The sequence below is a fragment of the Acanthopagrus latus genome, chromosome 19 (genome assembly GCF_904848185.1).
Source record: "Acanthopagrus latus isolate v.2019 chromosome 19, fAcaLat1.1, whole genome shotgun sequence".
Classification (NCBI taxonomy): Eukaryota; Metazoa; Chordata; class Actinopteri; order Spariformes; family Sparidae; genus Acanthopagrus; species Acanthopagrus latus.
Window position 1 is genome coordinate 9,281,587 of NC_051057.1, and position 139,985 is coordinate 9,421,571.

At 41.4% G+C, this 139,985-nt stretch overlaps 12 protein-coding genes and 1 long non-coding RNA gene across 34 annotated transcripts in view; 7 read left to right on the forward strand and 6 right to left on the reverse strand.

Moving 5' to 3' along the window:
* LOC119008998 (sialoadhesin-like) overlaps window positions 1-1,864 on the forward strand; it is a 4,411-nt gene extending 2,547 nt beyond the window's left edge. For both annotated transcript variants that reach the window (XM_037079833.1, XM_037079834.1), the window contains exons 8-9: window positions 232-271; window positions 630-1,864. In XM_037079833.1, coding sequence (XP_036935728.1) covers window positions 232-271; window positions 630-869 — 280 coding nt within the window. In that variant the 3' untranslated portion in view covers window positions 870-1,864. The remainder of the gene's footprint in view (window positions 1-231; window positions 272-629) is intronic.
* A 1,492-nt stretch (window positions 1,865-3,356) lies between these two features.
* LOC119008581 lies at window positions 3,357-10,146 on the forward strand. 2 transcript variants are annotated; one of them, XR_005071463.1, is made up of 2 exons: window positions 3,357-7,703; window positions 9,103-10,146. It is a non-coding gene; the product is annotated as an uncharacterized LOC119008581 (long non-coding RNA). The 2 variants fall into 2 exon arrangements; XR_005071462.1 differs by having other exon boundaries at window positions 3,357-7,696.
* Window positions 10,147-15,996: 5,850 nt separating this feature from the next.
* LOC119008578 (myosin-7-like) lies at window positions 15,997-26,340 on the reverse strand. Of its 2 annotated transcripts, XM_037079040.1 has the most exons (39): window positions 26,335-26,340; window positions 26,169-26,206; window positions 25,818-26,026; window positions 25,549-25,692; window positions 25,304-25,460; window positions 25,189-25,216; window positions 24,983-25,088; window positions 24,792-24,884; window positions 24,422-24,485; window positions 24,237-24,335; window positions 24,065-24,168; window positions 23,819-23,957; window positions 23,607-23,725; window positions 23,333-23,482; window positions 23,084-23,254; window positions 22,686-22,995; window positions 22,502-22,581; window positions 22,190-22,395; window positions 21,967-22,090; window positions 21,757-21,893; window positions 21,240-21,495; window positions 20,918-21,160; window positions 20,662-20,838; window positions 20,429-20,574; window positions 19,865-19,955; window positions 19,381-19,770; window positions 19,125-19,251; window positions 18,928-19,046; window positions 18,645-18,841; window positions 18,379-18,562; window positions 18,114-18,279; window positions 17,867-17,991; window positions 17,478-17,786; window positions 17,178-17,381; window positions 16,782-17,078; window positions 16,604-16,708; window positions 16,424-16,519; window positions 16,205-16,339; window positions 15,997-16,089 (listed from the first exon to the last, which is right to left on the reverse strand). In XM_037079040.1, exons 3-39 carry the CDS (start codon window positions 26,016-26,018, stop codon window positions 16,069-16,071), a joined length of 5,820 nt encoding a protein of 1,939 aa, XP_036934935.1. In that variant the 5' UTR covers window positions 26,019-26,026; window positions 26,169-26,206; window positions 26,335-26,340; the 3' UTR covers window positions 15,997-16,068. The 2 variants fall into 2 exon arrangements, with proteins under 2 accessions (XP_036934935.1, XP_036934934.1); XM_037079039.1 differs by having other exon boundaries at window positions 16,424-16,708.
* A 4,217-nt stretch (window positions 26,341-30,557) lies between these two features.
* On the reverse strand, window positions 30,558-49,423 carry slc22a17 (solute carrier family 22 member 17). The gene is made up of 10 exons (XM_037079041.1): window positions 48,498-49,423; window positions 46,194-46,751; window positions 40,230-40,333; window positions 38,189-38,343; window positions 37,178-37,343; window positions 36,465-36,589; window positions 35,052-35,157; window positions 34,658-34,881; window positions 33,812-33,923; window positions 30,558-33,066 (listed from the first exon to the last, which is right to left on the reverse strand). The coding sequence occupies exons 2-10, from the start codon at window positions 46,665-46,667 to the stop codon at window positions 32,790-32,792; spliced, it is 1,743 nt and encodes a 580-aa protein (XP_036934936.1). The 5' UTR covers window positions 46,668-46,751; window positions 48,498-49,423; the 3' UTR covers window positions 30,558-32,789.
* A 4,986-nt stretch (window positions 49,424-54,409) lies between these two features.
* Window positions 54,410-58,492, reverse strand: cebp1 (CCAAT/enhancer binding protein (C/EBP) 1). 2 transcript variants are annotated; one of them, XM_037079108.1, is made up of 3 exons: window positions 58,333-58,492; window positions 56,798-57,097; window positions 54,410-56,680 (listed from the first exon to the last, which is right to left on the reverse strand). In XM_037079108.1, the coding sequence occupies exons 1-3, from the start codon at window positions 58,333-58,335 to the stop codon at window positions 56,375-56,377; spliced, it is 609 nt and encodes a 202-aa protein (XP_036935003.1). In that variant the 5' UTR covers window positions 58,336-58,492; the 3' UTR covers window positions 54,410-56,374. The 2 variants fall into 2 exon arrangements, with proteins under 2 accessions (XP_036935003.1, XP_036935004.1); XM_037079109.1 differs by lacking the exon at window positions 58,333-58,492 and adding an exon at window positions 58,091-58,273.
* A 140-nt stretch (window positions 58,493-58,632) lies between these two features.
* ngdn (neuroguidin, EIF4E binding protein) lies at window positions 58,633-63,346 on the forward strand. Its single transcript, XM_037079088.1, has 11 exons — window positions 58,633-58,727; window positions 58,999-59,058; window positions 59,191-59,262; window positions 60,505-60,642; window positions 60,739-60,823; window positions 60,970-61,022; window positions 61,225-61,336; window positions 61,584-61,758; window positions 62,013-62,166; window positions 62,758-62,818; window positions 63,149-63,346. The coding sequence occupies exons 1-11, from the start codon at window positions 58,707-58,709 to the stop codon at window positions 63,166-63,168; spliced, it is 951 nt and encodes a 316-aa protein (XP_036934983.1). The 5' UTR covers window positions 58,633-58,706; the 3' UTR covers window positions 63,169-63,346.
* Window positions 63,347-64,215: 869 nt separating this feature from the next.
* On the reverse strand, window positions 64,216-77,319 carry pabpn1 (poly(A) binding protein, nuclear 1). Of its 3 annotated transcripts, none has more exons than XM_037079089.1 (7): window positions 76,832-77,319; window positions 74,124-74,232; window positions 73,404-73,471; window positions 72,275-72,381; window positions 71,531-71,618; window positions 70,516-70,667; window positions 64,216-64,940 (listed from the first exon to the last, which is right to left on the reverse strand). In XM_037079089.1, exons 1-7 carry the CDS (start codon window positions 76,964-76,966, stop codon window positions 64,745-64,747), a joined length of 855 nt encoding a protein of 284 aa, XP_036934984.1. In that variant the 5' UTR covers window positions 76,967-77,319; the 3' UTR covers window positions 64,216-64,744. The 3 variants fall into 3 exon arrangements, with proteins under 3 accessions (XP_036934984.1, XP_036934986.1, XP_036934985.1); XM_037079091.1 differs by lacking the exon at window positions 76,832-77,319 and adding an exon at window positions 76,410-76,564; XM_037079090.1 differs by lacking the exon at window positions 64,216-64,940 and adding an exon at window positions 65,413-66,137 and having other exon boundaries at window positions 76,832-77,318.
* A 399-nt stretch (window positions 77,320-77,718) lies between these two features.
* zfhx2 (zinc finger homeobox 2) lies at window positions 77,719-91,271 on the reverse strand. Of its 2 annotated transcripts, none has more exons than XM_037079087.1 (5): window positions 91,114-91,271; window positions 88,830-88,988; window positions 86,547-86,607; window positions 81,934-86,159; window positions 77,719-80,851 (listed from the first exon to the last, which is right to left on the reverse strand). In XM_037079087.1, the coding sequence occupies exons 1-5, from the start codon at window positions 91,117-91,119 to the stop codon at window positions 80,426-80,428; spliced, it is 4,878 nt and encodes a 1,625-aa protein (XP_036934982.1). In that variant the 5' UTR covers window positions 91,120-91,271; the 3' UTR covers window positions 77,719-80,425. The 2 variants fall into 2 exon arrangements, with proteins under 2 accessions (XP_036934982.1, XP_036934981.1); XM_037079086.1 differs by lacking the exon at window positions 91,114-91,271 and adding an exon at window positions 90,543-90,707.
* Window positions 89,023-94,726, forward strand: thtpa (thiamine triphosphatase). Of its 15 annotated transcripts, none has more exons than XM_037079105.1 (4): window positions 89,023-89,903; window positions 93,318-93,387; window positions 93,700-94,191; window positions 94,314-94,726. In XM_037079105.1, the coding sequence occupies exons 2-4, from the start codon at window positions 93,318-93,320 to the stop codon at window positions 94,412-94,414; spliced, it is 663 nt and encodes a 220-aa protein (XP_036935000.1). In that variant the 5' UTR covers window positions 89,023-89,903; the 3' UTR covers window positions 94,415-94,726. The 15 variants fall into 15 exon arrangements, with proteins under 15 accessions (XP_036935000.1, XP_036934993.1, XP_036934995.1 ...); XM_037079098.1 differs by having other exon boundaries at window positions 89,601-89,903; window positions 93,697-94,191; XM_037079100.1 differs by lacking the exon at window positions 89,023-89,903 and adding an exon at window positions 90,201-90,440 and having other exon boundaries at window positions 93,697-94,191.
* Window positions 94,727-98,424: 3,698 nt separating this feature from the next.
* Window positions 98,425-111,492, forward strand: dcaf11 (ddb1 and cul4 associated factor 11). Its single transcript, XM_037080187.1, has 15 exons — window positions 98,425-98,667; window positions 99,052-99,301; window positions 101,040-101,167; window positions 102,368-102,486; window positions 102,738-102,802; window positions 103,022-103,122; window positions 103,300-103,446; window positions 105,257-105,311; window positions 105,787-105,855; window positions 106,092-106,149; window positions 108,057-108,242; window positions 108,466-108,619; window positions 109,060-109,212; window positions 110,018-110,124; window positions 110,332-111,492. The coding sequence occupies exons 2-15, from the start codon at window positions 99,066-99,068 to the stop codon at window positions 110,422-110,424; spliced, it is 1,671 nt and encodes a 556-aa protein (XP_036936082.1). The 5' UTR covers window positions 98,425-98,667; window positions 99,052-99,065; the 3' UTR covers window positions 110,425-111,492.
* A 123-nt stretch (window positions 111,493-111,615) lies between these two features.
* Window positions 111,616-115,644, forward strand: LOC119009154 (fat storage-inducing transmembrane protein 1). The gene is made up of 2 exons (XM_037080188.1): window positions 111,616-113,340; window positions 114,951-115,644. The coding sequence occupies exons 1-2, from the start codon at window positions 113,054-113,056 to the stop codon at window positions 115,621-115,623; spliced, it is 960 nt and encodes a 319-aa protein (XP_036936083.1). The 5' UTR covers window positions 111,616-113,053; the 3' UTR covers window positions 115,624-115,644.
* Window positions 115,645-115,760: 116 nt separating this feature from the next.
* psme1 (proteasome activator subunit 1) lies at window positions 115,761-121,455 on the reverse strand. Its single transcript, XM_037080189.1, has 12 exons — window positions 121,353-121,455; window positions 121,179-121,224; window positions 120,864-120,896; window positions 120,693-120,755; window positions 120,393-120,494; window positions 118,910-118,967; window positions 118,309-118,406; window positions 117,998-118,066; window positions 117,804-117,871; window positions 116,798-116,852; window positions 116,562-116,648; window positions 115,761-116,005 (listed from the first exon to the last, which is right to left on the reverse strand). The coding sequence occupies exons 2-12, from the start codon at window positions 121,215-121,217 to the stop codon at window positions 115,925-115,927; spliced, it is 753 nt and encodes a 250-aa protein (XP_036936084.1). The 5' UTR covers window positions 121,218-121,224; window positions 121,353-121,455; the 3' UTR covers window positions 115,761-115,924.
* Window positions 121,456-127,025: 5,570 nt separating this feature from the next.
* On the forward strand, window positions 127,026-138,173 carry pck2 (phosphoenolpyruvate carboxykinase 2 (mitochondrial)). The gene is made up of 11 exons (XM_037080185.1): window positions 127,026-127,457; window positions 132,664-132,876; window positions 132,980-133,164; window positions 133,837-133,907; window positions 134,129-134,264; window positions 134,394-134,581; window positions 135,405-135,567; window positions 135,665-135,880; window positions 136,133-136,270; window positions 136,418-136,513; window positions 136,732-138,173. The coding sequence occupies exons 1-11, from the start codon at window positions 127,426-127,428 to the stop codon at window positions 137,199-137,201; spliced, it is 1,908 nt and encodes a 635-aa protein (XP_036936080.1). The 5' UTR covers window positions 127,026-127,425; the 3' UTR covers window positions 137,202-138,173.
* Window positions 138,174-139,985: the final 1,812 nt, after the last annotated feature.

Below are 139,985 nucleotides of genomic sequence, written 5' to 3' on the forward strand. Positions count from 1 at the left end.
CTCATTCTCAAACTCTATAAAAGAAACAAGGGGAACAAAAGTATTTTACAAGCTTTTCTGTGACCTAGCTTCAACAAATTCCATTAACTTCACCACTAATCTGTGCCGAGTGGAATTTAATCTGGATTCTTTTTTTTTTTCCACTGATGCACCTCAAATAAACCATCAGTTCATGTACTCCTATTGTCCCTTTAACCTAAAACCTGTAGAATTGTTCATTATGTCTTCCAGGTGGTTTAAGACTAAATATCAAACTACTCAACAAACTGAGGTGAGTGAAGAAACTTTATTGCACAGTACTGAAATGTTTGTCTCACATCTGTTCACAGTGATTGTGTCCTCTATTTCATGTGAAAACATTCCTTTAACAGTACGTAGAATCTGCAGATGTAACTGCTCACTGAGTGAAGCTACTGACAAAGCTAACATTAGCTTCCTAGTATATGACATATTTAAAGTGAAGAGCAGCAGCTGAGAGGGACAGACACAGTCTCCAAGTCAAATATTCACTACTGACTGGTCACCAGCAAGACCAGCACATGTTGTCTTTGAGTCCAATTTATCCAAAGAACCATTTAGTAAACTTTAGTATCCAGCTCACAACATTTCTTGTTTGATTCATTTTTCAGAGTCAAAGAGACGACGAGCTGGCTCCTCAGCTACCACCCAGCATAGCAGAGGAAAACATCCACTATGGAGAGATCGACTTCTCCAAGCGCAGACCTGAACCGTCCTCTGACTCAGTGCAGGACAGTGGACAGCAGCAGGACACAGTGTATGCACAGGTCAATGTGTCCAAGCCAGCAAACACCTCCAGACACACTGCTGACGGGCCAGAGGATCTCTACGCTCACGTGAAGAAAAAATGAGTATTGTCTTGAGATCATATTTGTCTTGGATTCATAATATAGATTCATTTGTTACGTATGCAAGATGTTTTATGTCACTTAATGCAGAAAAGACACTGGAGCCTAGATAAGAACATGTCATCTTCACTGCCTACAGTTAAATAAAGGGAAGCTCTAAACCTCCACACCCTGCAGCTCAGGTGGTTTTGTGGGTTATCTCATCATCATGATTTGTATCCATGTGCTGACCTCATGCAGCTGTTACCAGGTGATTAGTGATCTGTAGGTCAGATATGTACAAGAAAAAGTCCCAAAGCTCTAAATAGACACAAACACATGTAGTGTAGTACAAGATTACAGTCTATTTCATTTCTAATCTTTGTGTGATTTAATGTTTATGTTATATTAGGGTCTGGGGGAAAAATTGACTCTGATTGGCTGCTGGGTATCAATTAAATCCTGATGTAAACTGTATGTTCACCATTCTAAGTTAATACGCTATAGCCTGTATATAAAATGAGCTTTGGCATCAGCTGGCTGCAGACGCCTCAATGTTAGAAATGAATTCATTTCATTAAATGAATAAATGTGACTGTATTATTTACAACACAGTGTTATCCTTCAGTGCATCATCCTCTGAGCGCCACAGGATGGCGCCTGTAACACCAGCTGACTAAACTGTTCAGTGTCCAGTAATGAGACAGGTGGGTAATCTGAGTATGTGCCAGCAAACACATGGACTATCATCTGTTAGTGGAAATCTTCATGTTGATCTCTCACAGTCGTTCAGTGTGTTTCATAAAGCTTTGTGTCTTGGTGTCAGCAGTGAGGACTCTGTAGATATTCCTACAAACACAATATGTAAAATATTTAACCTTCAATCATTTCACTGTATTTGTCATGTAGATGCATGTGTGTGTGTGTGTGCAGGATGGTTGTAATGGTGTAACTATTACAGTGGCTGCATACACTTGTTGATGGTTTGTTATAACTCATTGTTTTAAGTCTTAGTGAGAATAAATCTTGACAAGATTTGTTTTGTCTTTTTATGACTTGAATTATTTCATACAGGTTTTATTCTGAAAGCAGAGAAATTTAACTTGTAACTCAGAAACTCATTAATTCAGCATATTTTTAATGATCAGCTTCATTCAGACAGATACAGTGAGTAAACAACACCTTCTGTGTATCTCCTGTCTCCTGAAAGTTGTAGCAGAAGTCAGATTACAAGTCACATCCATATTTATTTTATGACTGTTGATACAGTGCAACAAAATCAATATGTGTGTCTATGAGTTTAGTCATGAAATATTATGAATGCATTATAATTCACTATGAATGCCCCCCAGACTCAGGAAGTAACAGGATTACATAATTCTTATACACAGAAAAGGTAACTGTATTCCAGTAAAGCTACAGAAACAAAGGTGTAGTTAGATTACAGATACATTCAGTAAACAGTTGAAGTTAAACCAAATACATTCTAACAGAATACACACCTGTTATTAAGATTAACATCTTATTCTTATTTCTTGATATCTTCCTCTTAATATTTCTCCTAATTGAACTGAGATCAGTTTATTTACTTGCTCTACACACTGAAACATTTAATCGATCCGCTCAGGTTGAATAGTAGAGTGTCCCAAGAGTCAGGCGCTGGTCTTGTAGTGGCAGATACAAACAGGGTCATGATCATGCATATAAATTGATTTGAGAATACAACTTGCAGTTCTGTATTAATAGGGAATTTGAGCCTGATGAAAGACCAAGGTTTGATGCTTCCGGTATAATAAAGGCTGGACTGGGGGAGCAGCAGGTGCAGCTACAGCTCACTCAAGGCCACAGATAGGGGCCTGGGTGAGACACTTTGTAGGCCTTAAGGAAGTCAGACAAAAATGAGAATAGTAAGATGACAGTCTCGCGTGATCATGACAAGGGGGGTGGTCCAGGAGGGCACTGGTGACCTGGACCTCGGGTATAAAAGAGGGTGATCGGGGCAGATTTCTCAGTTGCCCCGGGGTACCTCATGGATTTATAACTCTTCTCTTGGAATAAACACCTTTTTGGACTGAAGACTTGCTGCCTCGCCTCTGTTTTGGACTTAGTCTCTGAGCGGTCTTGTCTGTTTTGGACTTAGTCTCTGAGCGGTCTTGTCTCAAATTTGGACTTAGTCTCTGAGCTGTTTTGCCTCTGGTTTTGGACTTAGTCTCAGAGCCGTTTCTCCTCAGATTTGGACTTTAACTTTTGAGCGGAGTCACAGAGTCAGATAGTGGAATAATTGGACGGATAAGGAAGGTAGTCTCCCACTACATTTTGGCGAGCCTAGCCGCGGAGGAGCGGCCCGGTACACAGCCTGCGGCGGCGGACCGGGAGGGACGGGACGGCGGATCTCAGGCGCGCCCCACATACACCATTAAGGGATATATTTATATCTTTTCTTCATTTACGAGTGATACCGTCTACTCCTTCCCAGCCCCAAGTCTCAGGTATTGTTCTAAAAACCTCTCCAAAAGAACCTAAGACTGAGAATTATGAAAAATAAAAATTAAATTAAGATAAATTTAATTAAATTATTATTGTAAATTTTCCTTTATAAAAATTAATAAGTAATTTTAAGTATTGTTATTATTATTAGTTTTGGTTGTATAAAAAATAAAAAAGTAATAACCTGAATTGAAGTATTTAAGAGGCATGGCAGCGGCCTTCAGGCCAAAATTGTGAGTATGTGTGATTGATAATTATATATGTATGTTTCATGTATGTTTATGTAAAAGTATGATTTAGTCAAGTCAGTTCATGTGCGCAGCGAATTATGTCTGATAAATAATGTTCATGCATAGCTTGCCCTAACCACCTTTTAATGATAAAACAAAGTATGTATGAAGAGGGATGGATAAATGTGAGAGAATGCTTTTTAACATGTTAATTTGCATGTGGATCTGTATGTGTCTGAGTCTTGGAAGTGGAATGGTGTGGTATGTTGTAAAATATGTGGCAGTACTGAGAATAATGGCACAAGGAAACTGCACTAAGCAGTTATCTGTTAAAACAAATAGCTCGAGCTGTGGAGTGTAAGGAGACGGGACAGATAAGTTGAAGATAAAATGCGCGTTGATGTCGGAACAAGTTGTTATTGTTGTCTGAGTGTCTTATCGGTTGTTATCGTTGTTGTTATCCGAGGAAGTCGGTGATAAAGTGGTATTGTGGAAATCTGCAGAAGTCGCTAATAAATTGTTATTGTGGTTTGAGACTATAGTAAGAGGTTGTAGCGGCCCGTGAAGAGGGCCGAAAGAACTACAAGTCTAATCTGTAGTTGTTGTTGTTGTTGTTGTTGTTGTAAGTCGTTAAATAAGGTGTTGTTGTGTTGTGAGATTTGAACAAAGAGCTCATTCGACCCGGGGGAAGGGTCAAGAGAACTGGCGGTCTTACGAATAATCATTGTGCCCTCTCAGGAATGATTTAGACGCGCATGAAGTTCTGTTTGGCGGGGAAGCCAAAATCGCTGTGCCCTCTCTGGAGCGATAAAAAGATAATGCGGATCCAAGAACAGCGCCTATGAAAGAGGGCTGTTATAGTGAAATAGCTGTAGAGTAGAAGAGAAGAAAATAATATAAGGCCTTTGTAAAAATATGTACATAAAGTGTGAAAACTGAAAAAAAAATGCATGAATGTAAAATAGAGGAGTAAGGTACCGTGTAAATAATAAAATAGAACAAGTGAGGCAGGACAAATTAAAAGAAATAGATAATTGTAGTAGAAGAAATTGTTTTTTGTTCTTTGACAAAAATACGTAAGTAAACAGTTAAATTGTTTAAATAAAAAAAGAGAATAATAATCGGAAGGCCAGAGCAGGAGCAATCTAATCCAAAAAAGATAACGGCAGCAAGGAAGAAAGAATAGAAGATAAAAGTAACGCAGCGCCAGCTGTGCCAGTCAGCGTCCGACAGGATGGGCATAACACACAGTAAGCGGCCGACGGGACTGACACCCGCAGAATTAGTAATGTTAAAACACCCAACGCAAAAGAGAAAAATTCAGGAGTGCATGAAAAGATGGCACGGGGTATCCTCTGGAGCCACAAAGTGGCCGTTAGCAGGGACCTTTGACCTAAATTATTGTGACTGAATAGAGGCTGAATTACAGAGAAAAGACCTAAAGAATGATGATAATAAATGATAATGATAAGTAGAAGGAAACATGACAATTTCCACTGTGAGAAGTAGACGGGAGAATAGTGGGAAAAATTACAGTAGAGGTGAGAGAGAGAGGGCCAGAAGCAGAACACACACATACAATCAAAAATAGATCAGGGGAGACCTTGAAAACCAGCCAGCGCCCAGCACAGAAAACAATGAGACACTGTCAGGGCAGCTGCAATTTAGACTTCAGCCAAACCTTCTGCATTTAGCAGAGAACTTAGACTTGGAGTAGAGAGCAAGCATTAAAATCGATGCTGTGACAAATAAGTAATAAATAATAATAATAATATAGGCGGCAGGTAGAGCAGGTAGGCTCGTCATCGGAACAAGATACTGAACCCCAAATTGCTCCTGATGTGCAGTTGGCACCTTGCAGTGCCACTGCCATCAGTGAGGGCCCTGCGATGAGCTGATGACTCGTCCAGGGAGTGCCCTGCCTTCACCCAGACAGATAACTGCGACTGGCTCCAGTAACAAACCCTGCGACCCCATAAAAGGGATGAAGTGGTGACGGACAACAATAATGATGCTAATAATAATAGTAATAATAATATTTAATAAACAATAAGAAAATAGTAAATAATAACAGAATAGTAAATAATAGAAGAATAGTAAGTAATAAGAGAAGTGTAATTAAAATAACTGATAATTATAGGCAAATTAAAGTAATATGATATGATAATAAATTGAATGATGAGGATAAAGTGGTGGGTGATAACACAGATACAAGCATAAAAATGAAAATAAAATAATTACTGATGACTATTGCGCCACTAAACGGGACATGGAAAATCAAGGTGTCGGAACGCATTTTTGGCTTGAACAAACATATTTTGATGATGAGGAAATTGGACATTGGAAACTGAGCAAGAAATCAGTCAAACATTATGGCATTTGACGAAAGTTGGTAATACAGACTCTTCCGGTTTGTAATCAATGTGCTGTAAAGAATATGATCAGGATGTGAGAGGAGGAGGAGAGACTCCCATTTGGAGTGTCAGAAAGTCATATAAGAGGCAATTATCTCTACATGAGGGGTTATCGTTTTGAGAGGGAGTAAGATATGAAGTGCCGTGAAAGTATGTGACCTCCACTCTGTTGTATTTAAGTCAGTAACATTTGGAAGACTGGAGAGAACAGTCTGGACCTTCCCTACATGCAGCATGCATTAAAGAGATCTGATTCATCACACTGAGTCTAACATTCTTAAGATATAAGATAATCCTTATAGGTGAGTAAGAAATTGAAAGGAAGTGACTTATGCAAACCTGATAAAGGGTAATACAATGAAAATAATAGCATATAATAGGAAGAAAATATAATATGATACAATATGAGATACTGTAATAATGATATGATACAGTACAGTATTACATGAGGCCCCACTACAATAAAATGGGTGTATGAGTGAAAATAAATATATGAAATAAGTATAAAGAATAAACTTCGTGGTGACATTCAGTGACTAGTATACAGCCTGTATACTACAGGGGTGCGTTGCTCGGAACGAATGTGTCATACAAACCAAAAAGTTACCCAAAGTTAGTGTGTGGTTGATGAGATCCATCCATACACTGTATGGGAAGAGCAGAATGATTGTGAAATTTGTTTGAATGATAAGTCCATTGAAAGTTTAAGCACATCTGTCCCAGTGAGTCAGCTGAAAACATAAGGAACAAAACCGGAAATTTATAAGCTCTATCTGACCCTCTTACAGGCTCTGCTGAAATAATGGCAGACAAATGGGGAAATAATGTGGTTAAAAATGTTCAACTTTGGCACTGTGTCACCCATGGGGTGCTTCCAGTAAAAGGCACATTAAGCACAGAATGTTTAAGATAGTGTAAAATATGTTAAAAGAAAAGGTAACAGGAAAGCAGGAAAGAAAAAAAGGTAGACTGACAAGTTTTTAAAATCAGTAGTGGGACTGAAACGGTAATGGGAAAATAGAGTTTGAGTAACATAAAGAAGAAACAATGTAGGGCCAGAATTAGGAATTGACCTCCTCCATGCTGTCTCCACACCTACAACCCTCCTTTAAACAATACCTTCTCCACACAAGGTCAGGCATCCCAGGATGACTCTGTGAAGGAGGGAGGAGGATAACCAGTACACCCTGTCTTTTCAGCCCTCTTTCTCTCTTCTAAAATGAGTCACAAATTAACCTTGCTTCTCCAAAAAAGCCTTTTTCTCCACCAGCCAGCTTCTACTGACTACTGACTGCGGAGTCGAGATCACTGAGGGGATGATGTTCCCCGACCCCGTGCTGAGGCAAACAAGGAAGCAGACTGTCATTGAGATCCAGAAGTGTTTTATACACAGGCCATGTCAGCCAAACAAATTGAAGGAGGCTACAGAGGTATCACCTGACACAAAGACTGGAGTCGGGTGGGCCACAGAGTCCTGGACAAAGATGGCAGGCACTGCACAACAGCCAGAGGAAAAGGAGACTGGGCCCGTATCAAATTATCAAGGAAAGTGCAACAGCACTGACCAGATAAGCTATGCTGCAGAAGTAAGGTTATGGGAACCCCGAGCTTAATCATCAAGAAGGGAGAGATCCAGAGGAATCCTGACCACATGCACCAGCTAAAGGTGTCTGTTCATTTCCCAGGATTCACCTTGACACAGCCAAAGGAGACAGCAGAGGTCAGAGGTCTGAACTTTGAGCAGCACATACACAAGACACACACACACACACACACACACACACACACACACACACACACACACACACACACACACACACACACACACACACACAGAGGGAAACACTGATTGAATGTTAAAGTCTAAGCTTTGCTTTCTGGCAGTATTTGATAGCTTTAGGGCTCTAAGCAAGTTTGATTTTTAGAAATATAAAAGATGCACATTCTGTTGTTATCCTGTTGTTGACTGTTAGACTAGGTTAAAGAAAATATCCACTCAGCCCTAGGGCTGTCAAGGTCATTGCTCATTCATCAGGGTGCCATTGTTGACTCTCTCATTTCACCATGTACCTCCCCCATCTTGCCCGAAAAAGAAACCAAAAAAAAAAAAAAAAGGGGGGGGGAGAGATTTTTAAAATACTTTAGGGTCATAAATTAAGATGCTGTAATGACTGTGGGTTTTCAGTTACTGATTTAACAAATGCATATTCTAGCATTCCTGTTTATCCTGACTCACAGTTCAAGGTTGCTTTCACTATCAATGGTAAACTTTGTTCATGGATTTGGATGCCATAGTTTTCTTCTCCAGTCCAACTTTGTTCCAAAACCGCAAATGAAAACAAATGATTGCCTTATTGGATTTAGCAGGCTATTGTTGTCCATAGATTGAGCTTTTTCTCATTCATTTTTTTTTATTCTTTTAGGCCTCCCAGACCATAGACGTCCCTTAAAGAAAAAAAAATCATGAAAATAAGACATTTCTGAAATGGTGTTTATTTAAAAAAAAAAAAAAAAAGAGTAGTCCCACGGTGACGAAAAGTGATTAATAGATCATTATTTTTAACTTTACGTAACTTTAACGTTATGACCATATCTGATATAATTATGTGTCCTCTAACTGTTTGTGTTCTGCATGCTGTTTCATTTAACCTCAGAAAACCAAAAAGAACAGATAATTAAATATGTTGCAGATAGGGCGCAGTTTGCCTGTCGAATTTTGATGCAAGACGCTCCAACTGGTAAGCAACCTTTAGCATACTATAGCACCAAGTTAGATAACTCTGAGGCTGGTCTGCATCCCAGTTGTCAGGGACTTGCAGCAGCAGCTTTTGCTTTGAGAGAGCCTCAACAGGAACCATAGGACACCCAACAATACTGTATACATCTCACCAGATACATGCCCACCTCACCAGTCCAAGGTTTGTGCTTACACAAGCTAGGTTATGAAGTTGTGCTCTCAGCAACAACTGAACATCCAACGCTGCAATACAGTTAATCCTGCAACATGGATGATGATACCCATAGATAGAATGCAACATGACTGCCTTCAAGCCACAAATGTGTTTCTGAGACCACGTGAAGATATGCATAATCAGCCAATAACAACATATCTCTCTCTCTTTGTAGATGGATCCTGCTTCAGAGACGTGACAAGCAACAACACAGGTTAAGAAATTGTACAGTTGCTGCCAGATGATATATTTACCACAGTCCAAACAATCTATCTTGCCCAACCATGCTCAGCACAGCTTGCAGAAATTAAAGCTTTTAACTGCCGCAAAGCAAATTATCAGAAGGCAAGCGGTTAAATGTATACTCACAGTGGGCTATGCATACGCAGTGTGTCATATATATGGAAATATCTGGAAACAGAGAGGTTTTCTCAGAGCGGAATGGCACACCAGTAATGCATGGAGCAGCCATCTTAACACTAATTCAAGCATTCATCTATCAAGTGTATCAGCTATTATCAAGTGTGCTGCTCACCAAAAAAGCAGTTCCCTAATAGCCAAACGCAATAGCCTGGCTGACGAGGCCACTAAACAAGCTGAAACCGGTACATGTGTTGGACGGTTGAAGGCAGCCGAAAACTGTGAACCACTCACCACTTTACCATCCTTAATAGCAGCCCAGAAGGAGGCTGACATACGTACAGTTAGTGTGGTTAAAACGTGGTGATATTAAAACCACTCAAGAAGACCACCAGAAAGGTTTATGGTGTAAGCACAGTAGATAAAACTTTAGCAGAATGTTTGTGCAAACAATACTCTGAGGAAAGCCTTTCCTGCTGCAAAATTATACAAATTATACAAATGTGTTTGCCAGAGTGCATGAATTCTGATAACGAGTCATCTTTTGATAGAGATAAAGATTAAACTAGGAGTTTGAGACCATGGACTTCTGAAAATAAAGACAGTTCAGGCTAAAAAGGGCAGAGACTATCCAGGGTGGGAAAAAAAAAAAAAGAGCACTCTTCAATTTGGGCTAAGAGAAAAGAAAAGGGTATTTGTAGGACAGAGAAATGCAGGTTAAAATACAGCCTTAAGTCCATGGACGGCAAACATCGGATAAATAATCAAAAAGCAAGGTAAATTAAAGTCTAAATTAAAGGAAATGTGAGAATAATGCATGCGAGAACCAAAACTGAAAAAAACACACACAAAAAAAAAACAATCTGAACTGAAAATAAACAACGATAATAGTTGTTAACAAAAATCGAAGACCAACAAAAAAGTTTCAGTTAAACCAACAATAAATGTTCGAACATTCTTATGGGGGTTTAATAAAGTAAAAAAGTAGTGTATGAGGTTGTTGACTGTGTGTTGTCAACTACCTGTGTCTTGAGTGTGTGTTGAAGAATCTACTGGAAAAATTAGTGTTTCCTAAAATAAATTGTGCTATTTTGCAGTGTTGTGTGATTTGGTGCTGATGTAACTGTCAGACATTGGAGACATTTTTGCTGTTCTAAAGAGCTTTGTATTACTGTTAATAAGTGGTTAAGTGTGTTGCAGTACTCAAACGATGTGAAGGTTATTAGACAAACTTGATAGTTCTGGTCTAAAATGTGTGTGCTAATAGATATATTAGTATTGAATGTGATTTATGAGATGGTTGTTCTTGTGTGTTGTTTTTGACTTATGAATACTATTCGTGCAGGCTAAGAGTTTATAAATGCATGTGTAAAGTGTCGTTGAGATAAGGAATCCAAGTGACGGTCGGTTGAGGTTACAGCCGAGGAGACACATCCCCGGGCAGGTTTTATATTGTTTTAAGAGCGGGTTCCTATCTCGCTGATGGCTGAGGGAGTTGTGTGCTGAAAAGTTGTGTTTCAAACTGCAGCTCCATTGCTCCTCCCCTGGTGTGTGTGAGAGGGGGGATGCTAGCGCCCCCCGCTCTACTGCACGTCCGGTGTGACGTAATCACCCTCCCTTTCTCTCCTCGCTGTCGACTGGGTCCAAGCTCAGTGAACTTTTCCTTTTTTAGTACATCAAGGTTTTGTTGTGTATTTTTTTGTTGTTGTTGTTTTTCAAGCTCCTTTCAGCATGCTGTCTCATTAGTGGTTGTTGTCTGAAGTGAATACCTATATGCAAGTGATATATACAATTTACGACGATTACATATAAGCTGCTATTTCAAATATTATAACCAATTGTGTTGCAAATACAGTTTAAGCCAGTTTATATTCAAGTAAACGCTATGATCTGTTCTTTGGAGTTACAGGGTGTGAGCTGAAGAAGGCTGTTGTTAATCAAGTAGCATTTGACCAACCTACTCTATTGCCCAAATGGTGTGTTCATAACAAAGAAATTCAAAGCTAATATTAGAACTGAAATATTAGAAATGATATATAATGATGTTGAAAATACTGAGATCCTTTACAAAAAAGCATATATATAAAGTGTCTGTGTTGATTGCATCATGATTTTCACATCAAAGTTCACATACCTGTTACAGAAGAAGTAAAATCATCATTTTAACTACAGAAACATCAAGCATCTAATAAAAACATACATATAACATGTCCACAGTCACAAGGTTCAGTAGAACATGCCAGTGGTATATCAAAAACTAAAATAGCCAAAATCATGGCTGATGGTAATGGTAAACTCACCTGAGAAGATGCTTTGCCATTAGCACTAATGTCTATGCACTCACAAACTAACAGACTAACCCATCTAACCCTGCATGAAATGCTCACTGGATGCCCAATGCCACTGCCACAGTGCAGGGGCCCTATAGAGGGACCGCTTCAGCAGCACTATTTATGGGGTTTAACTCAAATCTACAGATGTGTCCTCCAACAGGTGAAAGACTGATAGTAGTGTCGGAGAGGCTGCCGAGGATGATGCCACCAGCACAACCACGGGCAGTGACACCCTGGAAAGCGCACGTGCAGGACCGTCCGGCCTGCAAGATATACACCACCCGTCCACGCCTGAATTCTGGCCAGAGTCAGAGCGTTCTCTGACTCAGATTAATTTGTTTGTTTTCTTTCTTTTTGTGCTAACCCTTTCAGGTTTCGCAAGGGGGGAGGTAGAAAGAGAAGTCCTAATGACATGTGCCACTATTAACACACCACATGTTAACTGTGCACTTACCATGGTCACCTTAGCCACAATTACAAGGGCATAGTGAAAATGGGAGAACTACTACATCTTCTGTATGTAAAAGCTGACACATATGGTTGTTCACTAACCACCGATGGCACAATAGCTAACGCTCCAGGTTAACATTGGGTGGGACTACCCCGCACCACTGACTGTCAAGAGAATGGATGGTGACATTACAGGTAATACGCACAAACACGTCATGTTAGGACACAGAAACAATCAGAAAATGAAACTTTTAGAAGCCAGTAGATGGATTCGGCTAAAGAGTAACTGAGAAAAAAGAGATTTGGCCAAACTAAGAAGCACAGAAAAAGACCAATAAGAGTGTATTGTACGTTACAAACGTCAAAAGAATACCACTGCCAGGAAGTCACAGAGGTGACTGTTCGGATATAACTGAATGTCTTGCTTGTTGTGCAGTGCACATGGCAGTGAAATTGGATAGATGGAGTTCCAACTCTCAAATATGCCAATGAAAAATTAAAAACAATGACAGCTATGTAAACTTGATAAACTAATCTTCCTTTTCTGTGTAGCACGAGGACGAGTTGGTGTATGTAACCTGGAGAAACACAACCAACCTGACGTGGTGAGACTAATGAAGTGCAGCAATGAGACCTGGTATCCGGCCACCAATGGGGGCAATGCTACCACCATAAAAATGTGTGAATCCAGCCCTTCAACAATTAGCCCAACCACAACTACAGGATGAGCTCTCCGTGGATAATCAGCTAGGAAGACAACATCATGGATAGAGGTCAAAATGTAATTTAGATAAATGTGCCAGCAAGGCTGTGAGCCTGGCTAAGGTTGCTGTCCACTCCTGCAGAGGAACAATCCAAATGGATACAACAGAGCAGAGGTATCTGTCAGTGCCTGCACCCTCCAGGAAGAAGGGTGAGCTATCAACACAGAGACTACTGTACAAGGAGAGAGACAGGCTGACAGGTTTATAAATTATGTTCCGACAATTGTACGACGATCCCTTGTATTCAACATAGTTATGTAGAGTCAAATGTTGTAAATGTGTTGATGAAGAAAAGCGGGCACTCATTTGTGAAGGTCACGTCAGAAAGCTGAGTGCCATAAAAAGCACAAGAAATGTATTAAACCAGTGTGGTTTACAGGAAACCAGTAAGTTCATAGGGACTCTGGTGGAATGGGGGCCTCAGAGCCGCCACACTAATCAAGGGAACACCACGAGTGATATATCACCAGCAAGATCACCCAAGTGTGTCGTGTAAGTCCAGCTGCTAAAGATTGGATAGAGCACTTACCTGTCTTTACCTAATTGGATCAACAAAAATATACATATATAATAGAAAAATAACTCTTCACAAACGCAAATGGTGGTATGAGTGTTTTATGTCAATGATCTAATAATTACTGATCTAATGTTCGTTGAACTGACCAAAAAGGGATTGTCATTACAAAGTGTGTCTAGATAATATTCTAATTCTAAAGGGTTTAAGAATTTGTCTATGTAATCTTGTGCTTTTCTGAAAAAAAAAAAAAAAAAAAAAAATCTTAAACCTATGATATATTCACATGAGCACGAGTTACCTAGTTATGCATGCTTAAAAACAAACCTTGAGGTGTTGAATGGTGTAATTCATCAAGAGTTTGATTCACGTGTGTCACAGTCACGAGTGCCTTCAAAGAGTTAACCACAATGTGTGATTTAATGCTGTATGTACACATATTATGTTTGCACCAACAGAACAGGTCAGTTGGTGGGCCACATGGTGGGGCATTTTACCTCTCATAAACAGCTAATTGGAGAGGATGTTTCCCCTGTCATGTTGCCAGGTCAGAATAGAAACCTGTCAATGAATATCACTGGGTCATCTGTTTGAGGGCTGGTCCAGAAGATGGCTCAGGGAGAGCTCTCAACTATCGTCTTGATAGTTGAAGCACTTCCCTGTGGGTTGATACTCATTATCAGTCTCGTAGGATGGGGTTGCATTTACGCTGTTTGAAACTGTATATTGTGTTTTATTTACAGTATACTCATGCTGTTGTTTCTGTTTTGATGATAAGACAACTGTACTCCCTGATGTTCAAGTTTGAAGTGTTGGTCCTTTTTAGAAGGACCAAAGGGGGGACTGTAGTGGCAGATACAAACAGGGTCATGATCATGCATATAAATTGATTTGAGAATACAACTTGCAGTTCTGTATTAATAGGGAATTTGAGCCTGATGAAAGACCAAGGTTTGATGCTTCCGGTATAATAAAGGCTGGACTGGGGGAGCAGCAGGTGCAGCTACAGCTCACTCAAGGCCACAGATAGGGGCCTGGGTGAGACACTTTGTAGGCCTTAAGGAAGTCAGACAAAAATGAGAATAGTAAGATGACAGTCTCGCGTGATCATGACAAGGGGGGTGGTCCAGGAGGGCACTGGTGACCTGGACCTCGGGTATAAAAGAGGGTGATCGGGGCAGATTTCTCAGTTGCCCCGGGGTACCTCATGGATTTATAACTCTTCTCTTGGAATAAACACCTTTTTGGACTGAAGACTTGCTGCCTCGCCTCTGTTTTGGACTTAGTCTCTGAGCGGTCTTGTCTGTTTTGGACTTAGTCTCTGAGCGGTCTTGTCTCAAATTTGGACTTAGTCTCTGAGCTGTTTTGCCTCTGGTTTTGGACTTAGTCTCAGAGCCGTTTCTCCTCAGATTTGGACTTTAACTTTTGAGCGGAGTCACAGAGTCAGATAGTGGAATAATTGGACGGATAAGGAAGGTAGTCTCCCACTACAGTCTCATCTGCATTCTGATGAGCTGAAGACTTCTTCCTCACTCACAGTGTGTGAACAGGAAGGATGAAGACTTCTCTTGTTTCTGCAGTATTTTTGTCATGTATAGTCCAACTGGTTCAAATGTTATTGTAATGTTATGTAATTTTAAGTGGAGAACCAATAATTCTTAGTTTTATTCTAGCAGTATTCCAGACCATCAACAAAATGCAACAACATATATACAACTGTTTTGTCCTTGTTAGATCCTTATGTCGGCCCATTTTGCTGGCCATTATTCATATGTGTGTGTATATAGCTTCAGGCCATGATAAAAACAGCTGTTTTTTCAAATTATGTCAGTGTGCTCCTGAGACACCAGGAGAATAAGCTCATAGTGATCACTACAAGCTGAGCTGCACGGCTCCCAAGTCCTCTCAGCACAGTACGCAGTACAGTTGTATGTATATTGTGCTACATTGTTACTTTACTTCCAGGAATAAGAAAAAAAAAGTTAGATACACCGAATATTATTTGATCTTTTCCACCATTACCTGCATTCCCGATATTGTGGAGGTGTGTGGTTTAGGTGCGATAAACACACCTATATTTTCTAGTGAGACATTGCCACCCCAAAATGATCACGTAACCAACCAGGCCACCCCACAGAAAATGTCCTGACTGCGCTACTGGGTGAAAACTGTCCAACGCATCGCTGGTTCTTCACTTCCTGTATATACTGCATCCCCTTTTAGTACTGGAAGTAATATTTATATGCTGTACTTACTGTACCTAGACCTACTACACTCTATTTATAAACTGTACATACTATAATATCTGTTTTGCTGCACTATTCACACTCAGTACTCTAGACACTAGCTGCATTTTGTTGTCTCTCTACTTGTACTGTGCACCATGACATGATATATGAATTTAATATTTGTTAAACATGTCACTATTTTTGTTAACATGTACTACAATAAGATACATAAACGCTCCAGTGAGGCCTGTGATCATGTTATATTTCAGGATAATTAGTGTGTGTTGTAATGAGATAATGGCTTCCTCACTCAGGAGGTGTGAACAGGAAGATGAAGACTTCTCTAATTTCTGTACTGTCTTTGTCGCCCGTTTGCTTTTACATGACAAAGTCTGACAAAGTAGATTTTTGATATGCTTCATTCTTTATTATGGTTAGTTATAGTTTTAAGGCACTTTAATACAGAGTCCTCAAAGGTTCCAGCGGAGAGCTTCACTCTGCGTCATTTCCCTTCTGCGTGAGAGAGAATGAATACAAACACTTGGGTGGAAATCAGTTTAGTTACAATATTCGGTGTGCAGAAAAGCAACAGATATACTTTGATCATCAGCACGGTTGCGTCACTGACCTTGGATCCAGCATCACGGCCCTTGGCTCTCATCTTGTTGACCTGCGACTCAGCAATGTCAGCCCTCTCCTCTGCCTCATCCAGTTCATGTTGCAGTTTACGGAGCTTGGTCAGATGGCTGTTAGCTTGTTCCTCCTGTCATAAATAGTTTTGGTTAAGTATTTGAATAGTATGGGAGCAGCATATCCATCTGTAATATCAGAATACACCTGTACTTACAGCCTCCTCTGCAGTCCTCTTGTAAGATTTGACCTTCATCTGCAGTTTGTCTACCAGGTCCTGCAGACGGGCCAGATTCTTCCGGTCCTCTTCAGTCTGCATAGAGTTGAATAAGTCATGGATTTTACAAATGACGCAGGGAATCAACGTGAATGGATACAGAAAATAATTAGGATATACCTGATAGGTAAGCTCCTTGACTCTTCTCTCATATTTACGGACTCCTTTAATAGAGTCACTGCCCTTCCTTTGTTCAGCCTCCACCTCAGCTTCCAGTTCCCTCACCTATGAACACATAAACAACGTGTCACAGAAGCCAAGCATCATGTCCACATCCGAACAGGTAAGTGTCTCTCACCCTGGCCTCCAGCTTCTGGATCTGCTTCTTGCCACCTTTCATGGCTATTTGTTCAGCTTCATCCAGACGGTGCTGCAGGTCTTTGATGGTTTGTTCCATGTTTTTCTTCATGCGCTCCAGGTGAGCGCTGGTGTCCTGCTCCTTCTTCAGCTCCTCTGCCATCATGGCAGCATCAGTAATGGCCTTCTTCGCTTTCTCCTCAGCGTTTCTGCACTCCTGCACCGCCTCCTCCACCTCATTCTGAAGCTGAGCTGTGTCGCTTTCAAGCTTCTTCTTCTGGTTCAGCAGGCTGGTGTTCTGCACCAAAATGGTTCACAGCGAACACATAAATAACTTGGACATATTTGCATATTGTCATACTGTACTAATATACAGTGTTTACAGATTTAGACGTACCTGAGAGTGAAGCAGCTGAACTCTCTCACTGACATCCAGCAGTTCCTGCTCCGCCAGTTTACGTCCTCTCTCGGTCTGCTCCACCACAGACCTCAGCTCATCAAGTTCAGCCTGCAGCAGGTTGTTGCGCCTCTCCACAATGGCAATGTTCTCCTTCAGATCATCATTGGCACGGAGAGTATCATCCAGCTGCAGCTGAGCGTCCTGTCGAGGAAGATAATATGGTTCTGTCCGTGAGAAAATAGACAAAGAAAATAACCCACAAACATATTCCCATCATTGGTAGACTTAAAAACTCACCTTCAGATGAGCATGGACTCCCTTGAGCTGCTTCTGAGCCTCTGCTGCCTGCCTGTTGGCCTGGCTCAGTTGGATCTCCATCTCATTGAGATCTCCCTCCATCTTCTTCTTCACTCTGAGAGCCTCATTTCTGCTGCGAGTCTCAGCCTCCAGGGAGCTCTGCAGAGTGTCTGTCACTCTCTGATGATTACGCTTGGCCTGCTCCATCTCCTCGTCCTTCTCAGCCAGCTTCCTCTCGATCTCAGCCTTCACCTGGTTGAACTCGAGCTGAACTCGAAGGATCTTACCCTCCTCGTGCTCCAGAGAGCCCTGTACGAACAGACTCTGCCATCAGTTTGTGTATCCTTTGAGGATAGTACAAAAGCTTTAACAACGCACTGTACTCTCACCTCAGCTTCCTCCAGAGCAGATTGTATCTCAGCCTTCTCCTGCTCCAGCTGTTTGCGCATCTTCTCCAGCTCATGGATGCTCTTTCCTCCCTCACCAAGTTGCTCAGTCAGGTCAGAAATTTCCCCTGTCATCAAAAGAACATTATATTCATTATACTGTATGAATAGTATTGCTTAGTGCCATAACAGACATATCAAGATCACAAATCAACAGGATCCACAGGAAGGGTGATTTTTTTCCTCAAACCTTGGATATTCTTATTTTCTCGTTTCATGGTCTCCAGATGATCCAGAGATTCTTCAAAGGAGTTCTTCAGCTTGAAGAGCTCAGTGCTGAGGGAACGAGCCTCTTTCTGGGAACCTTCCAGCTCAGTCTGGGACTCCTCATACTTCTGCTTCCACTCAGCAAGGATCTGGTTTGATAACATATTCAGCAGTATATCATTAGAGTAGATTAGATCGGGTTATTAATTCATCCCTTCCCTCAAGTGCTGTTTTCTCTCTCCCATTACCTTGTCAAAGTTTCTTTGTTTCTTGTCCAGAGCTGCAGCAGCAGCATTCGATCTCTCCACATCCACCATGAGATCTTCAATCTCCCCCTGAAGCCTGTGTTTGGTTTTCTCCAGGGAGGAACATTTAGCATTCGTCGCTTCAACAGCTTCTTCTGCATCTTGCAGGCGCTGGGCCAATTTCTTCCTATTTGACAAGATAATTACAATTGTTATCAGTCCTTCTCAGAAACATCTCTGTGCTGTGCAGAGGAGGCAACTGGTCTTACTTTGCTTCCTCCAGCTCCTCTGTCCTTTGGATGGCGTCAGTTTCATACTTGGTTCTCCACTGAGCCACCTCAGAGTTGGCCTTGGACATGCTGCGTTGGAGCTCAGCTTTGGCCTCTTGTTCCTCCTCAAACTGCTCCCTCAACAAATCACAGTCATGGCGAGCAGACTGCACTGCATGGGCAAGTGCGTTCTTGGCCTGGAAGGAGATAGTGTCAGCTTTGATAAAGTAATATTTCAACTAAGTATTCATCATGAAACTTCATTCATTGTAATTTGAGATACCTTGACTTCCTCCTCTAGTTGTCTCTTGAGGTCTTCAATCTGCTGAATGTAGGACTGCTTCCCTCTGGTCAGCTGAGAGACCAAGGAGTCCTTCTCCTCCAGCTGCCTGGAAAACTCACCTTTTGATAAGGAAGAAAATTATCCTCATGTCTTAAATGTCATGCACTCAATTTAAAAGATTTTATCAGTGTTCTTACCATTCTCAGTTTGAAGCTTTGCTTTCTGCATGGTGAAATCGTTGATGATGCGCTGACTTTCATCAGTTTTAGACCTCAGTTCACTTACTTGATCTTCAAAAGTGCGGCACATTTTTTCTGAGTTTGACTGAAAATGAAACAAAAGTTGCTTTCATGTGTAGAAAGTCCTTCATTCAGACGTCTTTAAGTATGGGATGAAACTGGCACCAGGGTAGCATTATCTAGTCTCCTGGGGTAATTTGTTAGGTGTACTCACTTTGGATTTGACAATCTGCTCCATGTTGGAGACCACATCATCCAGCTCCAGTCTGAGCTCACTCTTCTCTTTCTCCAGCTTCTGTTTGACTCTCTGTAGGTTGTCAATCTGCTCTCCCAAGTCAGCCACGCTGTCTGCGTTCTTCTTTCTCAGGGTAGCAGTGGTGGCCTCATGCTGCAGAGTGGCCTCTTCAAGGTCTCTACGCATCTTCTGAAACTCAGCCTCCCTCTTCTTGTTCATCTCGATCTGGGCAGCAGTGGCTCCTCCGGCCTCCTCCAGCCTCTCGCTGATCTCCTCCAGCTCTCTGGCCAAGTCGGCCCTCTGCTTCTCCACCTTGGCTCGGGCAGCTCGCTCTGCTTCCAGTTCTTCCTCCAGCTCTTCAATACGGGCCTGAGATGTACAGTTTCCATTAAGAATGCCAAGTAGAACAGTGTATTTGATCAACTGAATTTGCAAAATGGAGGCTGTGTTAATTTGAGCTGACCTGTAACTCCTTAAGTTTCTTCTGAAGTTGGGCCGCTAATGCTTGTTCATCCTCAATTTTGCTGAGAAGTTGGCTGATCTCAAAGTCCTTTCTGTTGAGACAAAATATATCTTAAGCAATCTGTACCTAAGTAAGTTTTCCTTATCTTTGATTTGGCAACTACGACACAAGAGCTTACATTTAGCAACTTTTGCTTTATACTGTGTCTGCACATGGCAACTATTGGATCATGGTTAAAATGAATGAAATATTGTGGTTGTGGCAAATAAACTTTAAACTTTTAATCTTTAAGGTTAGACAGATATCCAAAAAAGGTACCAGGAAGGGAAAGTGTGTTGTTAGGCTTGATACAAAGATGAATATTAACGAGCTGGACCGACTGTTACATGAGAGTCAGATGTGCTACACATCCCTCCACCAACGCAACCTCACAATCTGCTTTGGAACATAAATGGCACACTACCTCCTGTGCATGTTAAAATTAGATGTAAATTGGAGATGGGGACTCATCCAATATTGCAGTAATTGCTGAAATGCTGAATTGAATTGGGAGAGCAGACTAACTTCTTTAGCTTCTCTTCAAGTTGCTGCTTGTCATTCTCCAGGTCCATTAGGCTTTCCTGGCTCAACTTCAGATCTCCTTCCAACTTTCTCTTTGCTCGCTCAAGATCCATCCTGACCTTCTTCTCTTGTTCAAGAGAACCTTCAAGCTATTTGAAAGCATAGAGGAACATGTTTATTATATATTATCCGATCAGGATTTTAAGTTTATATCCTAATGATTGTATGTAACTCACATCATCAACTTGCTGTTCCAGCTTGACTTTGGCCTTGGTTAGAGTGTTGACTTTGTCCTCCTCACTCTGCAGGTCGTCCAGTGTTTGCTGATGAGCCTCCTGAAGAGCTTTCTTCTCTTTGGTCAGCTTAGCAATGATTTCATCCAAAGCTGCCATCTCTTCAGTCAGGTTTTTAACCTAAATAATTTGTTCTAGAAGTTAGAACACCTCATGTGGTGGAAAATGTGTTCCATCAACTCTAGTCAAAATACTTTACCTTGTTTTCTGTTGCATGCTTTTCCTTTTCCACTTTAGCCAGCGTCAGCTCCAGATCATCAATGTCCTTCTTGAGTTCTGAACATTCATCCTCCAGCTTCCTCTTCTTGGCAGTCAGCTCTGCATTCATCTCCTCTTCATCTTCCAACCTCTCTGTCAGCTCTTTGGTTTTGGCCTCAAGCTGGATCTTACTCTTGATCAGACCCTCACAGCGCTCCTCAGCATCTGTGAGACTGTCTTGTTCCTGCACAAACCAATATCGTAATCAGTGACACCTGTGAGCATAAATTGACGATGCTGTGACGATGAATTACTGATCTTACCGATTGGACTTGAAGCTGCAGGTCATTCTTCTCTTGGAGAAGGCTGACCATCTTTTCCTCCAGCTCTTTCCTGCGTGCCTCAGATTTAGCGTAAGTCTCTTTGAGCTTTGTGAACTCCTCCTTCATGTTAGCCATCTCCTTCTCAGTCTCAGCTGATTTCAGCAGAGGTTTGATTTTGAAGTACATCTTCATCCAGGGCCAATTCTTGACACCCATGAAGGCACGGATGTTCCACTGGATCACCAGTAAGGAGTCCCTGAAGATAACGTAAATCCACTTGAATCAATTTTAGAAGCACAGCTTGAGGGGATTATAATGTCAGTCGATCAAGAAAATTAACTTAGTATCGTAAAATTGGCACAGATTCATGATCACCAGAAGACAGATTTAGTGACAGTGTAAACCTAACTTTTCATCTACCACTATCTATGGGTCAGATTTCAGTTTGACAAATGCGTGAGTTTATTGTATAAGCAAATGCCTGAAATACACTAAATGTTAAAAGTAATGCTCCAACCTGCGCTCAACAATTTTTTGGAACTCTATCCTGGCCAGTAGTCCTCTGGATCTTGCTTGAATCCCAGTGATGATGAGAGCGAGACGATCGTCTCTCATCTCCTCTAGAACACCCAGTAGACCGGCTTTGAAGAACACCTGTAAAGATACAGGAAATATTAATGTGATTGCTTTTAAATAAGTATTGTCTTTACTTAAATCAACGCTTCACCTTTGTGTGTCCCAGTTTATACTGCTCATGGTCAATGTCCAGAGAGCCCAGCAGTTTTTCGGCTCCTTTCTTGTTGTCAATGAACTGTCCCTCAGGGATAGCATTAGGGTTCAGGATGCGGTATCTGAAATGTGGAGAAAAATACAAAAACCATGAGAACATTTTGACCATGAATGTACCGTGGGTGTAGAACAATTGTTGTATTAATTTGTACTTGCAGTACCTTTGTTTGAAGTCTCCATACTGGATCCTGTTAGGGAATCCCTTCCTGCAGATCCTGATGCCCTCCAGCACACCGTTACAGCGTAGCTGGTGCATGACCAGAGGATTCTCCATCGCCCCAGGAGTCTTGGTCTCATTGGGGATGAGGCAGCGTACAAAGTGAGGGTGAGTTGACCTGAGGTTGGTCATCAGCTTGTTCAAGTTCTCCTGTAATAGTCCAAAACATGCATGAATTGCAACTGTGTAGTGACAGTAGAAGTCATTTTTGAATTCAAAAGCAATAACAGATTTGAAATGTTTTAAGTTAATTCACCCTGTGCAGTGCAGACACAGTCTGGAAGGAAGAACCTTTCTTCTTTCCACCTTTTCCTCCCTTGCCACCTGAATCCTGGGCTGTAGAAAAAGTTTAAAATTTGTCTTCAATATTTCCATATTCAGATGTTTCAAGTGATTTTAGGGTATTTTAAATTTTACAAATTGTCACAGAAAAAATGTACCTGAATCTGCACCAGCATATCCAATGAAAAGATTTGCCAACACTTTGAGGGTAGACTTCTGAAAGAGTCCCACCACAGTTTCATTCAGTGGGTCCTTGTTCTTCACAAGCCAGTTACCAATGTTGTAGTCAACAGTACCAGCATAGTGAACTAGGGAGAAATGAGCCTCTGGTCTCCCCTTAATAACCCTGGGCTTTTGGAAGTTGGGGCTTTTACCCAGGTGGTTGTCATACAGTTTGGCTTTAAATGTTGCATCGCTGGCTTTTGGGAACATGCACTCCTCTTCAAGGATGGACATGATGCCCATGGGCTGAAGGAAGGAATTGACTAGAATTAATTACTGGTAAACATGCCAGTTTGTCACACTAATTCTGAAATCTGATTAACTCAGTACTAACCTTCTCAATGAGTTCAATGCAGGCTGCCAAGTCCATGCCAAAGTCAATGAACTCCCACACAATGCCCTCCTTCTTGTACTCTTCTTGTTCCAGCACAAACATGTGGTGGTTGAAGAACTGCTGCAGCTTCTCATTAGTGTAGTTGATGCACAGTTGCTCAAAGGTGTTGAACTAGAAAGGTCATTCAGTGAGAGAAGTTAGGCAAAGTAAATTTCATAGTCACCTGTCCATAAAATCTTACATACTCACATCGAAGATCTCAAATCCAGCAATATCCAGCACCCCGATGAAGTACTGGCGTGGTTGCTTGGTATCCAGAGATTGGTTGATTCTCACCACCATCCACAAGAACATCTTCTCATACACTGACTTAGACAGTGCACCGATAGAGTAGTAGACCTGTTTTGATTTATAAAAACAAAGAATGGATAATGTTGAAACTATATGTATTTACTATATGCAATATTTTAGCATTAGACTTTACGACATTACCAATGCTCCAGCACTTTGTGTGGAGACTCACCTGCTGCACACTCTGACCTTTGGTGACCCACTCATTCCCAACCTTGACCCTTGGGTGGCACAGGCCCTTCAGCAAGTCAGCAGAGTTTAAGCCCATCAGATACGCAACCTTGTCTAAATCTGCAACAGTGATAGTGGATCATTTATGTATGATAACGATTTCATATATTATACAGTCTTTCCATCAGTCTGCATTTTGGAAGCGGTACTTACCTTCAGTGCCGTCAGCTTCTGCTTGCTCCTCTCTCTGCTTCTGCTTGAACTTCATGTTACCAAAGTGCATGATGGATCCCGTCAGCTTATAGATGCTGTTCTTCTCCTCTTGGGTGAAGCCCAGGACATCGAAAGCTTCCTTTAACAAAATAAAATTGTACATCACTTTGATAAATTGAAATGAAAGCAATGTGGTAGGTCACCTCAGTGTTTGATGAATACAGCATTGTTCTATATATTGCTTACATCTGTTGCCATTAGCTCATCAGCATCATTAATTGATGTGACAGTGATCTCTCCTTGGGAGATGAATGAATAATCGTAGGGGTTGCTTGTAATAAGCAGCATCTCTGAAAAAGAAAACAAATTTAGTCACAATGTATGACTCATGCATCATTTGCATTGAACTGAATCTCACCCAGCAGCTCTGGTTTCTGTTGGGACAGAATCTGGTAGAAGATGTGGTAGTCTCTCTCAGCCTTGAGCTGATAGGTGACTCGGGATTTCTCCAGCAGATCTGACAACATGTAACATTTTTGTTTTAAGATTTGTTCCTGAGAGCTATATTCTTGCCTTAAAATGATAAATGCTTGCTGAACTTACAAGTTTCAATATCAGCTGAAGACAGTTTCCCACTGACTCCGAAATGGATTCGAATGAATTTACCCTGTGATGAGAAAATGTTTTTTAGATGTTCTTCATGTAACATAGTCACATCTTACCATGTACTGTTTAAAGGTCCAGTGTGGGATTTAGGGGCATCTATCGGCAGAAATGTAAATTTAAACATAATTGGTGATTATGTTTTTGTTACTGTATAATCTCCTGAAACTGAGAATTGTTCTGTTTTAATTAGAATTAGCTTTTGATATCTGCAGAGGGAGCAGGTCCTCCACTGTAAGTGGTATTGAGTTGGATGCATCTGGAGCCTCATTGCCAGGTGCCACACTGAAACTTTTAATGTCAAACTTACAAATCTGGATGAGTTGTCATTTCTAATGGTCTTGGCGTTTCCAAAGGCCTCCAGGGCAGGATTGGCCTGGATGATTTGATCCTCCAGGGTGCCCTGTACAGTTTAACAGGTGCCAAAATTTAGGTCACCGAAGTACATTTATTATTTTGTATTATATTCATGTAAAGAAAGGAAACATGAGTGAAACCAACCTTTTTCTCTTGAGCAGCATCCTTCTTGCCAGAAACAGCTGCAATGCTGGCAAAGTACTGGATGACTCTCTTGGTGTTCACAGTCTTTCCTGCACCAGATTCTCCACTGAGAGTGAAAACAATCGTGAACTGAACACGTCTTGAAGATAAAACATAAACTCTGCTCATCCAATAAGATTCAAATATAACATCTATGAATTACTTACGTGATAAGAACAGACTGATTTTCTCTGTCTGTAATAGTAAAGACAATGTTCAGTATGAGGACATTTTCCCTTCAATTTCTGAATCATGTCAAAGTTTACAAAGAGCTGAACTCACCTGACAGCATGTACTGATAAGCATTGTCAGAGATGGAGTAGATGTGAGGAGGAGCTTCACTCCTCTTCTTTCCTCTGTAGGCATTGACAACCTGCTTATCGTACACTGGCAGCCACTTGTAGGGGTTGACAGTCACACAGAACAGCCCTGAGTAGGTCTGTGGACAAAGACACAAGGAACATAAAACCCATCAGCTAAAGATTTCTCACAGTGATGAGATGAATAGATTTGTGGTCTTTGCTCACATAGATCATCCATGCTGCATAACGCTCTTTGAGGTTAAACAGCACAGCTGGTTCATGGAGGAAGGTGAACATCGCCATGTCCTCAATTTTATCAAACTTTGGCGGGTTCTGAGGGTGGATATCAGCCTCCTTATGGACGACAGTCTGAAACAGTTTACCACAGAGAACATCTCAATATAAACTGTTGCAAAGGTCATCAAAGCTGTTAGTTTGACTGCTGTGTCACAACCACTGTCCTACTTCCATTAGTCAGTGGAAATCTGACTTACCTTTCCATCCTCAGTTTCAACGGTGACTTTGTCGCCATCTCTGCTGGTGATTTTAGCTTTGATGTACTCCACATCAGGGTCGGGCACAAAACACTGCCTCTTTATGTCAAAGGGGCGAGTCTGGGCCTCCAGACGTTCCCTGTCCGACTTTCTCAGGAAGGAAGCAGCAGTCCCAAACTCTGCCATGAGGGCGTCACCCATCTTAGGACCTGTGCAGTACAAATGATGACTTCACAGACTTTACATTTGTACAAAACAAGAATTGATTATTGAATATTTGTCTAAATGAGCACTGAAATAAATTGAAAAATAATGATATAGGGTTAGATAAGATCACTATTATTATTTTACCTGTGTTTTCTCCCCTTTTGCAAGATGATTTGTTGTATCTGTTGCAAATTATACAGAAGAAAAAACAATTAGATCCTCCTAAAACCCTAGAATTATTAAGAGTTGAACAAAGAAGATGTCATGAAGAATATTGTTGTCCATTAAAAACCTCCTCCACAATACTCACTCTCTGTGGCTGTCTGGTACCTTGCCTCATGCTCTCAGTCTTCTTTATAAAGGCTGCAGTCCAGCCATAAATGGCAGAGGAATTAATTATTCAGATCTCCCATCAGATGATCTTGATATCGAGGCTGGAGGTGTTCACCCATTTGACTTATAAGGCTCGTAACCATTTGTTTTCACGCGCCCAATATGGAGACCCTGCTGGTGTGGTGACATCAGGTCAACAATTGTAAATTTCACAGCCGTCGTTCTATTTTAGCGCCACCCTTCATATTATTTTTATGTCAGTATAGGAACATTGTTCACGTCACTGAATTGTCCATTCGGATGACTATGTATCAAAACGCATGTGACAGTGTTAAACATCGGTGCTGCTGGCTGCTGTTTGAGAGAAAAACATGCACAAATTCCTTGTTTCATTCATGTGACTTAAGCACATCCACCTGTCTCCTGCTGACGAAAGCAAGGTCACAGTGCTCCATTGTCACAAGTGAGAGTAGCGGCTACCCAGCTGGCCTTTCCTGTCAACTGTTCCTTCTCTTTATCCTTGAGAACAAAGATAAACCTGTGAAATACTTCTTGGATTCTTTCTGACACTTGTGAGGGGGTTTGATTGCCAGACCTTGCCCTGTCTTTGTTCCGTGGCAGGTGCTTGTGTTTGTGTAGGTCCCGATGGACGTGAATAACCTTAAACTCTTAAAGGCCATACATGGAGGAGGCACTTTGCTGTCAAGTTATATGAAAGGTTTGTAGAAAAAACATGGTTGAAAGATGGCTTTTATACATTTTATAACATTTACTCCGGATCAGTAATATAAGGCGATAGCACTTAGGGAGTATGTTACGGTTGCACAGCCCATAAAACTCACTCACACGACACAGTTTTCACAAAGAATGTGAGTGTGATAACAAAAACGAAATAAAAAAAACAAAAGAATATGAATGATTTATTAATAATCACAGAAATGGTTGTAGCGTAAATGGCACTGAAACAGATAAATTAAACAGAGACCAGAGAGTGATTGAAAGAGGCCCGGATGGTTCAACAAACTGTTGAGACAAAAGGTTTTGATCCTGTTAACCCCTCCAGTGTCACCTTCCTTCAGGGTTAACACACCTGTCAGACGTCGCTGTCCAAGAAAAGTGCAGAGTGACAAGGTGCTAACACAGTTAATAGTGAGTGGAGTTTTCATTCCTTAGCAGGACCTTAACATGTCACTTGTGAACCCCCTTCAGATGCCATCAATTTACACCTCGGATGTTGCTGTTAGCTCCTCAGACAGGGGGTCAAGTTCCAGACGTGGCGAGGGTCCAGGTCTCAGCTGTCTGCTTGTCTCGCGGCAGTCAGTCTTAAACATGACAAGAAAGGATTACTGTCTGTCGGAGAGGGCTGTCGATGGCCTTGGGTGGGAACATTTGTCCCATGATAAACTCACTGCGGTCCATCCAAATCCAATATATTGTTAAATAAAAATCTTGTTCACTTTATGTGGAAAGTTAGATGAGATGAAGAAGAAGGGTGGTACTACTCTCATATCTGAGCAAGGAATGAGGCTGGGGACTGGAAACAGCAAACATCTAGCCTGGCTCCATCCCAAGGTACAAAATTCAAGTGTATCCTTAAATCTTACTGTCCTCTCGTACATGGTGTGGTTTTTGGAGACTAGTGCTAGGTCCTCTGCAGAAAGTCCTCGAGCTGAGTCAACGAGGTCCACTGGATTTCTGCTCAGTGGTTTTAAGTTGTTCTCTTCAGTTGTCGATGTCCCTCCCCACATTGGTTTTCATGTCTCTTCTTCTCACTTCTCTTCTTGGGATCTTCTGTTTTGATGCTTGCAGCTGTTGGTAGATATTTTACTGCTGTTTTAAGTTTATTGCAGCATAGGTTGTGATATTTTGGCCCTTGGATGCAGATGTTGATGTGGCGATGCTTTCTGGAACTGGCTCCCACTCAAGAAGGCTTCCAGCAGCGACTTTGGAAAGAATTGAGCCAGCACCTTAGATACAAGTTTACATTCTGTACTCTTCTTTTAACTTTCTGTTTTAATGAGAGGCCATATTTTTAATTAATTAATTGATTACTCCAAGTGTTCAATCCATGCTCACTGTACGATATTTAGATTTTAGTCATTTGATGAATCTATGTGGAGAGACCATTTAAAGAATTTATTTTTTCGCCCTGAAGACTTTAAATGTTGTTTAAGGGCTCAGCCTGACAGACTTTGAGTCAGTTACCTTCAAACAGTTTTGCATATTCTTACTCTGCCATTATCATTTTTAATTCATGTTCTTTTACTCAGGTTTTCAGTAGATGTCGAGCTCAGTGTCACACACAGTGCTTCACAGTACTTCTGCACCAGGCCAGCATAAGTAACAGACCCTCTGTGATGAATAATAGTAAAATCTCGACTGAGCCGTATTCATGAAAGTCGGAATGACAAATTAACTTGAACTTGATGTGCAGTACAGAGGGGCTGATCCTGTCCAGAGGTGTTGAGTGGACCGTGAGCTGTTTCCATCCTTCACAGTGACAATGAGGTGTAACCAGATCTGTCTCGGCCGTTGTCTCCTTCCTTTTGTCCTTCAGGACAAAGATAACTCACTGTCATTAACTCTGAATGCCTTTCTTTGATTTAGGTGGACAGCTTGAGAGGTACATTTGGATCTGTGCATTTGATTGCTACAGGCAGTCTGCCCAGTCTGTATGTTTCATCACCTCTAGCTGTTTACTTATAGCATTTTACTGTCAAATAAATTTTATTCTCTGTCCCTCTCTCTACTTGTTTCTTGTTAAAACAGTCATCAGTTTACCTTTTGGTTTTTACTGAAACACTCAAGACTTAATCACCAGCAACAGTTCCTGTATTCCTGTATGTATTTAACCTTACTTGTTGAAAGTTGTATTTTAGAGTGTTCATGTATCATGTATCGTGCATGTTAGTTATGACTGTGGGCACACAGAGACTGTTATTTCTGATCAGGTAGTTATGGTGTGCGTTGTTTAAATCTCCTGAAAGGAACTTTCTTTTTTTTTGTGTCAATTCTGGCGGCCCCCTGTGGACAAAAGCGGCATCAGCACCCCCTCCTCTTGTGGTTAAGCTCTGGTTCGCTGTACATTTTGGCAAGCAGGTAAAAAAAGATACAAGCAATGATTTAATTTAATATTTGCATGACAATGAGCTAATGTATTTCATTGTGGCTATGTAAGATTAACACCAGTGATATGATAAGGGTGAAACAAAGTGAAGATTTTGTCATACTGAGACTCCTCAATTTGTCCTCAATGCTCTGCCAAAAAATATGTTTAATTTTATATGTCCAACCTGCGTAAGACGGACCCCAGCCTGTTGACAGGTGAAAATGTAATGTTATAAAAATAGTCAGTCATCTCGCTGATGGTCTTGTTGCTTGTGTAGGTCATATAGAGGAATCACTATTGAATAGTTTTATTACCAGTTAAAAGTTCCTTATAGTAAGTTTAAAGAACATTATGTGCCAAGATACTGTATGTAACATAATTACCTCCTAAAGGATACAAATGTACTTTTTTTAATATCTGTATTACTTGTACTTAACATTACAGTCAGGCTAATGTAGACTCTCTGAAAAGTACTCTGATCTTTTACTTCCAGCAATACCACAGTCCTGCACTGAAGATTAAGTTAAGTAAAAGCACAAAAGTATAAAACATCAAAATACACTTACCTAAATATTTAACTAAAAGCACTATTTAAACAAAACTGCCCTTTTCAGGATAATGTGTATAATGTACATGACTTTAATGTTGCGGCAGGTAAAGGTGGAACTTATTTTATTCTACTGAATTTCATCAAGGGATTAGTAAAATTGTTATCCATGATAAATTATTATTTATCTGTCAGTTAAATTATTAAACAATATTAATCTCAATCCACCAAAGTTATCAAATAAATGTAGTGATGTAAAACGTACAACAAATTCCTCTGAATGTAGTGGAGTATAAAGTACCAGAAAATGGAAATACAACATAATCAAATCACAAATACCTAAACAGGTATAGTAATTGAGTACATTGACTTAGATAAACTTAATCTGCCTTTTCAGAGGTAGAGTTTCACTCTGCAATCAAAGTATCTTACTTGTGTGATCCAAATAGTAATCAAAACTCATAAATTATTTTTTTTTTTCAGTTGTATTCATTCACACATGCATGAAACATCTCATCCTTGTAATGACTCTTAAATGCCCATATCATGTTTATTTAACCAGTTTTATTTTACATTAAATTAGGCTATAGAGTTAACTGCATCACACTCATCATTGAACAGCTCATCAGTGTTTTCAGATATAATAATACTCGAGTCAAGTTAATCATAGTGATAATAATCATCAGTGTATAAGTGCAACATACAGAGGAAAAAAACTACCAAAGGCTGACGGAGGAAGAAGCCATCAGCAAAGGTGAGCGTCCTTCATAATTTCATCTACATCAGGTTCCAAATTAAACAACTCCTGTGTCCTCCTTATATCAGGCACCCACAAACACTTGAGGATAAGAATTACCCGAGCCCATTAATATATCGAGACTGTTTTCAAGCACTGAAACTGACATGCTTTGGTAATTCTCTGTTATAGTTTAAACTTGTGCCAAATTCAAAGTGGCATCAGCTCTAAGGTTGTCGAAAGGAACGATACTTCTTTTGATACCATGTGTTTAAAACGATACATCTCTGTTTACTATACTTCCGAAAGTATCGAAAGTACCTGAACTATTAAGAAAAAATAAATTCATTCATTAAAAAAACAGAGCCACAGTTACAAATGTGTTGGTATGTCTTCAGTGACTTTTTCTTACCCCATCACAGGTTGAAAGTAAAAAAGGAAAATAATTGTCCTGTTTTTTCTTTTCAGGATTTTCTTTTTTTGCCGTGGTATCAAAACAGGTGTCAAGTATAGTTTTTTTTTTTATGCTTGCACTGTATCGAAGTTTAAAATTCTCAGATTTTGACAACTTCAGCCTCAAATTAATGAGGAAGCTCTGAAGAAAATTGCATCCATTTTGCGTGCTTGAAGAGCCGGGGGTTAATTTGGAGCTCTTGGGCCCTCTTCAGCTCCCATTCAGACCTCGCGGAGCATCGTCATCGGGCCCTTTTTCCAGCATCAAGACACATTCAAGTACAGATGACCTTGTTCAAAAACCTCCACGTTTAAGACCTGACAAAAAAATATATGTGCCTGGTTATACGACCTCTACGGTTGTTTGTTCGTACCCGTCTATTCTCTGGTCATCTAGAGAGGTATTGAGTAACTATAAGCTTCTGAGGAAATACAGAAAAAAAAACAAGCCCTTCAGTGCTTCCAAACATGCAGGAATGTTGTGACAGTTTAACAGCTTCACTGTTGTTTGATCAGAGACATCAGAAAATGGAAAGTTTATCCCATGCCATCCCAATTAAATTATATTTAGCTTAATATTTATAAAACACTAGGCCTCTGGATAATTTATTGATTATGCTTAATAACATAAATAAGACATAAATATCACTGGCTCCAGGCCAGATTGAGTAACTGGATTCACACAGTTTGAACATAAACTTCTTTCTGTTTGTTTTGTTTTGAGCCTCTGATCCCATTATGATAAACAGTTGATTTGTGTTCATAAAACTGCCCCTTAAATTTGTAAAATTCGGTCAAATTAATATCCATCATCTTTAAAAAGAAAGTGCTCTGCATCGTCTCTCCACTGCATAGCGTACTGTACTGTACGGTTTCCAGCCACAGGGTCTGCTTTAACAAAACTCAGATGCCCCAAGAAGTTAAAGAAACTAAGTCTAGAGTATTTACAAGGCATTTTAACAACCATAACTCCATCGAGTCTTACAATGTTCGTCCGCCAGCTGTTTTATCACAAGTGTAACAGGAAAGTGTAAAAGACTGACTTTGCTTTTGCACACCTGCAAGCACTTACCGTGTTGTCTAACACAGCGAACACAACAAAAAAAAAAAACGCTCTACGTGGGTTAAGACAAATGCTAAGAATCACTTGCGACTACTCTCCGACCCCACGTCTGGTCTGGAGTGTCAGTAGAAAGCAGCTAACACTTCTACAACAGACACACGGGAGGACTGCGTGCAGCAGTGTATGCTGGTGTGTCACATGGTGGGAGGACCATCCGTCCGCCGTCTGGTTAGGAAAAGATGAAAGATGAAGACTTCCCTACACGTGTGTGCGTGGACATTGTGTGTCAGACTGACACACATGTGAATGGCAGGAGATACAGAATGCAGAAACATGGCAACTCAACCCAACCGCCTGCGTTTGGAATGACTAGAGGATGATATGTTAGGAAGCTTAGAGTCTGATCACCATCACCTTCAGGTCTCTATATCGCTCATTGTCCTCCCCTGCATGGACATGACAGATGTAAATGTTCTGAATGCAAAGTGAGTGATTTGAGCACAGTCCACTCTTTCAGGAGTCCCTTAGGTCTCTGGGTTGGGAGTGGCCAACAGCGGCACATTGTCCCTCCTCCTCCTGCCCAGCGGGGGGCGTCGGTACTGCTCCCCATCGGCCAGCGTCTGGGGCAGCGGCTTCCTCTTGCTCTCAGGCAGCAGCAGGATGGACAGCACGGCCAGCAGGGCCAGAGAGGAGTAGACCACGTGGTGCAGGAAGTAACCGTAGTGGTTCCTCAGGTCCATGAGCGGAGAGCTGAGGCGGCCCACGCAGCCCAGCGCGAGCACTGCTCCTACACCAGTGCCCCTGTAGACACAAGACAACTTCAGATTCCATATATACCAAATTTCATAAGCTAGGATTCAGTTTTCTCATTAGCACCAAACTCTCCTTTTTAATTACACATAAAACAACTTTCAAATAGTGGATTTTACATCCAGTAGTACATGTGTTGAAGCTAATGTGTTTTCCTATTTGCCAATGTGTTTGCGTATTCCTTTAAAAGGAACAGTTCAACATTTTGGGAAAAGTGAGAAATTAAAATGTAACATTCAAAATTGGTGTTTTCGGTGCCATTGTGTGAAGACTCTGATGCATATTTTGAAGTTGTGGAAAATGTTAACGACCAATGGTATAACCAATGGCCCCGTAAATAAAAAATCTCAACATATGCTTCTGAACAATCATGTTTGCATCAGGTTGCACAATAACACTAACGCAATAACAATAAGAATATATTATGCTATTAAACATCATTACTAATAAAGGTGGAAGTAAGTTTCCTCTTTCCTCCTTCCAACTGACTGCATATTTCATGTCCTGATTAAATTTGGCAGCACTTATGGACTGAGCACCCTCGATCTGACTAGTATAGCACTAACACATTTTACATCTTGAAGGTGCACTTTGTATTTTTAGAAGAGAAAGATCTTTATTTTTTTTATTATTTTTTTTGCTTTAACAATACACAGTAATGTTTTCAAAAATGAAAATAACAAAGAACTGTTTACACTTAAATTTCAACTGCAGGGTGTCGCTGTGTTAGTGTTACCTGATGATGGTGGGCATTATCTCTGCTGTGAAGAGGATGCAGAGGGAGGCTGTAGCCTGGGAGGAGAAGAGACCCAGCACTGAGAACACTGTGATGGCCGTCTCACTCAGATCTGAAGGGGAGGAGGGACAGGCATCAGTACTTATGGATTACGTTTATAGAGTGCAGTTTTTGTATTTTTCATTTTCTGATGATATATCATGATGCCCCTTTTCAATTGAACTGATTTTAATTCAGAAATGGTGAATCAGTCCAACTAATCTTTCCCTAAACTTTGCCAGACTTCTTTTATTAACAGAAGACACAGACAGCAGTGTGGGTAGCCTCTGAGAGGAGGTCAGTGCTGCTGCCCCCTCAGCCTTTGATGCATGATTAAAGCACAGCGCCTGACACAGCTTTGACTTTGCTGCCACTGCAGTGTCCTACATAAAATGACTGTTATACTCATTATTAGCCACAAGGGGGAGACTGAGACTGAAGCAAAGGCAAGTGTGTTTCCATACCAGGCTGTGGCAAGACAAAGGCACTCAGCATGTACTTTTCCATTCTCAAAGCTGAACAGTTTATTTTTCATGAAGCATGAAGCATATTTAAAGCCAGTAGTGTATAGGTGATCTAATGTGAACACAAATCTGAGCATAGTCTAACTTTTATCTTCGGCCCAGGATTGTAGGGTTTAACAAAGCAAGGCTTTTAATCCCAAAACAAGCCTCACATATTGGTTCTCCAAAAACAGGGGGGGGGTTTAAGGAGTGGAGTGGTTGGCCAAGACTATTAATCTCTTTGTTTATCTGACTCTAGATTTACTTGTGAAAACAATCCTGCTGCCTACTAAAGACCGCTTACACTCCATGAGTCCCAGAAGGATCAAAGAGGCCAGCCCCGTCATCGTCATGGCGAGGAGCAGGATGCCACGCCGGCCGCACCTGTCTACAGTCGCCCAGAGCAACAGCCAGGCACCGCCCCCTGCACACACAGACAGCAGGTACGTCCAGTAGAAGCTGGGGGCAGTGCCCCTGACGTCACCTCGGAAAGAGCTGTAACAGTGACTAATGCCATGAGAGATGAATCTGAGGGAGGAAGGGCAGGAAAACAAAGAGTAAGCACTTGTGTGTTTGCAAGCAGCTTTCAAATAGAAAAGTGGCTAAATGTGGAGGAACTTCATGATGAAATATGAGTGCAGCTCCGATTCAAAGCTGTGGCGCTGCTTAATTAATGTCAAGAATGTGGGATGACTTACGAGGTGAAGCCGAGCACACACATGTTCTTCCAGATGTTCCTGCTGTGGAAGAGCTCCGGGAAGGAGAGGCGGGGGCGTGAGGAGGGGGCCGGCTCTGAATCTAGCTCTGCAGTAAGCAAAAGAGGACAGAACAGGCTCTCTCTTTTTAATTCACAGTCCAGCAACACCTGACCTGGTTTCTCTGTCAATCAATAGTCAATTTATTTTTTCTGAAAAGAGACACGTACAGGAGTTAAATCAATGTTGGGACAATTCCTATTGGCTAAATAGAGACTCTTTAATAACCACTTAGGAAACTGAAGCTATAAAAATAGATTCTACAGTAAAACTTTATGTTGATCCCCTAATTTGACATTTTAATTAGCATGTGTTGTAGAAAACGATCAATATGTTACTACACTGTGTTGTAGTCGTAAGCAGATATAACACCGCAACTTGTTAAAGTATCATGCTGACAGACGAGCACAACATCAGCAAATCATAAATGATCGACAATGTGACACAGTTGTGATCTGAAATGTGAATAATTTTTATTATATCTGTCAACTGTATATTTCTATGCAAAATACATCTGGTCAAAATGTCAAACATTTAGTTTCTCACACAAAAGTCTCAAATCATGGCATAGATCTAGCGATATCTGTTTCGGGAAGAAAAACACACTGTGCTTTCAACCAAACAGCTCTCTGAAATCGTGCTCCCTGTGGAGTGCACGGTTTACTGGATCCAGTAATGCAAGATGGGCCATGTTACATTTTCTAAAAACCTGCCGCAGATGTCTTTTATAGGTTATAACACCGATTAGGCTGAATATCTGTTTTTTGAGTGTCTTTTAACCAAAGAAAATACAGAACAATACTGTACATGGAAGTTGAGATTGTAACACACTTGCAATGTTTTCCTGTTCTATACAGTATGTGCAAGTGTTGTGGTGTAGGGAAGGATTCTTAAAAACACTGTTTACATTTTGGACTTAAATAATATAAAAGCAAAAAAATTGTTGACTAAATTATTATCATTATTTTTACACCAACCAATGTTAATATTACCAAACGTGAGCAAACTCCACTTCCTGAAAAGCGTATTTGCATATAAACTGGTGCAGAGCCCAGTGAATATCCTGCTCAGACTTTGTAGCTGCAGGTTATGATGCACTATTGTAATTCCATTTTTGATACAGGAACCTCATGTCTTTAATAAATCATGAATTGCAATTGAGTATCATTACCTGCTCTTGGTAGTGGTGTGTGATAGGTACCCATGTTTTGAAATGTAATACATTATAAAAAAAAACATAAATAATGCAGGCTTCATATACTGAATATCCATTCAGTCCAGCAGTGATGAAAACATTTAAGCAGCTCTAACTTTGAAGAAGACGATAAGAATCGTAACTCATGTGTGCAGACTCACCTGTGAAGCTCTCGTCATCCCTCACATCTCTGTTGGAGTTTCTCCTCTCACTGAAAGAGTTCATGTCTGCAGATCTCTCTGACAGAAGGAGCCATCGAGGAGACTCTGGAAACACTCCAGGAATCCTGCAGGAGAATGAAGACAGAACATAAATCCACTCTTTGATCTCTGCTTACGTTTATCCAGCACCAAAACTATTCAGACGCATTAAGTTTTGTTGCTGTAGCCGAGATTTGCTCCTTCGGCATGGAAACTAACCAATGTAGGTCACAGAGTGGCAAAATTCTTTATTTCTTAATCCAGCTTTTTTCCATTCTTATTAAAAACCTGCAGTAATCATCTGTTAATCTCCGTTAATTTGGTTTTTTGAAAATACAATGAAGGCTTATCTTGTAACAGAGGTCTTAGAGGGACTGGGGACCTTAAACAAAGTAGCTCTAATGCCTTCTGACATGAGCTAAAAGGCTCAGTGTGACAAGGCAATTGCGATCAATACAATCCAACAAGCTTTCAGCAAGTCAGATGGCATCAAGACACTTTATCAAAAGACTATCAGGTCCCTTCACTCTCTTGTCACTGCAGTTTCTCCATAAAACTGAACACCTGTCTGCTTACACTGTCAACCAATATCTAAATATGAAAACAAAATAATTATGATGATGAAGTCCGATAATGGGAATAAACTAATACTATTAATAAGTAAGTAATCGCACCCATAACTGAGGAACAGTGTTAGCGGGGCGGCACCGGCTCCAAGCAGGCCCCTCCAGGACTGGCACCCCAGGGCGACGGCTAGCAGTAGCAGCTCTCCGGCTACAGTCATCAGCCCGGCCAGCATGGTGGCCACCAGCCTCAGAGACGGTTCACACAGCTCCAGACCTGACAGATGAGCACAACATCAGCAAATCATGAATGATCACACGAAGAGGTAAAGCAAACCTAATTAATACTACATCCAAAGCTGTTGCATAATGGAGGACCACAACATCCTCACCATCTCCATCTTAATTGTATGCTCCTCTAAAAAGGAAAATACTTATCATCAACAGATTCATTTCTGGTGCCTATGGAGAATGTGTTTGTGTGATGGATGTAGAGGCAGTATTTTTAGCCAAGCTAGCAGCACAGCTCTATATATGGCCATGTCTGTCTGTTGGTTGTCCACTTTTCCCCAGAGTGAAATTCTCAACAGCTATGGTATTAAATGGATTGGTGAGAAATTTTGTAAAGACATACATGGTCTTTTGCATGGTAGATGGCTTTTCCTTTTTTGCCACACAAGGGTCACATTTGTGTTTTTAAGTCAAATGTCTGCAACAAAATTTGATAGACTGACATGAATTTGGTTACACATATTCATGTCCCTCTTAGGAAAACTCAGGTGATGTTGTGGCATCATCAGCTTAAACTTTCAATTTGTTTAACCAAGAATCTGCAAAATTAATCAAATCACCATTAGCCTTGGTTATTCTCTGTGTGGAGTACTAATAGTACTCCAGTAAGTAAGTAAATATTAGCATGCTAACAAGCTAAACTAAGATGATGATCAAGGTAAACATTACATGTGCTTTACATCTGCATATATCACTGAGCATGCTGACAAGCTCATATTTAGTCTCACAGAGAAGCTACCATGGCTGTGTGCAATTAATCTTATGTGATGATCTTTTTTACCGAAAGCAAACTTAAAAAAAAATCTGTCCTTCCAATGTGTAAATACTCACGAGTGATGTACAGAGTGAGGTAGACTCCCGCACTAGCTGCTGCCAAACAGAATCGCATGACGATGAAGATCGAGGGGTACGGAGAGACACACACTAGCACCCCAAACACCACCGACAAGGTCAGGGAGGTGAGAAGGGTCTTGGACCGGCCCAGCCTGCAGGAGAACAGAGATATATACTGAAAACAACCTAAATGACACATCAGTGCACCTTTATTATAAGACAAGAAAATCACTTATACACAGGGTAATACACTTCAGATGTTGTTGAACTTCCATTCAGGTTATTATCAAAAGTCCCTTTAGTCAGACCACATAGATATGCAGCTAGATTCCATTTAAGCAGTGAAGAAAAATAAATCAACACGTAGAAACTCAAATTCAAATCAAGATAAAAGCATAAAAACAAAAGATGTCCCACAGCAATGCAATTGTAGTGAAGGTGCTGATATTGCAAGTGCAAAAACACAACTTCACATGTTTAAATATTAACAGCTAGACAGTTAAAAACTGAAAATAGGACAATGGTCTACTGTGAAGGTAAGATTAAGGATACAATGGACAACTCAACTTTTACAGCATCATGAATCATTAATGCTGCTACCACATTCTTAGTTTCATGTCATTTATAAATAATTCAGACAAAATGACAAGAACTCGTTATTTCAAATTGAACACAATTTTAAGAACCTAACATCTTGTTTTAATCAGTTATTTTACATCAGGTTTTATAAAAACTATCAAAAAGTAATGTTTCAAACACAAATAAAAGACATTCTGATCAGCTCAAGTCTGAAGCACTAAGTGATCTCTAAATGTGATGATTAGCCAATTTTCAGCTGCATGCACGAGCAGCAGTTTCGTTTCCAACTTGCAGATTAGCGATGTTCCCTTTTCTTCGGTGCTTGTTCCCGGGAGCCTGCATAAATTCACTAGTCTTAACAAACAGATGCCATGCTCAATTGGTCAGCAAATTAATGAAGGCTGTTAGCTGATTAAATCTGCATCATCTCCCTCGCAATTCCCCCAAAACTACATCTTCCCCTGTGTTATTTTCAATCCGACAACCGGCTAGATCCATTATGTCAATTATCTGAAGCTTGGGGTGTGCCTCATGCAGACTGGCGAGCATCACATTGTAAGATCGAGCCAAATAAAGCTTGCAAATATTAATAGGCTTACATTCGTTTACATCAACTTGTATGCCATTGGTTGCTTCCGAGTAATAATCATTTTGTGGAATATTCTTTGGTTTTTCTGTAATATTGATCGCACAACATTTCTCACTGTGATTGAAAGCTCTATAAAATGGCATTTGGGCTGCTTGACACTAAATCTCTCTTTCATCTGGAGGCCAACATCTACTGACTGGTAGAGGAACAGGGATAGTAAATCTATAGCCAAATTCATGTGAACATTAACATTCAGGCGAGTTTTTGTGCTTTTTGTGCGTTTTTTGTGTGTTGTCTGAAGGGCTATGAGGTAGTAAAACTGCACAGTCAGCATGAGAGACTGGAGAATGAGGAATGGAGTCATTTAACAGCACAGATGGACAGAGTTGTATTGGAACATGTTAACATGCCAGTGTGTGTATGTGTGTGTGTGTGTGTGTGTGCGCGTTTTTATCTTTTTCTGGTTTAATTTCTGGTGTTATGAGGACATGTTGGCCGTCCTCACAAATTCAAAGGGCTGTTTTGAGACTTTTTTTAAGATTAAGGTTGGAATAGGCATTTTGTGAGTTAATTACACTAAAAGCTTGAAGTTGAAACTACAGGGGAACATCGCCCTGTTGTCTCTTGCTAGTTCAAATTGTGATTATGAGACAGGATGGGCTTGGGGCTAGCTAGTAAGCATACTAACTTAAGTGGACATCTCTGCAACATGATACATCTTTGACATAACGTTAACACTGTTGTTACTTCATACTCTCTTAATAATGTTTTGGGGTGTTTATTAAAACTAAATTCTGGTCATATCTTACAAATTGCTGCTTTCAGGTTATAAACTGTATGCCTGCGTATGTGTGTGTGGGCATGTATTACCTGTCGGCGGCATAGCCAAGACCGAGACAGCCAGTCAGGACGCCCAGGATGAAACACACCTCCTCCACTGGGACCAGCCAGTACTGACCACACACCAGATCCCACTGGACAGAACACACACATGAGAGAGATCTGTCAGTTATTATCTGTTCTGGTCAGCACAGCAACATTCATGTTAGAGACAGGTAAACATCAACACACATCAGGAGTTGTTTGTAATGTTTCATATTCCAACAAACCCAAAATAACCCCTCTACCGCAGTGGGTACCAAAATATCTGTTGGCTGCAATAACAATTATTTTTAGTGCCAATTATTCTGACCATTGTTTTGATTAATTCAGTGTTTTTCAAATGTGAGAAAAGAGTGGGTGGAAAAAATAATTGAATTCTGCAGTTACGATGATAGGAAGCACACACACATACACAAAGTGAATCATTTTGTTTTAAGTCAGTAAAACCACCAACATTTTTACTTGTATAACTTAAACTCACTGACTGGCTGCAATTCATTTTCTGTCAATCAGTCCTTCCACCTGTGTTGAATAAATATCCCTGAGAACACTCAGTGGCAATTCAAATTACTATTCCAGAGGCTTTTGGTTGAGTTACATAAAAATCACTATAAACTTTTTAACCCCAAGTAACAAGTTACACATTTTTAATTACGATGCTTTCGTCTATACTTTTTTCAGTGTGTTGCATAGTCTCTGACTCTAAGTTTTGTTGAAATTATCATCATCATCATCATCAAATGGTGACTGAATAGAAGAATATATCCTAAACTGATTGTCAGTGAATTCATGAAGGACCTCCTTGGCATGGTATCACTCACAGTTTGAGGAGAATACAACGTGCAGGCCATGCCTTCCTCAGCCGTGGTGACAGCAAGCTAGACAGCTTATTCAAGTCACTCGTGAGGGTATTCACAATTATCTAGTTTTGCGATTATTTCAATATTGACAATTAACCACTATCAACTTCATTGTGGCCCACAATAAAATCTTTCAGTCACATCCCTAGCCTCTACATTTGATGTCAACGTAAAGACAAATGGAGGCTCTTTGCTCACAACAACAGCTTTGCACTGAGGTTGAAATATGTTGCCTTCCTCCCTGCATGCTCTAAAGCCTGAAGCCAAAATGTATAACTCAGCTCACTGAGTGTTCACACTGATTGTTAGCTTGAGTTGCTCATGAAGAATTATGCTTTGAGCACATTAAATTACTTTCTTAATGAATTACTTTGATTCAAAAGCAGCCCAGTTTTATTTATAATGTTTAAAACAGTGAATCCAGTCTACAGTGCAAATATAAAGTTTACAGCAGAAGTACTAAAATGTTACGTCTACTATTCCTCTAATACTATACTTCTCAGAGATGGTTCAAGAAAATTAGTTTCTGGTCCGTCTTGTGGCTGTGTGGATAATTATTATGGATAAATAATTATGTGTCCCAGGTGTCACTAGCTGAGAGAATGAGGCAGCAAAAAGCCTTCAGGAGCCATTAGACTCCTAAAACAATCATAGGAAGACCTCACAACATTACTGTCTATGTGGTTGTGATAGTCAGAAGAAAGTTGGTGTATTACTGTTATTGTTAATAATATTGGCAGTAGTGGCAGTATAAGTAGTTTAACACCAAGAGGACAGTCTGGTCATATGCATTTACTTCCAAACAAATGACTGTGACTTTCCATGTAGACTTTCCTTACATAGAAAGTCAGCACATCTGTTTAAAACAAAAAAAACAGATATCTGCTCTCAGATCTGAGTTTTAATCGCATTAAGCCGACCCACTGATTTGCATTAACAGCTGAGCTCTGCTAATGTTGCTGTCTGCCCGCCCGCTGAAAGCAAAATGATTTTAATGATCCAGAGAGGGAGAGCGAGAGCACAAGGCCAGTGATAAAAAGGCCTTGCATAATTGGAGACCGCGCATGGAAACATAAAAGCCTGTCACGTAATATCAGCTGTCCTGTTGCTGAGGCACAGAGCCGTGACAGTGCACACTGGTCGGGTAAAGGGCAACGTCGCAACCTGGAGCACTCATACGGGTGGAATTCTTTGGACAGCGAATAGGGGAATAATGTACACAAACCAGTTTGTAAACTGGTTTGGGAATGAGGCTTGGGCACCATTCAGGTATGTGCCTTTGGTAAGGACTGAAACCTGCCACCATTTCCCGCTTTTACATTTCTTACTCAATCATGTTTATAAACTGCTTATTGATAAACTGAATACAGGTATATTTTGGGGGGCTAATCTAGCAAATAAATTATCAGACAAGACAAATCAAGGTTCTTTTTAATATTGATGCCAAAATCATGTAAGGATGAAAATACTGCCATGAAGCAGATTGGGAGGAAATAACAGTTTTGACATTATGACATGTGTGTGTTTTGTTGCATATACAGTATGTCTACTAAAGTTAGCTTCTAGTCCCAGCTCATCCCTGTCTTAAGTTTCTGTGTAAAGTATAAACACAAACCCCTATTTTGAGTATGAATTCAAAAGGTGTCCCGTTCTTCCATATTGCACTTTAAATGATTTACAATACTGCCCACATATATCTGGTGTAGCTACTTCTGTATAAATGCTATTACAACATTTTTTAAAGGTTGATGAATTTATGTAATCCCATGCTATATTATCATCACACTGCCCTATCTTAATGATGACAGAAAGAAAAACTATCAAGCTAAATTGTGCATTAGTCCATGGAACAAGAATAGAGAAGAATATGTAATACGTCAAGGGTATTGATCAGGGGAGAAGCTGATCAGAAGCCCTCCTGCTTCCTGCTCACCAGACCGCCAGCTCAGCAAAGCAAAGCAGCACTGGAGTGACATCATCACGACTTTCTGAGCTCAATCTGATTCGAGAGCTCAAACATGTTAGTCTCCCTCTCTGCCCACGTCACTCTCAGTACGTAAATGTAAACGTAGGATGGCGGAGGCTGCTTGAATAAAACTTGCTCTTTAAGAAAGCACTTGCAAGCAGGCTGCTGTTAAATGCCTCCCTTGGCTGTGTTTATGGATCCCTAGCTTGCTGCAGTGGTGTGGGTGGATTACCAGCGAACTGCCCTAATACCACCGCCTAAAGGGCTGGGTGTGGTTCCCACATCAGTAGGCACAGCAATGCAAACAGACTCACATGCCAGAGCGACCAGCGTTAATGGAAAACTTTAAGCAGCAGGCTTGGCTCTGGTAAAGACATTAACAGGCACAATTCATGGCTTTTAATATGAAATACAGCTCTGACACAGAAAGTGCCTGTTTTTCAGTCACTCAAAAGTTCAAGCCAACCACAAGTCATGTGCAAAGTGACACATTATATGCCAACACAGCATGCATCTGTTGCATGTATCACAATTCAAGCATAAGAAGGAAACACTGATGCTGTTACGAATAAGAGCATGACAGAGCCAGAAGCAGTTTTGGTCCTACAGCTACAAATCTGGTGTAGTCCTCTAAGAAAACACTGACTGTGTAGTTATGAGCATCAGAGGAAAAGAAACTCCCGCAAATTGTTTGTACAGGATGATTTTTCAAACCTCTCAACATTCCTTTAAACTAATATTGCCACCTCCACCAGTAGCTTATCCTCAACCTGCCTATCTGCTGTTCAAATACAGCGATCAAGGCAAGAAGTTTGTTACAGTTAAAATGTTACAGATGCAAAGCAGTGGCCACGAACATGTTAATGACGTGCCCACATGAGCAATGCATTTTTGTGTCTAAATTCTTTTTAAAGACTAAGATATTCAGTACCTTGTGTCCATTCATTTTATATTAACTGTAATCTGGTTGTGAGCTGGGATTGTTCTTGCTTCATGGTGACATTTCAGACACGTATCAAATTTCTCTGAAATCTATTTCAGTTCCAACCAGTGACGTAGGTAAAAACACACATTTCTGAGTCACCTGCATTATTCGACGTGGCTTCACAACCCTCTTCTCATGGTTGACTTTTCAAAGTATTTAACAGCATCAAAACTGATGCAACAGACCCCAAGATCAGGGATCTCATGATTCAAATCTATGATTCCATTTCACTTACAATGTAAACAGTATTTTTCAGAGCTGAAGGCTATGACATTGTTAGATCTACCAGCAGATCGATGTTTTTATGCAACTTTCCTTAACATTTTTTTAGACTTTTTTAGACTTTATTCTGGTGGCATTTTGCAGGTTTGGGGTTGAAAATTTGAAACAATATTAATCCAAAATAAAGACTTGAGAGTTCGACAAAATATTCAGACCATTAGTTCAACTAGTAATGATGAAAGAGAGAGATTGTGTTGGTTTCTAATATCCTTCCAAAGTAAACCATCTACTAAACATACCAATAAAGGTTCTCTGAAAGAGTAAATAAACCTGTCATCTCTGTGTTAGCTCTGGTACCAGTCATCCGAATGTCTTCATGCACATAGTATAAGTGTCTGGAAGTGAAGCTGCATGCTACCAGTTAGCATGCTGTGAGATTTTACATAAGGGAGGCACGATAATTATAAGATAAATTATGGTACTGATATTGGTCCCGAATGTATATTTATTGGTATTATCGATTTTCTGTTAAGAATAGAAAATCACACCTCTACCACAAATATCCGTTAATTACCCAGAATGCAACTCGTCCACTGACAGTTTGGTTTGAGACTTGCTGATGTAGCCTATAGCCTGCAGCAGAGATGATGAGCAAATGCAGAAGTCTGGTAACATCTCTTCTTTCTCCACATCCCCAGATCTTTTTCATTTCTCTTATTAGTTTAGTCCCAGCCACAGTCAGGGCAATTCATCAGACTGGAGCCACATAGGGCTTTATACAACTATTTGAAATATACAGTAGTACCTGCAAACAGACTCTGATGTATACCCCCAAAAAAGATTTGCAGTTCCTTTTCTGAATGGGTCCATGTGCATCACCCAACCACTGTCCCTAGTATGGTGGAATACAAACTGTGCTCGCAAATCTTTACAAAGCAGAGAAATGCATTTCTGCTAGACCTGTGCTTAATACACAGAGTGAGTGGGTGACCACATGAGACACTGTACCTCTACATGACAACATGTTGGTTTCATGTAATCATGTGTAAGTGTGAAGAAGTCCTGTGGTTTAGCAGTGGTGTGTATGAAACAACAGCATCAGACTGGAATTGCTTCCGACATCAGTACTCAAACATAGGCATTCCCTAAACATAGGCGCTACACACATTCACTCAAACGCTCATTATCTACATCAAACAGGAGGTTTGTGTTGGAAAATGGTATCAGGGATCTCCCTAATCTCTGACTCTGGAGTTATCTTAAAAGCACCAGCAAGGAAAAGTTTTCACAGCAGCTCCTTTCTCCACACAAGCCTAATGAAATATAACCTTAAGCATAACATCTATTAAAAAGGTGCAGCATCTAGGATTTAGGGGCAGAAATGAAATACAACATTCACTATGAATAAGCCTTTCATTTCTACAGTGGGAGCAGGTCCTCCACCACAAAGTCTGCTATGTAGCACTGCCATGTTTCTACAGTAATCCAGAACACACAAACCAAACATGTCACATTTTTAGCTGCCATCCTTTGGGAGGCTGAGACAAGAGGTGTTCAGTTGTTTGCAATCTGAAACTTCACCATGAAATCCTACACGCTGGACCTCGAAATGCTATAATGTACAACGAACGAGGAAGATTCAAGGCTCTACAAGCCACCATTAGATGACTTTTTGTGCGACTCAGAGGGACAAATATGTGCATCTGTGTTAAGGTTTAGCAGGCATTGCAGAAATTGAGGCTGCATGCTCAGCAAGACCCTCCAGCAGATAAATACAGGCTAAAACAGCAACAAACTTTTCAGCATTTCAGGACTAAATCCATACATAAACAAAAGGCAGCCTTCCCACAGAAAGCCAAAACAGTGAACAAGGCTGGGACCATAATTAGAGAACTAAGAAGGATCTCAGGCTGCTTTACCTCTGTGACAATGTTGTTCCTCAGCCCTTCAGTTACGTTGTAGTCCCAGCCGTCCTCGCAGTCCACCACAGCCGACTGGCTGCCATTGCTGTACTGCCTACACTGGGACAGGCCTCCTCTGTCCCCGGGCCGCTCTCCCTTGTCCCAAGGCAAGGAGGCGTTCAGCACCTCGGGCGACGGCAAGGGTCCCGGCAGGTGGCAGTGGTGCGGCGGGGAGAGGGTGATAAGGGGGTCGGAGGAGAGCAGGAAGGCCAGGAAGAGGTTGGGCAGGATGGAGAGAGCGATCAGCACCCTCTGCTTCTTCCTGCCCAGAGCCAGCACCATCACCTCCCCCGTGGGAGGCAGCGAGGGCGGAGCAGGGAGGGAGGAGGAGGAAGGGGCTGGGGACGAGGGCACCGGGGAGGAGGGAAGGGACGGAGGGGGAGCAGGACACGGGGAAGGGGAGACCAGCGGGGGAGAGTCCGGGGATGTCATTATTAGGAAGAGTTAGAGGCAGAGCGGGGGAAAAGTTGTCGTGATGTTTGGTCCCCGGGTGGGGGGACGAGATGTGGGAGAGCTCTGTGGAAGACAAGAGTTACACTGAATTATTTTACACAACATTTTTCATTCATTTTTATAGCTTAAACTGCCAACACAGGACGGAAGTAATACACCTTTCGACATGTCACAGTGGGAAAACACGTGTAAGTAATGTGTAAACACTTTAGTTTCAGAGTCCTGGTACTGTGTATGTTATAATCAAAGTTTAAGTGTGTGTGTGTGTGTGTGTGTGTGTGTGTGTGTGTGTGTGTGTGTGTGTGTGTGTGTGGAAATGTTATTTGTTCATGCTGTATTAACCAGGCTAAAATGGACCTCTGTTGCATGTCATATGCAGATGAAAACCACATGGTAAATGCTCGTTAGCAAAAGTTTCTAAAATTCCATAGATTTTTCCTTTTGTGGAAACTTTATGGACAACTTTGCAACCCCAGTTGTTTATGCCCTTGTGTTTATCTCCTGCTGGACCACATGTGGCATGTGAAGTAGCACTTAAGTGAAATTTCACAGTAACAGCGGATTTTGTCCAGAGTAAGAAGGGCACACTGGGTCATTTCACAGTCAGACTATAGTATTTTAAACGCTGAGCAAAAGCCTATCATGATATTCTGACTGAAATAAAGAAATCTGTCCCACACAGGGGCAGATTATTTACATGATCTGATTCTGTCCATTCACACCACACTGGGAGAGAAGAGCTCCATTTATGGGATCACACCTGCAGGCTACACTTCAGGACGGACGCAGAAAATGTGAACCAATTCTGACAGGATAAAAAGAGCTGAAACGATTCTGTAACAGAAATATAAATCAGCTACTATTTAGATCATTTCTGAAGCAGTAACACCAAACTTTCCCTGGTTTCAGGCTCTTGAATGCTTTCCTTTGCCTTGCGTGAGAGTATCCTGAACATCCAGTTTTGGACAGAATAAACAATCGATGGTGATCACTGTTAGTTGCAGCCCTCAATCAGGCCCACTGATCCTCTTTTATAAAAACACTGCATATTGCTTACAGGCCTAACATGGAGCTTATAGGCTTTGTCATGACAAAACCCTCAAGTTGTTACACAACAAGAGACTCAGCTAGGGGTTTTTATGTCTACGGGTGTCAGATGCCTTTACAGGGACATGAAGAGACAGACAAGGTATAAACCACAGAAAACGTTTGCATGAAGGCACATTAAACCCAGACGTGGATTAATATCCCCCGACATAAAGGAGCATAAAGATGGTCTTTCCAGAGCAGAGGGAGCCCGTCCTTCCTTCCCTGCTCTGTCTCTCAGGCTGTGCTCCCAGTTGAGGGCAGGAATGTGAACAGCCTGTGCTTTCCTCAGCAGCCTCCTCTGTCTGTCAGTGCACATGGTGCCCCTCTAGCAGCCAGTGCTGCTGTGTTTTCCTTGCACAGGGCCAGGAAGTCTTGCAACAAAAAAAAGGAATCCCACAGGGTTACATAAGAGCCTGTACACGAGGGGAGGGAAAAGGGGGACGTGGAGGGAATTTAACACACGGGAGCTTTCCGGCCTGTGTGGATAAAGAGCAGTGAAATAAAGAGAGCAGCGGTGTGTGAGGGGAATAAAATGACAGCGTTGGAGAGGAGGGGGGAGTGAAGCTGCTGGGCCGGGTTGACAAGACTCTCGCACCTGCCCCGGCAGACTGGTCCCTCTCTCTCACACACACACACACACACACACACACACACACACACACACACACACACACACGCAGTCTGTAAGGCTTCAGAAACCACATGTATACCGAGACTTACCCCTTCAAAATGACGCTCAGTGTGAGGCCAGATCCTACTGCGCGCTGTCAAACATCCGAAACATCGCGGGGTGACAGGGGAGCACAGAGTACTTTCACCGCGTCTCCTCCGCGCCTCGAAGCCAGCCTGCTTTGTCTGTCATGTGAAAAGACATGTCAGTCCCCGAGAAGAAGAAGAAGCGAGCGAGTGTCGTGCCCTCTCAGAAAACGCCACCGCTGCCCAGGACACGAGCAAGGACGCCGGGCTGGCGTCGGTCCGGAGGCTCGGCTAACCCTCCGCCACTCTGAGATGAGGTGATGCCCGCCGGGGATGCTACGCTCCTCTCCTACCGTCGCTGCCTTTCAGCGCTACCGTCGAGTCCCAAGTTTCTGCCTGCCGACATTACACAAAATAATTAAATAAGGCATGTGTGTGTCCGACATCCTCTTAAAGGGAAACGCGTCGTCGGTCGCTCGGCCGCGGACAAAGAGCGGGTGGAAAACTGCATCGGGAGAAGCCTGTTTATAGGGGAGAGAGCTGCTCCACCGGCGGCACACTTCGGGAACAGTCGGCAGAGATCGGCTGAGATCGTCAAAGCGACGTCCCCTCGTCTCACTGCGGTCCAAGATCGTATGTGATGAGAAGGTGCGTCACTCCAAACTCAAAATCAGGTCCGCTGCCGATTACTTTATCCACATGGGAGGAATTCACACTGTTGTATTAGTGCGTAACATCAAAGGGGCACTGTGGAGTTTTGGAGATGAAATTCAGACTCATACAGTTTAATATTTTATACAATTAGTGATATTAATAAGGCAAATTCAGACATATTTATGTTGCTGGAACGGTGGCAGGGTCCACCAAATGTAAACTAAGTACAACAGTATTAAATTGTGTTGTTCTTTAAGGTCAATTTGTTTATTCAGAATATTCAGTCATTGAAGAGCTTTTCCCTTCCGACTACATATGAATATGTACAATATATTACACTGTTTATGTGTACTGATACAGTGTATTTGCTTACTGTACTTGCATGTTGCAAGGTGTTTGCAAAAACTATGTAACTAAGTACTTTACTATCTTATTATCTCATAGATTTTGGATGTTCAAAAAAGTGCATCGTTTAAATTACATTTCTTTAGTAAAGTAGAGTAGTAAAGTAGACAGATGAAGAAGAGATCTTACTAAGCTCATAATTATGGCTTTAGTTGTAGAAAGCTTCCTATTCTCACACATTTTGACATGTAAAATCAGAAAGATGTGTATCAGGTTGTAAATGCCTTTGATGTTGCTTGAGCATTTGATTTGCTGTTTATGATGAGTTTCTTATACTTGTTTCTATCAGGAACTAAGAATCAGTGTAAATCAGGGGCAATAGACAATGTCATTTGTTTAACTGATGTTCTTTTTATTCAAAAGTAGGGATGGGGAAAAGGAGAAAATGTTTATTTCATATAGGCTATAGAGTACCTTGTCAGTGTGGCTATTGTAAGACTCTCAAGGAAAATTTCAAAACTTATCAATTATACTTTTGATTTATAATTATGTGTAATTCATTTCTTTAAAAAAACAACAGGTAAAATGTGCTCAGAAATTGGAACTTGCACTTCTCCAAAATCTAGCAAACATGGTGATGATTTGGACAGCAGAATCAGTGACAGAGTGAGCCACCTGTTCTTTGCCTGCTATCTGTACAGAAGGCCTACATGTAGCTCTGCCGCATGGTGGAGCCATAAATCATAAACCACCACCAGTGACAGGTCTAATGCATCGACTGTGCCTCCATGCTCCAGGCTGATGTGGGCTTGTTTCTTCTCATGAATATGTAATTTCTTATCCATAATAATCATATGTTATGATGTTGTTGTCATAGAAAATAACCATTACATGTTTCTTTATTTATCTCCAGTCAAATGTATTACTTTACTTCATTCTGCAGTTAAATAAAGTAGTATTGTAGGTGCCATGTCACTGTGCATTTCATTTACTCTTTTCACCATGAACAACATGTTCATAGGTGGAAATAGTGCAAGATTTCCATTACCTGGAGGGTACAGAGAAAGCACCCCGACTTAGGGTTGAAAACCAACCCATAAGTGTTATATGCACCATGTTTTCTCAGTGTTATTTTATTTTTATTTATTTTCACTGGTACTGGAATGATTACATGCTGTTGTTCATATGCCACCTGATAATAAGGTACAAACAATGTGAGCAGCCAAGGATAGAGTTAGAATAAATAAGTAACTTGATAGTTAATGAATTGTTGATTAGTCATTCCTGAATAACTATATATTAACTATAGAACCGATTGGGACATGCTATGTTAGCCAATCATTAGGTAATTATTAGTTCATTAGTATCTGACTACTTTCTTCTCATTCCTGTTATATTGTAAGAATCAGCTGCTGAGCAGCCTTGACTCATTAACTGTTAATTACTTAATATTAGTTACTGTTTTTGTTACCCCCTAGAGTCAGTTACATCATGAATATGACAATTGGCTGTTTATTTTAAGGCATGAGCACCACTGATGCTACAGAATATGATTTCAAGGTGAATGTTAATGTAAATATGGTGTGAATGTGATAATTAATTATTCAGTTGTCATAATCATGCATTAATGAGAGACTACTTGGTAACTGTCCTGTATTATGTTTTACTTTACTTGAAAGTACACATAGCAGCTGGTTTATGGTTGATCAGGAACACTTCATGAAGAAAGTGGTCAGATTTTTAGGAACAAATATTTCCTAATAATGTAAACAATAATTCAATATAGTATCTTCCACTCTGTGCCTTAGGAAGTCATCATTAGCTCCTTATAGCCCTTGAATCACAGTTATTCAGGAATTATGCATTAACAATTCATTATATCAAGTCATTCCCGATTCTACTCACATTTTTGTGTACCTAATTGTAAAGTGTTTCCGTTAATACTGTTCTTACTTCATCTGTTATCAAATTCATGATATACCCAATTGTCTCACGAACAAAAAACATTTTTTCAGTTTAACATGGTAATGACTGCTTGGCTACACTTGGTGGCACTAACACAGTTTGTTCCACTGGTGTTGCAGCGGCCAGAAGTGGAAGATTTTGTCTCAGATGGACGACACGGGCGACGCTGTTAATTTGAGTGTGTGCCATCAGTATAATTGTAGTGTCGTTTACACGGTCACACAGGATGACTGCGCTCTTTTACTCTGATGAGTGCCATTCATTTTAACATTTCACATTTTGTATTTCCGGTCATTGTCTTCTGTCCTGACACTGTGTACCAAGATAGCATGTATATGTCACAGAAAATGTACATTCGTGGTGAACTGCTCAAATGATTACAACTTGGCCCACTTATATTCAACAGATGATTTGCCCTCAGTTAATCAAATATGCCATGAAAAGCGCTTTGCACCACTGCAGAGTCTTTGCTTTTTTAATATCTCTTACAGCATCACTGCAAACTTTCTGAAGGTGTGGTGGGAACTTGGAGCTAAGAAAGCCAAGCGTTTCACCGCAGAGCTGTAATGGTACATCGAAGGGCGGAAGTGCCGAAATAAAGGGTAAAAAGTTAGTGTCGCCCATGTTTGGATCTATTGAGGTATACATTTATCTTTTTTTTTTCATATAATCCAAAGACAACAGTTCAAGTAGTTTGCTCTGCCATAGAAATACATTTAATGAACAGGAGTCACAAGATTGGAGCTGCTTCACTGGAGCTGTGGTGGGGTTCATATAGTCTGCTGCTGTTGAGTAACTTGGTAGGGACTAGGTGAAATACACTCTTTCTTCACTCTGCTGAGATGTTGCAGTCCTGGGACCACAGATTGCCCCACACGACACTGTGGGACATTTCAACAGACACGGACGCACAAGAAGTCATTATGTGCCGCTCAGTGCTTGACAGGCTAGCTAGAATTAACCTGCGCTGCACTTTCACTCTCCTTCCAGAAAAGAGGGCTTGTGATTAAAATGACAAAGAATATGTCTAATAATCATGAAAACAGGACACAAAAGAGTTTTATTAAAACCTGTCATTGTATTTTTGGCAACCAATGTTTCAGTGATTTTGCCTTGAGATCAGTTGTACATGTACATATTTATGCAGGCACTCCATACTGAGATATCTATGACAATTATGTTTTTATTGACTTTAAGGTCAAAGTTCACCTAAAAAATGAGAACTCATATGTATGTATTCATTATCTGCTCACCTTCGTGCCGAGTGAAAGTCATGCAAAGCTTTGTACTCCACAAAACATTTCTGGAGCAAAACAAAATTGCAGCATTCTCTTAAGCAACTGAGGCAGACTGGGACTTGTTTTGAAAACAACCAAGAATGTAGGTGTAATCTGAGTTTCCAGAATGATTTTGGCTTTAAAAAGGGTGCAAATAATATCTTTTCCCTGGGTGTATGGAGCTATTTTAATGTTTCGGAGGAGGAGGAAGGGGGGGGTTACATTTTTAAAACAAGTCCCCATTTACTTCAGTTGTTTAGGAGAATTACTGCCAAACCATTTTGCTATGAGACTTCACCTGGCTTTCCACCAGCATGGGGGTGAGTAGATAATGACTATCATTTGGGTGAACTTATCCTTTAATTCGCATTGCGCGTTTGTTTGTTTTTTACATAATTATTGTGTTCCAGTTATTCATGCTGTTGCTGTACAAGTAGATGACAAAACAATCCCAACAATACCATAAATATAGATTGATTCTCCGCTGCATTGTTCTGTCTCATCCTCCCATCACAAGACTGGTGTGACTCCGATTTGATGCGGCAGCTCTGGGATCTGTCCTGATGTTTAAGTTCACGAAGACTGTTATTTTTTATGTTTGTAACATTACAGATAGTGATCATCTGTGCAGAACTGCACTCTAATAAAATCTAATGAAGCGCTCAGACTCAGTAACTGGATGTGATTAGTTTTAGTGGTCACATGAGGAATCAAACTGCTCAGTGATCAGTGTGTGCTGATTAGAGAAGTGCTGCAGTCATTTAGTCAGTTGTAAAATTGCATACTGACACTGCTGATATCATTTTGCTCTGAGTTTAATCCTGTAATAGAAAAATAAAAAGTGAAAAGTGAGCATTTGTATCCGTGTTGGCTCATTTGGTCTTTTTTTTTTTTTTTTTTTTTTTTTGCCGCACCTACAATAAAGCAGAGCCAGGATTAGGGCCCCGAAAGAGTTTTTTAATGTATTAATTTGTGAAATTGTAAACATTTGTGTGAATGTGCGCTTTCTTTACTTTGACTATCATACTGACAGTGATAAGTCGCCTGATCCTTGAGCTTGGGAACCAGATGCAACAAATGCCCGACTGTTGGTTATCTAATAGTGTTGAACATATGTGACCATAGTCACCACAATAGTTACCAGATGTTGTAACAATTATTTTTGGCAAAGATAGAAAAAAAAAAGAAAGAAAAAGAAAAACATGTCTGGCTTCTTGCCCCACTCCCTCCTCTCTGTCTCCTATCTCTATGTCCCTTCACTACCATGACAGCCACAGGAAGGCCCTGGCAGCCCGAAACACTGATACTATCTCTGCGCTCCTCATCTCTGTCCTCCGCTGTGTCGAAATCTTGCCCATCCCACAAAGGGAAACCGCTGGTGCACAACCGTCCATGGCGTGACGTCCGTTTCTGTGGGTAGACAACTTACGATGAATAATGTGGCAGGTGCATGCCAAGTTCCCTGATGAGGGATGCTTGAACCTAGAGACTGAGGTTATATCACACCATTTTTTCGTGTGAGAACGTGTTTTCAACTGTAATCAAAGCTTAGTGGCTTTGCATCTGTAAAGGCTGTTTCAGGAAGTACCAAGGCTTCTTTAGTATCCAAATGTGTGTTTAAATATCCCTTTTTATGTTGACTCTGAATACGCTGTCGCAAAACTTGAGCTGGCAGACATGAAAGGTGAGCCTTCATACAAGCACAAGCAATAATTTGTTTATTTAAGAATTCTTTGGACAAAGTTTTGCTTTAACAATGTATCACAAATGTATAAAAGACATTCAACAACATTAACATCATCTTATATTGACATTATTTCAAGTAATCCCACACTCATTTAGTGACAAAAGATAGAGTATCAGACGGAGAGGGACACTTAGATTTCCCCTTCGAACCCCTACAAACCGCAGGTCGTGGTGTAACATCGTTGGGCAACGACACTTACAATCAGCCCTGACAATGACAAGAAGTGTCAGGTAGACGATTAGGCAATGTCTGTTAAATCAGATCATATGACAAGCTAAGCTAATGCAAAGAGGGGTCTTCTTTTTGAAGGGTCTGTGAGGATTATGCGTGAATGTACAGAGGCATTCAGGAAAGTTCATTTGGAATCAGTTACATTCAACTTCATGCAGCTCGGTTTGTCTCCGGGCCCATCTGTGCAGTTTTTTTGGATGTTTTCTTCCATGAAATCCTTGTTTTGCATCTCACACAGCTGCTTTATGCTGCGTATCGTATGATGTGCAACTCGACAGACTCACTGGAAGTTTCTGTGCACGATGCAGTCTCGGTTTAGAGCATGTAATGAATTAAAAGCACCTACATTCAAACCCACTACACATCTTCCTGCGGAGACTTCATGGTCCATCCTTCAAAATGTTGTGTTGTTCTGTTTAATCAATCTAATCAAAGCTCTGGTGTGCAGGGCCACAATTTCAGAAATACTGAAGCTGCACTCTCTAACCCAGAAAATAAGCCTCCAGTATTTTTTTATATACATTTTATTTATTTAGCTAAATGTTACTGATTATCATCTGTAAACTAAAAGAAAAAAAAAACCCGCTATGAAATGCTGTTTAAAGGCTGATACCTCACTGTCATGACTTTAATTTACTATTTATTAAACCCCCAAACAGCAATCCGCCAACATAGCTTAGCAGCCATAACTACATATGGCTGACAGGTAAGCTTCTCCACATGATGAAGGTGTGCATTTGGGAATAGCAATACACTTTATGTACTGTATGTATTAAGAGTTTGTACAGCTGTGTTTTCTTACTGCTATTTTTGTATTTTGCTTTTTTCAAAACCAAAATCACAAGAGTGGAAGCTGCAAACGTTAGCATGTTCAGCTGACTAGCTTAACAGGCTACCAAATGCTGCCTTTTATTCAAAGGGGCGGGGTCAACAACATCATTTAATCACGTCACAGTTTACACCAGAAAAAAATATCTGTTACGAACATCCGCCTCTTTTAAAAAGCGTGCACCTGCAAAAATGAAAGGGTCATCCTCAGATGGCCACAGGGGGATTTTAGCAGTAGCATTAGCATACACTAGCTAGCTACAACTGATACGATCTGTGTAAGAAGCTGCTTTTTTTTTTCATTTGAAGACCCTTTGTTTCAGAAAATACAGTTTTGAGCGTTAAATTCACCAGTGTTACCAGTGCATGCTGAATATGTACTGTGTTGCAGAAAAAGAGAGCTCAGCAGGCATGGAGACAGTTTACAGGTCTTAAGGCAGCGTAAACGTCCACTTGGTTGCTTCTATAACCCTGTTATTTCCAGAAAAGAGAGAGGGGACATGGCATGATTGTCTAAAGACCTGCCAGCGTGTTCTGCTTTCTTTCTTCATGATTTTTTAGAAAACTTATAATTAGGTCCTCAAAGGTGCAATATGTAAGAGTTGGACTGGCTAGGCTCTAGCTGGTTAACAGTCTAACTTCATTAGATATCTATGTGAGCTCTTTGACATGACAGAAAGTGTTTTTTTCTTCACATACTGCTGATAATTTTGGCCCATTTTTGACTGCTTTAAACTGAAAATCTTACATACTGCATATTTTAAACCTCTACTGCCCCACAAAATGCTTCATTTTCAAATCTACTTCTTGCATATGTGACTGTGAGTGTCAGAGGCCTGCTGACAATGATGACTCTAAATGTTAGACTCTCCTGCCGCTCCGTCCTCGGCTCCGTGCAGGTGCCGCTGTGACAGGATGTGTTTGAGAGTGTCCAGCTCCTGTGTCAGCTGCCCTATCCTCATCTGCAGCTTCTGGTTTTCCTCCTGCAGCTGCTGGGCCCTCTGCTGGGTCAGCAGGATCCTCCTGCGGGCCTTGTCCCGGCTCTTCCTCACAGCGATGTTGTTCCTCTCGCGTCGCAGGCGGTACTCCGTGCTGTCCTTGCTGATGCTCCTCTTGTTGACCGGGGCCCGCAGAGCCGGCAGGAGGAAGGAGGAGAAGTCCTGGAGGCCAGAAACACAAACATGTAGAGTTGCGTTTGATGATTTTCATGGTCAGAAAGAGAACATTTTTGAGCCTATTATCCACATATCAGCAATCACACTCACAAACACACACACCTGCTGGGTGCTGACGTGGCTTTGGCTGTGGTTTGTGCTCCCCGAGCTCGAGGTGTTGCTGAGACAGGGGGTGGTGTACGGCAGGTAGGACAGTCCCATCATCTGCTCAGCCACTCTGTCATCGCTGCCCCCTCTCACCAGTCCCTGAGACTGGCTGTACGATATCATGTCCATCTGGGTCAGCTGATTGGTCGAGCCAGCGTGGTTGGAAGTGGTAGGGTTCAGGCTCTGGGGGTGTGGGTGGACCTGACCCGGGTATGCCCACTCCTGGATGACAGAGGACACCCTGGAATCAGACATCTGGAGAGTTCAGAGAGAGGAAGAGATTAGGTTTATCTTCTATTAAGTTGCTGCTTTATTCTTCTACGTCACTACACGTGGGGGACATTTCACTCAATTACATCCATCTGACAACTGTAGTTAGTAGTTACTTTGCACATTACGATTTAACATGCAAAACTTGCTTTGTAATGGATGAAAACATATCATTTAATTATCTCCAGTTCAACCAACCACAATAAAAGGCTGCTTACGTGTTATTGTCCTGGTAATAATGATCAAAACATATATATCTCCTAATTTAACTAAAATATCAATATTTCTGATTCTTTTTCATAATACTTCTTTTCAGATGAAAGCAGTTAAGTCAGATGTTAATAAGTCTCTCAGAAGTTTTGGTTGTAGGTGAGAAAATAATGTGACCTTGAAAATGTACCCAAATTTTTTTTTTTTTTTTCCCAAAATGTAATAATTAGATTTTTGATAATAAAAGCAACGTTACAAATGACATATTTACACTTGGAAACAAAATACAGTGACAACTTAGAAGTTATCGTAACACTGTCAGAGCAGAAACAGTTACTCAATTTATTTAACAGTCAACTGACAGAAATCTCATCAGAAACAATTCTGATAATCAATTAATCAATCAATCAATTGTCTCTTATTATCTCTTAAGTCTTTTTGTTAGCAAATTCTATTTTTGAAGTAGACTTGACTTCTGTAGACCGAATAATTAATCAATAAACAGAGAAAATAACCAGCGGGTTAATTGACCATTAAATTAATTGTTTCATGCTGCCCAACAATAATCAAAAATGTATCAATGTAAAAACTAAACTGCAAAGTTAAAATTAAGCTTGCTCATAACATTTGACAGAAATGCTGTCAGTAGGAATATAGTTGTAACCTATGATTATTGCCATTCCCTCTTTATTCTTCACATCCTCTTTTCAAACTGATCGGCAAATTTTTCAATAGAAAATAGAGACTATATATTAAAACCTATATAACCTGATCTCAATGAATCCTTCTTTTGCTTCACTGCTTTATGTCCAGAGAGACGTACTCAGTGGAACTAACTATCAGAGAAAAATCCAGCTATCTCTGCTTTTAATTTTTCTAATGTTTTTTTGTTTTGTTTTGTTTTGTTTTTGTTTGTTTTTTTTACTACTAAATGGTCAGTGGATGAATTCTATTTAACTAAAGTCTGCATGGATTTCTCCATGGTCTAGAAAAGTTATGATCTGACTTACCATGACTTAGCTCTCTCTGAATGTTCCTCAGGTTTCTCTGACAGTCTGACTGGAAATGGTTTGAACAGCAAGGAGACAGAAACAGGTACCCCTGAGATTATCTCACCATCACTTCCCCTCTCTCTCGCTCTCTCTCTCTCTCTCTCTCTCTCTCTCTCTCTCTCTCTCTCTCTAGCAGGTCACTTTATGTAATTTATTAAAGAATAAGGCATTTCATTTAAGAGCTTTCCGTTTCCCTCCATTACCACACACTCGTGTACTTGTCACAGTGCGATATGAGCTCTAATATTTTAACAGTGCGAAATTGGTTCCAGCAAAACTAAACGCCAAACTGCTGTCACTCTGCGGCTTCCGTAGATTACACCCAAATCAAAATGGCTGCCCCTGTTGACAACGTGAGTTAAGCTTAGCTAACTTCTAGTTTAGAAAACACGTATTGTATCTTTGTACAGTCTATGTAAACACAGTGGTCCGTGCTGGTGATGTGATGTGTAATCCGAAACTGTCTTTGGTTGATAAAAGCGAGTGATAATAGTAGTTCTGTATTGAATAACGCAAGCTAGCCGGCTAGCCACTAGCTAAGTTTTTAGCAGCCTTCCGCCTACATTACACGCATTTAAAAAGTGTTGCAGGGTAGTTTTGACATGTAATTTTACTTTTTGACAGGATTTAATTGAAAGTGATTTGCCCAAAGCTGTGCAGCTGTTGCATACTCTCACAGAACAGGTAAGAACGAGCTGTCTGGATCATGTACTTGATCAGTCATGAAGTGATGTTGGGTCTTTCACTGTGGTTTCACATCCCAGACTGCTTGTTGTGTACATGTGAATCCTCACCGCGGCTCCTCTTCCTCATCAGGTGGCCTCAGTTACGAGTCATGTCCGTGAGCTGCTTAATCAAGTCAAAGATGGAGCGTTTAAGACCTCAAAGGTGAGCAGGGACTTAATCTGAGCCAGGGTACAAACTACATTTTTACCTTAGGTTTATCATACCTTGTGAGGTGTACAAGTCCTTTATGTGTGCAGAGGGACCTTATGATTTATGATTACTTTAAGATTATTTGATTGTGTTTTCACTAGAATAATCTGTATCTGTGAAGCAATACTATTAAGGTTAAAGTAGTTCAAGCGTGTTTAAGTGCAACTTTAGTCTTTCTTTTTTAAGTGAAGAATGTTGTGATGATTACCAGGTTAATATTGTGGATCCCAAATATGTTGGAAGGTAATTGTGACATTATTGAAATGTTCAAGTCATCCTGTCTTTACAAGCAACAACAACAAATAGCTTCCTTCATTCTATCACTACAAGCTCTTTTTTGTTTTTTTATTTTCACGTCATGTGCATACAGTGCCCTATCCTCACAGGTTTGCAAGACACCAAAAATACAGTTGCAAGAGTTTATTACATTTCATTACAAAATTACACTTATTTATCAGAACATTCTGTTTTCTCTCCATTGCCCGACAAAGAAAATCTGCCACAAAAAGGTTCCCCTCCTGAAGCACACCTCAAGTTTTTCATAATATTTCAACCGAAACAAATCAGAATAGATTGAGGACATTTTTAGTAGAAAGTGTCTCTTACATTGACATAGGCAGGACAACAAGACAAGCAATTAACCTCATTGTCAATTTCAAATATCACCCAACTAAGTCTGTTCTCCTCCTCTGGTGTGGTAGTAAACCTGCAGTCTCCAAGGCTAATGGTAAGGTACTACAGTATAACTGTGCTTAATGAGACAGTGTACTACTGTTGCAAATCTACCAGCCGCTGGTTCCTTTTGCTTGTTTTGCACCCTTATCAAACGCTCCATGTTCACTGCATTTCTGCTGCTCTTTAGTTATTTGATTAATTACAGCTTTGTTAGAGAATTTTCAGTAAGTCAACTCGGGCATTTTCCTTGCATGTATTTGTAAGTTATGATGAAACCTGAAATATTCAGTGTCTGGACAGTGTGGGTCTGGTGTTTGACACATGGATACAGTCCAGTGTGCTAGCTTGGTTTGACCACACTTCTAGTTAATGTAGGTTGTGACCATGTGCGTTCATGTTCCTGAAAAGGGTTGTGTTATCTGATATGTATGTAAAATAAATGTTTTCTAATACTCTCTGACCCAGGTCGGTCTCGACGAATCCCTCCCTGACTCTCTGTCCGTCCTCTCTCCCCTGCAGGGTTTGTCTTTCTTGGACCTTCGCTACCACCTGCTGCTCTTCTACCTTCAAGACCTCACTCACCTGATCAGCATCAAAACAGAAGGAGGCAAAATAAAAGACAGTGAAGCCTTGAACAGAGTGGTCACCATCAGAACGGTGAGACGACTGTTGAGACTGACCGCTGGGTAATACATTTAGTTTGTTCTTGTCCGTCCAGCTGACACGTTGCATTTTCCATACTGGTTTTTAAAGGTGCTGGAGAAGATGCGACCACTAGACCAAAAGCTCAAGTACCAGATTGATAAACTACTGCGCACAGCTGTCACTGGCAGTTTAGGTGAGGCTGGTTGCAATGAATGCATCCACCAGTTATCTGATTTTTAACCTTGCTTTAACATGAAATATATGATTTGCAGGACAAATATTAAACTTCGGTTTCACAGGCCTCAGTAGATATGTTGCTTCTTGTTTTGTTGATTTCAGCTGAAAATGATCCGCTGCAGCTGCGACCTAATCCTGAGAATCTCATCAGCAAAGTAAGTGCTGAAGATTGTGATTATTTTCAATTTTATGTTTTTATTTGGCTGGCACACTTTAATAATACATGTTATTTATGTATTGACTTTAATGAATGAATCTGCTAAAAATAAAAATGTAAGAATATTTAGTTGTGTGTTAAAGCTTTCAACACATTTACTGTTACCGTGACTGACGTTCCTCATGTGCTTCATTTACTAGTTGAGTGAATCTGAGGAGTCCGAAGGCGAAGCTGAGACTAAGACGGAGAAGAAAGCAGCCCACTCTAGTGGCAGGAAATATGTACCACCAAAGATTGCTGCGGTGCATTATGGTAATGTCCCGTCTTCTTTGTTCCTAATTCTGACTTTAGTTGATGATTAAGAATTATAAAGTTTCTTCTTTGGTTGAGTGTTTCTGTGGAAGTTAAGTACACTGTTTGGACTTAAGTGCAACACTTAGCAGCTGCTATGTTCATCTTGGTCATTGAGAAGGCACTTGTCTGTGCTGTCTTCTACTGCGGTTCTTATGCATCAAAATAAAGACCAACACAAACTCTCCTCTCGTCCCGTTTCCTTCAGACGGCGACATGACTGAAGCGGACAGGAAGAAGGCTCAGGCAGAGCGTCAGAAGCGGGCGGCCCTCAGAAGCAATGTCATCCAGGAGCTGAGGCAGCAGTACAGCGATGCTCCAGAGGAGATCAGGGACAGACGAGACTTCCAGAGCGAGCGGGAGAGCCGCGATGAGCTCCACAGGTGTTTATCTATCTGCTGTATTCAAGCAGGCGGACGCATGATGTCGAAAGCATGCGTGGGTAAAAGATGTAGGGCAGGCCACATCAACCACTTTAGTGTTACAGCAACTAACAGTGCACCTTTAACCCTGGCTTAAAACTATTTAATGAGTATGAGTAATTACACTTTTCTTTTTTGTGCCTTGCAACTGATATAGCTTTGTGTACCTGTGCATTTACAATTTCCGATCACCATTTTATTTTATTTTTTCCCAGGAAAAATTATGAGGAGTCAATGATGGTGCGTCTCAACATGCCCAAACACCAGAAGAACAGCAAAAAGAGAGGCGCGATGTCCATGTCTGGCATGCTGAGCGGTATCACGCACTTCGGTGACATCTCGGCACTGACGGGAGGCGAGGGCGGGCAGGTGAGCTTGCAGCGACATCGCCAAAGGGGTCATACTTCACTCACTGAGCAAGGCTGAAACACCGCTGATGGTGAAAAGATGTGTGTGGAGGGATATTTAATGGGAGTTTCGCTCAGGTGAGGAGGAAGGCTCTGATCGAAGAGTCGAGGCTGACCTGATTACTTGCTCTGATTATTAAGCCACTTGGGCAGCCACCAGCAGACAGCAAAGTGTTAGACAGAACTTATCTGTTGAGTGTGGGCTGGTAGAGCTTTACTCTGTGCCTACATAGCTATGAAATCCCTCTTGTTACCGTTTCCTGTCTCAATTAACCGTCTGCTGTTAAAACAAGTTCTAATGAGTTGGAGTAATTACTGGCCAGCCTCATGCTGATTGTTTGTTCCACTGCCGGCACATGTGGAAAAGTCATTCAGCTTAAATGCAATAAAGGGGACTCGGAAAGTCCGTGCGCTATGTTTAGAATTTGCCACGAAAGGATGTTTCTAACAGGCCCATCTCCGTTTGGTATGAATGGGAGCATTGTGGTCTGTTTTTATTTAGATCACATTCTTAAAGTAGCTGCTGGTTCTGACACGTTGTTTGTCGGTGCAGGATGGGGAAAATCGGCCCAAGAAAAAGAAGAAACTGATGAAGAAGAAGACCAAAAGACGAGGTGAGGACATTCAGATCAAACAGATGCATTTGTTTCCTGCAGTTTACAACACATTTTTTAGTAACACTTCCTTTTTAATTCTGCTGTCTAATTGTCCAACTACTCATTAGGTCTGCACTTAGTGCAACACCAGAGCTAATCATTATGTTACGTCATCTTTCAGAACTCTTGTCTTTCAACTAAATGTTCAGGAAATATGAATGTTGTTTTGGTTTTCATATTGTTTTGAGCATCATTTCAGTAACCAACTCTACATTGTTGAAAAATGGAATACGGCAATAGTCATTGCTTTCATTTGCATTAATCTTGTTTCATGTCTTTTCTCTGCAGCTTTTAAAAAGCACAGATAGACCTGAAACCTTACGTCCAAATGATGACGAGGATTTCTTACCAGCGGCCATCATCGTTTTCTTCAGACACGGAGATTTTATTACAAGTAACTGAGTTGTATTACAATGATAAGCTCCCACCACCCGAGCATGGTTAGGACTTTGTCATTTAGTTTTTAAAATAAACATTTGCTGTTGACTCGGGTCTGTTTTATTTATCTCCATTAGAGGGCAGTCAAACAGCTGTCAATTAGGACAAAGAACATGGACTTTGCAGCTAATTTCAACATTGCTTTCATCTTTTTAAAATCAGCAAATCAACCCGCTGCTAATGTAAAGAGCATTTTAGGACACAGTCATCAAAAGTATCGATAGACGTGCAGAGAATCCCATTCAGCTCTGTTTGATCACCACACACTGCTTGAGAAGCAGCCAGATGCTGACGCAAGGCCTAATCACAACCCGGTGCAGCAGGCTCACCAGCCAACTGAGCAGAATGCAAATGTTCGAGGACACGTGTCACTGGGATGGATGCAGTATGATGCAAATAAGTTAACCCTGCTCGTTTGTGTCATTTGTTCATGCAGTTACATCGATGGCCTTGTTTACAAGACATGTCACAGTAGGAGAAACACAAGTAAGATTCAAGGCTGAACTGTGTCTCAGAGTCCTGGTATTGTGAGCGTCTGTTGTGTCTTACTGGGGCATTTCAATAGAACAGAGCATCATTAATATTAGGAACCAACTTTTCCTGGAATAATCAATGTCTGCTCGGAAATAAGCTAATTAGAGAGGTTAAAAGCAACACAATCATTACCTCATTAAAATATCCATTCATAAAAATGCATCTGATTTCAGAAATATTAGTCCTATGTTACATGCCATCAAGTGATCAAACCATTTAAGTTAACTTCTCAAATATTTAAGAGTTGGCCAGATTAATACATCTTGCTCCAGAGCACTTATTTCATTAAACTAATCAATATTATTGTTAGGGGGACCAATGAAACTGATCAACATAGAATCAGAGCAGAGCAACAGTGAGGACAAACTCATCCAGATGCAGTCTCATTTTTACACAATGTCTTTATTTTTTTTTTTTTTCCTAATTACAGACTCATGGGTTAAAAATAAAAATAAAAAAAGCAAAACATTTGTTCAAACCCACTCCCCCTTTTCAAAAAAAGAAAAAGTCTCCACACAAACCCCACCCCTGACTTTCCCCTGCCCTAAAATAACAGCTCCGGCCCACTCCATTTATTAAATTAATAATCAATGCCATTAGCTCCTCAGCCTTCCTCAGACAAGCCGTGACTGCACTGCGCATGGTCAGAGAAAGGGGGCGCCTTAAGGTCCGCACTGTACACCCCAAAAAACACCCTCGTCTCTGGTCCTGCCTTCCTCACTCTCACGCAAACTTGCCTGCCTGCCACTCAGCTATGTTGGCTTCAGCTCTCTGTATATAAATCATGTGTTGGGTTGGCTGCCTGTTAAGTGCTGCCTGCAGTGTGCTGTGGTGTGTGTGTGTCTGCTGTCTTCCATGTGTATGTGTCTGTGTGTGTCATGGGTTGAAGTGTGAAAGGGACTAAAAGCATCATCAGCGTTTGCTGTTGTAGTAAATGCCCCCTGCGGCGGGCCTGTGGTCGCCCTGCCCCCCTCCCCCGCCCCCCCACACGGACAGGATGGGGTGAGTGTGCATAGCGGGAGCAGAGAGAGAGAGAGACGCTGCAGAGACAGTGGGGGGGGCCGGCGCCACCTGGGGAGGGGTCGTCAGCCTCCACTGGTCCTGAAACCTGAAACGACAAGAAGTGGTCTAATATACAGAGAGAGGAGGGGGGAGGGAGAGGGGGGAGGAAGGGGGAGGAGGAGAGGGAGCACAGAGGGGGACAGGGGGAAAACGGGAAGGGGGGGTGCAGGGATTGCACAAAATAAAAACATTGATGCCTGTCAAAAGAATAAAAGGAGCTTGGGCCATGCCTGAGGTGGAGATGACAGGTATGGACGAGCAGTGGAGGGGTGGCAGCACGACAAAGAGCCCCGCCCATGAGGGAAAGGGAAAAAAAATCAAGAAAAAACAAAAGAAAACAAAAAACATCTATGTATGTACGATCCCACTGAACACTGAAGGTCCATCACTGCCCAGAGAGCAGAGAGAAACACAATCCATGGTTGGATGAGGAAGAGAGGGAAGGGGGAAGAAAGCATGAGTTATAAAATGCAGAGAGGGTGAGAGGGGAAGAGAACGGCAGACACAAAGAGGGTTGAGGGGGAGGGTGGGGTGGGTAGGTAATGATATACTCCAAACCACAAACTTAAAACACAACACATACTCTGGCTAGTGGAAGCTTCACATATGTACGATACATTAAAAACAAACAAAAAAATGAATACAGTATCTTTTCTTGTTGCCGTTTCCCCCCCACGTTGTTTTTTTTTTTCCCCCCTTTTCTTTTTTTCCTTGTTTTGGTGGTGGTGGAGGGTGAGTGGGTGGGCCGTGTTGGTGATGGTGTGAAAGCAGGAGGTCACAGCCAGACCAAAGGAGACACATCTGCAGCCTGAGATACCATCATCTTCTCTTTCTTTTTTTTCCCCCCCACCTCCCCACCTCCCCCCCCCCAAAAAACCAACAGAAAACAAGTAGATATCTGCCACCGTACTCTTTCCCCAATGGCCAACTTATACCTTACCAGGGGTGACCGCATCAACCTCCGCACACGCACGCTCACACACAATCGCACACTGCGGCCAGTCAGTCTCTCTGTCCAGGAGTTTTTTTTTTTTTCCTTTTTTGTCTTTTTTTCTCTCTTCTGGGATTCTCTTCTTTTATTGTTGGGGAGGGGGAGGACTTTTTTCACTGTGTGGTTTTTTTTTCTTTTTTCTTTTTTCTTTAAATGGGAACAGAGGGGGGAGAGGGTTGATAGTAAGGGAGTGTTGGGGAGGGAGGGGGTGTTTAGTAAGGGGAATACCACGATGTTGTTCGCCCTCGGCCCCTGGAAAAGAGAGAGAAAAAGAGGGTGAGTTTTTTTCTGGTTGGCTTAAGAAGACGGACACCAATTTCCTGGTGTGATAGTAGTATAATAGATAATGTGTATGTGTGTGACTGTGGGCACAGAAAGGGTCTGCTGAAACTTCAGTCCAAGAAGTAAACTGAAGGGGGAAAGCATATATTTATAGATATCAAAACGAATGACAGAATGTTTAGGACATATTCACAAATCACTAAATAGACATATATACCATCTTAACGGTATTGTGCCTTTGAGCTTACGAGGTGTTTAAGTTACAACAAATCAATCTGGAAAGATAGGCTACAGTGCTGGAAGAAGCTGAAAGCAGCTTTGTCAAGAGAGGAAAAGTTTGATTTCCAGATAGGAGAATAATGATTAGTGTGTGGGTGTGAGGGGACAGCAAAGGCACTCTCTCTCCCTCTTTCTCTCTCTCTGTCTCTCTCTGCGAGAGCCGCCTCTGGGGTCACTGTGGGGAAAGACCTGGAGGACAAACAGCACCACACATATACCCCCAGCGGGACACGGTGCACACATATACACACACACACGCAAACACACACATGACAATTGGGGGGACAACACTACATCATCAATATACACTCAACACTCTGCAACCTCTCCTCCATCTCTCTCACACACACACACACACACACACACACACACACACACACACACACACACACACACACACACACACACACACATCATCATCATCATTCAGTGGCAACAAAACACAAAAAGGTCACACTGGGACTGAAACCAGTGGTTATTCGTCTAGATGCTGAGGTCAGGCTGCAGTAATGAACCCTCGTTTCTGGGAGTGAACGCTGGAAAGGTGAATCTGACTTGGAGTATATGTTCTGTTTGTGTGTGTGTGTTGTGTGTCTGTGGGGGTTCCTGTACATGCAGGGACATACACTCAACATAAGCACAGAAAACCCAACAGGGGTTTTCCACATCACGTGTGTGTTCTGGCTCACAGCAAAATCTTTGCTTTGACCAGGCCAACTTGGGAAGATGACGAGAACAATGATGTTAAATGGTTGTTATATTAGAGGAAATACTTTTTATAACCAGAGGCCAAACATTAAGGACTTCCTTTGTTCTCTGGCTTTTAGTCAGGGTGCGAAGATTAGAGGTGCAAGACAAATGCCGATATTTGGCTCCGTTGTCTTTTAATCTCATTAAATTCTGGCAGATCAGGCTCCACTCCAACACTTACTGAGGCCTTGTTCAATCTTAAACTTCTTATAAACAAAACCAATCAACACTTTTAATAAAACATATTCCTTGGACTGTGAATGCAGGACCACAGCCAGACACTTCTTCCCAAGCACACGACGGGTCAATGCAAAGATTCTGAACTGAACCCACCATGTGTTTTTCGTCACCATGGATGTGTTCCCGCAACAAGAGAAGGCACCAGTGGAAAAAAAAGTGTTATGTGGTTCAGATCTGAGCCTGATTCTGCTCAACTGCAGCACTTTAGTAGACTAATGATGAATTCCTGACGCAGCAACTAAACAGCACTTCTATTCTCCTCTGCATGAAGTGATCAAGGCCAGTTCAAGTGGAACAACTCTGCTTCTCTGCATGCTACTCCCTGTGGGTGACTATTACATTTTAAGTGATGCTGTGAGATAATGGGAAGATACACTGTGCAGCTATCAGTAATACTCTTGAGGGTGTTTTCCATGATTCTGACAGTTTTTCTACAGTTAGATTAATATTGGCAACACCACAAATTCCATTCACCCTGGCTCACTCTGTATCTGTTAACTTGTGTTTTTAAAAGCCATTCTGCTGGATGGGATGTCAAATTGTACCCAATTATCCTTAAATAACTGCAAATAAGTCAAATGAAACTTTCAAGTACAACAGTCCCAATACATGAAACCTTTACATTCAAATCAACAAGCTAACTTGAAGCCTTTAAAGTTTGACATAAAAAAGGTCCTCCAGCTAATTAACTACCCATAGACAGCAAGACTCTCATATTCTGGAGACTTAATTTAATATAAAACCCTCTCAGCTCTCCCCCTTCTCCCCATGTCTTTGTGTGTGCCTTGTCCTGCAGCTCAGGCCAAATCCCAGTGAGTAAACTGGCAGGGTTAGGGTTTCTTGGTATGTGTGGGAGTGGCTGGAGTAAGTACACAGAGCGATTAGAGAGATTCTGACCTTGAGTTTCAGACACTTTCTCACACAAAGGAATGAATAGAGATGTAACCCTTTCTTGTGTGTGTGTGTTGTTTTTTTTTTTTGGTTTTTTTTTAAAGGCAGCCTTGCTGAAATGGGAGTTCACTGCACAAATACTTGAGTCAAGAGAAAGGGCGAAAATGAAACGAGAAACACAGGAGATAACATGGGCTAAACGGGGGCTTGTTGGAAGAACTTCACAAAGTGTTAAATCACTGAAAGAAAAGACCTCTGCATGAAGGTCTTTAGGCTTGTTTCAAAATAGCCAGCCCTGTTAGGGGCTAGCTGTTCTTTGAAATGGTCTTTGTTGAACATTAAGTAATAAGCTACAGTCTTAAGGTTCCAGATGCTTTGCAGGGTGACCAAATCAGAATCTCTCCGTCTCACAGCTCAGTGCATGTGTGGGGAAGTTGGCATGCTGATCAACGTGTTTGGCAACACATCTCCTTTCTCTGTCTCAACAGAAAAATAAACAAGATGGCCCCACAGATAGAGCTCAGTGGGGCTTATGTGGAGTTTACGGTGTAGCCTTGATTTCTCACTGCCTTCAGGGGATAGCCACAGTTTACACAAATGACCGCTAGGTTATGTACTTCACTTGCACTCACAACAGCTTCTCAGATTATTTCTGTATCATCTCATTTATAGAAACGGTGCAGCTCGAGTTATCTGCCAAGTGTTTTAATCACATGCTGTAAACACGCAAAGTTTTCAGTGACAAACCCCATGTGGCCTTGCAGTGAGACTAGACTACACAGACTCACAGAGCCCCACTGCAGAGCTCTGATGTCAAGACCATTGAACAGTGTAGGTGGAAAGCCACCAGAAACCCAGTGCACAAGACTCTGATCAACACCAGGCCTTTTCTGTCCAATGTGTATCACAATGACGAGCAGTTAACAGGTCTATAAAAACAACAAAAAGCACCACCGTGAAAGTTTCCCCACTGCAACAGCTTTTGGACATTAAAGTGATGAGACGGAGCATCAAACACAACTGCCAAAATGCTGCAGGTCACTGTACTGATCATCACAGAGCCAGAACCTCTTGTTTAAATGCACCCTCCTGCCATAAAATTACAATTGACATCCCAATCTCTCCACAAGAAATGAGAGGCATTCAGCGCAGCCACCAGAGCTTTGCACCACTAACTTTCTGTTATCATTAAGTTGCAGGAGATTGCACTGGCACTAACCCAAACGTTGTGTATGAACAGCCTGGGAAGAACAAACTGATGTGCACCGAGTCCGTTTGCCTCTCCTGAAATGGTTATGTGTGATGTGGCATGCAATGAGCCCCTCCGTCCCAGAACTGATGTGATTTCTAAACTGACGACATGGCATGTTTGTGCGCCTGTGTTTCTATTTTGGTGTCTAATCCAATCCATCCATCAATAAAGTCAATACCATGATGACATATGGTTTATGTTCTACCACATCTGAGACCAACTGTAGCATTTACACACTGCACATATAATTCAGATCTAAGAATAAATGTGTCAAGACCTTTGGAAGTGTTATCTCCTCAATGACGATGCTCAGATGGATTTTTTTAGCCCATCTGTACCTACCTTCTCTATTCTGCCCTATCAGGAAGGAATTTTGTTCTTCCATCTCAGTTCTCAGCTTATTTTCTTGCCCTGTTTTCAATGTGGCCAACAACCTTTCTTACAGGATTCTATCCATCCAATTACATCTTGACAGAAAACACGACCTGGACAACAATGTGCACCAAGGAAGATAACAAATGTCATCCACTGGACTGATTGAGCTATCCTCAATCAGTGTGTTGGCCAGAAATATTTGTCATGTAATTAAAAAGTTTCACAGTCAGACTTGTTGCTGTGGGCAGGACCAGCAAAACATCATACACAAACTCATTTTCTCCAGTGGTAGAGGGCATGGTACAACTATACTGGTCAGAGTTTCTGATTAATGAACACCATCCTTATTTCTATGCAAGTTTTCCTATTAAATTTATTAAATGGATGCAATGAGTTATTCCTCCGATCGAACAATCAGGTTCCTCATTCTCTTCTTGTGGCAAAATATGAAAAGATGTCAATGTAAACCCTGACTCTAACAGAGGGGTTTACACCCTTTGAGTGTGGTGCAGTGCATGCATGTAGTGTCCTCCCAAGTGAGGTTTCTCAGCGGCAGCTCACCTGAAGGCCCGTCCTCTGCCTCTGGGTGGCGTGTAGCCGCTGTAGTAGCGTGCACGCGATGAGAAGCTTCCTCCCCGTGACCTGAACCGAGCCCGTGGGAAGCCGCGGTCTGTGGTGCTGATGCCTGGTCTGTTTGTTCTCTTGGCGCCCACCTGGGGAGTGACAATCAAGCAAAGCAGTCAAGTATTGTGACATTGGCTCTTGTGTTTTCAGATTTTATAGGAAGTGCCAATACATTTGAATAAAAATTTATGAAAACATTCCTTTAAACTTTGAAATATAAGATCTACATAAAGCCAATACAAAGAACCCCCATTTTTTCTGGTGGGACCTTTGGACACAAATGTCAAGGGCAAAAAAAAAAAAGAAAGAAAGAAAGAAAGAAAGAAAGAAAACACTGTTTGCTTATGTAGGTCACATATCAAGGGATTGGTGTTAAATTAAGGGTTTCCTAACCAGTTAAGAGTTCCATGTAGTTTACATTTTGTTATAAGATTTTCTATCGGTCATTAAAAAAAGCTTGTTTTCAATTTAAACAAACCTTCCATTCTGTTAGTTTAGAACAAGAATGCAGATTTTGAACATGTGACCAGATTTCTGTAAGTACAAAGGAGACTGTACCCTCTCAGCCAATCAGAACAACCCACCAAACCTACCAGAACTGGCAGAGTGATCAAAATAGAGTCTGTCACTGTCACTCCAAGCTGCAGTATCAGCTAAATTTAGCCAACAGTCTCTATTCTGCAATGGTGTTGTTGCAGCAGCAGTCATCTGTATCATTGTTCCATTTATTTTGAAAAGATATTTTGGGTTTGACAACTCACAATGATGAAGTCATAGTTTCTGAAGACTAGAGGGAGAGAAAGCTTGTTTGTGCTTCTTGCTAGGTAAAAGTGAAATTGTCATGTTGCTCTTTCCTCTCACAACAGTGTCACTTTTCTTTTCATTCTGACATGTTAATTACAATTTCACTGAGGACCTTTCAGTATGAGGCTGAAATGTGAAAATGTCTCACCTTTATCTGTCTTCCTCTGAAAAGGGACTCGTCCAAAGCCATGGCTGTCCTAACAGACTCTTTGTCTGCAAACTCAATATAGGCAAACCTGAAGAAGGAGAAATAATCAGTCAGCTACAAAAGGGTGTTTAAATGCAAATAATAATAATAATAATAATAATAATAATAATAATAATAATAATAATAATAATAATAATAATAATAATAATTTCAAATTTGACAGCTGCAGTATTTGTACTAATTACAGATGTACATAATATTCTTGTATTAACAGATGATCAAAAATATCTGAAATGGCAAAGAAAAACATTCTTTTATGATGATCAACAGTCTGTGTGATGTTAAAAGCTAGCCCTGGTGGGATTCAATGTGACTTATTTATACAGAAGAATGTATGCTGACTGCAACAGATATCAGCTTTCTTTAATATCTTAAATTCAAATTACAAGAAAGATGCAGCCAGAACTCACAAAATGTTTGTGGTTCAGATCTGGTCCCAGCCAACTGTCACTGTTGAGCCCAAGCTTTATTTTGACAAAAGCAAATTCAACCACCCAGCTCTGGTGAAACTACATAATCTGTATTGATGCATCACACAAAGCTGTCCACCCACAGCAGGATTTTGTATTGTTTCTCTGCAAACAGTGTGACTTTCATATATTTGCAACACATGACTGATAACCACCCCTCTACTGACTGATGCAGTGGATAAGGAAAAGGTACAGTTAAGTGACAGTGTATTACCCCTTGGGATGCCCTGTGTATTTGTCACATAGGATGGTGACTCTGTTTACTGAACCACAGCCATGAAAATGTGCCTCAAGCTCCTCTGCCGTGGCACCATAGTCAACCTGAAGAAAGAGATGAAGGTAAACACGAGGAGAGCTAGTCAACCTAAAAATCAATATTTATTTTTCATCAGCTTACGCTTTAATATTTACATTGATGTGTGTATATATATATATATGACACAAGGTGGACAAAGAGTCAAATGTTTTATATTAGACAGGCTGCTCAAAAAAAAAAGACTGAGGCAATAAAAGACAAATAATTATAGAGACAGCAATGAAAATGCAACTGTCAAGTACGGTCTTGATATGAAGCATTTCCCACATGGAGTTTCCATTGCATGAAATCACAGTACATTGAAGATTTCAGAGTAAATTAGGTCAAATGTCCTTGACAAACTAAATAAATCACCTTTGTGTAATCACAGTGGGACAAGTTATCACAGGTTAATTGTACCCACTTCTATAAGCTCAAACTGCTGTTTGGTAAATTTCCTAAAAATAAATATTGTTTGTTAAAAGACACACAGCAGACTGAAACTGAACTGGAAAAGAGTTCCATGTTCTTTTTGTGATCAGCTCTGTGGAAATCGTACACTATGCCATTTTGGCACAACCAAATTGATGCACTGGGGGACTCATTTGCCAGCCTACCACACAGCCAATTAAATAACACAGATTTAGAATGTGTCTTGAAAGTGTTCAGAATACTTCATCTATATAGTGTAATAGAGTAACCACAACTGTAAACAAATCAAGCATCTGTTTTAGGAGTTCAAGATTGTTTTCCACTTAGTTATAGATGCCATGTTATTTCAGAGCTTGAGTGGTTTTACAAAGACAAAAAATTAGGAAAAACTTCCAATGTCCAGATGCACAAAGTTGATACCAATCTTCAGACTCACAAACTGTTCAATCTTTAAAACCACTAAAACATTGCCAAAGTTATGTTATTTTATTTGTAGGGACTTCTTCTTAAAGATTACATTTTTGCTCTTAATCGTCATCCCAAGAATTGTTAAAGGAAACATGACAATGTGGCCAAAATAGCAACTGTGTATGAGACAACAGAGACAGTTACTCACATTTCCGACATAAATAGATCTGCCATCTGCTTCCATCTTTTCCTCGATGGACATGATGACGGGGCCGACTGCATAGGAGAGAGGAGAAAATACAAAATCTACATGAGAATGTTATGTAAAATTTAATTAAAACCCAAATATTGTTATTCAAAAAATTTAATTTTATTGACAAGAATGGTTGTGTGTCATGTGCAGCTCTGAACGCAACATTGTATTTCTGTTTGAGGTCAGAACTGAGAGATGCCGGCAGGTTTTTGTAATAACCGAAACTGGTGTACCGTTAAAAAGGCTCTTAAATTAAAAATCAAAACTAAAGGTTGCAGTGTGCTAAACTAGCTCTTAAGTACTGCATTAGTCCATTATTCTGTTTCTTTTGTTTTCAGAACTTGCTTACTAAACCATGTCTTTCTACTTATTTCAGTATTCAAGCCTGAAATGATAATAAAATTTCTTTAAAAACAACAACAACAACAACAACAAAAGGTTAAATATTTTAAACGGTAAAATTGAGTTTGGTAACAAGTGGCTGCAGTAATGAATTTGCTGTGTGAGATATTTTTTCAAGTATGCACAAAAGCCGACAATAGGATTATTTCAAGACTCTGGTACTCTTCCTCCATTGGAAAAGTTGACTGTAGAGAGAAAGAGAGATATAGGAAATGTGGACAGATGTGAAGAAAGACGAGCTCTTCGTCTCTCAAAAAACAAACACAAACGCACCTGGTGGGGGGCTGAGATTCATCTGTTTCTCCACCTCGTTCTGTAGCTCCTTCAGCTTCTCTGCCTCTTCCTCCATCTCTCTCACCCGGGCTTTGATTGCCTCCAGCTCCTGGAACACAGAGATGAATTCCACTGCAGTCGTCAGTCCATCACAAGCACAATACAACCACACAATGTGGATGAATGTTATGCACCACTCACAGTCTCAATCTAAATAGAAACAAGTCTGTGTGTGGTTCTATCCAAGTCAAAAAATTTTGGGACACATTGGGACTGCTTCCATCTAAAAGTGTCCTTTCTGAGTGGTCCATCGCCTTCACTAGAGTTGTGATGTTTCTGTCCCTTCATGTTTTTACAGTGTTTTCTGGATTCATCTAGCTTACATTTTGCAGTAATTGCCTGGTACAACTTGAAAGTGTACCTTAATAATATTCAAAAAAAAAAATGTATCTTCGGGACATGACACGACTGAGTACCATATAAAATATGAGGCACAAATAAACTTGATGAATCAGTAAAGCACACTCAATTTTCACATCTGCTTTCAATCCTCACCGAGTATAAAGCCAGCGTTTAGAGATGGCATTTAAAGACTGATCTCTGACAAGAAATTAAAGAGATGTACATAAAATCCTGCTAGAAACCGATAATGCAATAATGGTAATGAACATAAAATATGTATATACACTGGGTCTGCACATCCATTAGTCGGTAGTTAAAATAATTTATAGGCTACATTCTTTAAACAGACCAGCTAAATTTGTGCGCCCAATGAAAATATTAGTTGCATTTGACACAATTTAAACGATTTGACCCAAACAGATATGGCAAAGAAACCAAATAACAAGGATAAACATGTGTAAACACAAAGGTAATCGATACAGTTTTCCACAAGTTCATTGTTTCAAGTGGTTTGCCATGCAAAAATGCAAATAATGAGAATATCTACCTATATTTCGGTTATCAGTATTTCTTCCTAATATGGCTTTGGGGACATGCACCTGAGAATGATAATTTGCTATGTTTTTTTTTTTTACACTATTCATGTCAATCATAAGTGCTACAGTTTTAATATAATCAAAATCTAATTAAGAGCCATTTTGGGGCATGTATTTGGGCTGTGATTATGGTCAGGTCTGAGGCCAGATGTTGAACTGAACGAAACAATCGCTGCCAAAAAATTCAATATTCCTGTGGTGAATACAGAGATGGCTGTGTCCTCACGTGGGAGCGGACCCTCCTGTCTGACTGTGGTGCACTGCAGCACAGTGGGAGTCATTCCAGCTCCATCCAGGGCCGTTGCCTGTGCCGACAGGATTTGTAATGTAAAGGCTCTTTGTGCGACTGGGTGCACTGACACAGACAGCCCATATTAAATGCAGGTTTTCTAACCAGAGGAGACTAACAACCGAGCCATACCGCACGAGATAATAATGGCACCATCCTTTCCCTCAGTCCTATTACATATTATTAGTATATGTCAACAACCCTCAGCTTCATGCATTATAGTCCTGAGAGTGATCGCATTCACAAAAACACTGTTAAAATAAGCCTTCTAACACCGACACGTTGGAGCTCCATTTTTGTCGCATATTCAGTGCAAGCTCTTTCACTCCCCTCCCTTCTCTCGTTCTCCTTGCCCTAGCAAAAAATACTGAAGGATGCAAACCCAGCCCCTCGAATACCGCAACCCCCCGTTTCTGCGTTGTATGCCGTGCTCTCGCTGCCCGACACACAGCGCTACAGCCCACCTGGACATGCTGCATAGGCATTCCCTGGGAAAAATGCGCTTATGTGCAGGTGGTGTCAGATTTTTTTTTTTTTAATTATGTCGACAAACGTCAATTGTGCATCTTGAACCATTACACAAGGCACAGCAAATGTTGTGTGCCAGCGATGCGCGACACCAACTGTCGTCCAAAATAAATGACAAAGATGGTCAGGTGCATGTCTGCCATCTCCACCCTAGCTTTGTTAAATTCGGCTAGCTTGCTAGCCAGTCAGAATCCTGTTATCGCATTGTACTAAATCTAGCAGACAGGCTAATAGTAATTGGCCACAGCAGCTTAAGGTGCAAAGTCCGCATTATATCTCGTGACTAGTCATTACGGTTGACGGGTCCTCTGGTCATCTTGGCTGCAGCACTTGATGCTGCTGCTCGCGATAAGCTAATGTTAGCCTGCTGTCGGTTGGTCATTTGCATGTGCATACGCCGGTGCTTGAAATGCAGCAGCAGCAGCCAGCATAATGGTGAAGTCAAATGGAATTGAAGAAAAATGTCATTACCGTAAGCAGGTCGCCTTCTAAAGCGGGTAGACTCGCACAGCGGCGGCTAATGGCGGCGGCCTGTCCCACCCTCGCCCCTAACTGTCTCCTGCATCTCCGTCTCGCATTTTTTTTGCGACGAGGATTCACCCCCCAACGGCTCGAGCTGCTCCCTGGCGCAGAGAAACTGGCACCGCTGTTGCGCCAAGATGGCTGCCGACATCACGCATGTCACCACCCATTTCTACTGCACTGCGTGAACCACAATGGCGGTGGATATTGCCCTGGCGATAGCAGCAACGCACACGGCATGTGACTCAAGATTTGTGGAAAATATGACACCGAATCGGTTGCCTGTATACATTTACTAATCCGATTGGGACGTAACGCGTGTCCTGATGCTCATGTGGTCTCCAACAGCCGAAACAATGCCCTTCACTTACCGGGTCTTCAATTGCGGCCTCTCCCTCTTCTAACCCCGGTTCCTCGTCACCAACACCCGGGTCTTCCAGCTCGGGATGTCCGGGGTCTGAATCTAGTAGAGATTCCTCCGCCAGTCCGTTACCGAACTCCGCCATCGCCCTGTTCCAACTGTGAAGTTACCAACACGCCTCGTGGCCAAACCAACGTTGCAGGCCCCTACTCACACACAAGGGGGTAGAGTGAGCGGGGCGGCGAAAAGAAAAAAACGGCGGAAAGCGCCGCTTACTAAAGTTAAAATGGGGAATAAAATGCTAGCTACAGTCCCAGCCAGTACTCAAACTGCATGCAACGATTACTACGGACTCCGGTTTCACTCACTACCTTTACGCAACGGTCCTAAATTACGACAGAGAACCTAGTTTATTTACTTAAATGAGTGTATAAAAAAGGCGAGGACTCTACGCGAGCGCGGCGGCGTCCCTTCAGTTCAGAAATGGAAGCCGGGGGCGGAGTCATGTATCACTGCGGGCGTAAAACTCTCAATCCTATTCGTCGCCGTATCATTCCAGACAAGCCCCTTTGGTGTCTGCCGCGTTCCTATTGGATGATCGTGCAAGACTTTCCGGTTCCCAAATCGCATGTGTGCTTTTAATTGGATTACGTTTCTGTCGATCATATCTCTGTCAGTCTTAAGTAGAATGGCAAAGCCAATTGTTCGGCAAATTAATTCCAGGCACATTGAACGTCCCATATACATCGTCTCCCTCAGTGTGACCTCAGTGACCTCTGTTTAAATATGCCACTCAGCTAAAATCTCAGACTGCACAGTGTTTTTCAAAATGAAAATCCTTGTCACACACAGGAGCACAATATAAGTGCCCCAATAGCTCTACAATGAGACAGATGCTTTGTTGTTCAACTGATTTTATTTCTTTTTCTGTATATCAAAGAAAGCATAATGGAGACCAAACACAAAAAAGGCAGGTACAAGTGAGGAGGAAAAAAATAAGCTTAATCAAAAATCTAACGATTCATAACAACACTGCCACTATTATTGTTCAATATTCATAGGAATACCATACTGTTTTTGAGCAGAGAGGTGGCAATTAAAACCATTATGGATCAATAATCAAAAACAGTGATGAGTAGTAATGATAAATCGTATAAGTAGTAGTACAGTTATAACAATAGTGATAATCAAAGTGACAATGAAACATAAGGGAATAAAAAGCAGATCTCCATAAAAACCTATCTAGTTTGGACAGTGCAACACCGTGTGTGTGTGTGTGTGCGTGTATAATCCCAGTCTTGAAGTTAAAGCACTCCAGTCCTTGCTTTACACACAAGATACAGTTTCCAACAGGAGTACAAATTATTACTCATGAAAAGGACATTGTAACCCTCCTCATTTCAAAAACCACACCAAGTGACTCTTCTTGTTGTGTTAATGGCTGTGTTCATTTGAAATGTCTGTAGCTTGTGCAAAAATTGTGGACTAGTGCAAGTGTCAAGCCGTGGGATGTCCTTTACAGTTTGCATTTACGAACACCTCTCCTGCTCTCTGTCGACCTCAAGATTGCTTTTTGGTTTTTGAATGACAGAAAGCAAAGGGAGGATTACTTTGGAATATCAGTTATTTTTAATATATTTCTTTACAAAAGTTTGTTTTAGTTTTGCATTTTGTTAAAACTATCAATAGTAACATTATTATACAACTTAAATTGAAGGAAAACATCTTTAGTATGTTATGTGTCCTTCAACACAGCACCATCTTATTAGCTCTCAGTCAACACATTTAATGTTTCCCAATTTGCTTCCAAGATTTGAGTATCCATTAGTCCCTTGAGGATACTGGTAATAACCAACTTTCTCCCTTGTCATAGTTTCCAGACATTAGATCTCATTTCACAGCACATACATTACCAGAACTAGTAACTCTGTATCAAAACTGAACAAAACGAGGGGGAAAAGTACAGGGAACAGCCCATTTCAAGCCCTGTTCTCTTCATATTTCTAGAGGCTTTGCTTTTGACCTAAATAAACATCTGTTACACCAGTCTTTAATTGCTTCTATTGTCATTTGTATAAATATTGAAGTAAATAAAACTGAGTACTTAACTTTCTTGTCTTATGCACAGTATTCGTGGCAAAGGAAACTGTAGGTTTAAAAAAAAAAAAAAAAAAAAAAAGACTAAAATAAAATTCACTCTGACCCTGTGCCAGGTGTGGATGAAATCAATACACTCACAATACAGGAGGATCACCTGGGCTTAAATTTTTATACCTGGTGGTGTTTCTTCTTATTAAGGCTGTCATATTTCTTACACACCTCCAGAGAGAGAAAACTTTTATCCTCCGACAGGTTTGAAGAGCCACTTTTCAAAATGAGTTATACACCATTTGGAGGGAAAGCGAAATCCACAGGATAAAAGAAATGTTTTTTAAAAACCGTGATAGTTGACAATTATAGTCCTTGGCCAAGAGATTGCTGAAAACATTACAGAAAGGATTTGCTAAAATCTAGATACAGAATATGACATTCAGATATTTCCCCCAAAGATGGCTATAAAAGCATTTTGTAACAGAGCTCTTATTCATTTATATACCCCGGTCTGCTTGTTGCACAATATTATGCTCACACCTAAAGCATGTTTCAATAGACTAGCAAAAATCAATTTATTTCACGTGATTTATATTAAGGCATCCAACATGCATTTCATGTATCTTTCCATAAAGACACTTGCATTAGAATGCTAAAAAACATTTCAAACAATGTAAAATGTGTCAAAGTGCGGTATGCCAAGATCAGACTTTCCTAAGCCTCTCTTTTTGCCCTGTCTATTTGGATTGTCATGAAAACTATGAGCATGTAAATGGGGACAAATCAACAGCCCTATTCTCTCAAAAGTACCTCTTTTTATATCCCAAATGAGTGGACACAACACTCTTCAGATCACACTCCCATAGCAAATAAAAAGGTGACAGTCAATAGCAGTTCTTCCTCTCCCAATGGTTCTGTCCAGTTATCTTTTATCCAAGCAAACTTTGCCCTAAAAGTGAAAGTAGGCATGAGAAAAAACAATTCCACAGGAGCAAACTGGGTGATACCAATGTGAGCATTGTATGTTATTATCCCAAAAAGGGTTTCCGGGTCTACCGTCAAACGGCCACTTCCAAAGAGGAAACACTTTTGCATCTGTCTTTAGGGTAGGACAGTTCAAGCATGGCAAGTTGATTGCCTTTACAAATTATAGGAAGGTCATTGTAGTAAGTTAATATATAACCACAGGCTTAGGACCAAAATGTTTGGGTATGTGTGTGGACTGAGGGAGACTTGAGATGTGTTCATCACTTATCAAACGGCAACTGAAAAAGTGTGAAGAAGCAGCATGGAAATAGTCTGCTGTTGTTTTGGAATCCAGGGGAACTCTATAGTTTAACGGATTTCGAGTCAGTGGAAGTTGAGCAAAGGATTGCGGGTGCAGGGGGAGCCAACTTCAAAAACTAAAGAATATTAGCTTTTGAGGGTTAGTGCTCAAATTTGTTTATTAAAATCTGAGGAGCCCAAATGGGTCCAAGATAGTCAGTGTGCAGACCAATCCTGATCTGAGTCTTTAACTGTTGCTGATGGCCATCGGTGGAGGCGACTCAATCTCCCCTCCAGACCCAGAACTGGTTACTGGAGTAGAATGAGGGACTTGTGAGCCTGCCACGGCACTGCCAGGGCCGCTGTTACCGGTTCCATTCTTGTTGACGAGCGTGGTCGGTTGGCCAAAGTTAGTGGTTCTCAGGGTTGCAAGATGACGTGGGGAGAAGACGTGGGCCCTCGCCGCCGCCCGGGATTCAAAGGAGACATTACAGGCATCACAGCGGCCTGTCAGGGTCTCCTTTGGCACTGGCTGGCCAGCTACTGGGGAAGCTGGAGGTTCAGTAACTGTCAGTTGAACAGGTTTGGGCAAGATAGGCCGATTAGCTTTGAGAGCGTTGTACTGCAGGTAGGTTCCTGAGCTCATGTCCACCTTCCCATCTGACAAAGGATACTGGAAATTGGAAGATGGGGTGGATAGCAAGGGCAAGAGAAAGAGATAGAGAATGGGTTTAATGTCATATAATTTTAAGTCTAAATTTAGTTAGATTTTAGTCAACCATCTGACTAATAATCAATCCCTCTATATGATTGCTATATGCACTTGTTAATAATACTTAAATAAAGCAAAATGTCTCTTTGAGAAACACTGACTATTGAATACAGAGCAATTCTACTACTCCAATCAATATATACTATTGTCACAGCGATGCCATACACTATGGTAAAAGTGCTATATTGTCAACAGCAGTGTTTTCAGGGCAGAGACACATTTAGCTTTCAAAGGAATAAGAATCTCTTTAATGCAGCAGTGCTGAGCACTACAGCTGAAATCTATTTCAAAGTATTAATAGGAATTTTTGTCACAGACTGGCAAATGCATGCTAAGTTCCATCTGAAAATGAATTGGAAAAAAAAAATCTAATTAATAACCGTAGATGCTTTTTGATCTTAGTTTGAAATCACATTTAATTTCCTCCACAATACTACATTGAAAGTCAGTACACAACATAGAATATAGGTGATCACAACCACAACAAATGAAGGTTCCTCTTCTGAGTGACCTACCTTGCCTGACCTTTACCTGCTTGTTACTATATATACACAGTCATTTTATTTATACCAAAATTTTCAAGGAATTCTGTACTAGGGCCTGACCAATTTATCGGTCGGCTGATATTAGGCATATTCCAAACTATCAGTATTGGCATTTATAATGGTCGATAAATTAATATTAAAAAAATGTGATAAAAACGGACAAAACACCCTCAACCATGTAATGAGTGTTGGCAAATCCTGTAATATATTTTGATGTTCCTCTGTTCTGTTGTGACAATAAAACAAGTTTATTTTTAAACTGCATTATCATATTAATTCAGTGAGGACTCAAATAACGACAAATAACTTGTGTTACAGAAATCTGTTTATGTTTTGTTACGAGACCGATATATCAGAATGTCGTATTTCAACAATCAGCCTTAAAAATCCATATCGAACAGGCTCTATTGTGTAGAGTAGGACTTCTAGCCAGCTTACCATTTTCTCTTGCTGCAGCCTCCAGCGCTTCTCCTTGGCTCTGGTGTTTTGGAACCAGATCTGCACCACCTTGAGTGGCAGGTTGAGCTCGGTGCCAATTGCCTCGCACTCCATGGCATTAGGGTGGGCACAGGTCTCATAACAGGACTGCAGAATGGACAGCTGTAGGCAGGACAAGTGTGTGCGTGGCCTGCGACTTGATGAGTGGGGCAAGAAACTGCTTTCTGTTGGGCTTGATTTAGCTACGACCGGGGTGGAGGGGCTGGCCACTTTGGCAGAGCTTGGGGTGTTTGGGCTCACTGGCGCAATGCTTGGTGTTGGAGGAGGGGGGATGGTACGAGGAGGTGCATGTGTGGGTAAAGCCAGTTGTTCTCTTGATAGGGTGTTTATCTTAATGGGGACTTTGGGGGTCCAGTAGTTGAGCCCATTCTGTTTTTGTGGCAGCACTGTTGTGGCAGGAGGCCTGTTATTAATGGGAGTCGTGGGTAGCTTGGGCACCATGCGGTTAGTGGTCCCTGGTCCAGAACCCACCTCATTTTCGTTGTCCTTCTCCTCATCAGTCTTTTCTTCCTCGCTCTCCTCTTCTAACTTTCGTTTTTGGGCCGGTCGGGGGGCAATGGGGATTGGTTCCTTGGGTGGTGCTAAGAGGACAGGCGTGTTGACTTTGGGTGCAACTTTGACCATAGTGACATTGCTGGTGGTTTCGAGCTTGGTCTTTGGCACTGCAGAAGCACTGCTGCTCACAGCAGAGACTGCGGTCGAGGAAACAACCTCCTTGGGCTTGATCGGAACAGGGGTAATTTTTTTCACCAAAGCAGGTTTGCCCAGCTCCTTGACAGGCTCTCTCTCTGTCTTAATGAGGGTGCGCACAATAGGAGTAGTTGTGATGCACCCAGTATTATTTGTAGGAGGCTTGTTGGAGAATATGGGTTTGGAAAGAGGCCAGGTAAATTTGATGAGAGGTTTGCCAACGGCTGCCAGGGTCCCGTCACTGATGAATCGGACCTCACCCTTCCGTTCCCTCGCCCTCATGTTCTGGAACCAAATCTGAACAACTTTCTTTGGAAGGTGGACCCACTCCGATATCTGTTCAAACTCGTGTTTCCCAGGGTTTGGGTCTTTGAAATAGCAGCCATATAGAATGTCAAGTTGTTCAGCTTGAATGATGGTCCTTGAACGGCGCATATCCCGATATCTTTTTCCTTTGGACTTCCTCTGATGCTGCTCCTGCTCCTTTTCCTTATCTCTCTCCTTCTCTCGCTCCCTTTCCAATAGTGTGGCATTCATCTTCTCTGCCGCCCTCATGTATATACTAGACTTTGTCATGTTACTGCAGTTGACCAGACTCATACTGCTGTTGGAAGAGGACATGGAAGTAACAGGCTCAGGCTTCACTTGGACAACTACAAGACCTTTAGATGTGGGCCTCAGGCCAAGCCCATCCAGCAGCTGTCCCTTCTGTGCTGCAATTTTATCAGCCAGAGATGATGATGCCGAAGTAGCAGATTTTGAATTATTTTTCCCCATGCTGAGATCTAGAGCAGACTCGCAGTCGCCCCCATTTGACAGGTAATGAGAAATTTGGTTGTGGGAGGAGAGAGACTGCGAGAGAAGAGAGCTGGAGAAGCGTGTGATAGTTGGTGGATTAGGAAAAACTGGTAACTTGCTCCCATCTCCAATCACTGAAGGAGTAAGGGAGAGGACATAGGGACTGAGGAACTGAGTAGAAAAGGGAGCGATGGACAGGGGAAGTGAGTGGAGGGCACTGGTTGGAATCTCATGGTGGTCCAAAACATGGGACAGTGAGCTTGGAGGATCCCCTTGAGCCTCCAATTCTAGATCCACGTCTGGGTCCTGTCTCTCCTTCTTCACGTCCACCTCATCCCGGTCAAACTCCCCCTTTCGTTTTTTCCTCTTTGCCCTCTGACCACCTCCGCCCTCCTCATCCTCATACTCATCCTCTGCATCAGATAGAAACACAGTTGTGGAGCGCAAGACCTTTCCTCCAACTGACCCCTTATCACCATGGACCTCCCACTGTGCTTCATCTTTTGCAGGACTCTCAGGACCACCCCTCAATGACCCATTCTGACTTTCCTCATCAGAAACAATGACAGAGGTGTATACCTCATTTTCTGAGTCAGAAGTAAGACAGGAATCTCCCTGCCCCTCCCTTCCCAAATCTCTCTGTCTATGTTTCCCTCTCGTACTGGACAAATCTATTGCCTGACTACCTGAAGCTTCAGCATCATCCTCACCTTCTGCTATAATTAGTGAGCTTTCCTCATCATCATAGTCATTGTCAGAACCTTGGGCATGCCTTGGAAATCCTACTAAGCCTTGCAGATGATCCAACTCTGTCGCCCTCTGCCTCTGTTTTGCATGTCTGGCTTGGCTCAACCATCTGCGTACCTCTTCCTCAGAAAGCCCCACCTCTCTGCCCAGCGCCTCACAGTCCTCATGGGGAGGACTTGCAGCATCAGCCTCACTACGAGACTCAAAGAACGCCCAGAGAACCTCCGATTGGAACTCTGACAGCACTAGAAGGTCTGGGTGAATAGATCCCATTGAAGTACAATGGGGTCGAGTTTGGTTGTTAGTTAAGGCATTTGTACTCGGGCTGGATTTTGGGGTGCCAAGAGAGCCACAAGGGCTCATGCCCGTTTGTGATTTTTGAGGGGTAGAATCAGGGCTAAGTGTAAGGTTTAAATTTACAGGGCTGAGGCTCGCATTGCTTGGAACAGATGCAGAAGGCGAGAGGTTCTTATTGCGGAGGCTCTTCTCTGTGCCCGCTGGGGAGAGATTGAGGCTAGCTGCTTTATCACCTTCCAGGTCCAACTGATTAGTCGAGCTTTCTCCATCTGTTGTGCTATCTCTATGTGCCTTCTCATTGTCTTCGTTATTCCCAACCTTCACTTTGCTTTCTATATTAGGACACTGTGCAGATTCTTTACTGTTCTCTTCCTTAAGTTTCTCTGATTTAATGTTCTCTGTAGTACAGTTGTTCCTGTCATTATTCTGATCCGAGACCTTCTCTTTAACTGTCTCCTCACTGTCCTGCTTTTCTTTATCGCTCCCACCCTTTATAGCCAGTGTTTGCTCTTCTGTGCAGGGCTGCACATTTGTTGAAACCCCTGCAGAGGGCCACTGGCTCTGTAAGTTGTTTAGTCTTTGGGTTAGGAGAGCTTGCTGGGCTGTGGTGAGACCTACGAATGGCACACACTGGGTAAGGAGCTGGCCTTGCTGGTTCTCTTGGTGCTGCTGGGTTTGGGCTTGGAGCCCATTCAAGATCAAGGGCATGACCATTTGAGGCTGAGGCACGAGCTGAGGCACGGCAGCACCAGGAGCAGAACCGGCCGTGAATAAGGAGGGGAGGAGGGAGTGTGAGAGGGTGTTGGGACTAGATGTTAGCAGGGTCAGAAAGGCTGAGACCGCCTGTGCTGAAGCCACAGGGGAGGTGAGCAGGGAGGGAGCCACTTGTGAAGTCTGAATCTGCTCTCCGTCTTTTGTAGTAGTCACCATCAACGTCCCAGGAGCAGCACAGTTGGTGGTGGTAACCAACTGACTGGTCCCACTTCCAGATGTGGTCACCACAGTGTTCGAAACAGTGGTGGTGCTGCCTCCCAAACTAGCAGTGGCCACTGCGCTGTTTGCAGCATTTGCAACAATTCCAGCATTTCTGCTGCGAGACTGGTGCAAGACAGATTTCATATGGCTCTCAAGGGTGATGGCATGATTGTAAGAGACTCGACAAACAGCACACTGGTAGGGTTTGTTTGATATATATGGCCGAGACAGGACAGGAACTGAGGGAGTTTGGGGATCAGTTTCCCCCGCTTGTTTTGCAGAGCCTGTTGTCATCCTCTGAATATGGGATGCTGAGTTGTAATGAACGCTCAGGGCAGTTCTGCTAGGAAAAGTTTCCAGGCAGGCATTGCATTTGAACGACCGGGTGTTATTTTCAGCTGGCACACCATTTTTACCAACTGACTTTTCACTGGCGTCTGGGATTTCTGTGTTTTCAGTTGCATTTTGCTGTTTGGCTCCTGTGAGTTGATTTCCCTCCTTTTCTGGCTCTGGCTCAGCTTCACCTCCCTCCTGTTCCATTATGCTCTCTTCCTCCATCTCTTTGTCTCCAAGCGTCAGGGTAGCGTCTGAACTCTCACTAGATTGGCAGGGGTCTGATCTGACGTCTTCAGTAGGCTTCAGTAGTGAAGATTCCAGATCTGATAAAATCAATACACATGTTTAACTTTTATGTTGTAATACAAGAAGTACAAACTTATATCAGAAGCATACATTTGCACATTCTACCAGTTTAATGGCTCCCTCAAACTTCTTACCCATCTGCATCCATCCAACACACATTAGGGATCAATTTTTTTAAAACTATAAATTCATTTCTTTGAATCCTCTTAAAAAAGCGTTCTCAGTGTTGATTGGCTTTTAAAATGTGTACAACACCATTTTAGTAAAATAAATCATGTTTGGCTGGCTGAAAAAAAAGGTTGGTAATTACACATTTAATATATGTCACTATAAGATTGAAGAACAATGTGTGTTTAAATACAGTATTTTCAATTTTAAAAAAACAACAAGATTTCCAAACTCACCTGCAGACTTTAGAGCACCTTTTTCCTGTTTCACTGCAATGGCAGCCTGTTTTAGACCGGCCTGTTAAAAGAAATGAAAGGAGAAGTCAGATAAATTTCCATTGCAAACTAAACTCTCCAACAGTTCCTTTCAGATGAGCTGAATGCTGTGTCGCTTTGGAGCAGCACAACATTTGGGCGTGACACATAGATGTGTGGTTATATTACACATAGCAACCCAGGCTAGCCTTTAATTTGCAAATTACCCTGAAGGCATAAATTAAGCTATCTTTGATCAATTCATCCACCAATAAAATTCCCTCTTTCTTAACACTTTACATACTAAATTGTCACGGATCCATTACAAATGGTGTATTCACTGAGTGGTCACTTTGATGTCTCCTCAGCAAATACTTTTATATTTACATATCTGTTACCTGGTTATTCCATAACAATGAAAAATTCAAACTGTCCAAATCATTAACAACAATACTATAGTGCTGGATTAATTTCCACAAAAGTGATGAAAACAGAAAACACCCTGCACAATCAACTGACTAATAATACTAGTAATTACTAATGTAAACAATGTTATCCAGTAAATACCCTCTAAAAAGGTGTTATTCTTTGGATAAGGTTGTTATCAAGAAATGTATGAGACCATTTATGTTTACATAGGAGTATTAACATTATTTCCTTATTACATTACGTAGTTACATATAAAACTGTCAGGATTAACATTTGTGTTTAATGAAACGTCCCAAGGTATATACTGTGAAACCTGACTAACTTTTTTTGCATAGGTAACCAAACCAGTGGATTGATACAAGTTATCCATCTCAGGGTTTCCCTATACATACATACATACAATCATATATACACACAGGCTGGACAAAGCAACCATAGGTGTGACTGGCAAAGGAAAGAGAAGCAGGAAAATATATGGCTCCACTATGTCTCTCTTTACATTTATTTTGTCCCGTTGCTGGTTTCAGCTAAGAAAGAAATAGTTCGTCCCACCTGTCCAAAATTCTTAGAACACAGTGTTTCCCCTAGATTTTTTGTAGCATTGGTGCTCTGAGTTGGGAACCTAGCAACACCAGGGGGGTCTGGGGGCAAGCCCCCCTGGAAGAAAATTTGGAAAAATAACCCTTTAAAATGGTGACTACTGGTGAAATTTTTGAAAAAAAAAAAAAAAAAAACATTTTCAGAATTTCATAATTATAATCTAAGACATGGGACAAAATAGTGCAGAAGTTGCCGCTTAAAAAAATATGTGAACCTCTTGAGCATTAAAGAACTTTTTTACCATTAATTTCTTTATCATTATATATTTTTGTGGAAACAGAATCTGTTGGGCCACATGACATGGAAGATACTGAAAAAACTGCAATTATTTTGTATTAATACTTTTATGCTAAGTAACTTAATGACGGTCCCTAAATCAGTCTCCAGCAGTGAGCTAACCGGCCTCTGGCTGCTAACACTGGGCGAACCTCAGTAAAGTCGTGGCTGGACCGGAGTGAATATCCCCCAAATATCCAACCTAAAACTAACTTCACCCCAGGGATAATGAGGATTTCAGTCACTCAACTTAAACAGTGACTTGTAGAAATTATACAAATGGCAGTAATGACAATAATCAATTTTGCCCGTGAGATTAAACCTACAAAAATCTTTTTTTTTTTTCTTGCGGTGGCGGTGCTGAAAATCCAGCAACAGAATGCATATAGGGGAAACAATGACACATCAGATAACCTTCCGCACAGATTGCAGGCTCTTTGACAGCACTGGCTGGTCATTATGTTTACCAATACTCGACACGTGCCTCATGCAATCCGGCGGTCCACCCCCCCACCAAAAAAAAAGAAAAGTAAAAAAAAGGATGTGCATGTTTACAAGAGCCTCATTTTCAGTGAAGAAAAACTGGATTTCCGGATGTATCTAGAAGAATCACACCCCTGAAAGCAACAGAAACGACGTATAATACTATAACTCAAGCAGTTCAGAGATCACCTCTAAGGCCAGCCAAGCTGAACCAACATCTTGAAAGAGTCACAAGATTCATCAAATGTATATTTAGAGCAGAGCTACTGCATTACAAGATGTTTGATGTAAGCCCAACCCCTGTATGTCAGCCAGCAACAAGTGGGCTCATTAAACATCATGCACATAATTAAAGTACCACCCAAAGTAATCAGATCATATCCTTAAGAGAGTTTAACCTGTGTGGGGAAAACCCAAATGCATGCTGGTACACAGATTATGACAATGACAATCTTCCACATTTTTAACCATACTTACGATGTCGAGCAGTTTGTCGACACAAGATGGAAGTACGCTGTGTTGCTCAGTGAGATGTAGAGACAGGGAGGATCTGTCACTTTGTCTTGTTTGGCACAGGGGGCACAGCCATTCTGCCACCCCATTGCTCTCACTGCTCACTGTCTCTCCAGACTCCTCCTAACGACACAAAAGGATGTTAGAGAATCCTACTCCCTGAAGCCGCAATTATTTATCACAAATTCTAAAGCATTTCCTCGAAAGAAGAAGGGAAAATTGTGATGTGAACACTGGCGCCCACCAATACAAAAGCATATTTTTACTTGTTGGTTATGCACCTTAGCTTGGTAAATGGCGTTGCTGTATTTAACAATTTGAACTCACAATCAGAGGCCAGTTACCATATTCTTCAGTCAGCACATGGTGTCCTTATGATGCTTTAATGGTAAAACTGATCCTAGATTAGCATGTCATTCTTTGAAGATTAAATCGTGACATCTTTACTCCATCAACTAGGGAAGTTCCCAACATTTTGTTTTCAATGGCTGTATCAACTTACACAAACATGCATTTATTTAGATAATACCTTTGTAATGTAAATGATTATCCATCTAATGTTTTCATTACATTTTAAACTGCACTCTCCAGATAGGTTCTAGATAAAAGATCCATTGTTTCATACCACTTTGCATTCAAGCCAACTTTCGACAGGCTGATCTGATATCACATGTGCACATTAAATATATCAAATGCATATTTACACCTAATTATAAATAAGCACTACTTAATTTACAATGACTGCATTGTCTCTGGAAGCCACTGATTTCCCTCCAGTTTTGACCAACAGCAGGAACATTAAATATGATCTGAGCTCATGCTGCATGTGCCCAAGACGCATGATCAAGTAACTATTAGTCCCATGTTTTCAGGAAGTCCAACAAAAGACCTCTAGTCTGGATTTTATTTATTTAGCACGCAGCGGCAAGCATTCATAAACCAAGATGCGACCAGCACAGCAATCCGTGCCCATGAGGAGAAATACCAACACAGCTACAATCCTCACTTCCTCGTCATGCCAATTAGCAAGCTAGCAGGGTAATATGACCAGATAATATTTCGACAAGTCTAAATCTGCACTGTATATCATGTTTAAAGCCTACTCGTCACGAGTTTCATAATTAAGGACCGAGACATGACTAAATTGATGTTTCTCTTCTCGTAGTTGGCTAATTAACGGGAGGTCTAATTAGCTATGCCGAGCAGAGATGAATCAATTAGCTAGCAAGCTAGGTTGAGAAGCCCCCCTGTAACGTCGCATTACAGTCGTGTTTCTGGAAATGCTGGTTAGCTGTTAGTTTGTTGAAAATAATCCCGCAGTGATAACTACTCACTTCTCTCAAACTGCAAAAGACAGGGCAGGCGTCAGCATAATCTCGTTGCTAGCTCTCGGTTACAGCTGGACGGTCATTACATTAATAAACACAAAAAAAAAACGGAGGGGGGGGGGGGCTGAGCTAATAACAGTCGTGTCACTTCGCTAGCTAGCCTGTTAGCAGGCAGAGATAATTAACCGCTCCTCAAACTGTCTCCAACTGGCACGTCTCCGCTCCCCACAAACTCTGCCTGGTCCAGGTGGGAACTGCAGCTCCGGTACACCGACCGAGTTCAGCCAGGATAGAAAACACACTCGCTAGGCTTCCGATCAAAAACCTCGGCCTCGAGTTATTTCCTTACCCCTCTGATTGTGGGCTGCCAATCGGGCATCTAGTGTTGCACCGCCCGCCGCCTGCTGCTCAACAGCGCAAATTGAGGCCTAGCCGGACTAAAGCCATTTAATTAATGAACGTGGGCTCCGTTTACAGATGTGTTAGAAAACACTCGCACCCCCTCCTCCCTCGCCGCCCAGCAGACCCCCTTTTGACGCGTCCTAGCGCTCAAATCCATACCTTAAACACTCACGGTGCAACACATGGCCATTTAAACTATCATTTTAACAGCTTCCAGCCGTAATTGGCGACGGGATTAAACGCAAAAAAGCGACTTGAAGCGGAGTACGTGCGCCGCGGTCGCCTCGACGATGGGGGTGGTGTAGGGAGAGCAGGCGAGAGAGACGAGAGAGGCAGAAAAAAAGTTTGGGATTTAATGTTGGATTTCTATAAGGGATCGGATTAGTATGTGGCACAATCCGTCGTTCGCTCGATCTTCTACCAGTCGCAGGCCACTCTCGACGCTCGAATCGGCACAATTAACCGATCGCGGATGACGTTTAATTAAGTTCGGGAGCAATTAGCTAATGCGTTTTTACCTGCATGGTCGCCGCTCCAGCACGCACACACACACACGCTTCCTCCGTGGCTCCTCAGAAGTGAAAAGTTTTCTTGCCTGCCCTCCCTCCCTCTCTCTCTCTCTCTCTCTCTCTCTCTCTCACTCCCTCTCTCTCTCCCCTCTCTCCTGTTCTCCCCCTCCCTTCATTCGCCCTATCCCTCTCTCCTTCCCCTCTTCCCTTCCCTCTAGTAAACAGACCACAGCTCCCCCCAAGGCTGATTGCTGACATTCAGAAGGGACAGACACGGCTATCAAATCCCTTATGTAACCCCGCACATATTAGACATTATTAATGTATGTCGCAACGCCGATTACTTATTGAGCGATATAGATAATGGGAGTGTGTGGGAGAGAGAGAGAGAAGGGGGGGAAAAAGACACGACAGATGATGTTCTCAAAGAAGTATGTATGCCGATGCCTGGATTACACGGAATCCCCTTTAATATGAAACCCTCCCTCGTTTTTCACATTAAAGGTGAATAAGAAATGAGTCCCCATTCTGCCAACTTGGATTGTCACAAAGAGTGTGACGAGTTAATTAAGGCTGAATGACAGCGATGTGAGCGCGGAGGCTCCGCTCGGCGCCGCCCGCGTTAGATTATGACATGTTTTCAATCAGATGATAGGTGTGGCGCATATCAACAGTCGAGTATGTGGAATAAATATTTATGAAGCGGAGGGGATTAAAACTGCACCATCTGCATGCCCCTGCGTTCCTGGGACAGGAAGTGATGTCCCTGAATACACTCATAGGTGTCTCCGACCGCGCCTGTGCAAAATAAAACTTCGCTGACGTGTGGGGGCTGCCCGGCTTCATCTGTCGCCCGGTTTTTCACGCCGAATTGTTTGGAACGAGGGACTTGATATGTGAAGGTGTGTTAGAGTGCAGTTCGCAGCGTGGGTGTCGTTTTTTTGAAAGGCTCCGGTTTAGTTGGGGGATTTTTTTACTTGAACTTCGTGCAGCCTTTGATTATGCAGCAGTAGCTAAGGGCTGAGTGGCTCGACTCTGATTTTAATGACACAGGTGCGGCTGGGAGAGCTACTGCTGTATTACTTCATAATAACAGAGCCGGTACAACAATAACAGTTCAGTTTTGAGCATTTAAAGACAGTATTCATAAAAATGATGATAACACCAAACGGAATTACCATGAAATTTACTACCAGGCTGAAATTTTGAGAAGCCTGAGCAAGTAGGTTAAATGCAGCAGTGGGAAGAGTGAGCAGATTTGTACTGTTACAGAGCAAAAGTCGTGCATTCGAGATTTTACACCAGTAAATGTACTGAATAAGGTTACATTTTTATAATCATGAAGAACCATAATTATGATGGTGATGATGATGATGATTGTTGTTGTATAAGATCGTTATTTCCAGTGCACTACTGTGTAAACTCTTTTTGAACATAGCAGATTGATGTTAAGCTAATTAATTATGTGATGTGTATACCTTTTAATATAGTTTTAATAATATTGGATTGTATTTTGTATATTTAAATGTTGAATGTTATATGCCAAAGAGGCGCTATGTCGTTTTGGAGGGGAAATCCGAACAAAAAAATTTAGCATGTACAGTGCCAATGAGGTAATTATACAATCTTGATTTTTTATTTTATTTTATTTATTTTTTTTAAATCTTCTATAACTGAATAAAGAAGCTGTTCTCAGAGGGAAATAAGGTCCCAAGAACACTGTTAGAAGCTAGGAAGGGGGCAGGGTCCGCCACATGTAAACAAAGAAATTCAGTATGAAATTGTGTTGCCTTTTCAAGGTCAGCTTGTTTGTTCAGTTTATTTAGTTGTGGAAACCAAAAGAATGTGTTTATTTAGTTTATGAAAAAAAAAACAGTCAATGAAAATCTTTTTCTTCTGATTCAGAATGTTTCCTCAAAACTACATAAAGTATCATAAAAGGGATGTACTCAAAATTGTTCATCCATACTGTCTTCATACTTGTTTTTGCTGTGCTATGGACCTCCCTCTGTGCCCTTAATAAAGTTATCATCTTATCATATCTTATCATATTTTGATTTGATGTTTGAGTGATCACTGTTAAGGATCACTGTAAGGGCTAGGAATAAATACTGTGTTTGTGTTTAATTAACATCAAAATAAACCCTATGAATGTAGCTGGATCAGTGAACATTCAGTATTGTTGGTGTTGATCTCTGTTGGTGTCATTTCAGATGAGTGTGGAGGTGGAAAGGAAGTTTTTATGCAGCGCCGACACTCTGAAAACACTGGAGGAGATTGGGGGTAAGTGCTTCATTTGCCTTCCACACATTCACGCATGGGTAAATTTAGAATTGAGACATTTAGCTGATGCTGTGATCCGCGTCAGCTCACAAATGGTCACTGAAGGACTTCTACAACATTTAATGACACTAATTGCTGCGATTGGTTTTGTAACTGTAGTGACACTGGCCATCTGTCTCTTGTTAATAATGAAGTTAAATTATCTGTGTCAGCCTCGTTAGTTTTTTATATTTATTTACCAATTTGTGAAATCATCCGTCTCTCTTCCTCCCACTTTTTCTTTTTCTTCTTTTTTTTTTTTTTACCCAGCAGCGTGTGTGGGCCAGCGTCAGTTTCATGACCAGTACTTTGACACCCCCAAGTTTGGCCTTACTTTGAGAGACATGTGGCTGCGTAAACGTAAAGGATGCTGGGAGCTCAAGTGCCCAACAACAGTGGACGGGTCAGAGGAGACGAGTGGAGAGAAATCTAAAGCAGCAGCGCTGTGCACTCGCTACAAGGAGATAACCAATCTGCCTGAAATCCAGCTGAGAGTGAAAGAGGTCATAAAAGACGTTTGTGAAGACAGCGTGGCCAGCGCCTCACAGGAGGAAGAGGAGTCTTGGCTGAGCAAAATGAATCTGGTGTGCTTTGCAGAGTTCACAACAGAGCGGCGGTCGTTTACTTTAGAGGAGGGGGGGGTGCAGATCGATCTCGACCAAGCTGACTTTGGTTACCACGTGGGAGAGATAGAGGTCCTGGTTCCGGATGGAGGAGATGTGCAGTCCGCATTGGAGAAGATTGAAAGGACGGCTCAAAAGCTGGGTGAGCTCAAAGCTGTCGAACCCCATTATATATAGCATGTACTCATCAAGTGGGATGTCTACTTGGCATTTTGTGACATGCTTTCCTCAAAAGTCATAGATATTTGTTGTTCTTCCACACAGGTCTGACTGGAGATCAGCGGGTTGAAGGGAAAATGAATGTTTACCTAAGAAGAAAACACCCAGAACACTACGCAAAACTACTGCGAGAACATGTCCTGTAACTAAGATATAGTATATATATCATGATCTGTAACAGTTGCAGCTCAGTAGTTTTCAAGATGTACATTTTATCTTTAAAACTGAGGCTTTATTTTTTAGAAAGTCTAGCTCCATGAAAATATTTAAAACTAACTAATTTCAAAGACCTGGCGCTCTCAAGAGATGAACAGTGGCCTGGTGCTCGATAGCTGTTTTCATCTTCACTTGAACTTTTAGTGTCTGATGAACGACGTGCAATGGTTTTGACAATTTGTATCCTGGAGAGTCTGAAAGAACTGTGAATACTGGAAATAAATGGAGTGCGATACTGTCAATTCACCATTAATAATGACTGTTTTGCTCTGTGTTATTAAAAAGACATATGAGACAATCACAAATGATGAGCAAGCAACCCAAGCACAGAATGAAGGTCCTGTAGCCCAGACACACCAAAGCAACATCAACAAACCAAGTGGGGACAAAGACAGACTGTTGCAGAGCAAAAGACTATTAAATCCAGGTCAAAAAGTGAGAGTGAGTATAGAATGAGCAATACCATAAGAAATAAGGCACAATCTAGTCTTACCAAAGGTGCTTTATTTCTTGGTGCTGTCTCCACTGGAGCCACTCAGTTGATTGCCAGTGTGTGAATGATTAAGGCAGCCTGCTTATTACTTCAAAGCTAAATTTCCCTGAAAAGAAAGAAAATCTAATTTTCTGTTTTCAAAACAAGAGATGTGTTATCATGACAAAAAAAAAAAAAACATCTATTATGGCGAGGACATTATCTTGTTAAAGTGACTAAACCTTTTTTTACAATAACAACAGATGTTTTCTCATCATAATGAAATAAGTTAAAAGCGATGTTAGAAAAGAAATAGATGAGCAAAAGCACTAAATGAACTGTTGAGCAATATACTTTTAATTAATATGCAGACAATTGTCTGCTCTGCAACTTGCAGCACAAATTCTTTCTCCAACATTCCTGCAGTACTGTGGCGACAACAATACCAAGGGAGAGGCTTGAAACAAAGGATGAATCACCACGGTCACGCATCCGTCTTCATCTTCAATTTCAGTCCGTGACCAGTCAGTCGGAGGTGATGGAGGAGGTATCTGAGAGGTTGAAATCAGCCCTTGTCTGGACTGTTCTGCTGGTCTCGTCTCTACTGACCAACACCTGCACCTGTTGTGGGCGGCTTTTTTTGGACACCTGCGATCCACACACGGAACAACAGATTTTATACAGTTTCAAAGAAAGTAATAGAAGGGTTAACGTGTTCAAACAGAGAGGAATCAACAGTCTTTTGAGAGAACACACAAACACCAAGGCTTCTCCTGTATATCAGTCTTTGTTCTGACAGCTGGGTCCCCACAGTCCTGGTCACAGGAAGACTGCACTGACAATCCACATCTGCTCTTTTTGAACATAATGCAGCTGCCCCCCTCAAAAACAGCACACTCATTAAAGTTACAACATGAAAAAACCCATAGCTTAAACACTGTAGAGGTGGTCCAGTATTAACAGCTCACAAAACTAATGACATATCCTCTCACATTACAGCAGTTGTCAGTATGGCCAGATTTATTATGACGTTCATCATTGTTAATACTATTTTCTGAGTCAAAGCGACGGTCATGTTGGTGTTGATGATAAATGGTGAGCCAGACGATGTAGTTCACACAACCTACATGAATGTGTGTCGGTACCTGTAGGGATGTGAGTATTAGTTAGGCCTAAGCAGATGTTGACTTCAACAGCCTGTCTGCAAGCTGTTGTTAACTAACACTCTGACCAGGCAACACACCTTCAGGCAGTGAGCTGCTCAGAGAACACTGTTTCTTCAGAAACCTTGGCCAATAAAATAAATACTTAGATGCTTTAGCCCTGTTGGGTTCCAAGGATAAAGGCATCAGGCTTCAGAATCAACTTTTTGGCAAATCCCATGGACTGCTTGGCAGAAATCCACGAAACATTCCTTACTAAAATGTTCACCACAACTACGGACTCGCTCTGCATTTGAGGGTCTGCTTAAGTGCTGTCTATAAATAGAAAAAAAAACAAAAGAAACAAAAGTCCATCCATTTCTGCTTCAGCTCAGGATTCCTAGGCAAATAGTGGATGGAAGCTCCAGGCTTTGGTGTGCATCCAAAAACAGCACAGTCAGGCGAATTAACAGAGGTGGACTCCCACTGGACCTGCTTTCACTTTCAAGCACCTTTGCTGTGCTGGAAGTCTCAGATTTTCTCATTGACACTTGTTTAATGTCCATGAACAGTGATGCATACTGAGCCATGATTGGCCTCAGGTTTGTGATGTCACAAACATCTGCACGCAGACATATCAGTTTAATTTTCAACAACAAACTCCTCCATGAGCAGTAGTGTTGGTCTATTGATCTTAATAGTTAAGGCCTGATGGTTGTTCCATCTACATTGTTCAAAAACTGTAATGGAATTGAACGTGGGCTGATTCACAGCCTTGACTTGTTGCAACTTGTACATGGTTGCATTTTTCAATTGAAAATGTGTTAGTGTACACAGAGGGGACCGCATCAGCTGTTAATAAGAGAGAACAAAATATCAAGCTTAAAAAAACACAAAACCTATCCAACCGGTTTCTTATATGAACTGACATGAAAATGACAAGGGTTTTCTTTTTAGGTATTTATGTGCTGGGTTTTGGGATGTAAAACTACAATTTCAAATGATCATTTCTTCTGTTTACTAAAGGGCTATTCACACTGCAGAGTTGACACTGATACCAGTCATACTAGCCCTTGGCTGAATATCAATATTGCTTCTACAATGCTATTTTAGCCCATTTTCAAACTGGCCCTATGTTTAGATCATTTTGTGGGAGATAAGCCCGCAGACTCTGGACTAACACTGCTCTGGAGCAGTGCCAGCAATCCCTTGGCTAAAATCGGAGTTAGGCCGCTAATGAATGTACCAGGACTGTGCCAGTGTGACTGCTTTCTTAGGCTTGGACTAAGAAGGCTGTAAGAATGCTTATAGCCCTGACACAAGTGTGGTGTGAAAAACCTGTAAACCTTTAGGCCGCAAACAGTTTTAGAAGTGAAACAAATTGCATTTAAGACAATAACAGGAGCAAGTGTCACTCTATATGGGGTCCTGATGCATTTGTGAAGAGGCCCCTCGTACTTAATATATTATTACGCTGACATACAGTGTATTCCAAAGTATGGAGAGAGAAATTTAAAGTTCTTTAAATTACTTTAAATCAAATGGCACACATGGAATCTAGGGCTCAGGGCCCTGGTAATCCAGCCTGGTATGTCAGAGAAACTGTGGCTCATTAGATCATTTTGTAGGAGCTAAAAACATGAGATATATGTCAAACATTTACAGATAATGAGATTAAGGAACCCTGGGCACAGATCAAATGCCTCAAACGCCCCCCGTCCCACAAAGCACAACCCTTAACACAAGAAGGTAGCCTGATGTCTGTAAGTTCTGGCATCCTCCAAGTAAAAGGGGGAAGGCTTTTCTTTTCTTTTCTTTCTTTTTTTTTTTCCTTTTTCTGTTTTTTTTTTTTTGACTCTCCAACAAGAACAGTCATCACTCAAACTTTTGCTCTGGAGGTTTATTTAGTAAACCACACATGATGCCAAATGATTATCGAGCACAATGATCTCTCAACACATCCTGTCAAGTAAAGCAATGAGCTGGGCAGATGTTGTTTACGGGAGTAATTAAAGATAATTTGCAAAAAACAAAACAAAAACAAAACAAAAACCCAAGTTACAAACCCACCAAAATACATTAATCTGTTGGATGCACCATGACATGTTTTAATCTCTTAAACTATAAACTTTCATTGACTTCTTAATATAGTAACGCTGCACATCCCAGATCATCGTCCTATGTCGGCTTCTTTTGCTGTGTTTGCTGTATTTGTGTTGGCTGATGTTCTTTTAGATAAAGTACTCTCTGTACTTGCTGTATTAATGAAGGCTCCATGAGTTACTATCCTGGCTGCTGTCTGGAGATGCTGATCACGTGACGGCGAAAGGGCAGGGGCACGCGCAGGGTTTTTTCACACTTTTGTAAACAACATGGCGATTCACGGACTGGCCCTGCTGCTAGCCGACTGAACAAACACTGAGCTGTCAAACCTTCTGCCTCTTCGTGCGGTGAACGTCACACGCTGGAGCCCGTTGAAGTCACCCGTCGGGCAAATTGTTAACTTCGCGCCGACACGACTACGAGCTGGACTGACGAGCTGTCAAGAAGACCGTTTGACAGTCAAACGGTAAGTCGTTAGCATTTGTAGCTAGTTAGCTCAACAAAACCATCCTCTTTATCTTGATCACGATAAGCCTACCTATGGGGCAAACATGCTGTTCGCTTTTTGTGCCGAACACGTCATTTGTCAATCCGAGGAAGTAGACGTACAGTGGCAAGAGCAAATAACTCGACTTAATATCGGTTTAGCTAATGCAGGTGTGTGTGTTTTTAGCTATTGTTACCTTACTTCTGTTTTCACATTTCCTCTCTAGGTCAGTTCACACACACACACACACTCTCTCTCTCTCTCTCTCTCTCTGTCTCTCTCTCGTACTGTATGTGTGTTCACCTGCTTTCCGCCAGGTAAATCTAATGCTGTCATTTAATGTCAAATGGTTCTCCCTGCCAGGCCCTCTTCAGTCTATGGGCTCTCAGTCCAGTTCTGGGATGTCTGGTGGAAGGGGCTCTTCCAGTGGCAACCCAGCTGAGCAGTCTGATACAGCAGAACCGAACCAGAGCAGCAGCAGCAGTAGTAGCAGCAGCAGCAGCAGCAGCAGCAGCCGAGGCCGCAGGACGGCTGACAGGCAGCAAGGGGACAGACAGCCGGCATCAGAGGAGGACGTTGACTTAGCTGAAGTGCTGGCTTACCTACTGAGGAGGTGAATGGAGAGTTCAAATTTACACTGGCATCGATGTTAACACAACAACAACATGAGCACTCTGCACCTCTGAACCCAGCTTGGTGCAACCGAAAGGAGACAAAATCCAAGTGTCTTGCACATCAGAGATTAACGCTCTTTTTGCAGTGCAGTGCAATACAATAGCTGTATATCAACTTACATAAATGTACTTTAATTTCACTGTTTCTGGTCATTTAGTATATATGGTATGAGGATTCCGCTTGAGTGAGAGTCATTACACAAGGCATCTACATAGCATCAACTCATCACTTTAAATTTCATTTGGATGTAGTGCATTGATTGTATCAGATTGAAATTCTTACATTAGATACCACCCCCTACACCCTGTTGTACTATAAAACACGAAAAAACATGCCCCTGTTTTGTCAGTCAAGCTCATGAATGGGAGATGACAAGATGAACATGCAGCATGTAATCACACAATGAATTAGAGTAATGTTTATTTGAAACAGCAGAACAACCGAGTGTGTGCCCCTTGATCACACTACTAATATAGTTGTGAAGAGAGGTATAATTGCAAGGTGTTTTAACTACTTAGTGAATGGATCAGATAAATGTTTGGTGTTTGTGTGTGTTTGTGCATAGCCTGTAACCAGAGACACAATGGAGAAATATGTGATGTGTGTGCTGTGCACAGTCAGTGACACAGCTGCTACGTGTTTACTGTGGGTCTACATCCATCATCAGGTCTGCATTACCGGATCTGATATTTAGCATTTTTTTGATTATTATTGTTTTTATTTGATTACTAAAATGAAATTCTTTGGCTCAGACGTAGCCTGCAATCTGCAAAGTAACTACTAACCTAAGTTATCAAATAAGTGTAGTGGTTTACGAAATTTGCCTCCAAAATGTTGTGGAGTGGAACTTAAGTACTTAGTAGCAATACATGGAAGAAGTGGACAAGTAGCAAGACTTACTGCTGCCCTAACTTCGATGATGGGTGCCTCATTCAGCCAGCAGTGTGTGACTACAGAGTTAACTTCATGGTGTTGGACTGTGGTGGCTCTGGTTTGCAAAAGGCCCTTAGAAAAGAATTAACGCTTGTCACATCTTTATTATGTGACAGTTTATTAGATACTCAAAGTAGAGGGATAGCTTACAGTGTTATTACATCCCTGCCAAAAGAACAAATAAGTGAAACATCACATTACATTCCAGTGTTACTAGAGTGGAGGTGGGGAGTTTCCCATCCCTATTCCAGGTTGATTTTAATTCAGTTACAGTTGCTGGGAATTTTTTGAATAACACCAAAAACCACAACTAACAGAATAGTTTTCAGCACTTGGATGCTATCCATGACAGTGGCCTCCAGAGATAACACAGCAAGAGGAGTCAGAAGTAGAAAGTATGAGGATCTGGAAGACTTGAAATGAATAAGTAGCACTCTCATTTCTCACTTCAGTTAACATTTAACTACTCTGGAGCGAGCTGCTGATCCCCCATCTGTTACAGTGAAGCTGCACTGTGAAAAACAGAAGACTGTTGCTTTACCCACAGCACAATAGGCATTGTGCAGGCAGGTGTCTCACAGCATTGTTTTCTGAATGAGTTTTTCAAGTGTTATTACATTAAGATGTCTGTTCCACTGTTCCGTGTTATTCCGTTAATTGTTTGAGGGTTGAATTGATTTGATCATCTTGTATTGACATTTAGACCAATTGGTACTTGGGCTGACGTGAGTTTGTGTGTGCAGGGGCCAGGTCAGACTGGTCCACGGCAGTGGAGCCACAGGGCTGCAGCTGGTCCAGTCATACTCTGACTCTGATGAGGACAGCGATGGAGCCTGGGAGGGTCGGCTGGGCGACCGCTACAATCCCCCAGGTAATCTCATACTAATACTTTCCACTGCAAACTATATTGTATCACACTTTAAAATATCATAGAGCCCCTCGCCATCACTCCTCTGCTGAAAAGATACATTTTCAACAGCCACACACATTTGAGAGCTTATGAAGGTTAGTTTGAACCAAACATTTACATCAATGTAAAAGGGAGACGTTTAAATATTTTGTACAACAAATTAATCTATAAAGCTCGCAAAAACTAGTTAACAACTAATAGTTACTTTCGATTGTGAGTTCTGTGTTTCTTGTCCTCCTCAGTATCATTTGATATCAGAAAACAAAGTTGTTGTTGAATGGTCATTCAAATAATAATGTTGACAACTTCATTTACATGCACACTAACGTTCCTCAATTTTTACCAAATTTGATACGGCTCATGTCAGCTTGTTTCATTTCTATATACAGAATTAGCCCTCATTCCAAATGTAACATTTTCCTATTAAGACTGCGTGATATGCTGTATGGAGCATTATTTGGAAGTGTATACACTGAAATCTGAATATGCATCTTAAATGGGGTTTTTACAGCAGTAAAAAGGAAACAGACACACTGTCTGTTTCCTGTTTACGGTCAGCTCTGTGTGTCGTCATGGATACTTTGGGATACACAAACCAACAAGCCATCATTTTGCAAAGCTGGGGTAGAGGCACATGCCCCAAAGAAAAGCCCCCATTTCTGTTCTGAAGGAGAAACATACAAACTTCCACTTTTAAACATCATGAAAGACCAGGATATGATCAGGTTTTAGGCATGCACAACTATTGCAGTGTTGATATTTTCGAGAAGATGGTGGAAGAAATGAAAGAGAGAGGTTGTGCTCGCATGGTCAGTCAAGTCTGCCACCACTGAAATACCAAGAAAATAATTTTATTTTGACTCAAAAGAATTCAAATGGTATAAATCACTCCAGCTGTGAAACACCTATGACACCAGACATGACATGTTATTTTACGTTAATCAGAGTATACACAGCTGCACGTAAACAGGAATTTTAGAAGAATATTTATTTTATTAGCCATGTGAACGGTTTTGTAGGAATCATGTTATTTTAGTTAATGTGTCAATTGCAGAAAAGACTAGCATTCTATTCCCATAAATATGACTGTTGAAAACAGAATGTAATGTGTGTATATATAACAAGGTGCAAAAGTTTGATTTGTGTGTGTTACCTTTCAAGTGGACACCCAACCTGACACACATGAGGTGGACCAGAGTGAGATCAGGACTCAGATCCTTCTGGCCACGGCGTCCTCTGCCCAGAAAGGCCGACACAGTTTCACCCACATGCTAACAGAGGTCAGACCACAGAGATAGCATGAAAATGGTACCAGAGTCCATGCTTGAATGTAATTTGCAGATTTCCAAGATAATGATGATTTGAAACAATTAAGAGCTCTACTTTAGCATAACAAGATTTCAACTCCATTTTTTTTCCATATTTTCTTTAGATGACTTAAGTAACTCATTTGTTTGTGATGGCTAGTTTAATTCCTGATTGATTCTCACCAGTTTGATGTCCCCTCTCTGATGAACTCTTTGCTGTTTAGAGAGAACAAGGCAGATGTAGAGGCTCCAGTTTTTCCCATGGAGAGTGCAGTCGTATCCGCACACAGTAAGTGTTCTTTAAACTCTACACATTTCCAATATTTCACAACAACTACCGCAAGGAGACACAGAGACTGAATGTGAACCAGTTAGACCATAAAAGTAGCACATTATGATCTTTTTCATGTGACTGCTGTATATTTTTTGTGAAAATCTACAACATGACATGATGTTTACTCACACTGTCTGTCAGTGTCAAATGATATTGACCCTGGTTCCTTTGCAGTTTTCTGCCAAACCATATATCCCACAAGGATACATACCTGCAGAAAGCCTTCTGTGGCGTGTACAGCGAGGAGGGCAACATGTTTCTCTCTGCCTGCCAAGGTAAACCCCGAGATCCAAGATGACAACCCAGAGGAACTGAATCACATCTAATTAGTGTTATAGACATATAGTCATAGATAGTAGTCATATTAATTTGTTTCAGGTATTTAAAAAATAATAATTATATTAGTCCTTTGATTATTTAAGAAAAAAAACTTTTTATGTTGTTTGCCTTAGACCAGAACATCCGCTTGTACGACACAACCAGGGGGCGCTTTCACCTACGGCGAACAGTGAAGGCTCGTGATGTGGGCTGGAGCGTGCTGGACGTCTGCTTCACTCCTGATGCACAACATGTGCTCTACTCCAGCTGGTCTGACTACAGTAAGACTAGGGGACCTGTAAGATCATCATCAGTCGATGATGCTAATTAGTGACGTGTTTTGTTTGCAAGAGTTGTGGCCTGGACATCTAGTGATCCCCCAAGAAGCATCCATACCATTCATATGTGGCTTTTAATGATGATGCAGTAACTCTTGTCCCTGTTACTTAAGCATGTTGCAGTGAGCTGAGCTACAGTGCCAAGAAAATGAAAGTTGAAAACACAGTAGGCTAAAGTAGGGCTGGACAGTGTAGCCTTAGTATACTATTGTGATATTTTTTTTATACAACATACAAAACATGTTATTTTGAATTCCCCTCACTCATAAATGCTATGACTGTGTGACAAAATCAAATATCACAATATTTAGACTAAATACCCTCATATTGATTTTGGGTTGATATTTTAGGGATGACAATTGGTACTCATGATTAATTAGTTAATATTAACACTGTAGGATTTTTCAACAGTAATGTGGATATAATGACTAAGTGAGTAAAGACAAGTACAACACTCTGGTAAGGGCCAAAACAAGGGGAAAAAAAAACAATAGTATAATAGATCAAGTGGGACTCGTCAACTGTCAGCCTGGTTACCAAGAAAAGGAGGAGAATCTTGTTCCGGTCGTGTCGGTCTATCCTGAGCTTTATCAGACAGAAAAGGCCATTTATTTGGAGCACATCATACACAGTCTGTACACTGAGTGTAGCGCTTTTTTCCCACCAGTTGTAAGCTGTGTAGTCTGCCCTCTGTTGCCATAGTGTTTGCTAATGTCAATCAAAACCAGTGTGTAGCCTCTTTTCTCTCACAGCACAAGCGCTTCAACCTAGCGCTCTCAAGTGCACTGCCAGCACTTTTCTGCTGGAGAAACAAATAAAGTGGACAGGGGCCCTAAGGTCAGAGAAGGACTGTACTGTAATGCAGCCAACAGTGTTACACTTGTGTCATACCAAGATAAAACAATATTCCAAATCTGAGGCAATATATATTCTAATATTACAACAAATTATATGTTATTGATGTTAAGCTAATATAGCAGAAAGGGTTGCAAAACAACCAAGAAAGTAAATCAAGTTTACCAAAAAGACACAAAATCAGAGTGAGCACAACCAACAGTTCCCACTTCAGAAGCCTCTTTCTTCTGATGCTGGCACAGGAGCTTTTAAGCTTCATTACCAGGCCAGGTGCACCTCGTTGAACAATTAGATGTAGTACACCTGGGCAGAGAGAGAGGACAGGAGGGGGAAAAAGGACGAACAGCACAAGGAGCAGATTAAGCTGTGTCATGTAATGAATAATAACTCATGTGACTGTCTGAATTGTGAAATGCGTGCACTATATGGTGCTCTGAAAAATGTCCCTTATAGAAAAATAAAAGTAAAGTCTGTGGCTTGGTAACTTCTTTCTGCCAGCAATTCTACAATGTTACAGTATGTGTCCCATTTTATAGATGGAATGAAATCATGTCATTTGAACCAACACCTGTCAGTGATGACGCTGATGATTCATGAATGTGTGAAATCTCTTACAGCTCAAGATGGAGTGAATTACTGTTTCTTTTAAAATGAGGATTTCTGACATAGTTTTCGTTGGTAGCCATGTGTCGAACTAAAGCTAGAACAACTTCTCTTTTCTATTGTGGCCCAGCAGATCAAAGATGTGATTTTCAGTGTCAGAAAACACTGAAAATCAAATCGTTGCATGTTTTTGCAGCGTGACTGTTAATACATGGTTGTGTTCTGCCAGTACGTGTTCTTAAAATGTGTTGTTGTATTCAGATGTTCTCTATCTCTCTCTGTGCCTTCCCCACAGTTCATTTGTGCAGTATAGATGGAGACAGTGAAAACCACACCGCCCTGGACCTCAAGTTAGTGTTTCCCTCATAGTAACTTATAGCATTACGGAGCAGGTAATCTATCATTCCCTACAGGCCGCCCCTCCTCTCCCTTCATTACCACCTGGATGAATGATGCTGTCAGAACTTGTCACCTCAACATTCATCCACATGCTCTTTGTGTGTGTGTGTGTGTGTGTGTGTGTGTGTGTGTGTGTGTGTGTGTGTGTGTGTGTGTGTGTGAGTGAGTGAGTGCGTGTGTGTGTGTGCGTGATTGTGTGTGCACGCATGCATTTGCTAATTGGAGAGCTCATTATTTCAACAAAGCGCTGCCATTACACTCACACCACTCCTAACAATAGCATTGTTTAAGAGTTGATTGGTGCCTCCATCAAGCTTTTTGGTGTGGGATCACATGCAGCAGACAGTGTAGTTGTGATTCAATATTGGTGCCACTGCTGTAGTGTTAACCTGCTTGTGTGTGTGTGTGTGTGTGTGCGCTTTGTAGTCCAGATGAGAGGAGGTTCTGTGTGTTCTCACTGGCTGCGTCCACAGATGGCAATGAGATCCTGGGAGGGTAAGTACAATTTGCTCTTATGTTTCAAGGCATTGGCTGACAGAGTTGAAACCCAGACTGAAGTCACTTTTGGAAATGTGGAATCAAGCAGCTCCTCTTTTTCTGCTAATTGTTCGAGGTTGATTTTTTTGAATTGTTAAAGACAAGACACCTGTATCTAATAAAAAGGATGACTGGTTCAGTTAAATGTAAACCTTGAAGCAAATATGTTTATTCTCTCTCTTCTCTCCTCTCAGAGCAAACGATGGCTGCCTGTACGTTTTTGATCTTGAGCAGAATAAGCGAACGTTGAAGGTCAGTGTGTCAGTGTGCATTTGCTCTTTATGCTTGTGGGGCTGCTTGTACCTCTTTCTGAGTCGCGTCCACCTCTTGTGCCTCATTCTGTGATCAAGGTGAGCCAGACATTAGCAGACCTGAAAGTGTGCCGACTCACATAAAGTTTTACACCACCCCGCCGTCTGAAAAGTAGCAGTCTAGCTCAACCCTGCAGCGGGACAGGGGGGGTTAACCCTCCTCCCTCTTCCCACAACCCCCCTCTGTGTAGAAGTCAGTAGCTGGCCTCTACCATCTGCTTCATCACTGTCTTGTGCTCTCTTTCACTCTGTCCATTTCATTACCTTTGCGTCAGTGTGTCTGACCTTGTTCCTTTTCCCCATTTTTCTGCCCAGGATAATACTGAATGTGGTCTATATTTTTCTTAGTCTTAATAAATCCTATGAAAAGACTGAAACCAACGTTAAACTGATCCTGCATACAGATATCACCTGTGGCCAGAGTATCATTAATGTTATTCTTCAGCTCCACTGTTGTCCAAAAACTACTAAAAACTGACCAGTGAGCCACTTTTGTAGACTGGGTGACATGTTTCTTTTTCACAGTAGATGACATTGGAGTTGCAGTTTATTTTGAGTAGATCCCATACACACAGTTCTGTAGCTGTAAATAACCTCTAGGGCACCCAGATAGTCCTCAGATGCATTATTTACTTGTTTGTTTTGGTGGTGTTGCAAAAAACAACAGTGTTTTTTTAGCTGCAAATATTAGTTGATTAACCAATTAGTCAATCAAAAGAAAATAAATTGTCAACTGTTTTGATCATTGATGAATTATTTTATCATTAAAATCATCAAAAGCAAGACAGTCATAAACATTTGCTTGGTCCAGCTTCTTAACTGTGCAGTATTTAAGAATTGGCCACAAGTCAAATTTATATGCAAAACAAAAATCAAGCAGCGTATCACCAGTGTAACTGCAAATTGCTGCAAACTGTAGCTGATGTTAGCGCAGCGGCTGTGGACCGGGAGGAGCCAGTACTGAGATTTGGTTAGGATGGTTACTTCAGTGGATATCTGTGCAAAACAACACACCAGCATTGTAATGTCAAAATTGCTACTCATTAACATTCTGTCGAGAATTTGATTTATGAAGGGTTTCAACTAAAATTCCTATAAAATGCCCCTTTAAATGTAAAGATATACTGCTTTTCTTTGTTATTCATAGAGTGTTTGGCTTTTTGACTGTATGTGTTACAAACAAAGCAAATTTGAAGAAATTACTTTGGGCTCTGGGAAAATTTGGTTTTGGTCTTTTCATAGGATTTGTTGACAGTAACAGTACAAGACAGCTGGCAGCTCTGTGGGGCTGTGCTGAGGCCCAGCAGTGCTTTTAGCTAAATGCTAACATGCATGCAAACATACTCGCAACAATGAGGCTCATATGCTGATTTCTAGCAAGTGCAGTCATTTTATGATGTTCAACGTCTTAATTTCAACATATTTTTATTACTGGTGTTAATTGAAGGGCAAATGAGGCTGATGGCACCGTCATTAGTTTTGCAGGTATTTGATCATAAATCAAAGGGCTGACCAAATAAAACATTTGACCTGGTGCCTATAGATGAAACGATAGTAGAACATTTTGATTACAATTCATCCTGAGGGGCATGTGAATGTCTGGGGCAGATATTTCAGTCTGAACAAAAGAGGGACTTACTGACATCACTATCCCAGGTGCTAGCACTGCTCATAAAGAGTATCCCCATCTTCACTCATTATTAATGTTGCACATGCACAAGCATGCAACGCTTTCACTCAAGCATGTACACTACACACTGTCTCTCACAAAGGAAACCACACACGCTCACTGGCTTGCACTCCCTCCACACAGTAACGCTGACTGTCTTTTGCGTCTCTACTCATCAGATTGATGCCCACGAGGACGACGTGAATGCGGTGGCGTTCGCTGACAGCTCGTCCCAGCTGCTGTTCTCTGGCAGTGACGATGCGCTGTGCAAGGTGTGGGACAGACGGACACTGCGGGAGGACAGACCGCAGCCTGTCGGACAGCTGGCTGGCCACCGAGACGGCATCACCTTCATCCACAGCAAGGTGGGGAGGAGAAGAGAGGAATGCTGCTGGTATTTTATCAATCTGTCAATGAAAAGCTCCCTAAATCCTCGTGGGTAGTTGAATATGACTGATGGCTGGTTGGAAGTTGATTAATTAAATGTCATTATTAGCCAAGTTTACTGTATCTTTCATCTAATTTACTGATCTAACCCTGAGGTTTGTTTTACTTTAAATTTGGTCACCTGTGTCATGACTGTGCCAGGGTGATGCACGCTACCTGATCAGCAACTCGAAGGACCAGTCCATCAAACTCTGGGACGTCAGGAAGTTCTCTCCCAAAGAGGGGCTGGCAGCGTCCCGCCTGGCTGTCACCCAACAGAACTGGGACTACCGCTGGCAGCAAGTTCCCCAGAGAGGTGAGGAGGAGTAGGAGGAGTAGGAGGAGAGACGAAGCTACTGGCAGTGAATGAGTCATGAGAGAGGCGGGGAGGTAGAGGTCACCTGGAGGAAGACAAGAGGAGGGGATAAAGATGAAATTGTGTTGTAAAAGAAGCGGGACTGGGCCAATGACAGAGAGGTGAAATGTGGGTGTGTATGTGTGGTGAGGGTTAGGGTATAAGGCAGTAGTAAAGCCATGCATAAAGAAATGAGTGATTAGCATTGCAAGTCAAAAAGGAGGGGAGGAGCAGAGGTGAAGGATAGGAGCTCAGATAATGGGATGGAGCAGCGAGAGAGGGGGAGCAAAAATCTAAAAATAGAAAGTATAATATCTAGTTTACGCCCCCCCCCTTTTTTAAAAACATGTTTAGGATCAGTTAAATGTGTATTTACCTCCCGGTCATGTTGTCCTTTTCAGCCCTGAAGAGACACAAGCTAACAGGCGACACCTCTGTGATGACGTACCGCGGTCATGGCGTTCTGCACACCCTCATCCGCTGCCGGTTCTCTCCAGAGTTCAGCACTGGACAGAGGTTCATCTACTCTGGCTGCTCCACTGGCAAAATCATCAGTGAGTGCCTCCATGTGCCATGTTATTTTGTGTCAGCACCACAGACTGTAAAAAACAACATGGTTGTAGTCCGCATGACGTCACCAGCAGATTTCTGAGGAGCCAGTTGTGATGTTTGGTTTGGTGGCTCCAGTGTCCAAATTTACCTCCGAAACATGACTCCTTAAGTTTTTTCTTCTTCTCCTTCTTTGTCTTTGTCCTCTTCCTCTTCTTCCCTTTCATCTTACCCTTCGTCTTTTTCTTTGTCTTCTGTTTCTTCTTCACGTTTTCTTCTTTATTCTTCATCTTCTTCTTCCTCTTTAACCTCTTCTTTGTCTTTTTGTTCTACGTCTTCTTTGGCTTCTTTGTGTTGTTCTTCATCTTGTTGTCGTTGTTGTTGTTCTTTTAGGTTGCTGTCACTCAAAGCTCCCCCGCGCTTAATTATGCATAACTTTAAGCCTTAATATAAATTTAAATGAATATTCCCCTCGATACAGTTGTAATAAATGGAGAAATTAGAAAAAAAGTTTAAAATCTTCAGAGACCAAAACCATTAATGTACCAAGCTGTAAAATGTATTTTTAAATGGTCGTCTGTTGGGATTGACTCACTTATGGGGCCAGCCTCAAGTAGCCACTCAGGGAAGTTTTTGCACTTAATTGCCTTAATTTTCCAGCCACAGAGCTTGCAGCTTGCTCAAAACTAGTTAACCCAGTGTCGTCATTTTTACACAGAGAATAAATACAGTTCTGATGTGTATGAGGATGTTATACAAAGCACATGCCAGTTAGTGGCTTACTCTGTTGAATTCTTTGTGTGTCTCCAGTTTATGACGTGCTGACGGGCGCTGTGGTCTCCAGACTGTCGGGCCATGACGCGTGTGTGAGGGACGTCAGCTGGCACCCTTACGAGGACAACATCGTCAGCAGCTCTGTGAGTTCTGTTAATGCAAATTGTTCTGCTTCATAACCATCACATTAAATTGAAGTAAAAAGGATGTTTTTCCAAAGTTGTTTCTGAGTGAAGTCAGAGAATTTGATGGGTTCTGCTAATAACCGGTAATCACATGGAGTTGATGTTAAAAACAGCAGCACAGTTTAGCCCTCACCTTCATCCTCATCCTCCTTTGTTTCTCCACAGTGGGACGGAGCGGTGCGAATGTGGGAGCACAGACAGACGCATCCTCTAGAGGAGGAGAGAGAGAGGGACTCGCAACAGGTGAAACACCTTTGAGAGGGTGAGAGAAGACAAAGGAAAAAGATGTCAGAGGAAGTGACATCACAACAGAAGGGGCGAGGCTGGCCCTAACACAGGACGACAATAAGCTCAAAAGGACTGGGAGAGACTTAAATATTTTAAAATTCAATGCTGGATATTAATGATTACAAATATAGCGTGGTTGTGAAGTGTTCATTTGGAAGGCAGTTATAGCCTTACGTTGTCATGTGCAGACTAGGGCGCAGTGAGATGGCCTACTCCTCTTTTGTTTTTGCCTCACAGTTTTGCGTCCTCAGGCCGAACCTTTTGAATTTGTCCTGTTAACACTCACTTAATGAGATATGGAAATGTAATGATAAGTTAGTGACATGAAAATCATTGTTGGATATTGCAGGGAGAAACTGAGGATGATGATTCTGTATAAATGTATAGTATTTTCATGGTATGTGTGTTCAGGGAGTGTATTCAGATAGTTATCAGCAAGCTGACTTCGGCACAGTTTTGACTCACGGGCGTTCATCACGTACAAAGTTCACCTTTTAACACGCAATATACCCAAAGTCACAGCTCCTAAACCTGAGCTTACCACCGGTGCACGACTTGGTCCGTTCTTCAGGGGAAATTTCTGGTAGTCGCCTATGTCGTCTATCTCTAGCACACCACATAGACCAGGATGCTTAAGATATACTGCTAGTTTCACCGTCTTAACTCACAGTGAGTTTATGCTCAGTTCTCTTTGGACCACCTTAAGTCTGAAGACAATTCTTGTATTTACACAGCCATAGTCTGAGGTATTGTTATTGATCCCAGGTCAGCACTCAACTCTGTAAACACAAGCCCTGAGTCGATTGAAAAAAAGAAATAAGAAGATAAAGTTTGTTGGCCAATATAAACTTGTGATCTGTTTAAAAGATTTGAATGTGACTCGTAATATGTTGAGACTTGGTGAAGGGACTGAAAATGTGAGCGTGGATCAAAACTCACACACTGATCTGTATATGCAATTTTCAGGTGTTTATATCAAAGCCCAAATTTCACTTGCCGTTGTTTTACAGAAACAATAAAACCTCTCTTAAAATTTTACAAGCGGAAGCTTTTTACTGAGTATTTGCTGCTGTTGATGGCAAGCCCTGTTATTCACATTTATATTTGCTTTATCAGGCTTTAAACATGCGGAAGTGGGGCACGGAGACACTAAAGGTGAACTAAGTGGAGATAAGTGTCCATTTGCACATCGCATGGTCCTCTGTGGCAAAATGGGATGCAAAAGTTATCCTTTTCCGTTCCCTTTAAATACTGCAAGCACAAATGCTGCATGTGCATTTACCAGTAGCACCTAAGAGACAATTAGCTGCAGGAGCAATAGCAAAGTCGCCTGAAGGTCATTGTTACAACAGCAGTGCAGTAAGAGGTCTAAAATTAGGCAGAGATTCTTTGGCATGTCTGGCTGCAATTCCTGTTCCTACTTAACACAAATTAGATTCTTGTAAAAAAAAAAAAAAAAAAGCCACCAACACAGTGGAAGTAATTATCTGTCATCTGCAGTTTCAATGAAAGGAATTCAGGTCACAATTCAGGAGAACTTCTCTGAGTCCAGAAAGTAATCAAAAAATGCATGTCCTATTACTGTTTAGTAGTTTTTAATTAAAAAAGGACACTTGGGAATTTGTATTCGAATAACTGAGAAGGCGAATGAAATGGAAAGGAACAGCGACTCTCCTTACATATCATGATGTAACAACTGTTTCACCAAAAAAAAAAAACTTTCACACATGGACTCCAGCAGTATTTCTGTTAGTGTGGAGACTATATTAGAAGTGGGACTGGATGTCCTCACTTGTAAAAACACTTCTCGTTTGTTTTATTGAGCATAAATCCCATGGAAAGACTAAATTTACTCAATTTGGCTCTGAGAGTTGGGGAGGTTTTAAAAGGCTCTGGCCTGAGGAGTGGGCCTGGAAATAAAAAAGAGTGAAAGTGCTGTGAGAAACGCAGCTGTTCAGAGCGCCAAATGCGGGCTGGCAACACTTTATAACTTAAATTAGTTTTGGCTCGAACAGCTGATTCTAAGAATGGAGAGACTTGAGGAGAACCAAAGAAGGAGCCAAATGACATGTTTGACTCTTTTCGCAGGACTAGACGGGCCTCTTTTGATGCTTCATGCAAATGTAATTGAACAGAGTTGCAGCAAACAAGAAGTCCGATTGCAAAAATGTTCTTTGAAGCCATTATTTAAGATTTACCGTTCAGTTTCAAGCCCCAGAGTGAGTTTTTTTTCTTTCTTTTTTTTTCATATCATCAGCTGCCATCTAAAGGGATCAAATTCACAATGTGTTGGATCATTGTTTGAGAATAATGGGGTCAGTTACAGCAGCAGCTAATACCGTGTCTACACTCTGCGTCTGTGTTGTGGAGGGGGGAGGGCTTTTGAGGGGAAAGGGGACAGAGGGGTTGTATTTTTATAAACCATGTGTCCTCCTGCACGTCTGACAGTGATAGAGTGGAAAGGCTGCCAGAGTGGAACTGCTGTGCCTTTCAAAGACAAAAGAAAGTGAGGCCAGGCTCCGCCAAAGGGGCTCCAAAGAGAAGAGACTCTATAAACTACAAAAAGTAATCATCAGGAAGACAAACGGAATAGATAAGCATGGATCTGAAGACTGAAAACCCCTCCAATGGCCCCACACCAGAGATCAACTTGGAGAAGTTATGCAAGATAGCTGCAGAGCTGATACTGCCGGGAAAGTTCATCCTCAGACTCCTGAATGCTGTGCTGGTGTTTGTCACCAACATACTGGCCAGAGTCTTCGGAAGCAGCCTGGTCAGAGGACATTTCCACCTGATGCTGTCTGGTTTGGTTCTGTTTGGCCCTGTGCTGAGCTTCTGGGTGTCAAAGTACAGCATCTTCGCCAATAAGAATAACTTCTTGTACAGGTGAGAGCTCTGGAAATGGTTATTGCTGTATTTAGGCGTTTAAATGGAAATCTTACAGCTATTTGCTGGGAACTAATAAAGCAGCTGTATGATTTTCATTTGGACCTCAGTGCTCCTTTAAAAACTTTCATGAATACTTGTCATTATGAGCCAAAAGATCATTAAAGGAGCAATATATCAGAATTTGTATAAAGCATCCAAAAATGAACTAAAATGACCAAGAGAATGTGAGTAAGTTTTGACGCCATGTCAGAGATGTCTGTGCATTGTGTTGCAGAGACATCTATCAAAGTTAACATGCTAACCAACTAGCCTCCAGCCTGGCCTGTCTCGTAATACCAATTTGTACCCCAAGAGATGATAATCCAATAGTAGCTCAGGCCTGGTCACATTGTCTGCTCACCCAGCTCCAGTTTTGTTTTCCACTCCAGTGCCATGAGGTCCATAATCCCTCCTCCCTCCCGTGCCTGGGGAATAAAAAAATCCAACACCCACACAATGCTCCTAGCTCTGCTAGCCGCGAACTGTGCAGTGAACTGAGCTTACTAGCTAATGACAGATACAGTTAGCAGTTACTCTGGTGACATACTGCCTGTTTGTTTGGAATATGACTCAACAGATGGCCAGTTCTTACGCATTGCTCTTTTTAAGACCAAGTTGTAATTATTCTTTAACATTAAATATGCTGTAGTCTAGCAGGATTTTTCAAGTAGGTATATAATCACTTCATTTGAGTAAACAATGACTCAGAATGATTAGTTTACAGATTCAGATCTAAGTTAATGTAAACATCTTGCAAGTGGATTGTTGATTTCATTAGTAAGAAATGCATCATTGCTCAATTCAGTGAACAGTGAGGTTTTGCCACGACACCCATACTTGGTCTGGTTTGTAGCTTATGATGGCTCATGCTAGCTTATGTTTGCTTACTTTGACTCCTCTCGATTGTTAATGTTAAGAACATCCACCAGTGACCTTTGTTTTATCTTGGTCCTTGTTCCCTGTCTTGTCCATGAACAACACAAGCATCAAATACTCTTGTCATAGTGTGCTGTACATTACCTCTAACATGCCTTTTATATTTTTACACTACAGGTTTTCATCTTTACACAATTGCAGTGACTACAGTCATCCCACGATATGTAGTGCTCTCAACAGAAAAGTTATAACTGTATGGATGGTTGTGGTGATTTGAGTTGAAAGAGTATCTTTCTCTTATTACCTGATTCCTCAAGATAAATCTGTATGATTTCTAATATCTATCAAATATGATGTTAATAGTACTGTATATTGTATTGGTGCCTTTCCTACTGTACATTTTAAAGGGCTGGAGTGAATTAATACAAGTTTGAACATGAATTGAGTACCCTTGAGGCTCTGCTGATTCCACACATTTTTGTGAGGTTATTTAATGTGTTTTGATGTTATATAACTCAGGATGTGAAGCCATTAGCCGAGCAATCATTCATCCCTTTGCAGAGCAAAAGATTCAAGTGGATTTAAAAAACTATTACATCTAAGCCCAGAGCTTATAATTCAACCTCACACATGGCTCAGTGGGCCAGTCCTGTGGCACATTCACTGATTTCTGCCTCAACGCTCCCTCACAGGAAGTTCCTGAAGTCCACTTGGGGCTGGACCTGCACCTTCACAGGCTCCTTCGTCGTCCTCCTCTCCATGTCCGCCCGTCACTCCATCTCCCTCTCCCTCCGCCACCTCTCTCGGGTAGGCTTGGTGGGGTTGCTCTGGTGGGGCTGTCGGCGTCTCCTGACCCTGCTGGAGGACGCCGCAGGAACCTGCTACGAACCAGTGACCCCTGCTCAGGATATCCAAGGCGCTGCCTCTGCAGCACAGCCCCTGCTGCTCCTGCATGAAGACCTAACCAAGGCCTCCTGCCTCAGAGCCAAGATGATGTGGAGAGGTTACGAAGTGTCCCAGGAAGTCCTCATCCTCTGCTTGTGTTGCCTGCTGCTGATCGAGGAGATGTCCGTCTTTGGCGATCACGTGGCTCAAGCAAAGTCTCTGCAGAAGTCGCCTGGAGGCCCTCTGAGATTCATCTTCCTCCTGTGTGTGCTTCTGCTCGCTGTTTGGATCTTCCTGCTGCTGTGTTTGCTCGCACACTTCCCCCAGTTCCCCTCCCAGCAGCTGGGAGGAGCTCTGGGCTACCTGGGGTGGAGGGGACTCTATCAGGGACTGTACAGACTCAAATCGAGCTGGAGCGGTCCCGGTCTGCCAGGAGAGGGGCTTTATACCACCACAGACATCGATAAAAAGCCCCAGTAGTGTGAAACCCATAATAGATGATTTAGGGACTTAATTGTGATTTCAAAAGCTCAGACTCAGATGAATATGCAGGTGATGTTCAGTGTCAGCCAATGTTTAAATTTCAATTCACATTCGGACAAAGGAAGTGCACAGAGTTGTCGGAATCAAGTTGCTTTATTGTGTAATCTGAGCCTAAATGAATGCACAGTCTGAAAAAAAATGAATTTTCTGTCAGCAGGTGTTTTGTTACTTGATAATAATGTCACACTACACCGCTTGTATCTTATTAGGAAGGCTGTGAGTGTGTTAAGAGTCAGTCTCAGTAGATGAGAGCTTTGCCATCTCCTCTGGGCTTCTTAATCTTGTCATAGTTCTTGTTAATGATGTCAAACAGCACCGCCTGGAGAGAGAAACACAAAGAGAGACGTCAGTGGGAGAAAGATATAAGGAGGATAGACAGCGAGCGAGAGAGACAGAAAGGTTAGAGGCGGTAATAAAAGAGAGAGATGGCCAGAAACAGAACTGCGATTGTGTCAAACAGCTCCTTTCATCATCACCTGTACCGCCTCGTTCATTAGCAGCATCAAACATAGGAGGACAATAGCCACAGGAACGAGACAAACAGTGATTAATGGACGGGAGATGGAGTGCCAATCAATTTAACACAAGCGCAGCAATTAGTCTAATTACCTTCCTATTAAGAAGGAATGGATTCCATTTAGCCAGCGTCCCTGCTGCTGGGACACCGCTAGAATATTTTATAGGTGTCTGGGTGGTTTTACTCAAAACACAGAGCACGATCACAACAGAAAGAGTTTCATGTATGTGATTTACAATATTAAGATTACATGTATGCAGTCTCAAATGTCGTACAACTTGACTTAGTCCCATTTCTTTTTTTATAACTCAAAAACAACCCAACAGTCAACAACAACAACAGGGTGCGGGTGTCTTACATATGTGCTGCAGATCTCCAGGACCACAAGGCGGAGCTCGCAGTACTGATACTGGTCCAGCTCATGAACCAGCTGCCGGTAGTCTCCCTGCAGCAGGGAGCACACAACACACAGTTGACGCACATCAACAACTTTTTGTTATCCTATCGCTGCGTGTGTGAACATTAAAACTCAAACACACAAATATACACACAGGAGAAAGATGTTAGAATGAACCTGTCTGTTGAGATACTGACCACATGGGGTTGTTTGGAGGCTTTGGCCACAGCGTCACCTCTCTCGCTGTAATATCTAAAGAACCAAAGAAGGAGAAGTTACAGTTGCCTAGAGGATATGTTACTCCCAGACCGATAGTGTCTCATCAAATGCCCAAACTCAGTTAAAATTGTAATTAGGGTTACAACAGGAGGAGCTTTTCACAGTACAATAACCTCAGTTTCAGGTTGAACGAACGTTTTATCATAATTACACAAAATATGATGTCAGGCATGAAAATTGATATAAACTTGAAATATCTAATATGTTAAAATTCAATACCATAGATAATATTATCCGGCTGTTTTTAAACCACCCTTTAACTAGACACTGGTTTACTGCTGGAACTTTAATATCAAAGATCACCAGAGTCCATTTTTGTTCATGTGAGACTTGAACTTTGAACAGCAGTTATTAGTTTTGCTTAAGGCTAAGACGTTTGGAGCATATAAAGTCAGTAAATTTACTAGTGTTTGTTACAAAGTGTTATTTCCCTAAAGGCAGCATGCTTAGGCTCTCACAAAAATAATGCTGCCCAATCACCACTAATGAACCACGAGAAGTGTGCGGTTAGGTTAAAAGTTATGGGGTTTTATTTACTTATCTTCCTGGGCGTTTACCTTTGGGCAGCTGGTAACAACACACAAGTGTGTGAGGAGGGGCCGACTTTGATTCAGTCAATTCAGCCTATAAGTTTGCTCACATCAGCTAATATTAGCCAGTGTGTACAGTCCATGACACTTGTGTTTTGTTGCGTATGTGCGGCGTGAAAAACCAACACATTTATGATGCTGATACAATTCACACTGTTTGATCAACTAAAAGTGAAAACCAAAACCAGCCAAACTAACTGACAAAACCTGTGCGGGTGGAGAGGGACGATGCCTCTTGTTTGTGTGGCGGCATCTTTTTTTTTTAATCATTCAAATAAAAATTGAAATAAAAAAAAATTTAAAAAAAACTGACTACGTTGTTGTGGGCTCTTACTTTGAAATCTGGGTTTGGAATGCCTCGATCTTGGTGCGTGTGTTGGTCATCAGCTCAAACACTTTCTCCTGTTGCACACAAATGAAGATATTAAACCCAACATTCACATGAGAAACCAGAAATCTCTGAACATCTAAACAAACAGAATAAGAAAACCACTGTCCCGCTCCAACAAAGTATCAGCAGTTACTGACCTGTACAGCCACTCCAAAGTTGTTACCGTCTTCAATTTTAGGGACCTGGAGTTGCACCCACATCGACACCTGCAACAAAAATCTGAATTTATACATCTCTCTTAGTGTAATATATGTGTTTGCCAGTGTTCACAGTTAACACTGTTATTATGCCCATTTAAAACAGGTCTAACTATGATCACCAAGTGAGCTCATTTATCAGAGCTGTTGAAACGTGAGCTCATGAGGAGAGCTCACACGCCATTCCTTACATATACTGTACACTAGGTAAGAAAAGGTGATAACCATTGTGACTGGTTTCCTTGACTGACCGTGTTGAGCTTCTCCTTCAGTGTCTGGATCTGAGGCTTGACCTCCCGCAGGAGCCTCTCGACTCGCTCGTTGCTGGCGATGGGACCACAGGGCGGCCCTGGTGCACAAAACATCCCCAAACATTAGTCACCATATCAGAAGATTCTGGTTCAGTTTGGCTTCACCTGGGCTGCTTTCTAAAGGGATTTCCTTTTTTTTCTAATTTACAACACATGCATAAAAAACAGCTTAATGTTGTCTTTAATTATAGTTGGTCTCCTCATTTTCAGCATTTTTTGGTTAGGGAATAGGTGGAAAAGCAATAATATCTGGCGGGGATTGATTTGTTGCTAAAATTTAATAAATATGAAGTGTAGCTGCCAAATTATTGTCATGGTTCACCTCTGATAATGAGATTTGTGAAATTAATCAACTAACTGGCATAGAATTATTTTAAGACACCAGTCTTCATTTATATTTTCTTCCCAACATAACAAACATGTTTTTGTACAGACTGCAATCACACATAACCCAGGGTTGTTATTGTACAGTACTTGACAACTATTTCTTCTCCTTTCCATCAGAATGTTGCTTCATCATCCTCTCAGTCTCCTCATTTACCTGAATCTTCGTCTTCTTTATCGCTGTCCTTGTCTTTCTTACCCTCCTTCGCCTCCTTCTGCAACATAAGAACAGAAGGCAGCAGGTCAAAGAGTTTTCATTGCCTATTAATCTCTAAGACAGCTCACCCACGTGACTTTTTTTTCCCGAAGATGTCAAACGAGGGATTTTTTTTTTCTTTGTATAAGAAATGTAACCTACTTCCAGCAGTCCCCGCTCCTGAATGCACTCTAACAGACTCAAGATTGTTCCCAAGAGTTGCTGCATGATGCCAAATATTCTTTCAACCCATTTTTCCCCCCACATTAAACTAGCGACACTGGCAGGGCTGCGCTCTTTCCTCCTCTAAATCAATGTGTGCAATGTGGCAGCAACTGCTAAAACAGAGGGGACATCTGTATAAATATGGGATAACAGAAAGAGTGAAAAAATAATATCTTTATGCTTTCATCTTAACGTTAGTGAGGATTTTGCGCTGCACTGCAGTCTGCAGGATACTTCCATCTCTTAAAACAGCTTTTTTTTTTTTTTTTTTAATAGCGCTAGTCCAATCAGAATAACCTGAATGTGATTTTCTTGCCAAATAAAAACACATCGAGCGTTTTAAAGATCACCCGAAATAAAAAAGGCCCACTCGCCAATTTTTAAACATTCCTTGGAAATTACACAGCGATTGGTTGCCATGGTAACAAAGGACACTTGTGTTTTGATATTTATGAAAACGCTAAATATAAACTCGTGGCTGAGGCTCCCAGTTGAGAGGCTCTACACAGTCGCTCCCAGAAGAAATTCGAGGGTTAGGTTTGGGGAAGCTAAATCAGGAGGGGGGGGGGGGGTACCTGTGTGTCCTCAACTTGCCAACAAACAACTAAATTAATCTTGTTCAACTGTGAGCAACTGACCCAAAATTTCAATCACATTTTTCATATTTTCATTCTTCACACTGACTGACATTTTTTATCCCGAGGCTGGTAGCTGTGTTTCCATGGACAATTTTGTGCATCAGCCATTTAAAGGCAATTACATAAAAAGGATCGTTTGATTACATGCAACAATTAATTTAATTGGAAGAGCTGTGTGACAGGTGCAAATGTAATGTGCATGTTTGATCAACTTCCTGTCCTGAAGATGACTTATTGTCTATTCACTAGCAGTATTTGCTATGATTTTCTTCTACTTCGGTATGCCACTGCCATTGTCAGTCCGCGCCAACAGAAGGTCCCGCCTTTAATGCCGTGACTTCGCACTTCGCTACCATGGACGTAAAAATTTATCTAACACGGCTGCTCCGCTTTTGTTAGCAGTGCTGGCTCAGGCATGTGCGAACTGACCAATCAATGCAGTCATACGTGATGTTGATTTTAGTTTAGTTAATGTCTTTACAGGTAACGACAAACTAAACGGATCAACTGTGCTCAATGAAACAAAAAAATCAGATTTGTATCACATTTTCTGCCTCAACCCTGCTGATCGTGAGACGTACCTCCTCCTTCTTCTTGCGTTTGGCCTCCTCCTTAGCCGGGTCTGGTATCGGGATGTCCAGCGGGGCCTTCAGGGACGCCAGGTCATCGCAGCTGAAAGAGTTCTGACAGAAAACACACGTTCTGACAACCTTCCCTGGCACTGACACACACTCGTACGTGCCAGACAGAGCTCAGATTACAGAGCATGAGTTGCTGAAACATTGTCTCAAGAAAGATCACTGTAAAACAGTATTTGAGTCAAGCAGGAGGAAGTCAGAAGGAAAACTGAAACCCAGAGCACACAGCAGTATTTTTAATACCTTCAGTAAGCTCTGCAGCTCTTCGATCTTCTGAGGGAAGAATGATGACACCAGGGTTTCTGCCTGTTGTTAAGAAAAAGAGTAATAATCAGTAGTGTTTACATCAATTCAACACTTTATCTCATGGGACTGATGTGGAAAAAAGATCTGGAAGTATCGCAGAAAAATTACCTCCTTGGTGAGGTTTTTGCAGAAGGTGTCCACCTGCAAAGACGAGACGGTGAGAATTAGTTCCCTTGGTGTTTTTGGCGCTGTGTCTACATGAGGGAACATCCTCCCAGGCCGTTTCCAGGCTAATTGCCTGACTACTCCCTGCTCACCTGAGTGACCCCTGCTGTCTGCCTACTTATCTGAACAAACCGTCGGTTATCTGACCGCCACCTGTCAGCCTCACCGACACAGCAGCCCGGGCTCTGGACCTTACAGCAGGATTAAACGCTGCTCTCCGACACTTTGTGAATCATGCTAGCAGTCACTCGCGCTCACCTGTTTCTTCGACTCGACGCCAATACCCAGAGAAGCCATGTCGTCTCTGCAGAGGGAAAGTTGTTCGGTTGAGTTTAAGAAAGGCGTGTAAGCGTCAGAACAGCGGGGAGAGACGAAAACAAGAGCTTTATTCTGTGTAATTCAACACCGTGCACGACACGGAGACATACTCACAGTTACTCAGCATAAAGAGCGAAAACGAAAGTAAAGGCGAACAATCAGACAGTTCCGTACTTTCCCAATTTTCATATCGCATGAGCCTGTTGCATTGTGGGAGTTGTAGTTTTGTTTCTAAAAAGGAAGTTTACCCTCCGTTTTTACTTTTCACATCCCATAACGTGGAAAACTTCCGTTATATTCAGTGTTGTATAATGACAGTGTATAGTATTTAGCCTTCTAATTATTAGAATAACAATACGAATTAACACTACTTATTATAAATATTATTAATAATACTGTGTGTGTACAATTAATAAGTAGGCTAAATAATATACATTATTCACTAGTTAGTACACTTAGTTAGTACGTTAGTACTACTCTAGCAGAGTATTTCCACTGTCTGCTACTTTATATTTCTACTACATGTATTTATTTATTTATGAGTAGTTACTTTACAGATTCAGTGCTACAAGAAAATAAAAAGCACTTTGTATTTTTACTAGCGATTGGATTTAAAAAGAAAATAAAAAGCACTGCTTCCAATATACATAGCTGTAGATATGTACAATTTACACTGATACCTAATTACATGTAATATCAGACAATGTAGTTTCATTCATTACTTATCTGTACGTTTTAACATGATGTCTTAGCTTATTGGCTACTCAAGTATGACTATTGGGAACTTTTTACTACACTGATATTAAGAAATCGTGGGGTCAGAGAATCAGATTAAAAAATAAAACCCCACACATTTCAAAGGATTAGTTGTCCCACAGGTACAGTCTTATAAAACCAGGTTATTTGACATGGCTTCATGTGTGGAAGATAATTGTACTGTGTCATAAAACGTTATTCCTTAGTACTCAGAATTATATTAAAATTATTCACTGGATTCAACTAAAGATGTAAATCTTTTAAGTGTCTCTATAATGTTGTTTAATTATATTGATGTGACACCGCACCAAATGGCTTCTCCCAGGGTAGTGGTGCTATACAGAGTTAAAAAAATTTTTAAGTCTATGCATTGCATAAAAAAAGTCCAAAGAAAAGGATCGACTACAAAAATGTATGAGGCAAATCAAAATCTTGTATTAAAGACATTCAGGCTTGATTTTAACATGTCCCACATCAACACCTGTTCTCCATCTATGAATGACCGGCTTATTACCACCAGCTGTGCAGCACCAATTACTATACAAAACACACAATAACTCAATTCTATCTATGCTATAATCTTTCTATCAAGCCTTTGAAATATGTTGTGAATGAAGGCAATCATTTAAGACACTGTGTATTCCGACTTAACGGTTCAAGGTATGTTTACTAGCCAGCAGCAACCACACTTCAATCAGGCAACAATCACCAAAAAATACAATTCAACAATAATTACAAAAAGATCATATTGTTTGAAGTCATTTAAAAGGCTGCTGGCAACAGCGACGAGTGAGTTCTTACATCTGTTTAGTCCTGCATCTTGGCTAAATGTGTCTGTGGCCAGATGGAAGCAACATATGGTAAACTGTGCGGACAGAGGGTGGCTGGATCAGCAAACACCGACCAACATCTCCTACTGTAGGTTCTGACTGTGTCCACTAGGTGATGCTGCTGTTTTCACTGGGGTGAATCAATCTGCCCTGTGGGTAACTACAGAACTACGGAAAGTCGTTATGAGATTAACAGCACCAGAGTAAACATGTGGAAATGTCATTTATTGTGTGTGTGTGTGTGTGTGTGTGCGTGTGTTATCTAAATCATATGCTTAAATCAAAGGGTGTGTGAACCATTTAACCTCACACTACAAAGATTGTTTTGTGTAAAATATATTTCAATTGATTCCCCTGTAAAAAGGAAATAAGAGGGTTGAAGTTGTGTTTAAAGACGAAGCCCCACAGGACTTCAGCAGCAACAATCACACAAACCCCGCAGCAGGAGAGCAGCTCTTCAGCTCCGTATTGATCCTACCTGAGGCCAAAGTGTGGCTCTTTCATCAGGAGCTGTGTGGACAGAGCCGGGGTCGACGCAGTCAGGTTAAAGCCTAAAACAAATACAGGATCCTGAGCGGACACAAAGGACGTCAGAGCCTCCCATAGTAAACACAGTCCTCATCTGAACTGTTACATGCTATCATTAAGGCAACACACTGTTTCATATCAGATTAAATCAGGTTAGACACAACTCCATCATGTTTAATCACATCAGGAGACTAACAGAACAAACACAGATTCAATCACATTTATTTCAAATGAAATCATAGATAAAAACACTTTCGGGTGCATGATTATAAATATCAGCTGCTGTTTAATATCAGAGCATGTGCGGTGTGTCGTATTTAACAGTGAACACAATAACACATCACTCCTCTCAGGCATGATTCAAAGTTTGATTCAAAGGGCAAAGAGCACACTTGTTTACAGTGTGAGCACCATTAGTTATTGCTTCTTTGATTTGACTGAGTTAGTGATTAAAACACTGTGTGTTATTTACGTCAGGGAGGCTGTTGTGAAATTCTGGGGACAAAGGTCACACACCCGAGTGGGGAGGAGAGGAGAATTTGTTGCCATGTCACTGTAAAAATATCTGTAAAATATTTGTACGCGGTTGATGTGTTGCAGGATTTCATCATCTGCCTCTGCAGTTACACGCTGACCATATTAACTCAATGCATCGACAGAATGTACTTATTACATGAATGAGTGAGACAGTATTGTTTATGTTTAACTGCTCACTCGTTATCAAAGGTTCTTCTTTAAATCAATATACAGTTTATCGCCCAATGGAAATGTATTTCATATTACTATAAATATTTATTAATATTCCTCATGAAGATGTAAAATAGTGAGAATTGCTGTCACAGTCACCCAGAGCACAAAGTGACACCTCCACACTGCTTGGTTTACCAACCAATTGTCCAAACCTTTCAAAATGATTAGAAATTAATGGAAATCCAGGGGGAGCAGCAATTGTTTTAATTTGTGAAGCTGGGACCATGAAATGTTTTTGCATGAAAAAAAAAGGTATCGCTTTAAATGTTCCAGACAGGAGCACTTTCATGCATGTCATCCCCTCTCTCTCCGGTTCTGTTCAACAGCCAATAAGTGCATTATGAATTATTTATTAACCTTAATGAGGCCTTCTTCTGGCTTTAGATGCTGTGGCTGCAAAAAGCATTGTAAACTACAACGATTATAGGCAAGTTGGTTAAACTCGATGGATGTGTTTGTAATGACGGTGTAACTATAAGTCCTTTATTAACATTATTTCGGAGTCTAAACTGTAAAGTTTCTGATCCAAGGAGTTCCTATAAAAGCAAAATCTAAAATCTCACAATAATCATGTTACTAAGCTTTTTTTTTTTTTTTTTTTTACAATGATATAGTCTTTTTAACACATAATAATGTTGAAAACGCATCTTATAAGGGCCTTATTTCCTATCAACTAATGCTTATCAGTGCTGCTTAAATATGATGTAGTTGTAAATTATATAACTGCATCATATTCTATAATCTCTTCATAAATTTGGTATGCGTACCAGCTCAATTTGTTAACTCACTATTAACTATGATCGTCAGAAGTAGCAGAAAGTAAAGTACAACTACCTCAAATTTGAATGACAGTACTTGGGTAAATGTACTTTGTGAATTCTGTGATCAAACAAATTGGTCTGATTGCAAAAAGACAGTGGTTTTAATGACTCATCCAGTTGCTTGATTAAATCAGTAAATAATAAACAGGGAAATGAAGATCATGAATCCAGTCTTCCACCTTTTTTTCAGAAACAACTAGTTATTTTTCTCCGTCATTTGTGAGTGTAAGATCTGAAATTTGAGATAACTGATGTAAGCCCATTAGAGGAAAAAAATATAACAATGTATGTCTTTTGTTTGTGTGTGTCACAGAGTATTTAAGACTATTCGATTGTGTCCTTTGGGCTATGAAACCAGAGTGACGCGCCTAAATAGAATGAAACTTCACTTCACTACAGTGGTGTGATCAGCATTTCAAAGGTGTCATCAAGTCCACATGGTTGAATGATTAAAGATGGCTGATGGCTTCTTTCATGCAGTTTTTGCCTGTTGCTGCACTTCTGAATGTTCCCTTTCATAACCGCGGGCTGCAGTTGTGGGTGTATAGCATGTATGCATTCATTCATGGTGAATGTGTGTGTGCTGCGAGCTCTTTGGGAGTCTGTTCGGTCGCCTGCTGACTCTGCAGGCCCCGGTTAGAGAACATGAGACAGGAGGGCTGAAGTTTAACCAGACATATTGGACTGTTGTATCTCTCTTTATCTCATGTATGCAGTGCAGCCCTTAGCTGAGACCCCACCCATTTACTTCCCCTTTCTCTTAGTTTGTATCTGTGTATGTGTGACCCCTCCCCCATTTCCCAGGGAAAGAAACATTAACAGGAAGCTATTTAAAAAGCAGGCACAGACACACTTGATTGCCCTGCAGTCTAAAGTGGAACCCTCCTGCTGGCTAATGACTGAAAGTAAAACTATTTTACTTATAAAACAGGCTTATCAAGGTTGTACGAGTGATAATTACAACAATATTGTCTTAGAAGATCTACTATAAACCCTTGGCAGTTGCACAGTCCTTGATGGCTGCGAGACAGAAAGGTTTGAAACATGAGCTCCGGTCCTCGACAGTTATGTAACATGATATCAAAAATCACAAAGTCAGAGGTTCACGTTTCTCTGAGAGGCGGAGGGAAACTTCAATGTAACGATTTCCCACCTTGCTTTGTCCTGTTTGAGAGGAAACTGTACATCTTAAAGGTTTTGACTGTTCAGACATTCAAGGAAACATTTCACCATTGGAAGGAGAAGTAAAGGTTTTCACTGGAGCAGCCCTTTAAACTGTCCACTAAAAACAACTTTCAATGTGACGTGAACGCAGAGCAGACAACAAACAATGAACATCAGTAGCCTACTTGATGTCAAGAAAACAAAAAAATAATAATGAGAAAAATGTATAAATATATGAATATTGTACTAAATTAGGATCTTTTGTTTTTAGGTTACTCATGGCTTGTATTTGAAACTTGAGGTCAGCTAATACAGTTTAAGACACAATCATCATTAATACATAGTAAATCTATTGTTAGTTAAGCTTAAGTTAACAGCTCTTGTACTGTTAATGAAACACTTTCTTAACCATTCATCACACTTTAGATTGCAACTGATGTTTATAATACTTAGTAAATAGTTCATAAATACTGTGTAGTTCATCTATAAACATTACTTGGTACTTTACAACTGCTTAATAAATGGTTTATGAAGCATTTCAATGTGTGTTGTCAGTAAAATAACTCGTGGTTTAATGAACTATTAATGTGTCATTTATTAATGCGGGTTGTTGTACAGTGTTCAGATTTGCTTGTAAACAGGTAATTAACTGATTAACCTGGCGTGGATCACTTTTGAGACTCACCTGTTGCATAATGCAGCTAAAAAGGAACATCTGGACACGCTTGCAAACTAATATAAAGGCACACGCCACTGTCACTCTGTAACGAGGAAGGTTTGAGAAGTTTGAGCAGCTTCATGTGAGCATCATCCAGTGTCCCCGGTGATTTGTGTTTCCGTACCGCAGCTCGCGCTTCCGGGTTGACGCTGCTGTCCCGCGCGCCGCTCTACAGCTCGTGCGATTTTGGTGGAAGCTTGCATCATCCAAGAGGGAGAAGGCAGCCGGTCGGTCCACGGTGTTGAGGACAGAAAACACAACAATGGACACAACCTGCGACCTGACATTTGCATATTAGAGCGCCACCTCCTCCTCAGCGCGGGGCCGGGTGGTTTAGCGGAGTTAAAGCTCGACTTTGCTACGCGGCACCGGCGTGACTGTGGAGTTTGAAGACGTGACCTGGAGGCTGTGGTCGATATCATCCAGCTGCCTGCCGGTGACATAAGGTGTCTCTCTGTGAATGTACACGTTGAGCAAAGTGCAAGGTCCCCTCCGAGCAACAGATATGAGCCGCGACCAGCTGTAGCCGACTGCTCCTCACCTTTACCTCCTCAGCTACCTTCAATGTGCCTTTTTACTCTTTCTTTTTTTATGAGCTAGTTTTTACATTTGCACCGAAGATGTCGTGCCTGTTGCTGGGAGTCATACGAAGGTGAGTAACTTGGACTTTTTGTTTTGTGTGTTTATTTCCGTTGATGTGTGGTTTAGATCCTAGTTTAGCCTCGCGGACGATACTTTTCGTTGTATTTAAGCTAACTTTAGAGGATTAAAGTGCGCCAAAATACAAAGTTCAGCTAGCTTTAGTAATGTTCTTCCCAAATCCGCTTTTCAAATGTGTGTGTTGCCTGTTTTTAGTCCAGTTTACTCAGTGAATGAATGCTAATAATTTTGCCTGTTCTTTATTTACACTTTATGTCCCTCCAATTCATGTTAAAGGTGCACTATGTAGTTTTTGGGAAGGACTTTAAAGCAGACGATATTTATTGGTTTACTTTTCACGCCCAAACAAGCTTAATAAACAACTCTTCCTTTTCATGACTGAAGAAACAAACTGACTTTTAAGGACAACACAATTTCATACTGTTTTTCTTTGTTTATATGTGGCGGACCCTGCCACCTTTCTAGCTCCAAAAAGTGTTCTGGGGACCTTGTTTTCCTCTGAGAACAGCAGTTTCAGTGATGAAAAGAAATTAATAATTCTGAGTTTTGATATTGTAAATATTAAAATTCTGACTTTGAATGTCCTCTTCAAAACTACATGTGCTCCTTTAACCACTTTTTCTGAAGCAGGAACCTTTATTTCAGACGCAGTGACCTGAGACCTCAAAAACTTATGTGTAATGTATATTTGACAGCTTGAATTAAGTTTATTTTAGTAAATGCCAAATGGCTCTTTTAATACAGAAAATATATTGTGATAACTTCCCGTCCTCCCGTTTTTTCAGGATTTGCAGCCAAATATTGCATCCATTTTTAACTATTGTTGATACAAAACTGAATACATAATCTATAGATCTTCCCTAATCACGTGGCACTATTCGAGCATTCACCTAGTGTTAGTTAATTTACTTTACACACCTAATCTTCTTAATAAGTCTTGGTGATAAGTCACTGTCTGTCTGCTGCATGCCAACAGGAACTTGTCCAACTTGATCTCAGAGACAGGCCTCAGATCAGATTACACCGAGCAGAGACCTTTTTCTGTCTTTCATAGATTAAAACAACACCTCACAGTAAAATGTGAGGGTTTTTTTTTTGTATTTCTACATTCCTTCTCTCCACTACTTCTTCCCCTCCAGGCTTTGTGATGACACAGCCTCAGTCAGGGACTCTGGAGTCAATGTGAGCGCTCCACAGCATTGTGTGTTTGCTCTTATTTCATCATTAAGGATGCATGCGAGTGACACTATGGTAGGGGCATGTGAGTCAGTGACAGGACGGCCCGTGTTCATGTGCATTCTGTTTGCATTTCTGCTTGAAAAGATTGTTAAAGGCTGGAGTCATCACTCCTCTACTGGAGCATGTTCCATGTGTTTTCTCCCAGTGTACACTCTGTACTCGCAGTGTGAGGATAATGTATGCAGCACGTGTGCATGTTTTAAGTGAAGCTGTGGCTTGAGTGTGCTTCATATGTAGACTCTGCCCTTAAGAGGCTAATTACCAGGATCCATGTGAAGGGGGAGTGTAGGCGTTTCCAACTGTGGTGTGTGAGGATTGGCTCGCTGATTTGGAGGTGTGGTTGCAGGAAAAGTTGCAGCCAGGGGAATGGATAGGACATCAGGGATATCTGTTCCTTGACATTCCTCGTTTCCCTTCTAGATAATGTACCGTATTTAAAAGTTGGCACCCTTAAAATAGATCATGGTGTTCCCTGTTTCAGTGCAGCCAAATATTCAAATGGAGGAATGCTTGTCCTCATCAGATACGGGGGATGGGTGGGGAATGGGGAGGCAGAGACAAAGGCAAGAGAGGGCGAATGACTGCAGGGGGTAAATTAGGGTCAAAGGTCATTGGAATCTGTTTAGGATTTGTAATATTGCAGCTTTTTAGAAGCAAAGAATGAAATCAGAGCTGCTAATCCAATCCTGCTGCTTAGACCTTTCATCTTCATTGTCTCTATCAACCGCTGCCCAAACTTCTGCAAGCAAATGAGTGAATCAAGAATTTCTTTGTTTCTGTTCATTAATTTCCAGTCATCTCCTCTCCTAATCTTAATCACTGTGGAGATAATAGTCAGCAGCACCCGGATGGTTACAGTAATTAGTGGCATGACAGTGTGGATCATTGCAAGCATAGATAATTGATTTGCCGTGTGAGGGAAAGAGACTGAAGGACTGTAGAGCAGATTTAGTGAGACCGGTTCAACTAAAATCCCAGATAGCTTAGACAAAGTGCCTCTATTTTTTCAATCCTCTGTGGCAAAAAGTCAACAGGGACATTGTAGTTCTTTGACTTCCCCTTCAGCTAATGATTTATCTCTTCAGAGTTTAGTCAAAAAGTCTAAAGATTCACTGAAAACTGGAAAACATGAGCAGTGTTTCTCCTATAATGTCCAGAGACTTGCTCTTGCACCACCATGAGGTTTATATTTGTGGTTCTGAGTGAAAGATTTTGACAGCTATCTGGAGGGTTGCCAGTTGAATTTTTGTCCAGATGTTTTTGTTGCAGATGAGTTGTAGTAACTTTTATAATCATGTGGCATTTCATCTAGTGCTATCATCAGGTCAACAATTCTGTTTATCTCACAAATTCAAAGACTATTAAACTTAAAGTTAGAATCAGAGGAATGTGTTTGTGCTGTTTGCAAACACACCAGAAAGCTAGCTGAGGGTTTAGTCTCATTCCTTGGACATCAAATACAGTCATTTTGGTTTGGTAAAATGTCCCAAGCAAAAATTTGAGAAAATAAGATGATCCAGGCAGAGGGCTGCAGGATCTCTGGCGATACAAGACACTGACACACCTTTTCTCCACATTCGAGTCTCCGTTTCTGTCTGTTTCCGTCTTGTTGGCTCTTTTAACATCATTTTTGTTTTGCTAAAGTTTAAATCAGTTTTGTGATGTTGGGAGGGCACAGTGCAATGATGCAAAATAAAAATATTAAAATCCCTTCAAATGCATTAAAACTAAAGACAGATGTTTTGAAAAATTAAGGAGTAGTAAGGACAGATACTATATGTGTGTGTACTGTGCTCAATTACAGCCACCAACATGAATATTGACTCTTAGTCCAGTTGCCTGATGAAAGCCCATCATCCCAAACTGATTGTTGTGTAGCTGGCAGTCGTATAATAAATGCATTTGTAGAACATGCTGGTATGTACTAAGTAACTTTTTTCTCGTACCAGCACTGTGTGCAGATTGTTAATAAAACTACAAAACTATCTGATTTTGTCTGCCTTGGACTTTTAACTGTTTCTTGTGGTGTTAAAAGAATTACCACATATCATTCTTTGATGCTTGTATCGTAGCAAAGTAAAACAATCTGGTATTTTACCAGCATTTGCAGGTATTCCTTTCAAGCTGACCTCAACAACCTCCACAATTAGGTAGTGTAGCCTGAAGGGTCAAATCCGGGCCAACGAACATTGCAATTGTTGCACCGCTCACTCTTGCTTATTCAGCTTGTTTCTGCCTGATAACTGAGGACGACTCAGACGAGCGTATCAACATTTTATCCATTCAGATCTTCTCTTATCTGGGCTGTGGTGCCTGTACAGTAGAAGGACACAGCACTGATTGTCTGTTCAGGATTAATTGCTCACACATCAATAGTTAAACAATAGTCAGGTCTCCTGTTCTGAGGGAGTTTGGACCCTGAGGCTGGTATTAGACCGCTCTTTGCCCTCACTGTCACCTTCCATGCTATCTCACTGTTTGCCTCTCGCCGTGCCTGCTGCTCGTACCCTCAGAATGTTCCAATCAGATTTACGCATGTCGGCTCGCACAAGCAGAAGTGTGTGATGCATGTGTGATGACACACAGTGCAGCTACGACTGGACAGCTTTGAAGCAACAAATACAGGAATGTGACTTGTATTTCTAGTCATATGAGCCAGTGAACTTTTATTGTAGAGGGAATGTTTGTCAGTTTATTGTTTATTCAATTGTCAGATCATTGCAGACACACCCGCACGCACGCATGCTCGCACACACACACACACACAGGCTTCTGTTTTAACAGCTTGTATAGCTGCAGCCATCCCAGTGGCTTGTGTTTGTGAATATCATGCTGCTAACAAACAACAGGCTGGCCCCCCACATGCCCCTCTTTATGTGGAGGAGTCTGTGTGAGGCTCTCAGGTTTCACTAATCACCACCCCATGGCAACAAATGCATTGAGTGCTGTCACATGGAAAGCACGCAACTCCAATTTGGTGCGTAATCTCAACTTGTCTGTGCTCCCTTTTGTCTCCTAAAACTGCCACCAGTGTCCATTGGTATCAAAACTGCTCATTTCATCACATCGCATATTTGTCGTACCGTGACTTTTTCGTTGTAGTCTGTAATTAAAAACCGCAGTAGATAAAGACCAGAAGAGTGATAACTGCAGAGAAATTAACTTAGTAAGAGACTGAATTAGAGCCTGAAATTGACAAGTATGTTTGAGTAAAGGCCAAGTTTGCTGTTTCCAAGCTTTGTAAATGTGAGTAGTTTCTTTACTTCTCTATGACAGTGAATAACTTTGAATAACTTGGGCTGTTGATGAAACAAGACATTTGAGGATGAGTTTTTGGGCTTTGGTAAACACTGATGGATGGATGGACAATTCATTTGCTTGCCTTGACCACCAAACCAACGTCTGCAATTAAGGACACGCTGTACTATATCCTGGTCTTAGCTGGTTCAACCAGCTAATCTGTGCTCGTCTTCCAGTTTGTTTTCTGACTCATGATAAATTCTTGAAGTCTACCTCCGATACCAAGGCATAGTAGGAGCAGGAGCTGAAAGCTCTTTATATTAAAGGGATAATTTGAAAAGTTCCAGGATACTGCAGTCTTAGCATTACTAGATCACAAATCACTGAACTGTTGTGGCAGGTCTTGCAAGAAAACACCAAGAACAGGAATGCACTTACTTGAAAGTAGATAACATTAGGTGTTAAGGGTCCTCTACATTATAGATGTCAGCCTGTTCCATTTGTGTGGAGTTACACCCAACTCAGCCACAGGGCATTCAACATGCTGCTCTAGACTTTTTTGTGTGTAGTCCTTTAGGAACAGTAAGGATGTTTGTGCCTGGGAAAAAAGCATGTCATGTCAGACACATTACTTCATTTTCATTCAGTGTAGTTTAGATTTTTCCTGGTCATAAGTAAATGGTAAATAAAGTACTCCCTCAAAACGCATTCTCTTTCAGACATGGTGGTGTTGGGGCGAGTGTTGGGGTTCGGTCCCTGGCCTCCATCCCCTCGCTGCCCCCTGCGGTGGCCGATTTTGTGAAGGGGGCAGTGGATGAATGTAAGCCCGCCAATGTGCATGTGGTGACGGGGACGCCGGAGGAGACGGCAAACATCCTGGCAGGTCTGGAGAAGGAGGGGATGGTCAAGAAGCTTCCCAAATATGAGAACTGGTATGGGCTTGCACTAAAACATTCTTTGCATTCTTTGGTGTATTGTTTTTAGGCCCCTAAATGATTTAATTTTATTTCTGATTCCCACTCTGTTTTTTTTCAGTTGGTTGGCACGCACAGACCCAAAGGACGTGGCTCGGGTGGAAAGCAAGACTGTGATTGTGACCAAGAGCCAGAGGGACACCATCCCCATACCTGCTGGAGGGGCGAAGAGCCAGCTGGGTAGCTGGATGAGCGAGTCTGACTGGCAGAAAGCCAGAGTGGAACGATTCCCTGGCTGCATGGCAGGTACGTATTGTTGGACGGAAATGGAATGATTGTCCCTTGTTGCCAGGAAATGTGTGTTCTTAATTCCCCTTTCAAACTTTTGAAAGGTGATATTTGAACTTGAACATTAGCCAACTATTTTAAGATTTTACACAAATTAATAGAATATAATGAAATGAGTTGTGTCATTAAAGAGTAACATAAGAGTTTAAAGCATGTATGTGTTCAGAAGGTTCCATATGTAACCACAGTCAGCAGTGATGCCCATAGATCACTGCAGCAAAGTGAGAAGTTAAACCACTAGAGGTCAGCAAAGCCAAGAAGAAGTTCCATCTGTAACAACAAACAATAACAAATAATTACAAATAAGAAATGAAGACAGCTCTTTTGACAAAAATTAACACAAAACTCTGTTAAACATACCCTGTGGAGTTTTGTTGTAACACACATTTGCATTGTTTGAATCCTTGACTTACAGAACCCGCTGCATTGTTTACATGCATGTTTTCTTGCTGGCAGTCCTCTTCTTCACTCCTGTTTTACTTTTTATTCTAGCAGCACTTATTGCATCTTCCTGCTTTAAATCGCAGTTAAGGTCAAATCTTTTCCAGAAAAGACTGTGTTATAGCCATCCTAATATAACCTTATTTAATTAGCATTAATGGGTTGTTTATACTTCTGTCTTCTCTGCAGGTCGAACCATGTATGTGATTCCCTTCAGTATGGGTCCTGTAGGCTCCGCTCTGTCTAAATACGGTGTCCAGGTACTTATTGTGCTCCTCCCAACAATTGACACTCTGGAAAAAACATTCAGTTAAGCCATAAACCTGCCGTGGTGTACCAAACACTGATTTGTTGCTGTAATTCATTAAAGCAATTCATCAGACAGGATATTATATTAAATTACCATAGCACTTTATGGTTATTACTCACTGGAAGTCTGAGGTTGTAGATCAGGGTAATAAACATTTTGTTCTCCTTCAAGGTGACAGATTCACCATACGTTGTGGCCAGTATGGGCATCATGACGCGCATGGGCACTCCTGTCCTGAACAAACTGGCTGAAGGAGAGGACTTTGTCCGTTGTCAGCACACTGTTGGACGACCTTTACCACTCAAAGGTACAAATGCCAAAAGAAACCAGTTGTTTTAGTGCTTTTTATTACTTTAAAAGCTATTATATACTTCATCATCCCTAATCCATTTCACCAACACTTAGCTAAATAACCTCTGATGTGTCTGCTTTCCAGCTCCACTGGTCAACTCGTGGCCCTGTAATCCAGAAAAGGTGCTGATATCTCACCTTCCAGACCACAGGCAGATTATGTCCTTCGGCAGTGGCTATGGAGGAAATTCTCTCTTGGGGAAGAAGTGCTTCGCCCTCCGTATCGCCTCCCGCATCGCCAAGGATGAAGGCTGGCTGGCCGAACACATGCTGGTGAGTGAACCTTGCTGCCTAAAGCCTGCCTGACACACACTTATCTACAGTAAAGAACTTTGAGGATGCTCGTTTGTTGCTGTCTAAACTTGAGATGAATGGTCACATTTTATAAATACATTTAAGTACTTTAGTGAGTGCTAATTTTGTTGTATTGTTTTTTTTGTTTTGTTTTTTACCTCAGTACTGTATTCCCTGTCATCAAAGTGTCCTCTGTCTGTCTTGGAGACTTGTGTTCGGTGCTTATTGGGAGGCTGCTAGTTTGTCATTGTTGGCGGTTACCTTAGCAACACATAAAGCTATCTGCCCAGAGTTGAGGCAGATCAGCTGGACGACATCAGAGATGAAACCAGGAAATATTTCTCAATCAAATGGGATTCAGTTACTCCTAAATCAGTGATTACACTCATTAAGTTTGTGTTTTTCTGCAGTAATCAGTGAGGCCCAGCCCCTAAAAACAATCCACTCCAGTGGCAACCATGTCATTATACTGTACATCTATGGTGGCATCTTCAACATTCAGAAGTATTTCGTTGGATGCAAACTTAGCTTTATGATTAGTAATTATCTATTTTATTTATAATTCTCCAGGAAATTTCCAACTCTAGATAACTATTACAGATTTCTACAAATGAGCAAGACATGTGAATACTTGAACCTCAATTTTAACCTTACTTTTAAAGATAACATTTTTTCCTGTATATTTCGTAGACTTGATCTGCGCTCGTTCTTTCAAAAATCTTTGATCTTGAATAGCTTGGAACACTATTAAGATTGGTCCTTTTTAGCATTTTATTTATTCAGCGCTCTCTCCACTCCTTAGATCCTCGGTATCACCAACCCTCAGGGAGTGAAGCGTTATGTCGCGGCAGCTTTCCCCAGTGCCTGCGGTAAAACCAACTTGGCCATGATGAAACCATCTTTACCAGGCTGGAAGGTCGAGTGTGTGGGCGACGACATTGCATGGATGAAGTTTGACAGCCAGGGTGAGAAGGAAGAGGAGTTCTCACACACACTTAGATACACTTTGTTACTTAGTTGGTGGTGTCTGAAATTCTTATGTGATCCCATCCGTCTCTACAGGTAAACTGAGAGCCATCAACCCCGAGAACGGTTTCTTTGGCGTGGCTCCTGGCACCTCAGACAAGACCAACCCCTACGCCATGGCCACAATTGCCAAAAACACTGTGTTCACCAATGTTGGTGAAACCAGTGATGGAGGAGTGTGGTGGGAGGGCCTGGACCCCCCTGCAGCTGGTGTCACGCTCACGGACTGGCATGGCAAAACCTGGAAGCAAGGTAATATCTTCCCAGGCTGTCGAGGTTTTTGTGTCTGTAGTCTGCGACACATCAGTGTCATTTGCTCTTCCTTGTATCTTAAGACTTTTTGCTCTCTGAATAAATCAAAATAATGTAAGAGATGTAAACTGGGCTGCCATAGTGTTTACACTGCCATCTTGTGTTATGCTAAAGCAATAGCATGAACCATGATATTCAGATGTTTACAAAGCATTGACTGTAGAATAAACTGTTTTTTCCTCTCTCATAAAGGAAGCTCAACTCCATGTGCCCATCCCAATTCCCGCTTCTGTGCTCCGGCTGGTCAGTGTCCCATCATTGATCCCCAGTGGGAGAGCGAGGAGGGCGTTCCCATTGACGCCATTATCTTCGGTGGCAGGAGGCCAGAAGGTTGGTACCACTTACCACTTACGTTTTTCTATGATTAGTCACAGAGATTGTTTTATGTGAAAGAATTTTAAAATTTTAAGAATTAAGTTCAAAGTCTTCTGTGGTGTGAGCTTTGCATTAAGTATGATAAAATGCTGATGTTTTCAGGAGTCCCTTTGGTCTACGAGTCTTTCAACTGGAAACACGGGGTCTTTGTTGGAGCCGCCATGAGGTCAGAGGCCACGGCAGCTGCTGAGCATAAAGGTACAAACTCACACACCCGGATTTCTTTTTGTCTAAATTCCTACAAATACATAAATGATGAATGTTTTTGGGTTGATTGAACACTTTTTAGAATACTTTAGACATTACAGGGCTATCCCCTCGATGAAGTGTTTTAAGACGATGGGGTGACAAGGAAGTTACAATAACTAAAGCCAATTATTTGCAGCAATTACAAAGCATTTGATGTTTCCCTTCAGGTAAGGTGATTATGCACGACCCCTTTGCCATGAGGCCCTTCTTCGGTTACAACTTTGGTGACTACCTCGCTCATTGGCTGAGCATGGAGAGCCGAAAGGCCCCCACTCAGCTGCCCAAAATCTTCCACGTCAACTGGTTCAGAAAGGACCCCGCGACCGGCGCATTCCTCTGGCCAGGCTTTGGGGAAAATGCCCGTGTCCTAGAGTGGATCTTCAAGCGCTGCAACACAGAGAGGGAGGAGGAAGCAGCCAAGAAGAGCATCATTGGCTGGCTGCCAGAAAATGACGCCATTGACACCAAAGGTCTGGGAGGCAACGTGGATATGGGTGCTCTGTTCGACGTGCCCAAGCCTTTCTGGCAGAATGAGACGAAGGAGCTGAGAGCCTACTTCACTCAGCAAGTCGGAGCTGATCTGCCCGCTCAGGTGGAGGCTGAGCTGAAGGCACTGGAGGATAGAGTGCACAGTTAAAACCCTACTGACAGGAAGGTCCTCCAGAACCAGGGAAGGATATAGACCATTAGGGTGCAATCAGAGTCACTGGCTGGGTTAACGTACGCAGGGAATTTGGTTCAGGTTAGGTTTTATCCATGTAGACATAAAAACTGAGATTGGACAACCAGGATGAAATACTTAACAGGTCACAGCAGCGTAGAAACACCCCATTCCTCTTTGGTTTCAGTGTTGAACGTGTACTCCAATGCATCCAAAAAGCAGTAGCTAGCATGAGAGCTTATTATTTCTTGGCAACCACATTTTGGTCAGCAACTTCCTCTGTGTATGAAAACACAGTCAGTGACTCTCGTCTTTCTCTTTCATGAAGAGAAATCTGTTTGGAAAAAAATGTCAGAAATGGAATTGGAGGAGAAGCTAGTAATCTAGAATGCAATACCAACTTTTGGACACTACTACTAGGGAGGAGGTCTGACTCTCAACATCAAGGTTAGATTTCAGACTTGTCGTTTAGAGAAGCTCATGTCACTACCTCCGTTCACTCAGAGGACCTGGCACAGTACTAAAGCACAATCAACATGGCTCAGTAGTGCCTGTGACAGATATGACAGTACAGTGTCCAGGCTGCTAATGTTTACAAGCTAAAGCCCAAAGAGTAGATGAAGTTTTAATTTTTTTTACTTATGTGAATTTTAGCACCAACTTTTTCTCTCATTAAATGGCCTTTTTTTAGATTGTGCCTATGTCAAATATCCTTTAACTACACAAAATATGGTAGCAGTTTTCCCGTGAGCCTGTGGATTACTGTGCATAATTCATCTTGCCACTTTGTCGAAATGTTTTGTGATTAAGCTGTATGATTACAGGTGATGTTTACACACAATATGTGAAATGTTGGACCAATAAATGCTACCGAGATTATTAGGTATTTTTAGAAGTTCTATGCCAAGGTTTTTATTACAGTGCAATGAATAAATATCTTCAAATGCAGAAACTGTCTCATGTCCATTTTTGAAAAATATGTTATACGAGATCTAAAAACAATGAAAGAAAATAAGACGTACAGTAGAAATTTTTTAGAATATCACAAAATTGAATTATATATAATTTCAAAATAACACGTAATCTTGCACCACACTGGTAATGTGTCTATTCAGGGTTTTGTAAGCAAATCAGTTGTCACACAACACCAGCTGTATGTGGTCAGTAAAGAAATATGAATGTGTGTGAAGTGTGTGTGTGTGTGAGAAAACAACAAAACCACCTGAGCCGCAGTTTTGAGCTTCCCCTTATTTAACTGTCGTCAGTGAAAATCAAGATAATTTTCCTGTGCATGCCCAACTAAATGGACATAAGTAACCAAATGTGATCATGCAAAAAATGCTAATTTTTTTCTTCGCTTGAGCGTAGAGATCCTCTGGCCCTCTCAGCAGTGTGTCTGGAGGTGTTTGCTGGCTTGGACACATTGACCTGTGCATACACTGTGTCCTGCTGCTGTCCACTGTCCTGCACTGAGTCAGAGGACGGTTCAGGTCTGTGCTTGAATAAGTCGATCTCTCCATAGTGGATGTTTTCTCCTGCTATGCTGGGTGGTAGATGATCAGCTATCTCGTCATCTCTCCTGCAATAATGAGGAGGTTACGTCAGTCAGCCAAAGCACCTGTAAACCAGACTCGTGATCAACAAAATGTGGAAGAGACAGTTAATGATGAACCAAAACAGCAGAATGTTGTGAGCTGGTCTTTTTTGTGTCTGTACTTTGGGCAATGTCAGCGTCAAACATTACTCTGAAGTCCGAACTCTAAGTGATTTCACTCCAACGTCACACATTACAGCCAGGAACTTGCCATGACCAACCGAATGTCACCTCTTTATAAATAACGTGTGCAGAGTTGGTTGAAAACCGGTTTGAGTATGAATTTTAGAGTGAGTGAGTTCATGATGTCAAGAAGCAGCTTCTCATTTCTCAACAAATACAGTATATCCTGTCTTTTCCTGAAAAAGAGTCAAATAGTCCAAACATAAAAAGCACAGACATTCGACCTTGCCAAACGGCCTGCAACAGACCCAGGAACAGACATCCCTGCCCAAACAAACGCAAGCAGGCGACAACAATGTTGCAGAAAAGACAAGTCGTCATTCTTCCTGTTCACACCATCTGAGTGAGGAAGTTAAGGTCAGAAGATTTTTTTTTTAACAGCCGTATGTTTCCTCGTGCATATGTTTTCTTGTTCATGGGCAAGTTTGAGGAAGATCTCATTCACAGTAACAACAAGAACAGTCAATATCTCGAGCATTTTTCCAGATTCAACAATGACATTTTTTATGACATGGTCAGGCAAAGGGGAGGAGCTTTCAAGGTCCTTCTCATATTTAAATTCATGAACCGTCTTCTTTAACGGATAGGAGCTTGGATTACCTACACTTTCTAGATGTCAAAATGACCACATCTGTCTTTGGGAAATACTCTGACTGAAACAATTTCTACAGCGGTTTTATGTCTGGACAGGGACTGACTTTGAGGTTTAATGTGTGTCACTCTGGGTGGAGTCAGTGATTTAACTTACCTGGCACCCTTTTAAAGGTAGTTTAATGTTCATAAATATTAATATACCTGAGTGCGACCTTGTCTTGTTTTAAAATGGGCCTTTCATGCAGAGATGCTTCTCAATAAGAATAAATAGTCAATACATCGACAATGAACACAGTTGTGGCTGTGTGGAGGATGTTTTGACAGAAGCTGCAAACCAACTTCTCTGTTTTGCTCAGAACCCTAATTATAACTTGATCACTTTCCATCCC

Coding starts and splice junctions, on each gene's coding strand:
- slc22a17 (XM_037079041.1), bottom strand. CDS start 46,667: ATGACATCCCCGGACTCTCCCCCGCTGGTCTCCCCTTCCCCGTGTCCT. Junction 36,590..37,177: donor ACACTGTTCCTCAGTTATGG/GTGCGATTACTT, acceptor ATTCTCCTGCAG/GATTCCTGGAGTGTTTCCAG. Junction 33,924..34,657: donor CCTTCTGGGACTCATGGAGT/GTAAGCGGTCTT, acceptor CCTCCCCTTCAG/ATCTGAGTGAGACGGCCATC.
- ngdn (XM_037079088.1), top strand. CDS start 58,707: ATGGCTGCCCCTGTTGACAAC. Junction 58,728..58,998: donor TGGCTGCCCCTGTTGACAAC/GTGAGTTAAGCT, acceptor ACTTTTTGACAG/GATTTAATTGAAAGTGATTT. Junction 62,167..62,757: donor CGGGAGGCGAGGGCGGGCAG/GTGAGCTTGCAG, acceptor TTGTCGGTGCAG/GATGGGGAAAATCGGCCCAA.
- thtpa (XM_037079092.1), top strand. CDS start 92,637: ATGTTATATGCCAAAGAGGCGCTATGTCGTTTTGGAGGGGAAATCCGA. Junction 93,388..93,696: donor AACACTGGAGGAGATTGGGG/GTAAGTGCTTCA, acceptor TTTTTTACCCAG/CAGCGTGTGTGGGCCAGCGT. Junction 94,192..94,313: donor AAGGACGGCTCAAAAGCTGG/GTGAGCTCAAAG, acceptor TCTTCCACACAG/GTCTGACTGGAGATCAGCGG.
- pck2 (XM_037080185.1), top strand. CDS start 127,426: ATGTCGTGCCTGTTGCTGGGAGTCATACGAAG. Junction 135,881..136,132: donor TGGCAAAACCTGGAAGCAAG/GTAATATCTTCC, acceptor TCTCTCATAAAG/GAAGCTCAACTCCATGTGCC. Junction 136,271..136,417: donor CGGTGGCAGGAGGCCAGAAG/GTTGGTACCACT, acceptor TGATGTTTTCAG/GAGTCCCTTTGGTCTACGAG.
- dcaf11 (XM_037080187.1), top strand. CDS start 99,066: ATGGGCTCTCAGTCCAGTTCTGGGATGTCTGGTGGAAGGGGCTCTTCC. Junction 103,123..103,299: donor GTTTCTCTCTGCCTGCCAAG/GTAAACCCCGAG, acceptor TGTTTGCCTTAG/ACCAGAACATCCGCTTGTAC. Junction 109,213..110,017: donor CTCCACTGGCAAAATCATCA/GTGAGTGCCTCC, acceptor GTGTGTCTCCAG/TTTATGACGTGCTGACGGGC.
- psme1 (XM_037080189.1), bottom strand. CDS start 121,217: ATGGCTTCTCTGGGTATTGGCGTCGAGTCGAAGAAACAG. Junction 118,968..120,392: donor AACGCAAGAAGAAGGAGGAG/GTACGTCTCACG, acceptor CTTATGTTGCAG/AAGGAGGCGAAGGAGGGTAA. Junction 116,649..116,797: donor CCTCCAAACAACCCCATGTG/GTCAGTATCTCA, acceptor TCCCTGCTGCAG/GGAGACTACCGGCAGCTGGT.
- LOC119009154 (XM_037080188.1), top strand. CDS start 113,054: ATGGATCTGAAGACTGAAAACCCCTCCAATGGCCCCACACCAGAGATC. Junction 113,341..114,950: donor AAGAATAACTTCTTGTACAG/GTGAGAGCTCTG, acceptor GCTCCCTCACAG/GAAGTTCCTGAAGTCCACTT.
- cebp1 (XM_037079108.1), bottom strand. Junction 56,681..56,797: donor GCCACGTCAGCACCCAGCAG/GTGTGTGTGTTT, acceptor TCTGGCCTCCAG/GACTTCTCCTCCTTCCTCCT.
- pabpn1 (XM_037079089.1), bottom strand. CDS start 76,966: ATGGCGGAGTTCGGTAACGGACTGGCGGAGGAATCTCTACTAGATTCA. Junction 73,472..74,123: donor GAATCTCAGCCCCCCACCAG/GTGCGTTTGTGT, acceptor TCTCCTATGCAG/TCGGCCCCGTCATCATGTCC. Junction 71,619..72,274: donor TACACAGGGCATCCCAAGGG/GTAATACACTGT, acceptor CTCCTTCTTCAG/GTTTGCCTATATTGAGTTTG.
- LOC119008578 (XM_037079039.1), bottom strand. CDS start 26,018: ATGGGTGACGCCCTCATGGCAGAGTTTGGGACTGCTGCTTCCTTCCTG. Junction 24,486..24,791: donor ATGACAACTCATCCAGATTT/GTAAGTTTGACA, acceptor TTCTCATCACAG/GGTAAATTCATTCGAATCCA. Junction 24,336..24,421: donor TTCAGCTGATATTGAAACTT/GTAAGTTCAGCA, acceptor ACATGTTGTCAG/ATCTGCTGGAGAAATCCCGA.
- zfhx2 (XM_037079086.1), bottom strand. CDS start 90,572: ATGCCCGATTGGCAGCCCACAATCAGAGGG. Junction 86,608..88,829: donor TCGACAAACTGCTCGACATC/GTAAGTATGGTT, acceptor TTCTTTTAACAG/GCCGGTCTAAAACAGGCTGC. Junction 80,852..81,933: donor GGCTGCAGCAAGAGAAAATG/GTAAGCTGGCTA, acceptor TCCAATTTCCAG/TATCCTTTGTCAGATGGGAA.